Source organism: Ziziphus jujuba, chromosome 1 (assembly GCF_031755915.1).
Source record: "Ziziphus jujuba cultivar Dongzao chromosome 1, ASM3175591v1".
Taxonomy (NCBI): domain Eukaryota; kingdom Viridiplantae; phylum Streptophyta; class Magnoliopsida; order Rosales; family Rhamnaceae; genus Ziziphus; species Ziziphus jujuba.
The window spans coordinates 19,996,215-20,115,203 of NC_083379.1; the positions used below are offsets into that span (position 1 = coordinate 19,996,215).

General features: G+C 31.0%; 4 protein-coding genes and 1 non-coding gene across 6 annotated transcripts; 2 read left to right on the plus strand and 3 right to left on the minus strand.

The window, feature by feature from the left end:
* Positions 1-45,041: 45,041 nt before the first annotated feature.
* On the minus strand, positions 45,042-47,707 carry LOC107423039 (putative FBD-associated F-box protein At1g61330). Its single transcript, XM_016032555.4, has 3 exons — positions 46,146-47,707; positions 45,769-45,933; positions 45,042-45,563 (listed from the first exon to the last, which is right to left on the minus strand). Exons 1-3 carry the CDS (start codon positions 47,130-47,132, stop codon positions 45,207-45,209), a joined length of 1,509 nt encoding a protein of 502 aa, XP_015888041.3. The 5' UTR covers positions 47,133-47,707; the 3' UTR covers positions 45,042-45,206.
* Positions 47,708-59,897: 12,190 nt separating this feature from the next.
* On the plus strand, positions 59,898-59,969 carry TRNAD-GUC (transfer RNA aspartic acid (anticodon GUC)). Its single transcript has one exon. It is a non-coding gene; the product is annotated as a tRNA-Asp (tRNA).
* Positions 59,970-60,011: 42 nt separating this feature from the next.
* LOC107423011 (anaphase-promoting complex subunit 4) lies at positions 60,012-72,219 on the plus strand. The gene is made up of 20 exons (XM_048463889.2): positions 60,012-60,270; positions 60,440-60,518; positions 60,613-60,724; positions 60,995-61,086; positions 61,461-61,544; positions 62,006-62,245; positions 63,686-63,763; positions 64,523-64,674; positions 67,187-67,347; positions 67,448-67,548; positions 67,649-67,723; positions 68,095-68,274; positions 69,024-69,106; positions 69,203-69,301; positions 69,633-69,737; positions 70,080-70,212; positions 70,312-70,533; positions 70,609-70,761; positions 71,187-71,268; positions 71,927-72,219. The coding sequence occupies exons 1-20, from the start codon at positions 60,104-60,106 to the stop codon at positions 72,019-72,021; spliced, it is 2,493 nt and encodes an 830-aa protein (XP_048319846.2). The 5' UTR covers positions 60,012-60,103; the 3' UTR covers positions 72,022-72,219.
* Positions 72,220-74,808: 2,589 nt separating this feature from the next.
* LOC107423105 (calmodulin-binding protein 60 B) lies at positions 74,809-80,260 on the minus strand. Of its 2 annotated transcripts, none has more exons than XM_025074775.3 (9): positions 80,116-80,260; positions 79,562-80,005; positions 78,813-78,888; positions 78,531-78,589; positions 77,894-78,387; positions 77,646-77,806; positions 77,302-77,505; positions 76,642-76,879; positions 74,809-75,941 (listed from the first exon to the last, which is right to left on the minus strand). In XM_025074775.3, exons 2-9 carry the CDS (start codon positions 79,672-79,674, stop codon positions 75,388-75,390), a joined length of 1,899 nt encoding a protein of 632 aa, XP_024930543.1. In that variant the 5' UTR covers positions 79,675-80,005; positions 80,116-80,260; the 3' UTR covers positions 74,809-75,387. The 2 variants fall into 2 exon arrangements, with proteins under 2 accessions (XP_024930543.1, XP_015888112.1); XM_016032626.3 differs by having other exon boundaries at positions 79,562-79,826; positions 80,116-80,258.
* Positions 80,261-82,175: 1,915 nt separating this feature from the next.
* On the minus strand, positions 82,176-85,268 carry LOC107423028 (ribosomal RNA-processing protein 17). The gene is made up of 4 exons (XM_016032543.4): positions 85,088-85,268; positions 84,889-84,994; positions 83,272-83,392; positions 82,176-82,581 (listed from the first exon to the last, which is right to left on the minus strand). Exons 1-4 carry the CDS (start codon positions 85,207-85,209, stop codon positions 82,328-82,330), a joined length of 603 nt encoding a protein of 200 aa, XP_015888029.3. The 5' UTR covers positions 85,210-85,268; the 3' UTR covers positions 82,176-82,327.
* Positions 85,269-118,989: the final 33,721 nt, after the last annotated feature.

Genomic DNA, 118,989 nt, shown 5'->3' on the forward strand with positions numbered 1-118,989 from the left:
GCTTAATTTTTTATATGATAAAAAGAAATTGAAACTCCTTAATTTAACAAACAAATTAGTTATTATTACAAAAATAAATTAAGTGGAAATTGCAAACAAAAAAATGGTAAACATTGCCCCGAAATTATTTATTTATTTATTTTTTGTTTCAAGTACAGCATATTTGCTATTAAAATTTACAAGTCTGTGAAAAATAATTTTTTTTTAAAATTAAGGTAATAGGTGACGCATTCACATATAACTGCGTCACCTGTACCTCCAATCATAATTTTTTTTGGTTTTTTAATTATTTTTTTATTGTTCATCAACAAATAAACACTGAAAATATTTTTCAAAAATGTGAAGGAAAAATATTAAGGTGGTTATTTAATATTTTTGTTTTTCAAGTCAAGTTTATTTGCTTATAAATTTGCAAGTCTCTTAAATTTTTTTTTTTAACTTTCTTTTTACAAAAGAAAACAGACGATGCATCACCTTAAAAAGCATCGCCTATTTTATGTGTTATTTTTTTTTAATTATTCATCTTCAAATAAACACTTAAAATATTACTTAAAAGGTTAAGAAAAATTAATAAGCGGGTTATATTGCTTAAATATTTTCATTACTTATTTGAAGTTGAAAAAAAAATCATTTTTAAAGAAAAAAGAAAAGAAAAGAAAGAACAGGCAACGCTAAAAGAAGCAATTGCATCGCATATTCCTTTTCTAAAATAATAATGAAAATATAATTTAAGAGATTTACAAGTTTAAATAGAAAATCAACTGTACTTCGAAAAAAAATTATTTAAAGAAAAAAGAACATCGACATGAAAAGAAGTTATTGAGTCGCAACAGAGAACATGCGACGCTAAACGAAGTAATTGCATCGTCTGTTCATTTTTTTAAAAATAAAAAAATAAAAATATAATTTAAGAGATTTGCAAGTTTAAACAGAAAATAAACTGTACATGAAAAACAAAAATAATTAAACAACCACCTTAGTTATATTGCTTAAATATTTTTACTGGTTATTTGAAGTTGAAAAAGAATTATTTTTAAAGAAAGAAAAAAAAAAGAAAAAAACAAGAACAGGCAACGCTAAAAAGAAGTAATTGCATCATCTGTTTATTTTAAAAAAAAAACGTAAATACAATTTAAAAGCTTTTCAAGTTTAAATCGAAAATAAACTGTACTTGGAAAAAATATTATTTAAAGAAAAAAGAAAAACGATCAAGCGATGCAAAAAAAAATTATTGCATCGCCTATTCCTTTAAAAAATAAAGAATAGGTGACGCTAAAAGAAGTAATTGCATCGCCTGTTCACTTTTTAAAAAAAAATACAATTGAAGGTATTTGTAAGTTTAAATAGAAAATAAATTGTACTTGGAAAAAAAATAATTTAAAGAAAATAGAAAAAAAACATGCGACGCTAAAAGAAGTTATTGCGTTGCCAGTTCCTTTAAAAACAAAGAACAGGCAATGCTAAACAAAGTAATTGTGTTGCTTGTTCCCTAATTTTTTTTTTTAAAAAAATACAATTTAAGAGATTTGCAAGTTTAAATCAAAAATAAACTGTACTTGGAAAAAAATTATTTAAAGAAAAAAGAAAAAAGAACAGGTGACACTAAAAGAAGTTATTGCTTTGCCTGTTCCCATAAAAACAAAGAACAGGCGATGCTAAACAAAGTAATTGCGTCGCCAGTTCCTTTTTAACAAAAAAAAAAATGAAAATACAATTTAGGAGCAGTGAAGAAAATATCGATGTCAATGGAAATGTCAAAGGTATGATTTTAGAAAAATATCGATAGAAATATCGATAAAGTTACGGAAACTGTAAATTTTTAATTTAGAATATAAATTTTTATATATGAGATAATTAATATAATAAAATGATATAAAAATACAATAGTTAGAATACAATAATCATAAAATATTCTATAAATATTACAAATTATTTATAAGTGAATAAAATATAAAGTTAATTAGCACCAAAATATAGAAAATTTAACAGATAATAGTAAGATATAAGAAATTCTCAACTATAATCCCTAATTCATTATTAATACCAAAAAGAATTCCTTGGTTCTTCAAATTGATGATCATATCTTGATGTTTCATATGTATAACAATAGGCATTCCAACTCATCATATTAAAGAAATTTTCCATGTAATTGTGGATGTGCCAAGTATATCTTTCTCTATCAATCCCAACCAATTGTCCAAGTGGAGGGTAATATGGATTTATCCAACGAGGAGTATAACATTCATCTTGAGACATGGGATGATTGAAGATATCAACATCGTAATTTCTATGAGGATTATGTGATCTCATTTGACCAATTGGATACACAATTGGAATCTCAAAATTTCCAGATTGAGAACTAACTTGTGTATTTAAACTCATTGCATCCAAAGAGTTAGAAATATAATCTTTATCATGTTGATTCATCATGGAAATGCCATAGTGCCTTCTTGAACCAGTGCCTACTGTTCGAGCCCCATGATCAAAATCCTGTGTTGCATGTGTATATTGATCTTCATCAGTAAATGAGCTTAATGGTTGTTGGCTTGATTCTCGATAGTATGTTCCATCCCCACCTCCACCTATATTATATCCTCCTCCTCTATCGCCACCATAACTATTACCTCCATCATCATCATCATCTTCATCCTTATATTCATTTGGTTGAGAATAACCGCCACCAAATGTTTCTACATGAGGACTAAATCATCTAGTTGAAGGCCTTGTCACTACTTCAAACGAATAATTTCCTCCACTATCACTGCTCATAACTTCTTCAGCAATAACATTTTCAACATTTATCCCTAATTGTGAAGCATGCATTGCGACTCGAGGATCTGGATTGTCTTCATCATCATCTAAGTGTGAATTCTTAACCCATTGGATAATAGGATTATCTTCATCTTCACCAGGTCAGCTCCAATTTCAAAAAGATCCAAATAATCTGAATCTAATTGCGGTTGATTTGTTAATTCCATATCATGGATCCTCAATTTCATATTATAGTAGCAAAAAACTAATTTATGAAGTTTTTCATATACGAGCCTATTTCGTTGTTTTGTGTGTATTAAAGCGAAGGAGCACCAATTACGCTCGCATGTGGATGATGATACAATTTATGACAAAATATGCATTGCCAATTTTTTGAATGTTGGAGTGCTATTACCATACATTGTCCACCATTCAACTGTATATTTTAACATTATAAATCAAAATATATTAAATTTTAATAAATTTTTAAATATTAATAAATTTTTTTATATTAAGCACATGATGTTTTTATAACAAATAATTGAAATGCACATACCTGGTATCATTTCTGCTCAGGCGGCAATTGCTGCACGATCATTAAATCCTTTTCGTGCATCTCTAAAGAATATTATCTATATATAATAACGAAAAAATTATAAAAAAACATTATTAATTTGTTAGTTAAAAAAAATAATAAACAAAATCTTACTTCATTTCCAAATTGAGATATACGATCTGAATTTGGATCTAATGTTGCAAAGACATCATGATTCTTTATACTGAAATCGTGGATTCAGAAAGTATACTACAAAATAATAATAAAAATTAAATCTAATATATAAATTATAAGACAAAATAATAATTCATAATAAGTAATTGTCATAAAATTACCAGCCATATGCAGAGAATGAGAAAGCGTATTGTTCCATCGAGTATCTATGATGTCCATAACCCACTGAGTCCTCTTTGGTTATTGATTGCATATCTCATTTTTTGAAAACAATCATACAATATTGGCATCGTAGGTATGAACTCAGCATCAACTTTTCCCAAAATATTATATAATGGCTCATATAAATTAACAACGTGAGTAACAGAATCCCAAAAATGATTATCAAGGATAAGTTTCTCCACTTCTTTACCTGTTTTTGTTCGACTCAATTGATGTTCAACCCATGCATCACTTGTAAAGACTTGTTTTAGAGAAGCTTTCTTTTTAAGAAGACTATTTAAAGCAATATAGTTTGTTGCAAACCTTGTTGCTACTGGTCGAACGATGTCTCTTTTACATATATCTCGCATTAAAGAAAGTAACCAATTATTATTATAAATATAATTGGCTATCATTCTTGCATGCTGAATGATCCTTGCAATACTTTCATGCTTTCCAATATCCTCAAATATAAGATCAATACAGTGCGTAGCACATGATGTCCAATACAAGTTGTACTGTGTCATCAATTTCTTACCAGCCTTTACGAATGCAGAACCGTTATCCGTGAATACTTGCACAACATTGTTCTTGCCCACTTCATGGATAACATTCTCCAAAAGTTTGTATATATACTTATAGTTTTTGATTTTATCTAAGGCATCAACTGACTTAAGAAATATTGATGACCCTTTGTAATAGACCATAAAATTCAATATGGATAGCTTAGTTGGTCCTATCCATCCATCGCACATAATTGTACAACCATATGTCTTCCAGCTTTCTTTGAACTTTTCAATACATTGTTGCATCTCTTTATACTCCATGTCTAGATATTTTTCCTTAATTTCATATGGAGATGGAATTTGAACTCCCATACCTGTTTGTTGAGCACCAACGATCATGTTTTTGAAATGGTGCGATTTTGCCTTTGCAAGTGGGACATTATCATAAATAAAGAACTTTGCTATTAGTCTTCCCAATGTATCTTTCATACCACCTTTTGTCAACATATCTTTTATATTTTTTTTTTGTTTTGCACCAGATGACTTATATAACAAAGGTATAGCTGGAGGAAATTGTTGAGATTGTTGTCTACGATTGGGCTCCCTTACACTTGTTGCATGATGGAATTGAGCATATGGTTGACTATCATCCTCTCGAGGAGATCCTGGTCCTTGACCTCTACGGTTAAAAATGTTTCTGCCTTGCTCTTTTTTCCCATCTGTCTTGTTTAGATGCATGAACTGCAGCTTTATATGAGTCTCTTTCATCAGGATGCATATCAACTGGATATATACATATATCATCACTATCATCATCATCATCATCATAATTACTCCGAGGAGGAGCTAAATTACCCCGTAATTCATTACGAATATCTTCATCCATTGTCTTTTTTTTCTTTTTTCTTTTTTTTTCAATTTTGCATGTTCTTTTTTTCTCAAATAATTATAAATCTGTTTCTTCACTTCTTGAGGTACATTGGGCCACTTTTTAACATTACTTTTTGGATCAGAATGTGCTGAATGATACTTTAATCTTGTTATTCCACCACTTTGCATTTTATGGTTACAATATTTGCAAATTGTACCATATTTGTTACCTTCAATTGGAATATAATGTGACCAAGCTGGATATGCTATTTCGCTATTATTTCCATTTTTCCTTTAAATAATCATAAATAATTATTAAGTTAATAATAATATTAAGATCAACAATAAGAATAAGAAAAATAACAATGTTAATAACAAGAAAATAATTATAACAATAATAATAATATCAATATTAATAAGAATAACAATAATAACAATATTAATAATAATACTACAAATAACAAATAATAATGAACTCAACATTCATAGTAACAATAATATAAATATTAATAAGAATAATAAAATAATAATAATAATAATAATAATAACAACGATAATAAAAACAACAATAATAACAATATTAATTCCAATAAGGATAATAAGGATAATAAAATTAATAACAACAATAATAACAAGTAGAATAATAACAACAACAATAATAACAAATAAAAAATATTAATAATAATAAGAGTAGTAACAATAATAATAATAATAAAAATGATAATAATAATGACAACATTAATAATAATAATAAATATTAATAACAATAATAATAATAATAATAAGAATAACAATACTAACAATATTAATAAAAAAAATATTAATGACGGCATCAATAATAATAATAACATTAACAATAATAATAATAATAATAATAATAATGACAATATTAATAATAATAATAATAATAAGAATAACAATTATAAGAATATTAATAACAAAAACAATAATAACAGTAAAAATAATATTAATAAAAAAATATTAATGACAACATTAATAATAATAATAATACTAACATCATCAACAGTAATAATAATAAATATAATAATAACAAATTAACAATATTAATTATAATCAAAATAGTAAAAATAATAATACTAATAATAATAACAACAATAATAACAAAATTAATAATAATAAAGATAATAAGGATAATAAGGATAAAAAAAAACAATAATAATAAGTAGAATAATAACAACAATAATAATGACAAATTAACAATAATAATAATAATAATAATAATAATAATAATAATAATAATAATGATGATAATAATGATAACATTAATCATAATAATGAGAATATTAATAACAATAATAATAATAATAACAATAACAATAATGAGAATAATAACAAAAATAATAACAAAAATATATTAATAATTACATAATAGATTATATTATAAAGCACACTTAATTTTATATTAAATCAATTATTCGGTGTATATCTTATACATATAATTAACTTTATGTTAAATAATAAGCACAATTTTAATAATATTTGTTATTAAAATCCTTACTTTTGAAGATCAAAAATTGTGAATTGAGACTTTATTACTAACATGGATCTTTCAAAAGCTCTTCCTTTTGTGAATATAAATGTTGAATAAAGAAAGAAAAGAAGATTGGAAACTAATTACGTTCAGTGAAAACTTTGCGCTCACTCCATTTCTTTTTGCCAAACTTTTAAACTTACTTTCTCTATGATCTTGTTGAGAAAGAAAGATGCAAAACATAAAAATATGACTGAGCTGCTACACACGCATTCTTATACTACACTCATTTTCTTACCTCCTCAGCATTACAAGTCACTTAAAAAAAATTCATCTCGTGAATATTTTTACTTTTCAAGTACAATAATTTTATTAAATTATTTCTCCCGCAATTCTCTCGTGATTTTTTCTTTCTAGCTTGTGACTTTATTTTTTTAAAATGAGTCACTGTTAACATGTGAAATCTGTAAAATTTCTTATTAAAATTCAGAAAAGATGTCTATGAAAAGATTCGTTCTGATCATTTCATTTCAAATTTTTGTTTTTTTACCCTTCGATGTCTCACTCCTACTTGATTCACACTTTGAAAAAAAATCAAAAGCATCAATAATTCCTGCACATTCATTCACAAATGCACTTTCATTCACATTTTCATCTCAGTTTTGGCACTTCCATAATTTCATTCACATTTTACACTTTCATTCACATTCTTTCAAAAATAAATAAATAAATAAAATCAATAACGAAAAAAAAATTCCTGTCTTGTTCTCTCCAGCCATCTGCGTATCCCCCTTCCCTTCGGCTTCAGCTGTCTCTTCCTCTTCTCTTTCCCATCCCTCTCTTTCCCTTCAGCCGTCTCTTTCCCTCTCTTCTCGACCAGCTCACAACCCACGTGATTCACACTCACATCCAACCACATCACAACCGGCCAGATCACAAGTTAACAACCCAGATTCACACTCACAACCAGCAGGGAAACAAATTCACAAATCACAACATACACACACACAAAAACCAGATCATATCTCAGAATCACAACCACACACACACCGACCGACATTTCTTCGAAAATTCAACCGACACCCGATGACTTCCCACCGATTTCTCCATTGATTTTTCACCATATCCACCCAAAAAATGAAATTCCGACCGAATTCTGTATTTCCAGTCAAAACCCATCGATTTTGGCGACATTCCAGAAGCACACATGAAGGAAACTCTTCCCCCCCCCCCCCCTCCTCCCCCTTTCAGTGTCGGAGGTGGTTGACAACCGACATTATTGGTGACTTTTCACCGGTGTTGGCGACATTTGCTTCATTGTTTAGGAGGTTTGCAATTTTAAACAGAAAATAAATTGTACTTGGAAAAAAAATTATTTAAAGAAAAAAAAAAGGCGACGATAAAAGGGCTATGCCAAGAATTGAACCTTTCTCCTCTTATACCCTCAAGGAATCACCACAACTCTAGATCAAATGACTTAGATGTAACAATGCAATAAGAAATAGCTAATATAGTTTTAGGCGATACATTTTTTAAAAAAAGCATCGCCAAATAAAAGAAAAGGCGATGCATGGTTCAACAAATGCATCGCCTTTTTTTTTTTAATTTTTTTATTTACATGTGTACAAACCCATAAAAAAATAAAATCAGATAGGGCCATGCCAAAAATTGAACCCAGAACCTCTTACACCCTCAAGGAATCACCACACCAACAGACCAAATGACTTGGATGTAATAATATAAGAAGAAATAGCTAATAAAGTTTTAGACGATGCATTGTTTTAAAAAAGAATCGCCAAATAAAGGAAAAGGTGACACATTTGTTAAAAAATGCATCGCCTTTTCACCAAACCAATTTTTACCTTTTTTTTTTTAATTTGAAAGTTGTTTTTAGTAATTTTTTTAATTTTGCAAATATCCTTTTTTTTTTTAAATTTATAGATGAGCAATCAAAAAAACTAATTAAAAATAAAAAATAAAATAAAACATGGAATAGGTGACGCTTTTGGGTGGAATTGCATCGCGTGTCCTGTCAATTCTTTTTATTTTTTTTAAAAAAAAAGCATTTAATAGACTTTCAATTTTTAAAACCAAGTAAGTTATCATTGAACATAAACACATGAAAGTTAAGCTCATTTAACATACTTATGTAGATAAATTGGTCAATAAATCCTTGTTGAATTAGAATTTTATATTCGGTATCCTATCTCAAATTAGATCTTAAAATATTTTGTGTCTCGTTTATACACATATATGTGAATAATTGAGAAGAGCATTGACCAAACTATTTTTTTTTTTTAGATCAATAGAATTTATGTTCATTGGATTGCTACATGAATATATTTGTAGATGAACAATTACTATTTAAAGATCATAAAGAAAATATAAAAAATGGAACAGGTGACGCTTTTCGACCATAATGCATCGCTTGATCGCACAATTCAAGAACAGGCGACCCTTTTTGAAGAAAATGCATCGTCTGTTCTCTTAATTAAAAAAAAAACACAAAACTTAAAAGACATGCAAATTTCATGAAGAATAAAGGTGTACTTGAAAAACAGAAAAATAAACAGCAATCTTCGATATTTTACTTTGCATTTTTAAGAAATAGTTTCAATGTTTATTTGTAGATGAAAAATAAAAAAATTAATCAAAGAAAAAAAATTAAGTTGAGAGAAAAGGCGATGCTTTTAATTGTAAATGCGTCGCCTGTTCTCTTAATTGAAAAAAAATATATTTTAATACTTGTAACTTTTAAAAGCAAATAAACTGTACTTCAAAAGCAAATTAATAACTATTAAAAAATAAAAAAATAAAAAGTGTCTAGCGAATCTTTTTGCTTTTTATGTGTCCCATGTTCCATAAAATTAAGGAATAAAAAATAAAACTTAAAACAGGCGACCTTGTCTGTTGTAAATGCATCTCTTATTCCCTTTTAAAAAAAAAAATTTTAATTTACGAAATTTTAAAGTAAATAAATTGTATTTGGAAAACAAAATAATTAAACTCCCACTTTGGTAATTTTGTTTCACATATATAAGAAATATTTTCAGTATTTTTTTTTAGATGAAGAATAAAAAATAATTAAAAAAACAATGACATTGATGGAGCAAGCGATGCTTTAGGATGTAAATGCATCGGTTGTTGTCTTAATTTAAAAAAAAAAAAAAAAAAAGAATCTTCAAAAAGGTTGCCTTTTTGCTATTTTTTGAAAATTGTTGGTGCGTATTAAAATTTTTACGTTCTCCTTTGAATCCTTTTTCTTTTCTAAAACTACATCAAGTATACTATCTAATAGATAGATATTTCGAAGCAATCTAAAAGAGACTTAAAGAGTGGAATATTTCGAGTTTCATTTTTCATTTGCCTATGTTGCCATTGGAAGCTGGGTTTCTCTGTATCACCCTCATGGTTAGCTGGATTTCTTCTTTCTTCGTCTCCATCATTTAGGTGAGTTTCTTTTTTCTTTGTGGTTGGTGAAGACATGGGGTGGGTTGGTTTTTTTTTTTTTTTTTTTTTTTTTTTTTTTTTTTTTCATTTTAACTGCAGGTTAGGTTCGTTGAATTTTCTTAATCTTGCTTTTGTAGATATTTTGTTTGTGATATTGCTTGATATTGTTGCTAAGTTCAATAAGTATTTTATATTAAAGATCAACTTGATTCAAGATGGTCTGTTATTTTAACTTCACCGCAACATCGTACTTTTGTTGAAGAAGATGTTTTTGGAGACATTATGATGGCTCACAATCCATTTGTCATATAGTTGCCAAGTGTCGATGAAAATGATAATGAGGATGAATGTGAGAATGGCTATGTTCGTAATGACTATGAAGAGATTTATTACTTATGTTTTATTTTAAGTAATATTTATGACATTTATTATTATTCATTTAATTAATTTTCTGATCCACTTCATTATAAGTTTTCCACTTTGAATTAGGAGAATGTGTCTCACTAAATCTTAAGAACAAAGTTAATATTATTTAAATTTTTATTTACTAAATTACATAATTTAATAATAATAATTAATATTTATTTATTTTGGATAAGTGTTAATAACTTTTTTAATTTTTCCATATGCAGTATGAGGGTATAATATCGTTAACAAGAGGATGTCAACTTCCATCTTAATGAGTATGCATTCATGGAGGTTTAATTAATATTGAATTTGCTTTTGCACATACAATAGTTTACCAAATTATGTAAAAATATGTCAATGAGATAATATTCAATTTATTTGATAATTGTTTTGTTACGAAAATATTTATTTTTAATTTTTGTATTCTAATTATTTTGGATGAAGTTAGTTTTAGTTTTTTTGTATTTTAATTATTTTGATATTTTTACTATTTTAATCAATTTTCAAAAAAATAAAAAATAAGCAAATTAAAAGATAAAAAATAAAGGGCGACGCATTAAAACAAATAACGTCGCCTAGCATATTGGGCGACGTTGTTTTCCCACCTTTAATTTCGTTTTTTGAAGAGTCTCCTTTCAGTTCATTGGCTTTTTTAGCGACACCTTAACAAAATATATTTAGTGACGCTTTAAAAAATAGTCGCTAAAAGATTTTTTTAGCTACTGTTTCGTACATGTTCAAGATAAAGGGTGATGCTTTACAGAAATGCGTTGCTAAAAGTGGAATATCAAATCTGATGCATTTTTTAAAAGCGTTGCTAAAAGTCGAAAGTAAAATTTGACTCTGTTATTATCAGTGTCGTTAAAAGTCGAATATAAAATCTGACTCATTTGTTAAATGCATCGCTAAAAGTTGTCTACTAAATTTGACGATATTTTAAATGCATCACTAGAAACGCAAAAAATAGGCAACTCGTTTTGATACGTCGCATTTTCTTTGAACGTTTAGCAACGCATTGTTTTACATCGTTGGCATTTTTTTAAGCTAAGGCGACACTATTAATGCGTCGTGTGTTGTTTTATTAATTTAACGACAGGACGTTAGGTGATGCCACATAATATGTCAGTCTTTATTTTGTACGATGTATTAATTGCATCATTTATCAATGCAATTCTAGTAGTGATATAAAAGTGTAACCCCATAAATATTTAGCAATGCTTTTGGGAAGGAAAGCGTCGCGTAAGTCAATAGTTAGCGACACTTAGATAATACAATTGTCGCTTTATCTAGATTTAGTGGCGCCTCTGAGAGTAGAAGCGTTGTCTAAAATTATATTTAGCTACTTTTTTTGTTAAAAGTGTGGTGTAATATTATTATTTAGCGAGATTTTTTAGAGAGAATTGTCTCCTAATGTTGTATTGTAAACATAATTTTTCTTTTAAAAGCATCGTTTATGGTTTTTTTTAAAATTAATATAATTTTTTTAATTTTATCAAATTAGAATTATTCGATAGTTTCATGCACAATAAATTATAGAAAACAGAATTTAAATATAAGTTCAATAAACATTTGCATAAAAAAAATATTCTAATAAATTCAATATTAATTCAAATAATAATTTTACTATTTAATCAACTAATACATATATAATCATGTACAATTTTTAAATACAAGGAAACTAATATACCGATTGAGATGAAAGGTTTAAAATCATGATTGATACTTATTCAACTTTAAAATGATTGACATCATCTTGTGACCATCTAGGCCCTCATACTGCAAATGAAAAAATAATACTAAAAAATTATTAAAATATATAATAATTAATAAAGTATTAGTTAGTAGAAAATAAATAATTAATAAAATATTATAATTATAATTGTTCGTAAGTTTTCTCTCGGTACATTTCTCCTAATGATATCCTTCATTATCCCATAATATAATAACAACATTTTGTGCTTCCAAGCTGCTTAGGAGTCTAAATTTTGTACATTAATTTAAATATATTATTAGATAACAAGTATGTAAAATAACAAAATAATAATAATAATAATGCTCATTTTAAAGATAAAAATTACATTTGTGTTGTTTTGCCATTGAAGCTTTTTTTTTTTTTTGGGGTGTTTTTCTTTAGTTCCAATCAATGAATGCACGGTACAAATATTAATATTTATATTAAATTTAAATATTATAAAAACTTATTATACATTTAAGTAAATAAAATATTATTTATTTAACTTACTCATCGAGCAAAGATCTAAAATCTTTAGGAATTCGATCCTTCAGTGAATCATAAAGCCATACTATAATTTTGTATAAATCAACAACACCTGATATCCAATTATTACTAAAGAAGCCCATAAATTATTAGTTATATTTCATATAATCAAATTAATTATACGATGAAACATATTATAACTTAACAAAATATACCTTGTACAGTATGAAAAGAACCATAGATAATATTGTCTTACATGTTGCCATCTATTCAATATATCTATCATTCTTTCATGAGGATTTGCCTTTTGATCAATTGGTGCAATAATAACAGGGTGAACAAAATAATAATTCCCTTCTACTTGTGTGTCCATCAATCCATTATATAAGTGTCTACAAAATCAAATTAGAAGCAATATAATTTCATATAATAACAATTATCATTAATTACTTGAAAAAATTAAAAGTAAACAAAATTAAGTTTACGTTACCTTAGATAGAACAAGATGCACTTAGAAGAGAATGCATACATATAACAAAACTCAGTTATATCCTTCTTTGATATACACAAATCTTTACATGCCCCTGGTTCCTTCTATTAAATAAAATATCCATAAATAATTCATTGGTCATCATCAATCTGATGTAATGACTCGTGCATTGATAGGGTAACCATCAATACGGGAACATCATAATCACAAGGATTATCCACACAAGGTGCTTCAGACATGCAAGACTTAGGTGTACCATTTAAACCAGTTGTAATTAGTTATTTACCTATAGCAAGCTTTTTTTGAGTTTCCCTGATATCAACAAACAATATGTTAATATAACCCAAAAAAAAAAAAATCTAAACATATGACAGGATCCGCCCCGAGAACCCTCTCAGCATCCCCTGGATGATCCCGCCTAGTGAAGTCCTACTGAACAATCCCTAAAGGATATCCAAAGGAACGCCACTTAAAAAGTGAACAACGAATGCATGCATTGTTAATAATACATCAATATATATATATATATATATATAAAATAAATCCACAACAGCATAAAAGTTCACAACCGGCCTATCGTACCACAGGCCATAACTACACATGCATATAATATGTTCTCTACTGAGTCCAATATTTATATCAGCGCATTTTAAGAGTGTAAACAAATTTTAGAAGTACAAGTAAATAATAAATGAGTCCAAAAAGGTAAGGATAAAATAATGAAAAGATAAGTATTGCTACTGTCGTGGAAGGAACGAAGTATCAAACGGTGTGCGAGGTAGACTGCAACTAACTGCCTGGACCTAGGGGAATGAATTTAAAACGATAAAACATGAGATAAAAAAATCTCAATGAATGGCATAATAAAATAGAAAAATAATAATTTATTTCTGTAAAATCTTTCGCTCAAGACTTCTCATTCCACTCGTTTGAAAAGTTTTCCATTTAAAAATCATTTCGTAAACCTCAAACTTATACCCCAATTCAATATCACGAAATGGATGCTCAAAAAGTATTAAGTGAACAATTAATATATTATTATAAAATGCCTTAGGGGGGTGTATTTAATTTAGAATTTGAAGGATTTTAAAAATATTTAAAAGTTTAGAGGTATTCAATTTAAATTTTAAAAAAATTCATACAAGTCTAATGATATTAAATTCAAATTTTGATAGATTTTATAAAAGTCCATTAAAATCTAGATGTATTCAATTAAGACTTTGTAAAATTCTTTCAAAATCTGGTGGTATTCAAAAACTCATTAATTTGAATAGATTTTAAAAAATGATGTATTTAAATGGATTTGAAAGGATTTTAACAGTGAAATTGTAAAGAAAATTGTCAATATGAAATCCAGTCTTAAACCTAAAGATTTCATTGGATTCCTATAAAATCTTTATGGAGTTTGTAGAATTCTATAGCAATCCATCAAATCCTTTAAAGTCTATAGCTTATTTTAAATCCATCAAACTCTAAATTGAATACATCTTCCTTAATCAAGATGTAAAAATTAAGTGTAAATATTATAAACGCAGTTCCACAAAATATTTATGAAAGTATAATAATAACTTCATTATTTGAAAAGCAACAATGCACTCAAAACATATACAATATACCATTCGATGTACCAAACTGTAAACCATGGAATGTACCTACCTCATGATCCTTAATATATGAAAGGCATCGCGGAAAATAGTAAACCATTGGGACGTACCCAACCTTATGGTCAGTGGAAATAAATAACTTGTGGGACAAACCCAATCTCATAATACCGTGGTAATAATAAACCTATGGGATAAACCCAACCTCACGGTATGTGGCAATAAATAACTTGTGGGATGAACCAACCTCACGATACCGTGGTAATAATAAACCTATGGGATAAACCCAACATCATAGTATGTGGCAATAAATAACTTGTGGATGAACCTAACATCACGGTACCGTGGCAAACATAGCGCGCTGTAATATAATACTGAACAGAAACTCTGGTACTATATCGTACATCAATTAAAAATAACCAATACAGTATCCTTAAAACAATCTTGTAAGATCATATATACTTTTCCAAACGATACTGTATGATAAATCATAATTTAATATTTAAATTCTGTCACTTATTTAAATATTTCGAAATTTTCAAAACATCAGTTCATGCTAAAACCATAAATAACACAATGAAATATATTCACCATAAACCAATTTTAAGCACATAAAATTATAAAATATTTGAACATGCTTAAAATAATATGATTTTCAATCTGTTTTCTCAAATCAATTATTTTTTTGAAATGATTTAAAACCTCAATTCAATTACCAAGATATTTAAATACCACAAGTCCATTTATGAACTCATTAAAATTGAAAACCATTTAAAATATTATCAAAAGTCACATAAAATGATAACACATGTACATAAAAGCAAATCCTCATATATGCACAAAATAAACATTTAAATCAAACGATGTCTATTTGTAAAATACTCAAGCCATATATATATATAATATACAACATGCCTAAAACATTTTAAAATTATAACCATTCAATGCTCACTCCTGCTCTCCTGTAGGACAGCCTCCAGACTCAACATGAATGTCTGTAATATAACAAAATATTTCTCAAGCTCCAATAACTAAACTAAAGACACTTGTATGAACCAAATGCCTTAAAATAATTTACACCGTTAAAATTTCATAAATTGGACACCGAACGGTCCAATTACACTGTGTACCTTTAGAATCCGATACTCAAAATTGGGACTTTTCACCCAAAGGCTAATATTTCAAAATCGAACCTTCTAATGAGTCCTAATAATATCTAATTTCACTAATCCAACTCCAATTTGACCAATTTTGTCCAAACACAATATGAATTTATCCGATAATTAACTAATTGACCCAAAAATGGAAAAAATTATCAAACGACCTCCAAAATTTACAAACTTTATATCCACGAAAAGCCCAAGAGACAAGGAACATAATGGTATGCTCAACTTGGTCCAAAAGTTCCTTTGGTGAATGAAAAACTTGGTTGAAGCTTTGATTGCAGTTCCCATTGTCGTATCTCTCAAACAGTGGGGAATCAGGGCTAAAGAACCACGAAATGAGTTCAGAGGTAAAAAATGGTAGGATAAGTTATGGGTTGCCCTGAAATGATCGAAAAATATAAAAATCCAGTGACCCACCTTACCAGTCGCCACCAACTTCACCAACCAAATCGGCCCGCTATTCGTCATGAAATTTCACGGTCGAGCTTGCCTTCACATGGGCTTCCTCCCTGGCTTACACATGTAAGAGATTGGTGGCTAGAATGGGAAAAATGGTGATGATCCGGTTCAATGTTAAACGGGTTGAAACGACCCAGTTTAGACCCACGGGTCTGGGGGGAGAATTTCTCGGGTTTTAGGGATGAAATAGATATTTTGGGGTTTGTTTCCTATTTAGAATACTTACCAAAGCTTATATAGAGCCTTGGGTCACTAACAAATAAAAAATGGGGACTGGTTTGGACACTGATATAAAACTTATGCTAAAAAATTCTTAGAGCCATAACTTTTTATCTGTAATTCAGAATCTGATGTGCCTCTAGTCTATGAACTTGTATCGATGAGACTTACATAATGGTACCTCAGTCAAAGCAAAAAATTGACCATTGAAAAAGTTAACTTGGACCCATATATTGTTCACTTGGTCAAACTTGTTAAAATATATATATTTTGGTACGGGTTGTTGCAACCTACCCTTCTTAAAGAAATCTCGTCCACGAAATTCGTACCTTAGTTTTGGAAGAGGTGAGGCTACTAACTCTACATTTGATCCTTTCACTTCCAAGTCACCACCTCGACAAGGTGATTTCTCCAAAGAACCTTCACCAACGGTATGGTCTTATTGCGAAGATTGTTCTCTTCCCTTCCTAAAATCTACACTGGTTGCTCCTTTTAAGACAAGTCGTCCCTCAACTCAATCTTCGGTGTCTCCAACATGTGTGATAGATCTGAGATATATTTGCAAAGCATGGAGATGTGAAGAACATCATGGACTTGAGAAAGCTCCTCCGGCAAGACTAACCGGTAAGCCACTGGACCTATCCTCTCAACTATCTATATAGTCCAATGTATTAAGGACTTAGCTTCCTTCAACTTCCTTCGCTTTCCAAAGTGTACTATGCCCTTCCAAGGAGAAAGTTTTAGGAATACCCAATTACCAACCTCGAACTAGAGATCCTTCCTACGCACATCCGCACAGCTCTTTTACTTGTCCTATGCTGCTTTCAACCTAGCCCATTTATATTGACCTTGTCCATTGTCACCTGTACAATCTCAGGGCCTAGAAGTTTTCTTTCACCCGTCTCATTCTAGCATAATAGAGACTAACATTGTCTCCCATACAATGCCTCATAAGGTGACATTGACATTGTCTCCCATATAATACCTCATAAGGTGACATCTCAATACTCAAGTGATAACTATTGTTGTAGGTGAACTCTACCAAATGTAGATACTCATTCCAATTTCCCTTGAACTGTAGTACACACGACCTCAACATATCCTTTAAGGTCTAAATAGGTCTCTCAGATTGCCCATCGGTTTCAAGGTGAAAAGGAGTATTCAAATTCAACTTGACACCTAGTTCCTTCATTAATCTTCACTAAAATCTCGAAGTGAACCTTAGATCTCGGTCGGATATAATCGATATTGGCATCCTATGCAAACTCTCTTTATGGTTCATAAAGAGTTCCCCTAACTTCCGAGGAGAAAACTTCTCACGAATGGGTAGGAAACAGGCAGACTTAGTGAGTCAAACTTCTCACGAATGGGTAGGAAATGGGCAGACTTGGTGAGTCGATCCACTATCACCGAAATACCATTATGTCTTTAAACCGTGGGAGGAAGCTTGAAAAACAAAATCCATTTTAATGCTCTCCCATTTCCACTCTGGGATGGGTAAGGGCTATAGGAGTCCAAAGGCTTTTGTCTTTTTGCCTTCATTTGTTGGCAAATAAAACACTTGGATACATATTCAACAACTTGTCTTTTCATCCCTTTTTAGCTCTTCATAAGTTGGAAAACAATGCCTAAAACCAATTACCAAGGCTCCATTGCCTCAATAGTGAAATCTGACTTTCTCTCTTGTTTAACTTTCCTTCTCATGCTTATCAAGTAAGGATCTCAAATTGAGCCTCAAGAACACAATTCATAAGTACCGGTCGTAGTCAAAAGCTAGCAAAAGATTCTCATGAAGTATGCATCCACGAATTAACACCTAACTGTTGCAACTTAAACATCAAAGGAATAGTGCAATCATAATCCTTGAGCAAGGTCATCCATCTCCTTTGCCTTAAGTTCAACTCTATTTAAATAAACAAATACTTAAGGCTCTTATGATAGGTAAAGATCCAACAAGCAACTCCATACAAGGAGTGCCTCTAAGCCTTCAATATAAAAATCACTGCAACAAACCTTAATCATGAGTCCTACAATTCAACCCATGCCTCTTTAACTACCTAGAAGCATAAGTAACAATTCATAATTTTCTCAAAAATCCAACCAACAAATCAAAAGAAAGTTTGGAACTTAAATCTAATTTCCTCAAACCAATACTAATATCACAAAGTTAAAATTGAGATTGTTCTTTTTGCCTCCAACTACACTCTTAATACTTGTAATTATAAAATCCATGTTCCTCATTGATTATCCAATTTTCTTAACCTCGACAAACATTTTTCTTTTAACGAAATTCATCAAAGCCATAAAATAAAATTCCTCATAATTATTCAAATGGAGGGCTTTAGATTGCTTATAAAGCCGAATAGAATCCTCAACATTGTCAATACCAAAGAATATGAAACCAAAAGATCATGAAACCAAAAGATCAAGTTTAAGTCTTCTTGTCATCTCAAATATCATTCTTAAATAAATCTCAAATTCTTCCAATTTCAAACAAATTCCAAGAATACATACTTCGAGGAATAAACAAATTTAAATCTTAATTCTAATATTACAACCAAGTACTAAGAACTAGTTACTAGATCCTCAAACCAAAAGGAAACATTTATCACTCTCTTATATTCTAGCTATGCCCCAAAAATCATATTCCTCAGGAGATTAAGTTATCATCAAGAATATCAACCACCTAGATCCATAAAACATCATTGGAATAAAACCTTCAATCTCCAAGAAAATAAAATATCAAAACTAAGATCTAAAATTATCACCTAAAAACAAATGCCACAAAACCAACTTATGAAATTTACGGCTTAGTTCTCAACAAGTTGTCCCACATTAGATCACCAGAATGCATCAACCAAACTTGATCTATACCAAATTCTAATATAAGATCTTAATTTCCATGCAACAAAGGTAACTACTCTTAAACATCTGACGAGGTTAAAAGAATCCCCCTGTGGATGTAGAACTTTTCAGGTAACAACCCAAAAGAACTGGAGTCATCCCACCTTGTGCAACATATTCACATAAGATAAAAGAGCATGTGGTCCTTCAGCCAGTAAAATATGTCCATCATTGCCAAGCATAGAAAATGTATCTGTCACAACATCGGGGTGATATGTACCTCCTAACTGATCATAGCATGTACCTTACCTCTGGTGAGTGGTCGTCCCTTCTGACTTCCACCTCTAACTGTGGGTGAAGACCGTTGTCCAATGTTGGTAGATATTCCTAAAGTTTGGCCTATCTATGTATCTTGTACTTTGTACCCACCAGTTTATTGAAATTGTGCATCCGATCTTAAGGCTCTAGCTTGACCATGTCCTTGATAGAGACAATTTTCAAAGTGCTCCAACTACCTATAATGAAATCATGATCCATCCCTCTAGCAGTGTCCATCATGAAACTTACCATATAAGCTATCTCGAACTGAAGATCTCTGAAAATGATCACTATTGTTATTCAATGTCCACTGTCTTGAACCCTGATTAGGTGTCTCAACTGTAACCTCTTAATCTTAACAAAGGTTGGAGGAAAAAACTCGGTGTGTAATGTAATTTTGAACTATGCCTAAGTGTAACATCTCCAAGTTCTTTCAAATATCCACCACTTCTTTGCGTTTCCCTCTAGCATAAAGCTAGCTAATGTGATCTTGTCCTCGTCCAAACATCCATAAGATTCGTGGAGCCATCACAACCCACTGCTCCAAGTCTACGAGCCTAATTAACAGAACAACTGGCAAACCCACTCTTCTCGAGTGATCAAGCCAAGTGCTCGACAAAATGCTCCAAATAAGTGGACATATCTACACTTTCAGTTAAACTTGCTAGAAACTACGTCTACCTCCTTGCAACATTAGGAAAAAAAAATTTTTATACGAAAGAATAAGCCAAAATATAATTAACACCAACAAAAGGGCAGGTATGGAAGGCAAAACACAGGATGAGTCGTATAGCAATGCACAACCCCGAGGAATTTAGAACCTAAAGCTCTGAAACCAAGCTGACAGGTCTTGCCCCAGGAACCCTCCCAGGATCTCCCGAGTGGTCCCGCTTAGTGAAGTCCCACTGAACAATCCCAAAGGACATCCAGAGGAACTACACTTAAAAAGTGGAAAATGAACACATGCATTATTAATAAGACATCAATATATATAAAAAAAAATAAATCCACAACAGCACAAAAGTCCACAACCGGTCGATTGTACCATAGGCCATAACTACACATGCATATAATATGGTCTTTACTGAGTCCAATATTTAGATCAAAGCATTCCAAAAGTATAAACAAAGTTTATAAGTACAAGTAAATAATAAATGAGTCCAGAAAGGTAAGGATAAAATAAAGAAAAGATAAGTACCGCTGCTATTGTGGAAGGAACGAAGTAACAAATGGTGTGCAAAGTAGACTGCTACTAACTGCCTGGACCAAGGGGAATGAATTTAAAACAATAAAACATGAGATAATGAAATCTCAATGAGTGGTATAGTATAATAGAAAAATAATAATTTATTTCCGTAAAATCTTTCTCTCAAGACCTCTCATTCCACTCGTTTGAAAAGTTTCCCATTTAAAAATCATTTCGTAAAACCCAAATTTGTACCCCAATTCAATATCACAAAATGGATGCTCAAAAGGTATTAAGTGAACAATCAATATAATATTATAAAATGCCTTAATCAAGATGTAAAAATTGAACGTAAATATTAGAAACGCAGTTCCCAAAATATTTATGAAAGTGCAGTAATAACCTCATTATTTGAAAACCAACAATGCACTCAAAATATATATAATGTACCATTCAATGTACCAAACTATAAACTGTGGAATGTACCTACCTCACGATCCTTAATATACGAAAAGCATCGTGGAACATAGTAAACCGTCGAGATGTACCAAACCTCACGGTTCATATCAATAAATAACTTATGGGATGAACTTAATCTCACAATACTGTAGCAATAATAAACATGTGGGATAAACCCAATCTCATGGTACGTAGCAATAAATAACCTATGGGATGAATCCAATCTCATGATATCGTGGCAACAATAAACATGTGGGATAAACCTAACCTCACAGTGCATGGTAATAAATAAGCTGTAGGATGAAACCAACCTCATGATATCGTGGCAAACCCAGTGCGCTGTAATATAATACTGAACTAAAACTTTGGTACTATATAGTACATTAAATAAAAATAACCAATACGGTATCCTTAAAACAATCTTGTAAGATCATATATATTTTTCCAAACGATACTATATCATAAATCATAATTTAATATTTAAATTTCACCACTTATTTAAATATTTCAAAATTTTTAAAATATTAGTTCATGCTAAAACCATAAATACCACAGTGAAATATATTCACCATAAACCAATTTTAAGCACATAAAATTATAAAATATTTAAACATGCTTAAAATCATATGATTTTCAATCCATTTTCTCAAATCAATTATTTTTCTAAAATGATTTAAAACCTCAATTCAATTACCAAGATATTTAAATACCACAAGTCCATTTATTAACTCATTAAAATTGAAAACCATTTAAAATATTGTCAAAAGTCACATAAAATGATAACACATATATGTAAAAGCAGATCCGCATATATGTATAAAATAAACATTTAAATCAAATGATATGTGTATGTAAAATACTCAAACCACATATATATATATATATATATATATTATACTACATGCCCAAAATATTTTAAAAGTATAACCACTCACTGTACTCCCTGGATGGTGCATTAAGAGATTGGTGCCCAAAATGGGCAAAAACAGTAGTGATCCGGTTCGACATTAAATGAGTCGAAACGATCTAATTCGAACCCACGGGTCTGGGGGGAGAATTTCTCAGGTTTCGGAGATGAAATAGGTATTTTGAGGTTTATTTCCTATTTGGAACACTTACAAAGGCTTATCTAGAGCTTTGGGTCACTAACAGACAAAAACTGGAGACTGGTTTGGACACTGATATAAAACTTATGGGAAAAACTTCTCAAAACCATAATTTTTTATCCGTAACTCAGAATTTGACATGCCACCAATCTATGAACTCATATCAACAAGACCTACACAATGGTACCTCAATCAAACAAAAAATATTGACCATTGAAAAAGTCAACTTGGACCCACATATTGTTCACTTAGTCAAACTTGTTAAAACATGTGTATTTTGGTATGGGTTGTTACACATACATATATAAATATATAGTTGCATCAAAAGGTACTACATTCAATGGTAAAATAACAAGATGTCTAAGCCCTTCTACATCACTAATACGTATGACATTAAATGATAGTATAGGTAATGAGGCAAAACCATTAATCACCTCATCAACAATGACTTTTAAATTCTCTTAACCTAACATAAAAGCATGGAACACATATGATGGGATAGAAAAAACCAAAGTACCACATGGTAATATATTTTCAACACTTCCTTATGCAAGATTGCATTTAACACCATGAATTTCAAAAGAAGTTTAAATAACTAGTTAACATGATAAACTTCAATAAATAAAATTTATTAATTGTAAAAAAAAATTATATATTTTTCATGGAAACAATAAAAATTAAAAACAATAAAAATATATTTATATTTTTTCATGACAATAATGATAACAAAATGAATGAAATAATAAAAATTAACATATTTATTAATTGTAAATATATATTGATTTTCTATTATAATACCCATAATGACATCATAGGTGATGGATCAATAGGTAGACCATCAAGCCTAGCAATAGGCGGGATCCCTAAATTGGTAACATGGTTGTTATGTGCATGGTTTCCATATGTTACTCGAATATGAGTATGAGAATGCAAAGTGTGATGTACTAGACTATCAAAATGTGATACCTTTCCATGCAAAGATTGTTATCCAGGTGTACGGGGTTAAAATTGTAGGTTAATACCACATGTAGATATTAACTCACTAATCTTTTTCATGTTGCCTTTTTAAAAAATAATTTTCAAAAATCCATTAATAACAAGTTCTAGCTTTGTAATCCTTTCATTCTTCTCAGATTTATTATTTCTTTTGTGAATTTTGTCTAGATGTATGGAAAAAAATTAATCACACTGTAAGTATATCATTTGAAGGCAAAGACTCAATTTCTCCTTTTGCATTTTTCCTTAGCACAGTCTACAATATAAATATATATATATATATATATATTTATATATGTATATATGCATATTCATGTGTATATTTTAAATGATTAGAAAATTATAATATTTAATTAAAAACAAAACAAAAATTATTCATATATTGTGCAAGGCAACAGTGATAATAAAATTAAGTATAATTAAGCGAATGGAAAAAAAAATAAATTAAAAACTAAACAAAAATATCTATATATTTAGCATAACAATAAATAAGTTATGAAATTAATCATATGTGGTGAAAACTACTAATTAAACATTATAATTAGACATTTTTACATAAATAAATATTCACAATTTTTTCCGCAACATTTTCCATTTCTTCATTTGCATATTTTCCACTTTTCCCTATTTGTACCCATGTCCATAAATTATCACGTTCTATGTATTTATTGATACCTTTTTCAATTTCCTGCAAAATTTACAAATAAATATTAATAATATCATGTGAATAAAACAAAAAATACATACACACTTAAAACCAAGTATAAAGATAAAATATACCATTGTTTTTTTCAATATCACATATCCCAATGTACCCATTCCATGGATATACTTATTTAGTTTTCTTTTTTGAGATTGTTACTCACTTAATTCCTGAAAAATTATAAACACACATATACATTAGACATATAGGTAATTAAATATAACTATACTTTTAAGTAATTAATCATAAAGTAACTTAACTTTTGTGCATTTGAAAAATACATATTAATATACCTTGAACTCTTCAGTTAATTTTTGTCTTAAAAATTTATTCCACATCTCTTGAGTTATGAATTGATCATCTTAAATGGATGCTTAAATGTTTGGGGTGTTTCAAAATATGGACGAACAAATTTGGTGTACAAATAACTCTTAATTTTTTTATTATTATTATTATTTTTTTACTTTACCCCATAGTCTTTAAGAGTTTCCTTCTTATGTGACTCATCTGTATTGGAATATTTCTGCACATTAAAAACAAATTAATATCAATAACTAACAAATGAAATATAACAATTTAGAAACTAAAAAAAAAAAAATGTTTACATTTTTTATCCAAAAAATTATAATAAAATTAAATATAAGTTAAATAATGGAAATAAAAAATTAAGGGCAAAATGCATTTTAGTACCCTCTACTTTCATCCTTTTTTTATTCGGGATCTGTAAAAAAATATTTTTATAAATAATACCCTCTACTAGCCAAACCGTTAAAACAAAACAATTTCTGTTAAAAACTAATCACTTGAGTTGCATGTGACAAATAAATCCATTTTTTAATACTTTCTTATTTTTCAGAAAAAGGAAAAATGTTTTGAAAATTAAATATCTGAAACTCACTGTTTCAATAGAAACAAACCTCGCACACCTAGGGATTTAGGGATTTAATAGAAATGAAAATTTCAATTAAACTTAAATGACCATGTTTGCGAAAGGTTTTCTATCCTGGAGCAAGATCACGATTTCAAAAGCACCGACCAAGGCCTTAACCTTGCTCTTCCATGTTTCAACGAGTTTGCTTGCTGTTTCTTCGATGACATTGTTGAACAAACCTTGTTCTTCTTTCTTCCCCTAAACATCTTGATGCTTCAAAATGACTTTTTCTGGATTGGTTTCAGTACGATTGTCATCAACTCCATCTCTCCTCTTAAAGCTTGGTCTTTGAGCGTCAGGTTTGACATTTGGGTTCTCCCCTAACACCCTTCCTCTCCTAAATTTTAGCTTCCTTGGACCATTATTCTCAGATTGCATGTCAACGACCTTTCCCTTCCTGAACTTTAATTTTGAAGACGGGCAATCCTTTTCATTACAAACAATCCCATACTTTTTATCGATCCTTTTTACATCTCCATCCACAATCTCTGCATCTCCTACATGTTCCATTTCATTGTCTTCAGTGGAAGAGTCAAAATCCGATTCACTGGTATATTCAGACTCCTCTTGATCATCCTCTTCTTCATAGGATGAAAATGATGGAGAGTTCGGAAAGGATGAAGACTTGGGAGATGATGATGAAAGAGATGGTAGTGATTTGATAGCACAATTTTCATTTAAATCAGATTCTAAAGTTTTGCTTTCAATTTCCATCTTGTTGACATACAAAGTTTTTTCCTAGACTTCATCATTTTTGGATTGCTTAGGTTCAGGCCTCTTTATCTTGTTCTAACCCTTAAGAGGAGAGATGACTTTTTTAGGTTCCAGTGCTTCCTTGAGTTTGAGCTTGAAACTCTACTGACATAAGGTTTGGGGGACAGAAGTTTTAACTGTGAGTTTCGAATTTTTGATTTTCAAAGCATTTTTCCATTTTCAATTTTTTAGAAAAACAAGTATTAAAAAAATAGATTTATTTGTCACATGCAAATCACGTGACTAGTTTTTAACAAAAATCATTTTGTTATAATGGTTTGGGTAGTAGAGGATATTATCTATAAAAAAAAACTAAATAGATCTTGAACTAAAAAAGGAGTAAAAATATAGGGTGTTAAAATGCATTTTTCCCAAAAATTAAATATTCATATATTTTTTAAACAAAAAATAATGGAAATAAAAAAATTAATAAACTAAGGAAAATATTCACTCAAATTAATGACAAAAAATTACCAATAAAATTAAATATAAGTTAAGTTAAAAGAAATAATAAAAATTAAGAAATAAATATGAAATAAACAAATAATTTATTGCCTTTATTGAATCCCATAGATTCTTTTTTAAATAGATTCTTTTTTAATTGTTTTGTCACCGCTTCCCAATTAGGTATATTAGTTGGTATATATTTTGAACTAATAAGTCCTATAAATTGTTTATTTGTAGTGTTACACGGTTGATAGTAACTCCAACTTTATTATATTCAAGTTTCAATTTTTTTCTTCCTCCAATATCCTTCCTAAGATCTTACATCATTGTATGTTCTTCTTTTTTTAATGTTCTTTAGCTGGAATGCTCAGTCTAGCCTTATCATTTGATGAAAATCTAGCATCACCATCATCATCGGGAAAGGTATGTTGATTAAATGAGTCCATAAATCTACATCAAATGAATGAGAACAAAAAATTGATTCCAATAATTCCATGACAACAATAACAATAATTCCATGAAATTAATTAACAAAAAAAAATTAAGAATTAAGTAACAATAATAAAAATAAAATTAATTAAGCATAAGTTAATGTAAACATAAAAACCAAAAATATAATAATATATACATGTATTTTTCATGACAACAATAAGAATAATTCCATAAAATTAATTAATAAGAAAATTAATTAAGCACAAATTAATTAACAATAATAACAATAAAATTAATTAAGCATAAGTCAAGGTACACAAGAAACAAAAATATAATAAAAAAATATACATGTATTTTTCATGACAACAATAACAATAATTCTATGAAATTAATTAACAAGAAAATTAATTAAAGCACAAATTAATTAACAATAATAACAATAAAATTAATTAAGTATAATTTAATGTATAACTAAAAAATTAAAACGTATTTGAAAACTGTACATATAATTTTCATGCCAGTAATAAACTATTCATGTGTATTAAGTCAAATATATCTAATTACCAACTTATTTAGAAGGCGGTAGGTTTTTTTTTTTTTTTTTAATCAAAATCCCCTCACAATCATTACAAACATAACACTCCTCACATTCTTCATTATTATCACTTTCAACCATACTCGGCAACCAAAAAACAAATGAGATATGAACTATCATAAAATCTCCAATAACATCTTCTTCAACCAATTCATTTTTCACAAAAATAGCAATTGTGCTGGAGTTAATACTAAAGACCATCTAGAATTAAGCTGTCCTCAACATAAAACATTTCTCACACTTGTGAAGTCATAATGAATGGTTCAAATTTATATATAATTTTATTTAATTTAACACATGTAAAACCCATCTCATCAATTTTCACACCACTATTATCTACCCAATCATATTTGAATACTAGAATGCAAAACAAATTGTAAATGACTTCCCATATTTCTTTTATTATCCTATAATATGTCATTTCAGCTAGAATATGGTTATTGTCATCCGCGCTAGCAAAATACTCACTTTTAGCAACTACCTTAACACCACTATTCTGGATGATCTTATATCCTTTATGCTTCGTTACTATCTATTACAAACTATGTACTATTCATCTCAAAGTTTCAGAAACAGTATGATTTGGTTGACTTTGCTCTTATTCAATCTGGTCATTGTAAAAAATATATAAATTAATTATTCACTAACCTAAAATTAAAATATTGATATTACTGAATTATTTTTACCATATCTTGTTACGTAACCAATACATAAATGTACATTTGTATTTATCTTGAAACCATTTTGTTTTTTTTTTCTTGATTTTTTTGGTTTGATTTTAAGGTTTCTAAATGAAAACTAAAATAAAGAAAAATTATCCAAACTAATAAACATATACAAAATAATTACTAAATTCTGTATGTGAACAAATTATATGTACCTCATGTATGTATGGTTCCATTTCCGATACAATCAAAAGTACACATTGATGGACTTACTCCAAAAGTTGTTGATCAATTAATTGTGTCTTTCCAACTTTAATAGGGGCACCAATATCATCTTTGTCATTCAATTTTTGGTATCTGCCAATAGGATTTCCAATTACATCTAACCCTTTTTAATATTCACTATAAAACTCAATCACTTATTCACAAATATAACTCTTTGTAATACAGTCTTTTGATAAATTTTTTTTCTGAACATAACCTTTCAATACTTTCATGTATCTCTTGAATAGGTATATCCACTAGAAATGTATTGATCTACACAATCTAAGCTATTGTACCAATTTCCCAATTAGATGAACAACTACATCGAAAAACAATGGTAGGAAGAATTTCCCTAACAAGCATAAAGTTGTAACAATATCATTTTGGATTGTGTCCAAGTCATCAAGAATGATGGACTTCTTATAAATGGCATTAAAAAAAAAAAATACACAACAACAACAACAACAAAAACAAAAAACAAAGTATTACAATTGCATGTCTCACATTTTTAATTCCTCAATGAAAACCAAATTCCAAAAGTTCAAATGAGTAATCATCTGAAATCTTTAACTCTACTAAACACTTACAAATCAGTTTCTTCTCTTACTTGGATCATGTATAGCAAGTAGGTGGTAGGAAAGTTTGATTTCCTTATGACTTTGGGGCCAAGTTTTTCCATAAACCCATTTCTTCTAAATCTAACCATACATTAACTCTATGATTCATCTTATCAAGAATAATGAGCAATATACCATATATGCTCTCACAAACAATTTTCTCAATATTCGTGACATCTAAGTTATGTCTTACATGTAGAAATTTCAAATTAAAAAAAGATCGACTTCTTCTAACATTCAGAATTAGTTGTTTTTTATGTTTATTTATGCTATCAAAACTCATTTCATTAAGCTTAGTTAAGATTTCCTCTCCAGTCAATGGTATTGGAGGCACTCCAAACTCTTGATACCTATTAAAAGTCTTTTTTTACCTTATGTAAGGATGATTTGAAAGAAGAAACCTTCTACGCCCAGTAAAGCTCATTTTATCCTATAGTTTATGCCTCTAGCAAAAGCATTTTCACTACAGATTAGATAAGGATAATATTCCTTCACTACAGGATCAGGCAAGTTATCATAAACAAGAAAATCATTTATTATCCATAGCAACAATGCCTTTAAAGTGAAATTCTTTTTTATGGTAAGCATTAAAGAGTCTAATACCCTTATTCCACAACTTCTGTAGATCTTTAGTTAATGGCTTCAGCTATACATCAATACGGTTGTTGGGTTGTTTTGGTCTAGAAATTAAAAGACTTAATATTATAAATTTTCGGTTCATACACAACCAAGGAGAAAGATTATACATAACTTCATTACAGGCCAACAAGTATACTGACTACTCAACATACTATATGGATTAACTTCATCTGCTGCAGCCCTAGGTCTCAAGTTCCTATCTTCTATTGCGAAGTCTGACCATAAATGATCAACCAACTTCTAAGATGGAGAATTCCATTAGGTGTTGCATTTCACCTTTTTTAACCTTTCTTCCATTTACAAGTTATGTCAAATTCTTAGCTGTTTCAACATTACAAAACATTCTTATGTGGAATAGGTGGAAAATACCATAAAATATTATTTGGAATATTTCTAACAACTCCATTTTTATCAATTTTCCATCTAAAAGGTCTACATTTAGGACATTCATTAAGCTCTGCATATTGCTTCCTAAACACAATATAACTTTTAGGACATTTTTGAATCTTCTCATACTTTATCCATATAGCACATAGTCTTCTTAACATTGTACATGGATGACAAAACATTCTCATTTGGTAATATCTCAAACAACATTTTCAAGAGTACATCAAATCTCTTGTCAAAATATTCATATCTTGCCTTTAAGTTGTATAATTCAACCAAAACCGATAACTTGGTAAATTTGGTACAACCTAGGTACAAAGGTTTCTTTAGATCCTCCAACAACTAGGCAAATTTATTAGGATCATTATCAAAATTATCAAAGGTAGCATGGGTCATTTCTATGTTGTTGAAAGCCACATCTTCCTCACTACCATTGTCATCCTCATCAAATGCTACATTCATATTTTCAAATTGAGACGATTTGTCAATACCATCTTCACATGACTCACTATACCAAATCTATCGACGATAATTGATATCAATATTCCAATGTAGATGACCTTTATATCCTTAATAGTATGGATTTCTATGTTTTCACACTTCATGCAGGGACACTTTATGGCATTACAATCATTTGCATTTTTCATGCTAAGTTCTAAAAATTCCTTCACACCTTTGGGAAATTCTTTTGATGTTATATATTTTGTTATCCTTGACTTATCCATTTCTCAACTAATCTATCTAAATCTAATTAAAAATGCATTCGTTATTATACATTATTATTTTACATTTTTAGTTTAAAAAATCTACATTTACCCAATATCATGTAATTTATTATCAACATAGCAAAAGTTAAAAAACAATAGGGCAGAATTTCCCCTATATATCTAATAAACCTATTCTATCTCATAGAATGTCTCCGTTACCCTCGAACTTCATATTTGCATATTTCTCATAGCATATCTTTGTTACCCTCAAACTTCATATTTACAAATTTCTCAACAAAAAAAAAAAAAAATGATGAACTCAATCCTTCATAATTTTAACAAGTAAATCACAAGCAACTAATAAATTAAATCATATATACTTATTTACATCTATAGTAATTCATAGCATATCCAAGAAACAAATAAAACATAGAAATAAAAAATTTACTAATTAAAAATGTAAATATAAGCAAACATTTATATTTACACTAAATGTAAATGGATTATGGTGGTTTATGATAAACCGTTGTCATTACTAGTCAAATTTACTACATATAATCATACATACATACATACATACATACATATATATATATATATATATATATATTTAAAATATGCATAAAGGAATTATGGCGGTTTATAAACCGTTGTCATTACTACTCAAATTTCCCACACACATTATAACAATTGTAGCTTTAATTTAAAAACATAAACATATATTTTTTACATATTGAATATTTTCATCTAATTCAAACTCATATTATAATTCAACATGATATTCTTAAGCAATAAAATAAATTTAAGCATACTAGTTTCAATGAGGCCAATTCTAACCCTATCTCAAGCTAATTCTGGTAACCAAACCCAATCACAAGAACAAACTTGAGTCAAATCTGGTGACCCAATTGATCAAACTCTGGTGGCCATGCAAACCCAAACTCCTTCACATCAAGCAACCTAGAAGCCGTTCAAATTAAACTAGAGTGACCCAATTGAGCAAACTCTGGTGACCGTGCAAACCCAAACTCCTTCACATCAAGCAACCTAGCAGCCATTCAAATTAAACCAAAGTCTAGTGGCAGCCTTGCAAATTTGGTGACCAAAACCACTACATATTGAGCAAGCCACCCCTACACACCAAGCAACCGCACCAAGTCCATTGGGCAAAACCCCCACAATGGACGATAAGAATCAATGTCGATGACAAGTTGCAACCTCAATCAAATTACGTTGACCACACCAAAACCCATTGCCCACACCCACCAATTGCAAAAATCCAATTCACTCACACCAAATTGAGAGAAAAACCCCAATCCCAAGTAAAATTGTAAACAAAAGATCAACCTAAGCAAGATTGAACAAACCCGCTGGCTAAAGTTGAGCTGTAATGATTAGTGTGGGTAGTTACAGGGCATTGGCAAGCTACTTGGTATCTAATCTACATCATATGGATATAGATTAGGAGATGATTAAAATGTCATAATAATCACTCTCATAATGTCGAGGTCTTTTTAGAGCGGTTGAATTCAAGGTTCGAAAAAACTCCCAATTTAAGCGTGCTGAGGAAAGAGCAACCCTAGGATAAGTGACCTCCTGGGAAGTTTTGGAAGCTCTGAATAAAAATCTCATACGGAGTGCATGGATAAATTGGAGACAATAACAATAAAGAATGACAGATTTGCTAGTAGAGGCTGAGTGTTACAGATGGCATTAAAACCTTTACCCAGTTAGGTGAGGACTCTGGCCTTAAGGAAGATGAATCGTAACAACCAGTGTAGGTGGGTGACGAATACGGCTAAATTGAAGGCAATATCGATAGAGAATGACAGATCCATTAATGGAAACGGAGTGTTATAGATGGTATTAAAATCTATACTCCATTGGAAGTGTGCCAGTGAGGATGCTAGCCCTAAGAAGGATGAATTGTGATGACCAGTGTAGGTGGATGAGGGGCACTGGTAGGTTATCTACTGTCCAATCCTATCGCATGGTATAGATTAGAGGATGATTCAAATGTAATAATAGTTATTTATGCATGTTTAAGCGAGACTAATCTTAGAATGGGAGAAATGTGCAAATGAGGATGTTAGCCCTAAGTAGGATGAATTGTAATGACCATTGTGGGTGGATGAGGGCACTAGTAAGTTATCTAGTGTCCAATCCTGTCTCACGGTGTAGATCAGGGGATGATCCAAATGTAATAATAGTCATTTACACATGCTCAAGCAAGAGTAATCTTAGAATAGATGACCTCCTAAAAGGCTCTAAACAAAAAAAATCCCATATTGAGTGTGGTGACTAAATTGGAAACAATATCCGCAGACAAATTCTGAACAGAAAAAAAAGAAAAAAAAATATCATACCAAGCTCATACGGAATATGATGGCTAAATTGGAAACAATATCGTTAGACAATGATAAGTCCGTCAATGGAGACGGGGTATTACATGAGGAAAAACCCAAAACCAACCCTTAAAGTCTTGCCTGCCAGTACAACTGAAGAAAATTTGAAAAACCCAAAACAGATGTAAAACACAACAAAAACCAAACTGGTGTTCAATAGTCAGGGTATTTATATTAGGGATTGTATTCAAGATACTTGATTGTGAAAGTAAAGGGAAAACCATGCATGTGTGGGTGCATTTGAAAACAAACAAGAATGAATGACGCTTTAAAGCAAAAAGCGTCGTCCAATATATTCTCCCAAATTTTTTAATTTAAAAATTAATTACTTTAATATTTGAAATAAATTTATTAATTAATTTATTTATCTTCGTGTATATTGCTAATTACTATATTTTGTCTTTTTATACAACTAAATAATATATATAATTAGTAGACTACATGGATAAAAAATTAAAAAAAAAAAGAAGATATTTTATATAGCTGACACTTTGAATTATTAAAGCATTTCCCAATGTCAATTAGTTGAAAATTATGTTTTTTTGGTCTGTATGTACATATGAACTGAAAGACAATATTTATTAAGAACAAAAAGCTACTGTTAATATTTCTTAATATCAAAAAAATTATGAACTACTTATATATTTCTAGGCAATTTAGAAATTATTATTTTTATATTTTTTACGTAGATAATGAAAACCAATCACATTCTTTTGTCTCAAATAGTATATTTTTAAATGAAATTAATTTAATTACTAGTTTTTATTGCTATATAATTTATTCAATTATTATTTGATATTTTTTATTTTGATAACTTTTATTTAATTTATATTTTTATTTAGAGTTATATAGCTAAGTAATATTTTATTTAAATAAATCTAAGTAAAGTTGACGCTTTTAACCATTTAAGCATGGCCCCAATTTAATTCTATAGTTATATTATTTTCATATTTCTAGAAAATTAACTAATTCATTAATAGTATATTTCAAAAAGTAATGAATTTAATTACTATTTTTTATTGCTGTAATTTAATCAATAATTGTTTTGATATTTCTTCTTTTGATAATTTTAATTTAATTTATATTTTTCTTTAGAGTTATATAGCCAGATAATATATATATTTTTTAATAAATCTAACAAAGGCCCATGCTTTTAACCATTTAAGCGACGAACTCTAATTCCATAATAATATATTTTTATATTTCTAAATAATTTACTAATTCAATAGTAGTATATTTTTAAATGTAATTAATTTTCAATAAACAATTTTAAAATAATTTTTTCTACAATTTAAAAATATTAAATTTTAATATTTCCAACCATAACAAAAATTATATTTTAAAATAATTTGCAACTTAATTGCTTTTATATTTTGTATTAAAAAACAAATACAAAACTAAAGCAGACGCTTTTAATTCATAAGGGCGTGCCCATAACATATTTTACCATATGTAAAAAATAATCTTATTTTCATATTTCTAAATAAATAACTAATGCATTATTAATTAGCATGTCTCCCAAAGTAACTAATCTATTAACAATTTTTTATCTCTATAAAATTTCTTCAATAACTATTTTTATATATTTCATGTGATAATGTTTATTAAATTTTTTGTTTTATAATTACATAGCTAAATAATTTTGTTTACTATAAACGATGCTTATGTTTAAAATGTCATCAAATGTATATAAAGCCGACATTTTTTTTTTGTTAACACGTCACCCCATATTATCACAAAAATAATATTATTTTGAGATTTCTAAATAATTTGCTATTTCATTATTAATCAGAATATTTCTAAATTTAACTAATTTATTAACAATTTCTTTTTCTCTCTCTCTCTCTATATATATAATTTTTTCAATATTTATTTTTAAATTCCTTAATAATTTTATTTATTTTTTTTTTTTTGCGTTATCATTGTACAGCTAAATAATATATATATATATATATATTAATAAATTTAAGCAAGGCGCTTTTTATCGTTTAAGCGCCGCTCATCTCTAATTCCATAAAAATATTATTTTTATATTTCTAAATAATTTACTAATTCATTTATAATATATTTATAAATGTAGTTAATTTAATTCTACTTTTATTGCTATATAATTTAATCAATAATTATTTTGATATTTCTTATTTTGATAATTTTTTTAATTATATTTTTCTTTAGAGTTATATAGCTAGATAATATACATATATTTTTTAATAAATCTAACTAAGGCAGACACTTTCTATTATTTAAGCGTCTCCCAACTTTAATTCCATAATAATATTATTTATTTTTTATTTCTAAATAACTCACTAATTCGTTAGTAGTATATCCTAAATGATTAATTTTATTATTATTTTTATTGCTATATAATATATTCAATAATTATTTTTATATTTCTTATTTTGATAAGTTTTATTTAGTTATATTTTTCGTTTGAGTTATATGGCTAAATAATATATTTTCTCACTATACACGATGCTTTTAGGTGCTAAAGCTTCGCCCAAATATACATATGTGTCAAAAATTAAATAAATGTTTTCCATTCAAGTAATTACTCCAATTAAAACAATTTTAGATGAACTGTAATACATGAGATGATGCTTTGGTATATTAAAAGTGTCGCCTATTAATTTATTTATTCATCATAATCTAAATGAAGGATAAATTAGTATATTTACACATAATTATATTTAATAATATGTAATGAAAATTAAATCATTAAATTTTTAACTTCAAATATGGTATGAGACTTTCATCTTTAAAGCGTTCCACCTATATTCTACATTTATGTGGCACTTTAAGTATCGTCTCCTTGAAGTCTTTTACAGACGCATTCTATATCAAAGCATCAGCCAATAGTTTGCATTCTTAAGAGTACACATACCGAAAGATGGTCTCATTTATGTTTGGTACTAAGCGACGCTTTTATGGTAAAAGTGTCATTGAATATTAACATTATAACCGACACTTCATCTCAACGTCATGGCTTTATTTTGAAGACACAATATTTGTGTAGCGTCGGTTAATTAGTATTGTTAGTTTGCTATTTTTTGCATAGTTCAAAACAAGAGTATTAGATGAATTTCCTTTAACCAAATTTTCTTATTTTGTTTCGATTTTGACTTGAATTTGATTAAATATTTTGGGTATTTAAGTTTGGAGTAGGATCTCTTGTTGCATGTGAAAATTGTTGGAAAAAGTGGGTAAGTATTCTTGGATCTATAATTTTGGTTACATATGTGTTGAATTTACTGATGGATTTTGAGTATCTATTAGTTGCGTGTCATGGATCTTGGATTTTTAAAGCAGATTTAATGCTTTGATCTTATATGCATGACATGGATTGTAAATTTTTGAAGTTTATGGAAGTTAATTCTGGATTTTTGATATTACTGAAGTTGGAAACTTGATTTATTATTGTTGTTGGAGCTTGGATTGAATTTTTGTTGGATATTTTCTTAAATGTTGAAATATTGGTGTTAGAAGCATTGAGAATGGTTTTTAAGTAGCGTTTTGTTGGATATAAGATTGGATATTGGAAAATTGATTTTAGTTGATTATTTTGCTTGGGCACAAATTTTGCTTGGTGAATAAGGATTTTGGGTTTGCTAGTTGAAATAGTGATAGAGATTTTTTAAAGTTGACTTGGTTTACAAATTTGGATTTTTAACATGCATGTAAGTCTGAGGTTGAGATTTATATTACGGAGTTTTTTTTTTTTCAAAGTAAAATTTTTGGATAAATGAAATTTTGATGCTTTGGTTTGATAAGGATGATGAATTGCATTTGCATGTTGAGTTTGTAATTGGATATATATTTTTTAATGATAAACATTTTTGAGGTTATGATTTTATATTTTAATTATTGGAATTTATGGGTTTTGAAATTGTTTGAAGTTTTGGAACTTTGGAATTTTCACAAATGGATTTGATATTGGGTTAAGTTGGCCGAATGGTTTAGTTAAATTTAAAGAGTTTGTTAAAGTGTTTTCTTATAATCTTGGAGATAAGTTTTGAAAATAAATTTCATGATTACTTTTGGGTTTAAATGTTTTTAAAAGTTAAGTTAAACTTCTAAATTCTTGGAAGACTTTTGGATAATTGAAATTTTTAATTTAATATAGTTAAGTTTTGATTTTCCTTAAATATTAGAAGTCATTGAAAATTTAATTTTAAATACTTTGAAGTTAAGAAATGATTTTCTTGCAATTGGACTTGCAAAGTTTGTTTTATTAAACCTTGTATTTTGACTTGATAATTAATTTTGAGATTAAGTTTTATTTTGATTTTATTTAAGTGCTCTTTGATAATGTGTTGGATTGTTAAAAAAAACTTGTGGATTTGGTTGATAAATTGTGGAGATTGGAAGTTTAGTTGGATTTTGGATTTGATAATTGATATATTGAGGTTAAGTTCTAATTTTGGTTTCAAGATTAAATAAATTTATTAAACGGGATAGCTGATGAGTGGAAATCATGGATTAATATATAGACATGGGTTTATTAATGTCGAGTTGGTATATGCCTGAATAGAATCAATAATTAATGTAACAAAGGAAAAGTCAAAAGCAACAAACAATTAAAGGTCAAGAAGTTGCCTTACCCCTTGCAATCTTAACCAAAGTTATATACGCAATGGTAGTCTTGGAGGAATATGTGATGGTAGTAAAGACAAAGGAGATTTTCTATTACATTTTAGCGTAGGTCATATACCTTCCAAAAGGAAACCAAAAAACCCATGTAACTCTGGAACATAGTTTTCGTTTGCCTTGTTGTGTATCTATATTGCTCCTAGGCTTCAGACAAGGACTCACCTTCATAGTGAACAAAATTATTAATATCCATCCAAATTCTTGCTGTTTTGGCTTGTAGGAAGAATTTTGAAAGAAGTTTTTGTTACATCTTCCCAGCTAGTGACTGAATTTGCAAGTAAAAAATTCAACTAACTTTTTATTTTATCCCTAAGAGAGAATGGGAATAGGCGAAGATGAATGACATCTTCAATAACATCATTATACTTGATTGTATCATACACCTCTAAAAAATTTACAATATGAGCATTCGGATCTTTAGTAGGCAAACCACAAAATTGAATTACTTGAAGTATCTGCAAGGTCATTGGCTTCAACTCAAAATTGTTTGTCTAAATAGTCGGTCTCCTTATTGCTGTTTGAATTTCAATGGTTGGAAACACATTAATCTCACAACACCATTTGTGGAGCATTGTTAACTTGTGGTTCTCTATTAACAATCTTTGGGTGCGCAACATTCCTAGTTTCTGTATTATCTGGGTCTTCCATCGATGAACCTGTTTGATTAATGGATTTTATCTTCTCCTTATTTCTTCAACAAGTTTTCTCTATCTTAGGATTTAAAGGTAGTAGATCACTACTCTAAAACTTCCTTAATTGCATGCAAACAAGAATTACACCTGAAAAACAATAAACCAAAGGTAAGAAAAATAAATAACTAAAAGAAATTCAAAGTAAGGCTAGAGCTATTTGTTATCGATATTAGTAAAATAAGTGAGCTCCCAACAACAGCGCTAAAAACTGCAAGTACATGAATGAAAACAAGTAATATAGTGATGAATAGGATATCGTTCCCTCGAATAGTATGATTATTAACTACCGAAATTAAGATAACTCTAATTTTATTTATACAATATAAATTGAAAATTTGCTTAAACTAAGACAAATTAAACTAAATAAACTATGAAGTTAAAGTAATGAAGAAATATGGAATAAAATACTCAACAAAGATATGGAATAAACATTAATTTCATTAAAACTAGAAAAAAATTCAAGTACTCATAATTCGGCTATATCGTAGCCCTAGAAAAGAAATTTAGAACATCATAAATAAAAATAAAATCCTAAACATATTGTATAGCACATAGAGAAGGAGAGGAAACTAGAGATTTAGGAAGAATGATGATGAATTCCATCTCTAGATTCTATCTTTGCTTTGTTCCTTGCCTCCTTGCATGTCTTCTATATCTTTCCAGCCATCCAAAAATTCCTTTCTAATGACCCATTAAGTTAGGCTTTGGTTTCCTAATTTAATTAAAATTCCAAAAATATTCATTGTAGCATCCCGGCCCGAACAATGACTAAAAACCACATTTATAAAGAAAAGCCAGCATCATGGCCCTATAACAATGCAGCAACCCTAACCCTTGGGAAAATATAATGAGAATGTTCTTTGCATAAAGCCATGATTCATAGAATCCGGAGCCACGGCTCCAACTGTTGAAGCTTGAATCACATTCTTTTCAATTTAAAACTCTTCCAAATATGTCTACTTTTACTCCTATCTCTTGAGCTTTGATATTTCCTGCAAAACAAACATAAGAAAAAAATAATAATGAAATTACTCACAAGAACTTATAAAATATTAAGTAAAAAGGTGTTTAATTTACGTACATAAGATCCACTTATCAATTAGGATTTCTAATATTTTGTATGGATGCTTTAAAACCTATTGTTGGAATAATGTTGGGAAACTTTTCAACAACCTATTGTCTCCCAATATGCAAGTGTACCATTTCAAACCTGTAACAATTCAAAAAAAGAAAAAATGTACACCAAGGCGTGCCACCTCAAACCGCGTGCCACCTCAAACCTGCAACAGAAAGAAAAATGTGTGCTAAAATGTGCCACTTCAAACCTACAACAATTCAAAGAAAAAAAGAAAAATATCAAAGAAAAAAAAGAAAAATATGCGCTAGGGTTGGCCACTTTAAACCTGTAATGGTTCAAAGAAAGAAAAAAAAAATATGATCCAATTGAGGCAAACTACTCTGGTAATTGTATTGATTATTGGAGAATAAAATAATCACAAGATTCAATTGCCTTAGTAATCAAAGCACTTTAAAAAATAAAATTTCAACTAAGAACGACTAAGAATAATAGACTAGTGAAAGCAATTTCTAAAAAAATAATAAACTAAATAGTCTAGAGTCTTGTAGTTGTATGTGGAGAGGTCTGTTCAATGAGCAAATAGAGCTTTAATACATAGGCAAGAAGCTTTTCCATATGCTTGTTGTATTTTCAATCTGGGACTTCTCACTTTGCATTTATTCTTGTGACTATTCAAAACTTTTCACTTCTAAACCATGTGGGACTAAGCATTCTTCTCCAATATCTAACCATTTTTTATCTAGTAACTAAAATAATATTTGGATAATCAAATATTAAATTAATCAAAAAAATCCAAATTAAATAATGGTCCAAGCATTGCCTCACGTACTTTGTAATTTTGTTGTGGAATGTAAAAATTACAAAGCAATATTTAACTAGCTCCTTATTCTTGATCTTGTAACTTTGTAAGATTCCTTAAGTCTAAATTACCATGCACTGAATATATTCGTTGTCCTAACTAGTCGGATAGAATTTCTGTCTTTGATGCTTTATGGGCTTCCTAAATAGTCGGATATAATTTCTTTAAGAAGCGGTCGTCGATTTGGCTGGAATGCTTTGTATCATCAATGTCCTGAAGTTGATACGCCCTCTTCCCTAATATTTTACTGATAGTGAAATGCCCTTCCCAAGTAGGAGATCATTTGACATATTTTGGATCCTCGGAACAAATTGGCTGGATTACTTTTCACACCAAGTCTCCTTCACCGAAGTCTTTGTGTCTGGACCCATCTAGAATCCCTTCTCAGAATCCTAGATAAGCCCTAATCCTACGAAAAATCCTACTGGACCATCCTATGGAAAATCCGCCAGCATCTCCCTTAAGGATTGAATATGCTCCAAAAATTTCCTGCACGAAAACACACTTCTGTATAGTATCACCTTATTCCTCCCACCTTACTACAAGTAATTTCACAATTGACAACACTTCAATAACAAAATATAAATACAGATGCATATATTTTGTTATAATTTAATAAACACTAAATACCTTTAATTATTTACATCCGCCCACACCACTCACTTAGTACCATACTACATTTCAATATTGTTTTACAAACGTACTAATACATAATGTAGGTAAGAGGGTAATCAAATAACAAGAATAATAGTAATATTAATAACAATAATAGTCCAACTTACCCAAAGGCTTCCACACTTGTCCGAAGGCTATTATATTTGCTCGAAGGCTTTCATACCTACCCAAAGGCTTACATACTTGCCCAAGGTCTATCATATAATAATAATAAATGTTAATGACAATAACAATAAAAAAATCGTAAGAAATAATAATTAATACAATAATAATTATAAGCAAAATAATGACAATAAATAACAACAATTAATAATAATAATAATAATATAATAATAACATTAATAAAAATAATAATAACAAAATAATAATAATAATAATAATAATAATAATCACAATAATAATATTAATAACAATAACAATATTAATGAGTCATTAATGACAAATAAAAATAATTTCATAACGATTAATGATCTTAATAATAATAATAAAAATTAGAATAACAACAACAAATAAGGATAATAATAATAGGAAATCGAAATCATAAATAGAGAAAATCAAATCAAATTTTAAAAGTATAAATATGCTATAAAATATGCACACTCATAGCAAAGACATAAACGATACCATATAGCATGTTAATATGCGGTCCCTTAATATCAGCTGTAGCCGGTATCCTACTACCAATATAGTCAGGATAGTTGCCTACAATGGCCATCCGTCCCTCTAGACTAGTACGCAACAAAGTCACGAGGCTAAGCTACTCACGGACCTTAACGGATCATTGCCCCCGTACGATGTGGTATATGCAAACATAACATAGTATATCTATATATATATATATATGTATTTATATACATATATATATATATATATATTATATATATATAAATATATATATATATATATATGAAAAGGATACTTGATGCACCAAATGATATACCAATGGTGCCAGACAATATTCGGCATCCCAAGTACTTCCTGACAGAGAGGTTAAAGAAAGAAACCTGTAACCGGTTACTTTGGTGTCCCACAGTACTTAATGCTTATAACTGCCATGGCTAAGCAGTCATCCTTTGACCGTGAGGGTGGCTTATGCTCATTGTGCACTATACCATACCTCATATCCATAGCTCCTACAGGATGGCCATATATATATGCATACTAATCCAGAATGACAGTCATTCTGCGGCCAAGGGGGAGATGGCTTGTACTTGCTCCATATTATACTTGCCTACCCTCACAGAGACGACTCTGAATATACCTTACGCGCTTATCCATAACAGCCTCCTGCGGTCAAGAAAGGAGGTGGCTAATGCTCACTGTGCAATATACTTACCAGCCTTCAAGTTCATAGCACCCATAGGATAGCCATAATAAACAACTATGTACAAGATAGTCATACAAACTTGCGAGCTATCATATAGTATAAAACACTAATATTGTACTGTTTGATGCATCTAAAAACTACAAATTTTATAATATTGTAAAATTTAAATTTTGATAAAATACAATCAAATTTGTGCACTTTTACCAAATCCATAAAATTTCATATTCTCTTTTAAACCATCATCACAAATCCATCAATTTATATATTTCAATTTCTACTATCATAAAACTAAATCCATGAATAACTAAATAATTAAATGCATAAATATATTTTTGATCATAGTAATTTAATATAATTATTTTCTCAAATCTTCAAAATCAATTTATACCAAAAATTTCATTAAAACCACATAAAATTTCATATATAATTAAATACATAAGAATACATTTATTATACGTTATAAGCTCAACAATAAAATTAACAATAATTTAACAACAGTTTAAAATTACAGTTCCTTTAATTTCGAAGATTTAAATTCAATGCCATACATATTTAATTCAACATAAATTTGGCATCATAAATTTAAATAACAAATTTATTTAAATATTAAACACATACATTTTTTAATTTTTCACATTTAATATAATAGTTTATTCAAAAATTGCATCTTTTTAAGTACACCACCATAATTCGCAAATAAGGTACTAGTGGAAAGCTAAAGAGATGAGAAATTTGTTACTAACCTCCATTAGTCTCAATTTAGTCAATGGTGGCCAAAAAATGGTCAGAAAGTTTCGGGCAAACTTTCCCTCCATGTATCTCACAAACCGTTTAGAATTTGGACGAATGGAAGCCATTTTTGAGATCAAAGGGTTCAAAATAAAGAGGATAGGGTATGAAATTAGGTTGGATCAGCCGGAAAACGATGAAATCGCTGGAAAAACAAAGCCCACCGCTACCGGCTTTGCTAGCCTGCCTGGGTGCATCGCCAGCCGGACAACCGCGAAACTTGGTGGTCGAGCTCATCGACGACTAGGCTTTGTCTGTGGCCGGTTTGTGTGACAAGAGGTGGTCGGAAATTTATCAATTCCGACCAACCCTTGTAGAGAGAGAGAGAGGGAGAAGAGAGAGAGAGAGAGAGAAATTGTTTTGGGAGAGGGGAAGAGAGAGTGGCACGTGAGGGAGAGGGAGGGGAAAAGAAAAGGAAAAAAAAAGAAAAAGAAAAAGAAAAGAAAAAGAGAGAGAGTGTGTGAAATATAAAAATTTATTTTTATTAATATTTTAAATAATAATTTTATTATTATTAATTTATGGTGACACGAAAAGAAAAGAAGAAGAGAGAGAGAGAGAGAATAAAATATAAAAAAATGTACTTTTATCAATATTTTAAATAATAATTTTATTATTATTAATTTATGGTGACACATGGCACCATCGGTTGGTGACATGTTGCAATTGGCACCATGTAGCACCCATCAGGACTCTTTTAAATATTTCACTATCCAGTAAAATTAATCTAAAAAAAATTAAGCACAATTTTATAGACCCGTAACTTTTTAAACATACATCCAAATTAAACGTGCCACTAGTCTATAAATTCTTATTGATGAGCACTACCACATAGTACAAGATTCAACGTCAAAATCCATATAAATAAAAAACCAATTATAGGCTCACCGATCAATCCGGATTGTATCTTGTTTTGACCATAATATGCTATTCTTAGATCCGATTTTGGCATACTACTAGTTTATAAACTCGTATCGACGAGTACTTTGCCATGATACTTGATCAACATGAAATTCCCCTCATAATTAAAGTCAACCATGGAATCCACTTGATCAATCCTAGTCAACCTTGATCAAACTAAGTCAAAAATTCAAATTTGGGACAATTTGTCAAGTTGAGGTGTTACACTTTGAATCGTACCCTTTTGTTATAGGCCCTTACCACAGCTTTCTTCTGCATCTAGAGATGATCCAGCATAGCCAATCTCACTTTTTCCAAGTATTCTATCTCTTGCATCATGGCTTGACTGTATTCGGCTGGACCAATATTATGTTGTTGAGCAATTCGTAAAGACCTCACATGTACTTCCATGTGTAGAACAGCATCGTGAGTGCGAAAGGTATTGTACCAGTGTCAGATTTCTTTGGTGTTCAATAGGCTCACAAAGTTTCAGATAACCAGTTATGCCTATCCCTTGGATTATCATCCACCATTTTCTCTACCATTTTTTCTAGGATGCCTTTTAAGATTTTCTTTTTTTTTTTTTTTTTTTTTTTTGTGAATGATTAATAGTATAGGGTTATCATTTATCAAAGGTACTTAAAAATCAAAAACCATCTAATTTCGGCCAAAAAAAAAAAAACTATATTTCTAACAACCCTTTAAAAGAAATAAAATAAAATAAATAATTTAATAAAATATTCAATACCTAAAAATTTTATTTTTGGTAATTATCCAATAATAAATTATATCTATACAATTATCTGACTATATATATATAACCTACTTCTAATCGACATCATCCAAATTTTATTTTCTTTTTCTTTTCTTTTTTTAATTTTGGAAGAATTTTAATTTTATACTTGTCCTGAATTATTTTTTACAACATAATATGACCTCGCGGTTATGTATATTCATGTCTTCTTACATCATATTATGGCAAACTTGAACACTTGGTATATATAACACCAAACCCTCCAAACACTTGTATATATAACCCCAAACCCTCCAAACCTTCAAGGGATTTGCTGCAAAATTATTGTACATACATTTTATATTAGAAATGAGTTCAATGATAGCTAGAATTGTTGTTAAACCTCTTGCACTGTGTAACAATGTGTGTGTGTATATATATCATAGGAAAAAGTAAATGGCATATAGTTTCCATATGACCATCATTAGAATTTAGAACCAAATCTTTGACTGTTTAGGATGAAAAGAACTTCTGTCATTGAAATGCTCATATATAACTATCTTGGCATTTGGAGATACTTTCCAAGACAGAAAAAGGCTGTTGTAAATGGGAATTTCTGGAGGATTAATGGTTGTGACACGCCCATTTCTTGGAAACACTAAAACTAAAGTTTTCAACAATAATGCCTTGCCTAGAAAATACCTCACCAATTCCAGTTCATGTTTTTGAAACTTAAAACCTTTCACTTTGATGAATTTCAAGCAATAGAAAAAGGCGGAATACTTGTCCAGCAATTGCTTTTGATGTAATTCCCAATAAAGTCCGCATTCAAAAGAAAACTCATTAAGCTGCAAATATACATAAAAATTATATTAATTAACTAGTAGTTCAGAGAAAGTCAATATTGATTAGAAGCAAATTCATTAAGCTGCAGATTGCAAGAATACATAAAATAAATAAAAAGCATATTAATTTAATTAGTGGTAAATTTGAGACAGAAAATCAATATTGATTAGAAGCTTTAACTTGTATATATATATTCAGAACACTCACATCGATAAATAGTTTCTCTATGCGGGGGCATTTTGCAAGAAAAGAAGCAATATCACATAGATTGCAATAGCTTGCACCTTCCATGAACAACTGAAATTCCTTTAAATTCCAAAAGCAGTAGTGTAAGTCTCTGAAAACCCCTTCTCGAATCCTCGTGGTTAAACCCTAACCAAAATCACAAAGAAGACAACCAAGGAGGATTAAAAAAAAAAAAAAAAAACAATTATTTATATATATATATATATATATAAATATATTTTTATTTTGCTGCACTCAGCTTGTGCTAGGCGTAGGCAATCTCTCTAGACTCATAATTTTCAAAAATTTTATAATTGGGCGTCAATCAGGCAATATAATTAGAGAACATATATAAATACCTCAAGAAATGTACTAGTTGTAGTGAAGAGAGTGATACGAGAAATATCAGAAACAAGATTTTCGACTTGGGAAGACCGTATAAACCCTTTAGAGGGAGTGAAATTCAACATCACATCTTTCAATTGGGAGGGATTAGCAACCTTGAGGTCACGAACAGGTCCATGATAATAAAGCGATTGAAGAGTTGGGGAATCTATATCAATTTTAAACATGTCAAAACAATTACCAACTTTCAAAACCTTGAATCTTTTCAAAGTCCCAGCGAGAACCTTCAATTCACGAATCCCATCGCACTGTGTGAGGTCCAAAGTCTCAAGCAGAGCACAATGTTGAATCAGAGTTTCGATGAGCGTTTGGTTGAGATCGACCTTCCTCAAAATCACGGTGCTCAACAAGCGCAAACCTTTCAGCTGCGTCGGAAAATTTATCACACAGTACCAGAGCTTCAAGATTCTCACGGACTCAACGTCCAGGAAATTCCAAGGAAGATTGAAAGGATCTCTGGCTTGTAGAAAATCAAGATCCAGCTCCTCCACGCCTTTCTCTGTGGATTTCTTGATCCAGTTAAGGACCATGAATTCCGACCCGGTGGGATCGAAATACAATCGCAAGCACTGGATCTTGGAACCCGTATGGGAATCGAAGACGCGGTTGACTATGGAGATGAAATCATGCCGGGAAAGTGGCCTGGCGAAATCTCTGTCGAAAAGCAATTTCCGACTGAAAAGCCAGGAGGTTTTGAATCTTTTGGATACAACGCCGATCTTTACACCATGTTTGATGGGCAAAAAGGAGAAAATATTTTCGATGATATCGTCGGGAAGATTGAAGGAATTACGGTTATTAGCACCATTAATCAGGTCGGTAGCGGCGCGAAGAATGTGAGGGAGGTTGTGAGGTTGAAGAAGCCTCCTGGTTCTCTTCTGTGGTGGCTGAATTGGCAGTGCTATTTGGCTACTCATCTTATTTTGTGAAGAAGCAGCCATTGAAATTAAAAAGAAGAAGATTAATTATTTTTTTTTTTTTTTTCTTTCATGAATCTTGCACGGAAAGTGATGGAAAATCCACGGGAAAAAAATATGATAACTTTGAATTAATAATATAAGATGAGAAGATTTAGGAGGCTTTAGGGTTTTAATGGCTGCTTTCATTATTATTTTGATTCTGATTTTATTATTATTATTTTTTTAAATGGAGCTTTTGTTGAGAAATTTCAGCTTTTTGGCTGGTTTTTCCCTTTTCTGGCAAAATCTCTGGACTTTAAATTCAACAGCTAAGCTAGCTCAGGTATAAAACAGTGACGTGGCAACGGTGTTTGACTAGGATACCGGATCAACAGGCAAAGAAGTGACGTGGCAATGGTGTTTGACTAGGATACCGGGTCAACAGGTAAAGCAGTGAGCCTCGGAAGGCATGCGAAGAGCATAAAACGGCGTCGTAATTACAGGTTTGGTGGTTAACAGTGACCGGTGAAGTTTGCCTTTTGAAGGAAAGGAATTCCCTCTTTTTTTTTCTTTTATTTTTTTTCTTGCATGGAAGCTGAGTTGGATAGTAAATGTTAATATATATATATTTTTAATGTGTAAAAAGTGATTTGGATACTCATTAAATTTTAGAATATTAATAAAAGCTTTTTTGGTTGAACTTTAATTTTATTTTTTTAATAGAAACTTTAATTTGATTTGTTAGAACGTTATCTGGTTAGGATGAGCCCCACTTTAAATGTTTTCCTCATTGATTTGGTGTCGTTTATGTAGATATCCACTGAAAATCAGTATTCTTATAATAATTATTGTTAATTTTGGTACCTAACTTAATTACTTATTTGTTTGCATAGTGTTAAAGTTTTTGCATTTATTCTCAAAACATTTTTATATACCAGTAAGGATGTAATTGATTGAAAAATTAAAAATTATGCAATTGATCAAGGTTTGATTTTTCGATGAACTTGTAAGTATTAAAAATTTTTTGTTATTAAAAAGCATTTAAAGAAATTTTCTTATTTTTTTGCAATAAATAAATTTCTATCTTAATATTTGTCTAAATTTGTTTAGTTCTGTAATTACATGGGTCCATCGTCCAAGTGGTGATGAGTAATATATTCTTAGCAATTAGATTAGTCTTATCCAAAAATGCAAAATGTATAATTTCATAAAATTTTATTAAGTTCCACACCATAAGAAATTGTATCAATTATATATTTAAGTATATTATTGATAATAAACTAATAGTATCTTAGCAAAAAAGAATAAAAAAAAAAGATAATAAACTAATAGTATTATATATTTCAGTATATTATCGATAATAAACTAGTGGTATTGTTGATAATAAATCGATGGTAACTACACACTATAGCACAATTGTAAATTTATAGTGTTAAACAACTAATATCATATTTCACTAAATTTTTTTATTATGGATATGCATTTATACACAATTTGTATTATTGTTATTTTTTATATACGGTTGGATGAGAATATTTGATAGAGAAGATGGAATTTGTTAAAAAAAATTCATGAAAACACTCTCTGTTATTATATAATTAACCTTGTAAATATTTTGCGATGGCCTTAATTTAAATATCATTATTATTTTGGCAATGGATTTATTTTTGAAAACAAATACAATGTACCTAAGTACTGTACGAGTTGTCGAGTCTTTTTAGAAACAAGAGGAGTGACGATTATATTCACCAAAAGAAAAAAAAAAAAAAAAAAAAAAAAAGGGAAAAAAAGAGGAATGATGATTATAAGACAGAAAATATAACCGATTTTTACCCAAAATATATTGTATTTATTTAGGATATATAATTTTTAAAAAGATTTATCGCACGAGAAAGTTTGCAGCTTGGCATGGTTCCCATGTTTTCATAGTGTTTAGCGGTAAGGGAACACCTACAAATGCTGCAAATATTGCAAGACAGAAGTCTCAATGGCTAATGACACACTTATCGAAGGCGAACTTTCTGATTTATCATTTATACTTGTAAAATAATGTTCTTAAATTTTTCTCTTTCAAATATATATATATATATATAAAATATCCAATGTTGGTAATTATTAATTAAAGATAAATATTATAAAATCATAATAATGACAGGACCACATATTGATAAGTGTTGTTATGTGCATGTACTAGTAATCATGACCTTGCAAAGTTTGGACAATAGTTATAGATGTCTCTGGTAACCTCGTATCATAATGTATGTTTGAAAATAAATAATAATAGCATATACCATATGGAGTAGAAACAATTATTATATTTTTTGATATTCATATATAGTTAACTATAAATTGTATTTCTAAAATTTCTTAGCTCAACAAGAGTCAAAGAAAAATAAATAAATAAAATAATAATAATTTAAACAAAATGTTAAGAGTACATTTGGATGAGTTAAGTTCAGAAATTTTTTTCCTTCAAAGTTCAAAAGTTCAAAAATGAAAATATGCTTTTTTCATAGAACAATAATATTGTAGGTGCTAAATTCTCCAAATCATGTAAATTAGGAAAGTCAATGCTTAGAGTCAAGTTTCTTGAGGAGTAAGAAAACCCAATGCCAAAATCTATAAATACCTTCTCATTCTCCATGACTAAGTACACACACAAATTTTATAGAAACCCTATAATTTGGCTTTGGCATTCAAAGAGTACCATATAACTTAATCGTTGGAGTATCTTTAGCTGGCACTACATTAGTGCCCTAGAAATCTTCACATTCTCTATGTTTTACATTTAACATTAGATTTTAGCTCATAACCCAATGGCTTATGGTGGTTTAAATTCATACATCAAAAGTTTGGCATGTCAAATAGGGTACTTTTATAAAAATTGTGTGATTTGTACTAGCAAAAGAACTATAAAAGAACCCGAGTTAGTTCAACAGTTGATGATACGATTTTTTGACCCCAAAGATGTTGACTCCATACAGTAATTGGCCTTCACAACTCATACCAGCCAGTCCTGAAGCATAGATTTCGGCTCTGCAAATGGTTTGCTCAAACATGCAAGAGAAGATGAACTATATGGTCCAATTCATTGTTCAGGCAAATCAGTAATCAGAGGAGGCAAATCATATTAATCAGGAGCTAATAAGGTGACTGTTCCCAAACTTGTCTCAAGAATAAGACCAGACTCCTTATTCAATAAGCAGAGGAGACAAAAGGATTTGCCCTCGAACCATGTTGAGAGGAATCAGCGACCTGAATAATCTAATTAGTATGAACCCCTTGATAAAAGCCATGTGGATATATCCTAGCATATGGATAATATCAATAAACAAACAAAGCAGCACTGATGATGAGCTCAACCTAGAGATCGTGAGTCGAGGAATATCCAAGTTTATGTATAAAAGGCATCCTCAGGGAAGCTAGAAACATTTAAAAAGGAAAGAGACCAAGAGACTTATCCGTGACTGCTGAGAGACTAAGAGAATTTATGCAATGAGAGGTAAAGCATTTGAAGAAAGAGGATCAACATACAAAGTACTTCTAAAAAAGTAAAGAAGAACCAAAAGTAAAAGCTATACCAGACAAGGCTTTAATATGATTTTAATACTAAATTTTTTCAACAATTATTGTGAAGTCCCATATCGATTGGAAAGGGGAACGAAGCACGCCTTATAAGGTGGTGTGGATTCATTTCTCGTACGGCGTATTTTGACAAAACCTTGAAGGCTGGGTTATAAGAGAATTCTCCAGGTCCAAAGAGGACAATATCGGACGCGGATGGTCTAAGCTGTTACAATTATCCACATAAATGAATTTAAAAAAATGACTTAAAAAGAAACTTGAGTCCTAAAAATAAAACAAAAATACTCTAGTGGCAAAATCTTATAGTCAGAACCTGCATAAATTAGGTGGGTATTGCTCTTTGAACTTTCTTTTATGAAAACATATTTACTGTACTACCTAATAATAAATGCAGTGTTCTTAAACCTTTCTATCATTTGTGTAAACTATGATATACCTCACACAAAAATCGTTCCTGACACATTTCAGTTCTCACTGCTATTTTGGTTATGGCCATAAACATCTCTTTGGCTCTGCAAGAGTTTCTTCAAAATTGAGCCATTTACAATTCTTTTTCAAAGTGGTATCATTTCACTCTTACATAGTGATCTCCCATTTGAGAGTAATTTGCATTACTCCACTCAATCTCCCTAATACATAGGAATCATTAAAAGTACAGTTCTACCTTATTTCCAACGGGCACCACTGTTACATCATAGATATGGACAAGAGAATAATTCCAGTATGATCTAGCTTAATCTTTATAATTTACTTGTCCATTTGAACCTTGATTTTGAGATCTATAATCAACTAGGTTAGGTATTCCTTGTATGTATTTTCTATTTCATGCACTTTGGTCCATTCTTCTTATGATTTCACAACTAATTCTCTATTTAATCATTTGGTTAGCAGATCCACAATGTTATCATTATTAGATATATATGTATATATAAATATTTTGTGGACTTGGCATAATCAGTAACTCATTTACATGACTCATTTATACCATTAATAGGACTGGCTTACTTACTAATTCATGTAGTAGGGTCTTTGGGTACACACTCTCGGTAATACTCTAGTTGGCCCATTGGACTGGAGGACCAACCCTCTTTACAAACCCATTTGACTTACCCATATTTTTATTATTATTAGTATTATTATTATTATTAAATTATTTTGGTGTGTTTTAAAATTAATGGATAAGTCATTTGACTTGCATATGACTTTAGTCTTTAAAAGGTTGAGGTTTTATTATTAGTGTAAGTGAGAAAATACATGCTGTATTTGTATTAAAGTTTTCAAATAGATCATTTGGATAAGAGGGAGAAGGGTTTGAAAGCAATGTATCCATTATAGGCATTGCCATTACGTCTTCTATCTTGTAGGTTTATAGAATTGATTTTATTAATGGCCGTATTTAGAAGTTAGTATTTTTACGCATTAATTGTTAATATCAAATGGAATTTTATTATATATGTTTTATGATCCACGTATTTATTTAACTCCAACAATTGCTATCAGAGCCTACATAATAAATTCCAAATTGTATAATTTATTATTGGTCAAACATGATATGTTATATATATGTATCAAATTATTACATTGATTGTGCATATATATACATAGGCCATTAATCTATGTGATCCAAATATATATGTTCCTTTATTTTATTTTTTCCCTTCCTTGATTTGTATACATATATAAATTATACTGGATCTGCGAGATTACATGTTCTGTGAAATATGTCTTTTTTTTGTGAAATAATCCAGCTATATTTCCATTTTAAAAAAATTATTTCTAATAGATTCATGACCTGGGTATTATGGAATTTATTTCTATATGGAATGGAATACATTTCTTTAAGCCCTAATTTGATGTGAAACATACAAATCCTTTAAAACCCATGTATGTTCAAATTGATTATTCATTGTTTTGGGTTAAAATTATTCAAAATTGGACTTGGATTATGCTTATCCATCACTAGAAAATTGGATCACTGCTGGAAAGGCCGAAAATGGCAGTCAACCTGCGAATCCTACTGGCTTTGAAAGGAGACCTAAATGACATGTTGTTTGGCAGTGTTAATGTCATCATGCTAATGTCAACATGACATCAAACAATGTGTCGGTGGTTATGATGGCAGCATGATGACATCAGCATGACGTGTCACTGATATCACTATGATGTTAAACGTTACAACATGGGCGAGCTTGGCTTATGTTAGTATGATGATGTTAGCACATCTTTTTTTTTTAAACCATGGTGGTGATGTCAACATGCTGACATCATCACGTCGACATCATCATGTGGATGTCGGTGGCTCATTTATTAAAAAAAAATTTCTTTATTAATTGTTACTTCAGTTTATTTATTTATTTATTCATTTTGCTTCTTACTTTTGTTGATAAATTAAGAAAAAAAAATTCAATTCCAACTTTTAAATTAAAATGCTTATGGTCAGAATTTAACAGTGTTAGCTTACTCTAAGGAAGCTTTATGCCTAATTGGTATAGTAGTATGGGATGTTAGGAGCTCACTTATCATAAGACTTATTTTATCTACATTATGCATGCCAATGTAATATATGTTGACATGGTAAATAGAATTTTAGGTCTTATCTATCGTAAAATCTAATTTCAGCCAGTTTATGGGTGTTAATACAATATTGGCATAGTTGATAGGATGCTCTTGTATTTACTTATTTCATGAAACAGCCAATATGTTAATTATCTCTCACTAATTAACAAAGTCTATACGGATAATTAGGCTACCCTGTCGATGGCTTTAATTACTTTGTATGATGCTTGAAATGACAGTAGAAGTTGATTGAATGCCATGAATTGTAGGTTCTGAGTTATCTTGCCGGTAATTCAATTCAATACATTGGATTGTAATTATTTATTTGACTATCATTGGTCCGTGTAAGGATTTCTTTAGTGCTATAAAGACCCTAACGATATTTATATTTTATGTTTTATGTTAAAGGACTGGAAAATAATAATTGCGTTATTTTATGTTTTAAAGGATTTATTGTGTTTACTATTTTTACAGCTAGTAGCACCCTAAATGTTCTATCAATTACAACCATGATGAAGTTGCATGGGACAAATTACTACAAATGGAAGAAAACTCTGGATATGAACCTGAATTTTATGAAATTAGATTTGGCTTTGGAGATGGATCCACCAGAGATACCAACCGATGAGAGTAATGCTACAATCAAAAAATTCTATTAGGATTGGAAGCACTTTAACAAGTATTATATGATGATGATGAAGAACTATATGGATGAATCCATATATCCAAGTATTCCAAAAGTGGACATTGCAAAGAAGCTTCTTGAGGAGAGAGGAAAGAAGTTTATTAAGTTTAATATGAATGAGAAGTATTATTATTTGAACGTTTTGAACAATACTAAGTATGATGGGGTTAAAGGAGTGAGGAATCATATTATATTACTTTCTTCTTATTATAACAAGCTCAAGGACCTTAAGATGGATATTGGACATGAGTTTTTAACTTATTTTATAATGAGAATTTTATAATGAGGAACCTTCTATCTCAGTATGATAGTATAAGGTCAAGTCTGAATACCAAAAAGGAATAATGTAACATGGAGGAGTTGACTGTCATTCTTGTCAAGGAAGAAGATGATATTAAGTTAAATAAGTTGAGATCCCTTACTATGATACCGCACTAGGTAGACAAGTATAAGAAGTTTTTCCAAAAAAAGGGATAGGGGTTTAAGTCCAACAAGAAAAAGTTTTCTGGTATGAAATCCAAAGGGCATAAGGATGGTACCTATCCTTTAGGAGAGAAGGAGTATTTTAGTGGAAAGTGTAGTTACTATAACAAAGTTGGACACAAGAAGGTAGACTGCTGGAAATTGAAAGAAAAGCAAGAGAAGAAAGGTAATATTTTGATGATTGAAACCAATATTATTTATATGCCTATGAATGCTTAGTGATGGGATACTGGAGTAATAGTTCATGTTATTAATTCATTGTAGGAGATGATAAGTCAAAGGGGACCAATCAATCTTGAGTAGTATGTTTACATGGGAGATAACTTAAGAGTGAAGGTCGATATTATGGGAACAATCAAGTTGAAACTTATCACAGGATATGTTTTAGAATTACAAGAAGAAACTTGTTATCTGTTTCTCTTTTGGATAATCAAGGTTATAGTTTTTTGTTTGGTAATAACAAATTTAATCTGTATAAGGATGATAAAGTTGTTGGTTTTGGATCTTTATATAGTAATTTATATTAACTTGATTTATTTAGTAATGGTCTCAATTCATCTCATTTTTTGCTTCCAAATGCCCAAAAGTTAATGATAATTCCTCCATTTTATGGCATAAGCGTTCGAGACATATTCTAGGCACAGAATGGAAAGATTGGTGAAGGATGGAATGCTTCATAATCTTAATTTCTTTTGAGTTGTCAACTTGTGTAAAATGTGTAAAAGAGAAGCTAACTTCCAAAGTTAGAAATGATAAGATAGTTAGGTGTGGAGATGTTTTGGAGTTAATCTATACTGATATATATAAACCTTTTACACCAACTACTTTGGGCGGTTATAAATACTTTATTACCTTCATTAATGACTTCACTTGTGCAAAGTGCTCAGTTGAAACGGTATTTAGTTTTAGGAGATTTACTGAGAGAATCTCTACTACCTATTCTAGTATATTGTTGTGCCTTATTGGCATGTTATATATTTAGACGAATCGTGTTTTGTTTTGGAAGATTATGTAATAAGTGAGTTTTGGATGATACATACGTGGTGCTGATTATGTAGTCCAAGTAGAAGAATATTAGATATATATATATATAAATATTTTATGGACTTGATATAATCAATTACTAACTTACAAGGCTCATTTGTGCCATTAATAAAACTGGCTTACTTACTAATTCATGTAATAGGGCCCTCGACACACTCTCTTTGTAATACTCCAGCTGGTCTATTGGACTGGAGGGCGAGCTGTCTTTAGAAGCCCATTTGACTTACCCATATTTCATTATTATTATCATTATTATATTTATTATTAAATTATTTTGGTTTGTATTCAAATTAATAGGTAAGTCATGTGACTTGCACATGACTTTACCTTTCAAAAAGCTGAGGTTTTATTGTTAATGTAAGTGAGATACATGCTGTATTTGTATTAGGATTTTTAGAGAGATAATTTAGATCAGACAAAGAAGGGTTTGAGAGCTGGTTTTCCATTATAGGCACTACTATTATGTTTTCTATTTTGCAGGTTTATAGATTTGATTTTATCTTGCGTTTGGAGGTTAGTATTTTTACATATTAATTGTTAATATCAAATGGAATTTTCTTATATAAGTTTTACAATCCGTGTATTTATTTAACTCCAACAATCATTTGGTTTTACATGGTCAACATAGATACCTCTAGTTGATATTAGTTATCAAACAACATCGTGTCTATGATGTATATTTCTAGACGTGCCATTATATGTGTTTCATTGTATCTTGTCAATTGTATATTGACTACCACAATATATGTTTTTTACAAGCACATGCTTTTGATAATCTTGGAATATCTCCACAAATTTACAAATTTTCTTTCCTTATCCTAGAGTGAAAAAACCTTTAAGTTGCTCTATATAAATTTCTTTATCCAGATCTCCATCATTATGTTTCTTATTTTGTGTGGGTACAATAACTTTGGCAAGACATTCCCACATTCATGGGAATTTCTAGTAAAGTTGTCTGCCAAGCATGATTTTGATATGGTTTTTAAAATGATTAAAATGTTTTTCATTGAATACTTGTAATTTGATAACCGTTACAAATATATTCAAATCTTTATATTTTTCAACTTAAAAACCAATTAACAAGCCATTAAAATGGTTGTAACAATAATTTATTATGGTTTTAATACCAAAATTTTCCAACAAAAACTCTGGTTGATATAACTACAAACATTGACAAAGATAATAAGGATGATATTAACAAAATTATCTTGTGGCATACAATTCAAAATCATCTTCACAACAAGCTCATGTTAGTAAGGCAAATGATGGAACATATGATCATTATATATAATTGTTGGTTGACTTAATTCAACCTAAAAATGATTATCAAATACAATTTTAGCTGTGAGATAAGCTTAAATGCTAAGTCTAAACGCATTGAGAAAAAATCCATGGAAAAACAAATGTATGTAGGATACTATATGATAATTAAGAAAATGTTATATTTGTTTCAACTTTTAAACTTGTCGAGAACACATGTTTAAGATTGTTAAATAGATTATTTTGCTTAATTGTAGGGTACCTGTTGCAAGGTTTTAAATATCAAAATTTTTCTCAAGATTTTTATTTTTTTAAAAGGACGAAATAAAATTTAGATTTCAAATGGAAATTGATAAGATTTTCATAATATCTATCAAAATTTCTAAAATTTTGCCAAAATTTCCATAGAAATTTCCCTCAAAATATCCACATTAAATCCTTAACAATTTGATTAAAAATCCATAATATTTATCGAAATTTTGGAAATTTCTATATAAATTTATGAAATTTTCATGAAAATTTTAGAAATATATATGAATTTTTTTAAAAAATTTTTATAAAAAATTTAACAATTTATTAATGTTCAGTAAATTATTTTACTAAATTAACTTTAATGATATATATATATATATATTACCTTTTGATTAGCTTTTAAGTATTTAATGATATAAATAAAATGGAGTAAATTAAATTCAATAACCTTGATAAGTTCTATTCATGATAAAATATATATATACTTGATATATATTTTGTATAAGATAGATTAATTAGAGTCACATAATTACAAGTTCATAATTGATTATATAATAATGAAAATAATATCATAAAATAATAACATGAAAATACAATATTATGTAAAATTGGTATTGATAGAATTTCATTTAATAATATTAAGCAAATAAAAATAAAAAAGATGATAGAATATATTATACTAAATATAAAGGGCAACTATATTTAATACAAGATTCTTATGGTTGACATATTGATAATTACATGAAAAATTATTAAGAATATACATCTTTTAATCATCATTTTTTACATTTCACATCTTGAAATGAAAACGAAAAACACCAATAATTTTAAATTATCTAAGAGTTTTATGAGTACTGAGATGATATTTATAAAATATAATGTGATTATAATGATTTTTTTTATCTTAATTAATAAACAATTTATTAAATATATACTCTTTTTTATTTATTTATCTATTTTTATTAATAATAGTTCATTTATGATCGTTACCGCTTACTATAAATTAAATTAATTTAGAAAAATATAATATGTATTTAATATTTTTGTAATTTTTATAATCAATTTGATAAATAATTGCTTAAATAAACTAATGCTAAAGTTTCAATAAAAATTTTCATTTTTTAAAATAAATTTTTATTGATATTTGATACTTTCTGATATTTTCATGAAATTTTTTATATTTTTAACCTTCGATATTTTCATCGATATTGAAATTTTAAACCTTACCTGTTAATATACAAAATACAAACATTTGTTATTTGCTTACATAAAAACCTGCATCAAAAGATCTATTCAACATATTAAATTGAACCAATTTAAGTAATTTGATAGTAATTCGGTTTTACAATATGTTGTGTATCCTGAAAATATAAGGAAGCTTTGATATTATAGTGATATATTGTTTTGTATTTTATATAATATTTTGATCTTTCGTATTCCTTTTTTTATTTTATTTTTAAAATCGTCTTCTTCTTCTTTTATTTTTTTATTTTTTTATTTTTAACATTACACCAATTTAATCTTTTGCAGTTGGTGTTATAACAATTATTACTTATGCTTTGCTTAACAGTCAATTGCCTGGGTGTAAATTAGCACTTGTATGCAGCCATTGAGCATCATATGCTGCTTGATAAAATGTAGTCGATAAAATCATAAAAAAAATCCATACCAAATATAAAATTGAACTAACGCAACCTACTTCAATTATATCTTCGCCAATCGAGTCTCAAATAGACATGTCAAATGGATTTTAGAAACACACTCTAATGTTCCTGTGATTACTCTATTTATTATTCAAATCATTTGAAGTTAATTTCGTTAATGAAAATCATGCCTCAAGTCAACATTTACTTCTTATTTTTTATATTGAGAATGAGAATATTCAAATTCTATATCTTCACTAAAGAAAATGGTAGTATGCCCTTTAAAAAATAATAATATTTATAATAAATAAATAAATAAAAAATAAGAAAAAGGAAAGAAAATGGTAGTATGAAATTATCAATATGTCAATTATTGGCTTAATGCCACTAAACCCCATAAAACTATCCTTTTTATTATTATTATTATTTTGCCTCTAATCTTTTAAACCATCACAACACATCCAAATTTTTCTTTTAATTTTTTTATTTATTTTTATTTTTATTTTTGTCCACTTTTACTTGAGTTGACAATATATATCCAAATTCTGGATGAAAAATTCTTCATGTGCAAATGTGACCTCTAATGGGGATAGTTAGTGCAAAATAATTCTTAAACTTATTGATATCGGTTGAATAATAAATAATAAATAATAATAATAAGGTTATCTTTGTCCTTGCTATTGTGAATTGGAATGTTTATGTGGATTTTATTCCACATAGCCTTGCATATGAGAATTTTCTTTATGTCACTGATAAAAGGGTGGGTGTAAAGTTAGCTGGTGAAGGTCAATGTTCGGAAAAATCATATTGCATTTATGGGCTATGTCTCCTTTGACGTTATCCCATTTTAAAAGAGGTGGTATACCTAAACACCTATCCCATTTTTTCAAGAGGTAGTATACCTAAACACCATACCATCTAGATTTGAGAATTGTTTTCCCCCTAAATATCTCAATTGAAAGTTTTCCTCCTAAATACCTCCATTGAAAGTCGAATAATTTCTACATTGAGTATATTTCATTCAAAATTTAAATGTTTATTATAAATTGGAATAAAGTGGAAAAAAAACACAAAGTTTGGATGCAATGCAATGGTTTTGGAAAGTTGAAGGTAAAATAAGAAATAAAGGATGGTTTCAGTTTATTGTTAATATTAATTTGTTTAAAGTTTAACTATTAAAAAAAAAAGTTTTTTTTTTTTTTTTTTTTTTTGGTTTTTTGCCATAATAAATAAGAAAATGAATAAGAAGTGTTTCTTGAAAAAATACCTAAATTAAAATATTGAACTTGTGGTCACTAAGTCGTTGTAGTATAGTGGTGAGTATTCCCGCCTGTCACGCGGGTGACCCGGGTTCGATCCCCGGCAACGGCGGTGTTTCCCTTTTTCTAATGGTTTTTTTCTTTGGGGATTTTGTGAAAGAATTTTCCTTGACCAAACCAAGTGGCGATATTTTTGGATTTTGTGTTGTTGGCAAATATTGTTTTCCGCAAAGATTTGGTTTTCTAATGAGCCTACTGAAGAAGCAAGTTGAAAAACAAAAAGCCCGCCTTCAGCCTTCACTCTCTTCCTTTTCGGCTCCTCCTCCAACCAATCTCCCTCGTCGTCCATTTCAGGCTAAACTCATTTTCTTCTTCTCCTTCTCTATCTTTCCCGCGCCATTACGCCCCCTTCTGTACTCTTTTTTTTTTTTTTTTCAATTAAAAAAAAAAAAAAAACCTCTTTAGGGTTTGTAGTTCGCAGCATTGGATAATCAATCGCACATTTCAATATTCTTTTCTTAGGAAATTTAATTTTACTTTATATAAGTTTATATTCATTTTTTTTTCTTTTCTTTTGGTTAGAATTTTAGTAATGGAAACCGAGGAGTGCCAACGAGTGCTTCCATTTCAGCTTCAGTTCGACAAACCAGTCACATCTCAGGTTAGCTTTCAAAGCTCTCCATCTGAAAATATATGTCTATATATATATATATAGTGGTGGCATTTTGAAATGACGATTAAGATTTCTCTGGCAGATTAAAATCGCAGAGTGGAACCCCGAGAAAGATTTGCTGGCTATGGTCACAGAGGACTCCAAGATTTTGCTGCACCGTTTTAATTGGCAGAGACTCTGGACAATCGCTCCTGGTATGCACGTTCCAATAACTATTTGCTTTTTCATTTTTTTTTCCCCTTTTAAATTGTGTATTTATTTTAAACTTACACATGCTGTAACTATTATTGGGTTGATTCCTGGAGATGTTTATTTTTATTTTTTTTGGATGGGCGGCTTTAGTTGATAACAAGTTAGTTTAGAAAGTTCTATTTGTATCCTTTCTGGTGATTTATTAGATGTTTTCGATCTTAACCTTACGTTACCTGATTATGTTTCACTTTCCTTTTTGAAAATTTATATAGGAAGGTCTATAACATCCTTATGTTGGCGTCCCGATGGTAAAGCCATAGCTGTTGGACTTGAGGATGGAACAGTTTCATTGCATGATGTTGAAGTAAGTAAAACCAGTCATTTTTATTAATTTGTGGTTTAGACTTACTGTGTATGCCATTAATTGGTGAACCTATACAGTTGTGTATTGTCAGAATGTTTATTCTGATATTGTCAGACTCAGGTATCAGTGATACTATATAATTAAGTAAACTTATTATGTGTTCATAATGGGCAATGGTTGTGTGATTTGTTGGGGTGCAATTGGTTGGTCTATGTTGTATTGTGGACATAGTTTTAAATTTTAATTCGTAAAAGCAGAAATTTCTCATGCGTTTAGAAAGTGCATGTATGTCACTGAATTGATAGCTATTTTAACCATTTCTCTGTCTTTGTTTTGCTAATTCTTCTTTTTCTTTGTCTTTTAATGTCAACCAGAATGGGAAGTTGTTGCGAAGCTTAAAATCCCATACTGTTGCTGTTGTTTGTCTAAACTGGGAGGAGGATGGGCAGCATATTGGAGTATGAGTTACAATTTTATTGCTGGCAGTGTGGCAATTTGAGTTTGATTTTGGAAGTAACTTTGTTTTTGTTTATTTATTTATTTATCTATTTTTTTTGGGATCAATGTTTGAACTCATTACACTGGGAGTGTTTTTGTTTACTTGATACATGTAGTTTTTCAATTACTTTTCAGCTGACATTATCTTCTTTTCTCAAAAACCTTTGCCTGGATATTTGGCTGGGCATTTCTTCCCAATTTACTTACACTGATCTTTCAAATTTATACTCTTTCCTTATTCTCTTATTACTTTAACTGGAGTTGATTTATAAGCGAAAATATGACTTCTAAATGTACTGGAATTGGGTGATAACATTATGAATATGATCTTAGGGGTTTGAGTAGGGTGAGTGGTTCCTTCTGTTAAACTTAAAACTACTCTTATTCCAATTGCATTTTTGTCTGTCTAATTGGCTTTCAGGATGACTCTGGTGGTATATCTACCTATGAAGATCGTACTTCTCGTTTCTTTCCGCCAGCTCCAAGGGTTCCTCGGATGCCAGGTCTGGTAGCTGGAGATACCAGCTTCATGGATGAAACTGAGGATTCATTCCAAGAGCTGTCAAATTCTTCACAACAACGTTTCAACATCCTTTGCAGTGGAGACAAAGATGGAATAATTTGTTTTAGCATATTTGGCATTTTTCCAATAGGCAAAATTGTAAGTAACCTGTTCCATATATTAAATTTTGAATCATACAAGTAAAACAATGGGGTTGATGATGCTTATATATCCTCTTATTCAAGCTCGTTTGATTACTTCACTGGTTAGTCATATCATCCTATTTGATGTCAGTTGCTAGATGATTTCTTGCATAACTGATGGAATTTTGTTCTAGTGCAGTGAGCTACCGCACATGTTTAATTATGCACACAGCCCTTGATATGTTTGTTTGGGAACATAAAACCGTGTATAGCACTTCCATATATAGTTTAAACTATGATATCCTAGGGGCCAACCAACCTTGGGTGCAAAAGCAAGTGCAGTGGTCTATATAAACAACTCATACCAAAACCCTGCCTACTAGTGCTAAATGTTTTTGAGTTTGGGCTGAATCAGATTGGATTGTTGTCTTTACAATGACCAGATGGACAGAAAATGTAATAAATTGATATCTTTCCTTTTGACCCCGAATGATCATTAATGTTATGCTTGTACTGTTCAAAGATACTATAAATGGCATTCAACTTATTACAAAAAAAGTAATTATACAATATGATGGTCAGGTGTTATTGCTATGTTAATTGGATTACTTGTTTGTCCAATTATTATGATCTCCAATTTTTTATGATCATTAATGTTAGGCTTGTACTGTTCAACGCTATGATAAATGGCATTCAACTTATTACCAGAAAGTAATTATACAATATGGTGGTCAGGTATTATTGCTCTAATAATTGGATCACTTGTTTGTCCAATTTTTATGATCTCTAATCAATTTTAAGTTTCATATTATATTTATAAAATATTAGGTAATGAGCTCATGGTGCATGTTTCTCTCAGTAATTACCTGTAGAAATACCAGCATTCACATCTATCAACACATTCAATCTTCATGAAATTACTTTTTTGCAGTCTCAGCTTGTGCATATCTATAAACTTTAATTAATTAATTTACTTTTTTTAAAAAAATGTATGAAGAGAATGGCAGAAGAATGTTGCATACCCTCTAAACCTATTTACCTGATCGATGAGCTTGTAAATTCTATAACCATTAGAAAATTAATGCTTGCATGTAATCAAAGGACTTGGAGAGAACATCGGTTTTTACTTCGTGGTTTTAACTGGAAATAGCTTTTACATTTTACTTCTTAAGACAGCAAGTTCTGTAGTCTTATTCTCTTTCTTTTTTCTCCTTGAGGTTAATGCTCTTATGAGAGAAGAAAAAGTTGGTAGGACTCTAAAAGTTGGCTAAAATAATCAATATATGAGTATCTTGGTTACTCTAAATTTTTCTTTTTATTTCCTTTTATATATATCTTTTAACTAGCATTCTTTGTTTCACACAGACTTTTGTTCTCTTTTTGTTTTTGTTTTTGTTTTTATGTCTTAACTGCCTCTATCATTTTACAATTTTCATTAAACCTGTGGATGTGCCAGAACATACATAAGTGTTGTATTTCTCCTCCATCAATTGATAAGCAAGAGTGCCAACTTTTGGATGCTTCCATTTCCAAGGTATGTTCATCATTCTTTTGGATTTTTTTTTTTGGGTTAAATTTAAAGATGTGTTTAACAATAGGTTTATTGTATTTTTTTATTCTTGATGTGTAGATCTCTGTATTTTCATAGGAGACAAGTACTAGAAATGAGTTGTAATCAGCTGCAGGGAAAAAGAGATGTTATGGTCAAGGAACATTCAGGAAGTGACAAACTATTGATGGAATCATGTATAATTCCTTAGGAGATACGTTTGGGTTAGTTAGATAACTTTTTTGGTGCGGCTATTGACATTCCTAAATTTTATACACATTTACAAACAAGCCAGTTCGCTTTAAGAAAATTGTTGCTTTCATTTGCTATTCAACTTTGCTGTCATGATTAAATTTGACCAAGTGAATTGGTATAGGTGCACAAGTTGTTTTTGCTAGTTGTAAGCTAAAAATTTTCATTGCTGTTGGCTGAGAATATGCTCAAAAGTTTTCTCTTGAGAGAGAGAGAGGAGGGAGATTTATTGTACAAGGATAATTGATAAGAAAACTATCATCTCTGTTGTTCATCCATGTGATTATAAGCTGCACTCATAAACTGTCAACTGTTTTGGAATGTCCTGCTGATCTAATTATTATTTTCCATTTTCTGCATGGTTGTTTGATTTCCTTCTTAAAGAAAGAGAGAAAACTCATGTCTTAGTATTTAAAATCTTCTACGAAATTTGTTGTAAGGCTACAACCAGCTAGTTCGCTAGATCAAGCTGATTTTACATGTTGTCATTAGGTTGCTTTGTCAAAAGATCTTTGCCGCTTGATAGTCATCTGCTCAGGAGAATTAATTAAGGATGGGGTACAATCAGAAAACAGACAGATGTCTGGACATGGTTTGCATGGATTGCATTGCCTAGTGCTCGATACTTCTATATTTTGGAAGAGGTAACTTCGCGTGGTGTTACACTTGCATTTGTTTTCCATCTATTATTGTTTTATCTTTTTCCTTTGTTCACTTTTTCATTGCTTTCTGTTGCTTGTCTTTCAATAAAATTTTTAAGATCAAGTTGATATGGACATGCTATGTGTTGTGTTGTGCAATGTAGTAGTTACTTCTTGGAGTGCTTTTTTGATTGAGATCATTTAGTTACTTTTGCTTCTCTTTGTTTTCTTGGATTGCTTCTACGGTTGAGCTACATTAGGGAGGAAGACCTGTCTCTACCTCAAAGTCTTCTTTCTTCTAACGTAAGATTTATAGTTTGATTGTCTAGTCTTTGGTATAAGGTCACAAGGTCTAAATATTTTCAACAAACAAGCTAGTTTGCACATTTGAAGTTTTGAGCAGATGGTGCATTTGTCATTAGCTGCATTAATTTCAGGATCTAAATATCTCTTACAGATTCACCAAACTTGGTGGTAACTTTGAAGTTTGAGCACATCATGTAGGACAGGTGACGAAGGAAAGAAAACTGAAAATTAAAAGATAGGCTCTAGCATCATATTAGAACAATTTTAGGAATCACACCTAAGCTTGGTTTGTATCACACAAAACCAAAGAAATAATTCTCGAAAAAATACTTGTATTATTAATCAACTTTTTTTAAAAGGGTTACAAAAATCCCTATTTATAATAAAACCACCTAATAACATTAGGAAACTAAAATAATTAGAAACCTAGTTAAATAAGGAAACCAAATAATAAACCTTTCTAAAATTAAAATAATAATAAGAAACCTAATAAACATAATAATATTAAAACCCTAAATATCAACTAAACATAATAATGTTAAAATTCTAAAAATCATAAAACCCTAATAATTATAATCCTATGTAGTCTCCATTGTTCTCCATCATTCTCCCCCTCTTAGAGAACGAGACTCTGGCGGGTTTAAAGCTGAAATCATAAAGCAATAAGCGAAACTTCAAGAATGATAACATCAGCGGCATAAGCTCAAACTTGACGAAGAGAACTACATGGCTAGCAAATATAGGGACATTCAAGGTCAACAAAAGCCCTTCATTCAATTGATCTGGATCCAACTTGACATATTTAGGTTGTGTAGGTAGCGGTCTAAGTAAGGTGACAGGTTGTACATAAGAGTTCAGGTAAGGTGACAAGTTGTGGGAAAGGATTTGGATAAAATGGCAGGTTGTGTAGGTAAAAGTTCAGGTAGGAATTTGGGTTGTGTAGGTAAGGATTCAAGTAGGGATTCGGGTAAGGTGGCAGATGATGTAGACAAGGTTTCAGGTAGGGATTCGGGTAAGGTGGCAGATGGTGTGGACGAAGGTAAAGGTTCAGGTAAGGGTTCAGGTTTAAAATCAATAGGATATTCTTGAGTAAGTGTACTTCCAATTTCTTCATTTGATGCTTCACATACCACTTCAAAATCCTTTGTAAAATCTGGTAGGTGAAGAACCTGAGCCTTAATCAACTTTTTCTCCCTTTTCTCTTCAAATTCTTTATTGGAAAGAATGTCCTCCGACTTTTGTGAGTTGTTTGAGACCTTACTTTGCTTTTCCACCTTATATTTATCCATCTCAGCTACCGTCATAGGTTTCAACACCACTTCTCTGTAAAGGAGTAAGTGTTCTCTTTCCCACAATGAAACACATCCCTATCATAAAGCCAAGGACGACCAAGAAGAATATGTGTTACTTTCATTGGAATCACATCACACCAAATAGAATCACTATAAACTCCATATGAAAAAGAAATAAGGTAGCATTGAGTTACAGGAATTGAAGTACTATCAATCCATCCTACCTTGTATGGATGTGGATGTGGTTCAATAGGAATTTTTAATCGCTCTAACATAGATGCCTAAACAACATTCATGCTACTACCGCATCAATGATAAGCTTTTGTGCTTGATTTCCACAACAAACTAGCATTTGAAAAATAGATGTGCGTTTCCAATCTTCCTTCTCATCTTTCAGAATTGAAAGGATGCGTTTAACAACAGCATTTAGTGAAGTATCTACTTCATCTTCTTCTTCCAAATCATCAGGATTATAAACCCCAAGTTGAAGTTGTCTTCGTCCTCCTCTCTTTGTTGTTTTGGTTCTTCATCAAATTCCACACCAAGGTGTAAATTTTTCTTGGGACAATTATATGCCATATGTCCAGACTGTCCACACTTGAAACACTTGTTCCCTTTTCCTCTAAGATCAGTAGAATTAGAAACAGGTGCCTTGGTCTTAGAAGGTTGATTTGCTACCATTTGTCTTTTATTATTCTACTTATCATAAAACTGCAGAATAAAAAGCTTTATTAGCATAAATGGAAGCTAATTGAGTTTATTAAAGTTAATTTCTTAAGTTGTAGTTTGCATTCAGTAGCATAGTATAAAATAGTAAATGCAATATGACATTCTACTCACTGGTCTCAAGATCAACTAAAATTTTGACTTACCTCTTCTCCCTCTTCTTCTTTCTTACTCCATATCTTTAATTGTAGGAAAAATGAGCTCCATCTAGTGGCTCAGCAAGCTTCTAACATTGAGGAATTGACTGAGGTTATCCGGGCATCGCTATCTGTCATGTCTAAGCAGTGGTCTGATGCTATGAACACTTTTCACGAAAAGTTTGATTCTCTGTCTAATCTTATTATTGATCATGGTAATGCAACTAACGTTTAGGAGAAACTAAAGCACACTTTATTCATGAACTTCTTAATTGCTTTCCTTTTTAATTCATTGCTTCCTGTCTTTTCTTATAGGGCTTGATTCCTCTCCCCAAGAGGAGTTTTTGAGCCTTTTAGGTGGTGCGCGAACGAGTCCTCCAGTTCATCAATTTTTAGTTAACTCTCTTGGAGAAGTGGTATGCTCAGTCTTATGTAAACTCTCTCTATTAAATTGTATCATGCCAAACAAGAAATATGTGATAATATATTTGATTCTGCACATGCTTTATTTGATAGGGTGTGAAGCGTGTGTCAAAGGTTGTCTGTGGTGCTGGAAAAGAACTTCAACATATTGTCCTAAATCATTTCCAGGTGCTTCTTTATATTCTTTCTGTTCAAGTTAATGAAGTATTTGTTTGAACAAATTGATCCATCTTTTACTTTGGGGACGTTATATCCCTTGAAAGTCAATGGATCAGTTTCTAAATGCATGATATGGATTTATACCCGAAAAACTATGCTTGTCCATATTCTATATAGGCATTTGGTTTCAGTACAGGTAACATCGAGTTCCTGTTCTGAAGGTCACAAATTCTGGCCTATACTTCTGCAGTTTGATCCATGAATCTATGTATATGTTGAATTTGTGCAATGTAAAACAATTAGCCTGTTTTGATTATCTTTTGACATTTTTCTTATACCAAGAGGTTAAAATAGAAACTAAAATAGAATTGCTTCTCTAGCCTGCTGCAGAAATTATTGGATTCAGGATGGGAGAATTGAGAGGTCTTTCTAGGTGGCGGACACGCTATCAGGGTATTGGCTTGGATGAGACTCTCATTAGTAATGCAACAGAAAATGCTGGAATGATAATTGTACAAGTTGAATGGTTTATGAGGCTGCTTTCATCTGTGGTGCAGCAGGTATGGTTGTTGGAGGGTCCTTCTGTTTAATGCTATAAGGTGAAGTGTTCTTTTGGTAGTATTTCTCACATATGAATTCAATTTTTCCCTCCTTCAGCAGTTCCTTGTTGTAGTTTGTTATTTAGGTTGCAGTCAGAAATGTTATCTAAATTTTTAGATAGTTGAACTGAGGTTTAGGGAATGATCAAGAAGGTGATTTTGTTTGTCTTCCAAGAAATAACTAGATTTCTAAAAGATTAGACTAAGAAACAACTGCATCACAGAAATGATGCACTATTTAGAAATCTAATATATAGATAATTTTTTTATGGTGCGGATGTTCGCAAGTTAAAACTTGTCGATGTCCATGTCAAGCAACATGTTACCTGAAAATAACTTGCTAATACTCACACCATAGAAAGACTAGTATATATATATATATTTATATTTTAATTGTAGTACTTGTATGCTAAATTTGTGGGCAATTTAATAGATGTCTATTGTTTTTGAGATTATGTCAGTAAAAGATATTGATTATAGTTATTTAACAAGTATTGGATCAGTGATGGAACATTCGGAGGCTTTTCAATCCATACTAAATAGAGTTTATGATAAATTTTGATTGTTTATTAAGCATAACTGTGAGTGGTTCTCTAGGCATATAACATGCATACAGACTTTTGAAAACTTACACTAATATTTTTTAAATGGTTCTTTATTTATTTGTACAGTACTTGCATTGAGTTTCTGGCATTCCATTTTTCTTTCAGTTTTCAAATTTCTTCAACTGGCTTTTGAAATGTATAAAGCTACTAATGTCTGAACCTAGTGATCAGCTTCTACCATACAACAGGTTTGTCTCAGGCATAACTCCCTCTTTCAACCGGCTATTGGCATGTAAATTTTTTTATTTTTTATTTTTTACTGAAACTCTTTTGACTTTTGGCAGTGAACTTGTTATTATATTCTTGAAGTTTCTTTATGATCGAGATCCTGTTAGGCAGTTGCTGGAAGCATCAGATGCGGATGACACTATTGAAATTGATTTGTATGCTTTTTCTTCCTAACTTAACAATCCATTATGCTGTACAAATATTTTCCAAGTGAGAATATTGTCTTGCATACAAGACAATCCATACATTTATAAGATATCTTTTGTACACAATTCATATTAATGATGATCTACTTGCTGTGCTTTAACTCTCTAGAAAAGTCTCTGCATTTATATGATGCATGCATTCATATATTCATGCAATACACTTACATTTATACATTTTTTTGGATGTAACTTACCATATACATGTGGATGCAAATCTGCAATTACATATTTACTTTTGAGTCTTGGTTTTGATAACTAATAATGTTGCTTAATTCTTCAGGGAGACAATGCAGAGAGTTAAAGAACTAGTTCAGTTTGGTGGGTTTTCAGATTGTGAATATCTGCAAAGAACATTGGCTAAAGAATTTCAACAAATGGAATCTAGGTATACCACATCTTATTCCTTCCTGCCCGTGCTGTGTGGAATGTGTTGATCTACTTACCAATTTTCATATGCTTTGTTGTGGTTATCTAAAGTGCAAGAATATCATATTTCAATGTTAATGGCATTGCTGAATGTTGTGTGATTTCTTTGAAAATGTATATTTTACTTTCTTTTACTCTGATAGTTGACCTCACCCTCGAAAAAGAATTGTGAATCCTCTCTGTTTCTTTTATCACTTAAATGTGCATGTGCACACAGAAATGCATTCACTCCTGCATATTTCTTCTTTGAATGTTACTAATTTTTTGCTTAAATTTATGATTACCTTGTTGATGGGTTCAGTTTCAAGGAGGCTTTTCTCATGCCCTTTACTTCAATTTCAAGAAAGATACTTTGTGAGGATTTGTTTCCACTCTTCCCTCTTCCACCTTCGTGGGGGTCCGTGTTAGTTCCTATGTCTGTATCATACTACGAGGTACATTAGTGCTTTAGGGATCTTTTATATTTCTTATATTCTGAATATGTGCTCTCATTTTTAATAAATTCTTTTTTTTCTTTTTTCTTTTTTCAATAGGATTCCTCTCTATCTTGTCAGCAGACTTGTCAAAGAAGGTTTATTGATTACATATCTTTCCAAATACCAGACGACTCTTTTTCAAATATTGCAAACTGTATAGGAATAGTAAGAGGGTTTACACATGATTTGAGCTCTGTGAAGAAGGGCTGTAGTTCACTTGAAGCTGTATTATTAAGTGTCCCTGAGGGTTATCAATGTGTGGATCTGTCCTTATATAAGGTAGGGACCTAATTTGTCTTGTGAAGTCCCATTTTGAGTTATGATATGTCATGTTATCTGTTTTGTGTAAAACAGGAGAGTCAGATAGTCTTGTTATTAAATGAAACAAATACCAATTCTGAAAGCTCTGGAGATGCCTGCATGCTGATTGTGCAAGCAAAGGACCTTCCATTCGTATCTATCTCACAATCCACTTGTCCAAACTTTTGGAAGTTGCTTCAGTTAAAGGTAATTATTATCTTCGCTTCCCCATCCGTACTTCTTGTCTTTTAAAATCTTCCTTTTGTGTCTTATGCTCAGGATTTTCTGAGTTGTACCGAAACCACTCCATTTATAAACAGTGTGCTGGAAAAAAAATTTGTAATTTTAAAGAAATGGATATCCTCCCAGTTGAGACACCTTTTTCTTTTCTTTTGATTGTGTATTACAATGATGTCCTCTAGGTGTTGTTTTAGTTACTTTTAGTTTCATGTCCAGAATCTAATTACATTGTTCTTACACCTTTCCATTTTATACAATCATTATGTAACTTATCTTATCGCATATTAATTTTGTCAAAAAGAATTGTGCTTCCGACATAAATTTTTTTCCTTATTGCTTGTAGATTTCTTTTGTTAAATTTTGGTATAATACTTCTGTCAAATTACATATAGGACTATCTTGCTTACCTGCAAATGGAGAATGAGAAAGTTCGCAGCATACCTCACTCTGTAATAGCTCCTTTGGCAGTTAGCTGTAAGTCTTACAAATTTTAGCTGTGCTTATTTGTTTTACTTTAAATAACAATCAACAAGTTCTATCAGGTTAACCAACATTCAATTTACTGTATAGACTATGGTCTAAATGCGGAAATAAAATGCACAACGTTTTCTTTATTTTTGAAGGTACATTTTAATAAGAAGGGCTTTAACTAACAGGTCTTCTCTAAATGTTGAGCACAGTTCATTTTCTTTGAAGAAATTGCACAACTGTCAAGATACAACTGTTTAAAATTTTTAATTCCCTACCATCATATCAGCTGCTTTAGAATGCTTGAATTTTAGTTTTAACGAGTCTGCTAATAGGATCAATTGATGCAAATGAAATAAATATCGCAAGGGCATATAGTTATCCATCCCTGTTGTTAATGTAATAATCAATTTTATAATTGCCATTTTTCCTTCATATAAGCATAACATGTGGATGATAAAGTCTTGGCCAGGGAGGAAAAGAGTACTGCAAAATCGGTTTATTTTGATACTTTGTTCTATCTCGTAATTGACCTCGATAAACTGAACCACACTCTAGTCAGCAAGCCTTGGGATAGCAACCGTTGTGAATTAGTTCGTTCTCGCATATGAACATGTGAATTGGTCAAGTTTTCTGACAGTTCTATCCTATCATATGTGAACAGCATCGAGAGGTGTGGCTTGTGTTTTCGCTGCAAGAAAGCGTGCGTTGGTCTACATTCTGGAGGAAGATGAGGATGAAGTCTCAGATGCAGAATAACTGGCGGTCATGTATATTTATTTTCCTTCAAAAATTTTTGGTGAGTTTTACATTATTTTGATATTGAAACCAAATATGTTATATGGGTTTAATTACTTTTCTTTTTTTTATTATTTTTTTTCTCAGCATGTATTTGCATTTTGTACCAACACTTCAAATGTAAATAATAAAAACTACAGGTACCGAGTTGTTCAGCAAGTTATTTACCAATGGATATGGCATATATGATGTGGCATAATTTTATCGATCGATATATTAATGTAAATTAAGCGGTTAATTTAATCGGCTTTCCAAAGGTTTGGTTTATATACAATTTTAGTGCTTTTAGTTCCAGAAATATTATCAATATCTTCTTAGGTTCCAAAAAATTATTATTCCCTTTTTATTATTTATTCACATTTTTTGAAATAATATTATACACACTCCATTAGGGTGTTAGTTATAACTTTTAATTCAAAATTCGGAAGATTAAATTGTAATTAATGTAAAATTTAAAAGGTCCAGATATAATAGTATCTTAAATAAATATAATTAAGTGAATTTTTAGAGAAAGGTATAACAACATAAAAGCCAATAAAATATTGTAACCTTATGTGATGTTGGTAAATATTTTGATGTCATAGCATTCTTATAGAGTTAGCAGATTTTATTTGGTTTCTTATGAACATGAAATATCCCAGTTCTGTTTTAACGACTTCCTGTAGTTATAGATTAGCCCCAAATGAGGATTTGTATGAACACCACCTTTATCCAAGAGATGACTAAATCATAATTTGTGCACTTATCTTAAATCCTATTCACCCAAAAAAAAAAAAAAAAAAATTCCAAGCAATTCTCAAAGATACGGACAAGTCTCCATAACCAAGCCGAAAGGCTCAAAACAGCATTTTACCTTTCCTAGATTTGCAACAAATCCCATCAACACACAACCCGACACCTTCCTGCACAATACTTCCTGCTCCACCTAAACTTGCTCCATGCTTTAAGCATCCTATGTATGTATTGAGTCTTTCAACCATCTTTTATAGGTTTCCATTTAAACCGTCACTTAATCTCCACCCTAAAGCACATTAATAGTGTTTCATGGGACACCTAATAACGGAGAATATATGTCTCTAAGAGCTCTTCCTATTTTATTTTCATCTTATTTGACTGTTTTTTTCTTTTTCTTTTTTTTTTTTCACTGTTTTTTTCATTTTTTTTTTTTTCACAAACTTATTGATATGGTTAGGTGAGAAATATTTATTCTCTCAGGAGTTTAATACCGATAAAATAACAGATAAAGTTTTGAACTATTTTACCCTATAGCAAACTATATGATGCAATGATTTTGTCATAAAAAAAATGGTGCTTAATTCAAATTTGAGTAAAGCTGGTATTTTTTTATTTTTTTATTTTTTTTTATTTTTTTATTTTTTCTGATGAGTAAGACGTGCCCAAAGTAAAATGGTCTCATCGTAGCAACATACGTAATGTGATGCGTACATTGTTTTTTATTTTTTTGGGACAATAAAATTCAAATTCTTAACACTAATATGCTCTGTGCCTTTATTTCTACATTGATTCGCTCTGACCCATAAAGATAAAAGTCAGAGGGACAATTTTGTTCCTGGGTAAGGCCACCAAGAATCAAACAGAAAGAAAGGGCACGTATCACCAAGAAACAAAGGGCGCGAACGATAGTGTCATTTTCTGTTTTGTGCTTGTTTCCTAGTTTTTGTAATGGGCGGCAGCCATAACCCAACCAACATAATTCCTAAACTTTTGGCCCCTGTCAAATTTGAATGTATATATATATATATATATATACATACACACATATTTAAGATTTTGCTGTAAAAAATATTTATTTATGGTGTCTAAAACATTTACATACATTTTTTTTTTAAATATACATGTTAATTACTTGAAGAATACACGAATATATGTATACATACATATATATATATATATATATAATGTCATTGATGTGGAAATTAAAGTGGAACCATATGATTTTTTTTTTAAATTTAATTAATTGCTTATCCATAAGAGTTATTATCCTATAATAAGATCTTAATATTAAAAAATAATTTTTTTAAATGGTTAACATCTAAAACCAAATAGATTAGTCAATAAATGTTTCATTTTTATTATTGACATCATCATGTCTTTTGGGATAAACTAGAGAGAGTTTTAAATCAATTATGTACATATATATATATATATATATATATATTTATGTATATTTGTATATATATAACCAAAATCTACCCTGTAAAGAGAGTTGTCATTTTTGTTTGTGCAAAGAAATCAGCTTTTTGGTAGGGCCTATTATTTTTGTTTGTCAGTTGCTTCACCAAAAGACATTCATAATGTTGTTGATAAGCTGTGCAAAATGTAGTGCCTTTAAAAGACTATACTTTTTGTTTTATGTCTGTTGAAGGATTAATTGGCAATCAAACAAAACAAAACTGTCGTGAGCCCCATGAACCTGCTTTTTTCATATGACCTTGTAAACCGACAAAGAACTCAAAAATCACGTTCTTGAAACTCCATGTTAATACTAAAAAGACTTTTCGACTTTGTGTCAACTCCTCTGAGAAGTTCAGTCCAAATCAAGCTTAATACCATGCTGTATATGAAAATATAAATAACCTGAATCTCACAAACATCACCGAGACAAATTCAATCTGTTATTGGCTCTGTTCGACATTAATATGTAGAGATATCTTTAAGCCATTCAGGATCCTTTTGCGCAGAAAACGTTTGAGGCTTCAACAAAAATAAGATATATCAAAATGCAAATTAAAGGTTTAATCCGACAAATTTATCACTAACATTGATTATTCTCCTGTTCGGAAGGAAAATAAGTCTTCACTAATACAGTACAACTTAGAGCACATTTAAGATACATACTAGTCATAAGTAGAAGTGGAAATTCCACTTATTTCCCGTCACTTACAAAATATAATTAAGAGAGGGCCTATGCTATGCTGAGTTCCAGCTTCGCGAAAATTTTCCAACTGAAAAGTCTTGCAGGTCTCCTGTTGACATACATCTTCAGTTGAAACAGCTAAATTCTGTTGCTTAAAGAATTTCCAGGTAGAGATGTTGAGAGAAAAACATCGTAATGGAGAATAAAATGCAACTCTAAAGCAGTACACAGAAGATGTAAGCATCACTGTACAGGTAGGAACTGTACAAGCAGAGAGGTTTCCAGATGTCAGGTTATAATCCAACGGCAGGAGTTCAGACTTAAAAAGAGTTTATGACCAAGATCATAGTCCTTGCTTGGTTAGAACTTCGGCACATATAATTAGGTAGGCAGGGAAGATGAAGCATATTGACACCAAATCCGGATCATCTTTGCCTCCCATTCCATGTTTATGAATCATCCAACTCGACAAGCTGGGCCCGTCTCTCAGCAGCCTTTTTCCTGATAAAAATGCCCCACCGAAGGGCTGCCTTGAGCTTCAGCCACCCTACAACAGCTTTGCCAGAAGAACGTGAGCGATCATCATCAAAGTTGTAGTTTAGAGATGGTGTGCCCATATATGCTGATGAATATGGAATACCATCTTCTGAAACATTGATAGATCCATGACCATGGCCTCCCATGTTAATGATACGAAGCAAATGCTGCATATCTTCATTTTCAAGCATCTCATGGCTCCTCATACGAATGTCTTCCTCTGAGAAGAAGTCTTCAACCCCCCTAAAAGAATTAAGATTGGATGTTCCAATATTCTGAAAGCCTGATGCGGATGACTGTGGTGGACCAAGGGCAAGAACATTTTCAGCTCTTTGAAATTGGGCCTGGTGCGAAGTGCTGGGTAACTGATTCTGTAGAGCAAATGAAGAACTATCAAACTGAATAGAAGTATTGAGATTGACGTTCTGTGATTGCATTGAGAATCTGGTAGCCATATTATCATAACCTGAAAAGAAAGAGAGAGGCAAAGCATTCACCATCAGAAGCCAAACATAAGAAACAACATATGCCTCTCATATTTTATGACTTAAAGGAGTAATAGAAACTTTAAAACACACTGTCATATTTGAAACAAATGTCCAATAAGATTTCAATAAACAGTAATGTAATACAAAGAAGTAATACAAAGAATAATATAGCTCAAACTAATCTTTTGATAATCCATTATCGTGATTCTTCAAATTATGGGTGTATTCTTCCATATGCGAAGCATATGAAACTTTTGAAGTCAAAACATAATGTTATTGTAGCTCCAAATGATTTTGAAACTGTTAGGAAGGGGATCCAACAACGCATACCAAACCAAACCCAATCCATATTGTAAATACCCACGTACAGGCTCCAACAATATTTGCAAGAAAATTAGAATAATAGAAATAGAGGTCACCAAACTCCAAGAAAAAACCAGACAACATAAGCTCTAATATCACCATTCTCAAAAGCTTAAGTTTTTATGAATTAGACATAAACTGTATCAAGTCAGATACTGCAAACACTTAACAAAATGGTAAGATTTTTTCACGGTTGGCAACTGTAGTTAGAACTCTGTCACAACCCAGCATATGGATAGGACATACTGTTCTGTATCAGGACTTTCACACGAATAGATAAATAAACTAACGAATTCCGTGCAGAGCAATATGTACCTCCAACAGCTAGGCCTGGATCCATAGTGGGCTGATCAGAAGGAACTGGTACTGGCAGGTTTTGTAGTGTGAACTGCTGGTCAAATGAGTTTGTATACTCCTCTGAGACCCTTGGAGCCTCAGCTTGAGAAGCATCTGAACTATTGGGCTGTTTAAAGCCTAGTAGAGACTTGCCATCATACTCTACAACATGCATCCAATTTTCATATGCCTTCTTCACCAAAGTGTCTACATAAACCTACACGAAACAAAGTAATTTATACTTTTCTTAGCCCTCACTTTTCTGCCACAACTATTTTTATATGGAGAAAGAAAAATAAATTAAATGCATTTAATGTTTAAAAATTAACAAATTTGATTCTTAAAAGAAGTCATCTACAGCATAAACAGCTCTTATATAATTAACAAGTTATATCATCAGCTTGACTTCTTCTTCTTCTTCTTCTCTTCTCTCTCTCTAAAATGTTCAATTTCAATGTTCTATAAGTTGCGCCATAATCAGCTGCTAGGTTGAAGTTAGAAAAAAAATATCACACATTAACCAGGACTTTCTAATAAAATCATGCCATAGAATAGTTACCTTAATTTTTAATTACACGATTTATCATAAATACTTGGTTTCATTAGTTCAATGCAGTAGCTAACTAGAGTGTTGCTCACCTTCTGACTTTCAGAAAGAGAATCAGCTGAGTAATATTGTCCATTAGCAATTAAGCCACTCAACTCGTAGATATTGTTAAAAACAACACCAACATTCCTTGCATCATCAGGATAATACACATAAAGCTTCCCACTGAGAACACAGGTCTTCGCATGCTCCACAAGTGCATCCCACATCTTATTGGACATGCCACTTCCCAGAATCTACAACAATTGGAGGGGGTAATAATTAGAACAGTGACAAACACATCTACACATCAACAAATTGCATGTCATATTCATAAGCATGTGGCATGAATGTGAACAAAGATATAGAATTTGGCAACCAAATCCCGCATTCTTACATTTCGCAATCTCTGTGAGTCTCTAACCACAAGTCTCAGGAAGTCTTCAACTGTAAATATTCCAGCTTTATTAAGCCTCTTGTGAAATGACCCATCCTTTCCAATTTTCTCTAATCTCCAAACCTCATCATTCAATGCAGGTGGATAGTGTTTTTTGTATACTGCAAAACACCAAAACGTTAATCGAGTTTTCAAGAGAAAATAACAAGAAATGTGGAATATAACATTGAGATAATTTTTCAACGCACATTCTCCACGGTGATCCTTAACAGTAAAGGCATCAGTTTTTGCTTCACGTATGCGAATGCCTTCACAGTAGCCCAAGGCAACCTTCAAACCAAGTCTAAACTTCCTGCTCCGAATCCAGCTAGAATTGTCTGTAAATGTCAGGTCCCCTAGTGTTCCTACACCTTCCTTCAGTGTCACTTGCAAATCCCCTGTTAGTAATGGCCTCTTTCCTTCACGCTCTTTTACCACATGACTGTCAAATTCTTCTTGAGTCCAGTTATCATCATCCTCATTGTTAAAATCACCTTCAAGAACAACAACATCTAGTTTCACAGAGGACTCTGGACCTGATGTGACAGCGTGGCCTGTGTTTGCATCAATCAAGACAATGTGGATTGCAGCACCCTGCTCCCCTTCTACTTTCCCGCCAGTGAAAAGAGGAAGGGACAACCTGGATCTGAAGTACAGCTGCAAGTTTCTTCCATCAGGCCCTTCTATGCGTTTAGGAGAAGACCTGCTAATTTCTTAACCATTAGAATAAACAAACCTCTGAAATGGGGAAATCAAAATGCATGGCAAGAAATAAATATAATGGAAAACACCATAGATGGAGTAAAACCCCATCTATATAAAGACTGAGAGAAATTACGCTGCTACCTTGTAGTAAGCTTTGCCGGTCCTAATTTTGCTAAAGCACGCTCCACCTCTTCACTAACCTGTAAAAGCATTTTGGGTACCGAAAAATGAGACATATTAGAAAAACATTGTATGCCAAATCTATAATCAGGATTCAATTTATTCATATGTCATGTCCAATAAAGCAGCAATTAAGTTTTTCCAGGGTATTGTGTGTCATGTCACTAACTTATTATGCATGTTAGATTGCTATCTTCATTCTTCATGGAGAAAAATATAATTCACAAGAACTTGGTTACTTACAACTCTACGAAGAATAGGCTCCAATGATGAGCAAAGTTTTTGCAGACTATCCACCTTTAGAGCTTCAACAATTACACTGCATCAACTTGAATAAGTTAATAAACATATACTCTTCTCGTGGTCTTTACAAACAAACTCCACTAAAGCAACTTTCAAACATTCAAGTTGTGGATTGCACTTGCAAGGGTACTTCCAGAAAACCATACAGGCAACAGCACCAAAATGTTCAAAACAAGGTAAAATAAAATTACTAAATATGTATGACAACCATAATCTACAATGGTGGGGAATTACAGCTAGAAGACGCCATGTTAATAATACATGAGCACCAACAGAGCCTTATCACAGGTTAGCATATGTAACACCGTAAACCCACCCAAAGAATCACAATGTTCTTCCTATCCTTTTTCATATCAATTATCAACTCGATAAGTAACTTTACAATTTTCCTCCAAGTTAGTAAAATATCGCTTTCATCAGTTGAATTCAACTACGTAGCATGGTTAAAAGATTTCATATTTCGAGTTAGAGAAGACGTCAACGCAACAATCGGTTGAAAGCACGAATTGAAGTAGAAACTTCCTAATATGCGTACATTTCAACTGAATAACTGAAAAAACAAACATAGCCATCAGCTCACAACAATAAAGTAGAGAAAGTTATAGCACAAATTAAACAGACAACTTTAGGAAAAGATAAGGGGAAAAAAAAAATAATAATAATAATAATTAAAAAGAAAATAAAAATACCTAGCCAGGGCAGGGCGTTTCCTATCGGGCTGACCTTCTTCCGCAGATGTTGAATCCAAACTTCGCTTCTCCCTTGCCATGCTGTTCGATCTCTCCATGTACCTCGTATGCATCTTCACCGAGTTTCCAATCAAAAACTCAAAAACTTCCCCGCGTGATTCCCAAGAAATTAACAACAAACAGAAATCACACCAAACAGAAAAGATCGAGCTTTCTACTTTTAGTCGCTTAGACTAATAATAAAGCTCAAACTTTGACTCGAATCCTTTCATTTCCAGAAACAAACACCCAAAAAAAAAACCAGTAAGTAAAAAACAAAAAAAAAAAAAAGAAGCCAAAACAGCAACAACTTTTCTTTTTTCTTTTTTTATATTTTCTTTCTCATCGTCCGTTTTCTCAGCAACCAAACGAAGCTCCGATCCAAAAAGAGAACGAATTCGATGCCTGTTTGCCGAATCAGTTTGGACTTTGGATGAGAAGAGAGTTGGAGAGAAAAATAACAAAGAAAAGGGCAAAAAGGAAGAGTAAAAAAAAGCGAGCGGGAAAGTGGAAACCTGAAGAATTTTTTGGAGGCTCTCTCAGAATCTGAGAAGTTTCTGCGAAGTGTCTGCGAATTTTCTCGCTAACGTCTTCGAAATTACAGAGAGAGAGAGAGAGAGAGAGAGAGAGGGCTTTTGTCTGAAAGCTGGTTTTTTTTTTTTTTTTTTTTTTAACAGTGACGGCTATGTTCAAAAAGTCCAAACAATAACCAGCATCAACTGGTTGCTGGTTCTAACGGTGGCTGAGATCTCTCGGGAGCAGCAGATCCGATAATCACGACCGTCCGTTGCATTGAAGTTCGAGAATCTTTTTCCTAATTTCTTTAAGGTTTGGACCACGTGAGGGATTGTTGGCTTTGGGTGAGTCTGTGACATTGTGGATTATTATCAATTTATTATGTGTGTCTTCATTGCGTCAGACTCTGATTAGTGAGCTCTGAAAATACTTTTTCCGCTCTGATTACCAACCGTCTGATGATTCGGATTTCTTTTTAATTATTTTTATTTCTTTTCAACTGATAATTAATATATATATATATACCAAAACAACAAAACAGCCAATAGGAAAGAGTCAAAATGTAGGCAGGGGAATCAAAGTTCAATTTTATTTTTTCTTCTAAACCTTTTTATATATATATTTTCCTTGCTTTAATTTTCTTTTCCACTAAAGAGATAAGTTTAAAGCTCACATCACCCTTGCAAAATACAAGCAATACATGCGACCACTAATCCTACCATCCTCTTGTCAATCCTCGCATACATACATATATATATATATATATTCAATCAAGCTTTTTTTGTTTTTTTTTTTTTTTTGGTTCTTTTCTTTCTTCTAATAAAGAATATATTCAATCAAGCTTGCTTGAATTGATTGAAAAGATATTTGTACTTAACATTTACACAGTGTAGACAAAGTTTATGACCTAAAAATTTCATAAAATGACAATATATGGTGTGACAGCATGAATTGAATTTGCCGTAATCAATGGATTCCCATCCTATCATTCATCCATATTACGGCTGCATGGTCCATGCCACTGATTTTTAATTATGGTATGCTATTAAAAATGTAATTAAACCTAATGAAACTAAAACAAGTGTCATGCCCCCATTTACAAAGCCTTACCGTGTTTTTGCCCCTCACAAAGTTGGAATTCCTTATACTTTATATATGTAAGTGAAAAAAATATATATATATATATATATATGGTTCCATCGGAACTGCTCACTAACAAAGTCAATAATCATGATTATTTCTATTTTTGAATATCTACTTGAAAAATCAAATCTAAAGCATGATTTTAATTTTTAACTTATCAAACGCTTTTAGAGAAAACTTAAAGGGGAGAGAGAGAGAGAAAGAGAGAGAGGAAAAAATAAAAAAGATTAAGAGACATTTTATGGTGCACTCCAGCGCATTTAGGGAATTAAAATGCAGTTCCCACATGAATTTTCTCGGACCGTCAGAAAGAAAGGCTTGCCAGATCCCAGTAAAACTCTCCACACACATTTCAGGGATCGACAGGAAACTGCACAGAGCAACGTGAAAAATTGATAGGATTTTTTGACGAATAGTTGGAAGACAACACAACCCATTATTGCAAATGCTATGAACAAGTAAGACCAAAGGACCCCACTTTTGGCACTACCACTGCAGCATAGTTTCAGCTTATGTATCGTCTGAGAGACCTGACCTGCATTGCAGTTTCCTTTTGTGAACTGGGGGACCAAAAGCAATTATATTGATGGCTACCTTTATTCACAAACTGAACTCAGACTGAATACTGAATTAGATTCTTTATCATTTTACTTGATTTTCACAATCAATTTGAACATTCAAAGGCCTTTTTGAAGGATTAAAAACACTCCAAAGCAACATTGACTCTTATTTACATATAGGTTACGGGGGATTGACTGTATGCATATAAACTTTCCATCGAATTCCATGAAAGCCAGTCAATTCATTTGGAAGAAAGCAGAGGACCAGCACGGATGGGATCCACATTCTGATAAATGAATCTACAGTATGTAACTCTTTTAAGTATGATCTTGGTTAAATAGAAGAGAAATGAGGAGAATGTAAATATTTCAATGGCATAAACTGAAAAAAAATAAATAAATAGAACATCATCCGCATAAAGAGGACAGAGATAATTTCAACAAAGAAGTAAAATTAAAATAAAAAAGAAGACGAGATAATTAAATTTTATAAAGATTTTAGACAAAACTAGCACCCCCTCTTGCTTTTGTTCTTCCGCTTTCTTTTCTCTCTTTTGCTTTGGGGCTTAGGTCGAGATTTGTGTTTGGTTACTCTCTTGAATGGTTTCTTTTTTACAGGTAAATTGTGCTCTCTAACAGCTCCAATCAGTTTGGGCACTGTAGTTGTCCCTGTCTTTTCATTTGGATAGATTTCCTCCTCGTGAGAGATCTCGCTTGTCATTACTGTGACTTTCGTGTCACCATTGTCATAGGTAGTAGTCCCTTTCAATAAACAGCAACAGCAAAATTTTAACCACGTTGAAACATATGCATTAATTAATGAAAACTACATGACAATAAGAATTTGATGGAAAATATGCATAAAAGTTCATGAGTAACATGCATAAAGACTGTCCAAATTATGATTTTTTATTGCTTTTGCTTTCGGCAATTTGGTGCATTTTGGATTAGTATTAAAAGAGTTGCAACCAGAGACATGCACATCTTGAGGTGCTCTCATTGCAGCAGTCGACACTAACACAAATGACATGTTATTTTGCTTCATTGTTAGTCAGACATAATGTGATTCATGCAACTAATATCAGATTTTAAAGATTCTGAAGCCCCCAAATTCCAACTGTGGTGTTGAGATATTTAACAGTCACTAACAATGCCATTTTATCCCCCTGGTACCTTATTAAGAATGATAACAAAAGTCATTGGCATTTTAAGAACATGACCAGCATTTGAAATTGATCCCAGTAAACCACATCACCCACTACAGTCAAAGTTTGCAGTAAGGTGCAATTGACAAGTGCTGGCAGCACCAGATACCGATCTGAGTCATCCATGTAGTACAATAATAGAATCCACATATATAGAAGCCACGTGGTACAATAATATAATCAACATCAACATATACAAACAGTAAACACGTTTCAAATAAAGTTGACTGCATATTTGATGAAATACCAGAAATGGATGCAAGTGGCTCGCCATCTTCATCCTCCTCCGGGACATCACTTCCATCAGATGCTGAACCATTTGCTGGTGGAGCTCCACCATATATAACCAGTTCTCTTTCTAATTTCCTCTGCAACATTATTTACCAAGTAGAAGAAATTGAATGCTAGATTTTCTTTTTACAATAACAACATAAATCAGTTAGCAGAAACATATTTTTAGCATAGCCATTTAACATGTAGTATATAAACAATGATACGAGAAACAAATAAAGATGTATGAATGTATAAAGGAAGTAGGGCTGCTAGATCAATATGTCATAATCCTGTCCTCCCACTCTCTCCTTTTTTATGTCAATATTACATTTCCACCCCAATGGTTTGATTTCAAGGGTACCCTGAGGTCAAATCCATTGCATATCTAGTAGCTCCTAATAAGGTGCATAGTTGCAATGTGGTCAAATGCTTGAGAATTGAGATGGAGGAACTTATGAGTTACATACAATTCAAACCTGATGGCCATACAATTAACTACTCATCTGTCAATGTTCAATCACTTTTCTAGAATAACTTAGAAGCTTATCCACGAGATACCAACTAACTTTCAACATTCATTAAACAATTTAAACTCAGAAGGTTTTAAATGGAAAATGGGAAATGCTTCATCAGAAGACTCCCATGGATGACATTTATCTCAAAGGAGCACTCTGTAACAGGAGTACACGAAACATATCCATAGCAGCATAACGGCTTCTCATTGTATAAAACAAATTGGCATCTTTAGAGGTGTTGGTTACCAAAATGAACAAATAAAAAATGCTTTTGAGATTAAGATGGAGTATATTTACTGCCCTTATCAGCTCAAGAAAAACATAGGAGATTCCTGGCATAGGAATTTCACCCAGGATAACCACCATCGTATGATAAGTTCAATCTCATTTGGCTTTAATTACACTTTTTCACTCTCATAGAGCCCACTTAAATCGTTCAACATGAAATTTGAGTTCAACAAACAAAAGAGAGATCAGAGAACCATAACCACCTAGCAGCACCACCATTCCCTCCTTTCCAAAATAGAATTTCCAATGGTTCGAGCAATACTGCTTAGTTTTGATAATGTACTTGTAGATACTTGATTATGCACTTTTTCCGCACTTACAAGCAAACAGGAATAGTGCTGCTATATTTAGATCTTATTTAGAGCAATGTTCTACATAAATCAGCCATTAAAAATTGTTTAAATCTTACAAGTTTTTATCATACACCTTTTATGTAACAGCCAATACCAAGTTCTCGCTTTTGTTCAAATTCCATCATATAAATCAACAAAAAGATCTCATTTTAATCAAGTGTCTCTAACAAAATCTGCTGTTTCACATTATAGTTAAGCTTAAAGGTGTAGAAAACTAAGGACAAAATACTAATGGCCATCTCAATGATCCATTACACTCCAAGGCAGAAATTAGGCCATTTATCATTCAACCAAACATCAACTAAACCCCAAAAAACGACGAAAATAAAAATTTGTACAAAAATTAACTAAAATATTAACTTAAAATTGAAAAAAACAAAAAAAAAACAAAAAGCTAAAGACAAAAAAGACAAAGAACTAGAGCATATTTTGAACCTTTTTGCGGTCCTCAATACGCTTTCGCCTTTGTGCCTCCTCTTGTTTCTTTTGGGCTTCCTTTCTCCTTTTCTTCTTCCTCTTGTGAAACCCAGTCACATAGTTCCTTGTCAAACCAAAAACCTATGTCAAACACTGTACAAACCCAAACAACCAAGAAAAGCAAAAAGTTAGCAGTAGGGCAGTGATGGAAGAGTACCTTAGATCCTTCTCGTCAAATGTGACAGAGAGAGCTTTGTTCTTAAGAGCCCTCTTCTTTATGTGGCGACCTCGGGCCTGTTGGCCAACAATCGGTTGTTCTTCTTCGCCTTCGTCCGCCATTGCAGCTTCCCACCTACTGTTCTGTGTGTTTCCTTTTAGGTTGCTCAAAATTCTAATTACGACGCCGATTTGCAAATCGTGTTGTGCGCCTTATCATGGGCCCAGTTGCGTTTGATGTTTTGTTGGATGGGCTGGGAGAGAACCAAGCCCATCTAAATGGGCTAATATATGAAGATCACTAGAATTTTTTTTTTATTTTTTTTTATTTTTTAGGAGATGACTAGAATTCTGAAAAGACCTAAAGCAAAAAAGTGTATCAACAAGCCGATTGGTAACCAAAATAAAATTTAAAATTATATTTAGGGGTATTTGTAATAATGGTCCTAATGATGACAATGGCATGAGATTGGTTGGGTTTTTGAAGTTTGTTCCATTGGTGGAGAGTATGAAACTCCATTTTCGATTCTCCACCCTATTCCATTGATGAGAATGGAGATTCCTTGTTCACCTGATGGGATTCTTGTTCCCCGTCCTGTTTACCAAATCATAATCAACCTATTTAAAAAAATTATAAAAAAAATTATAGCAAAGTTTTATGGACCCAAACAAGGTAAATATTGTTACAAATAAGCAAAAAATGTTGAAAATTTGAAGTAAATTTTCATCCAAGTTTCAATCTTCATATGCATATATTTCTACATTTCAGGCCACAAAATGAACATCTACACACACATTAACTATTCCATTAACCACTACATGGTTTTGGTTGAACTACAAAAGCACTACAAATAAAATCTTATAAATATGAAAACAAAAGTGCAAATTTAGTTACAAAATTTTCTTTTAGGGGACACAAGGACCAATACTAATAATCCATTGCAAGAAGACCATTTTTTCAAATTCCTTCTCCTTATTTTTCCATGCAAGACTCTAGAATTGATTCATATACAGATGAAAATGTTGCATGTGTCATACATTATCCAAAAAATTTAATATATTTTACACATCCATGTTCTAATAATTTCTAATTATAGATAAGAAATTAAAAAAACTAGTTTACATGTTCTTGTACTAGTCATTGAAATAAAAATTTGAATTTTACTTATCAATATTCATATCATCCAAAGTAGCTTAGCAGCATCCATTTTATATTGAAGAATATGAAACTGGCAACAAAAAAGAATTAGCTAAAAATAAAGTATCAAATTTAACAAATGTATCAATTTGATACACATCAATGCTTCCAAAGTTTGGGGATGAAGCTATTTCAATGTGGACTCATATATCTACCATTAATATTGAATACAGACTTATAAGCAACCGTGGATGCTAGAATGATTAAAATATCTCTTATAATATTATGCAATATAGGATACTTCATTGCATTTGTCTTCCATCATGTCAATATGTCAAATTCATTAAACCTAGGTAAGATAAGTTCTTCTAAGCAATGCTTAAGCTTTAATTTGACATGATTAGTACTAGTTGTATTGCCAACAAACAAATAAGATTTTGCCAAACAATCTCTTTTTTTTTTTTTTTTTTTTTTTTTTCTTTCATGAAGTGCATCAAGTTGGGAAGATAAAGTATTTGAACTTTTGTGGGAATAAGAAACTTTTTGACTCAAACTACATATGGACTTATAAACTTGACGAATTTTTTCAATTTTAATTGAAGACTCACTCTCATAAATCATTGAAAAAATAACACTCCATCATTTTCATTTTGAACCAGGATTCAAGACATTTGCTATAGTTAATATTCCATGCATATGACTTTAATACCTCTCTAACTTTGATATCATACATGATGACATCCTTTAAATTTTATCATACGAAGATGTAAGCCAATCATAAATTGATAACTTAATTTCACAAATTTAGGGAGAATAAATATTAGCTATAGGATATTTGGTTTTAGAAAACAACTCAATGACTACATAAAAGTACTTCAACCTATCACATATCTTCTTAGCCAATTCTCAATCTCAATCACTTGATAAAGATCTATATCGTGATTTTTGTTTTTTTAAACAAGAAAAAACAAGATTATATTTCAAAACAGTGTTAAGCATCACATTTGTAATTTTACCTAGTTTTGCAATCAAGTGCCAATTTTTTATTGCAAAAATTTTTCAACTGATGGTTGCTTTCAATAAATTTTCCTCTTTTTTTTTTTTTTTTTTTTTGAATCACAAATTTGCTCAACAATCTCACCAATTATTTTTAAACCATCTTCGTTTTTAAATTCAATAAATGTGCACAATAATGAATTAAAAAAAATTAACCATCCAATAAATGCAAGGTAGTAGAAAGTTTATATAATGGAGGATTGACCAATATATCATTAGTAATGTAGTTATCTACACTCAGTGTAGATAACTTATAATTTAGATTCCAATTCAACAAACAACCTATCAAAGTATCACAGAAAATCTTAGAAATATATGGACATGCAGCACATAAATGAATCTAAAATGATCATACAATAAACAATTATTATAAAACTGATATTGCTCAAATATTAAAGGAAACAAAAGTAATTTTAAATTTAATAAGGTGCAACTAAAATAGATTGGCAGGGAGGATCATTTGTGGATTAGGTTCTAGGAGGCTAAGTCCGTAAGTAGGAGCATTTTGTTAAACTCTTTTATTTTAATATATGTAAAATGCATCATGCAAAGAATGGATTGAAGAATATTTTGCTTCATGATTGGTAAAGAATTCTTTTTAATGGATTTGGATTTGCAAAAGGAATTTTTATTGAATCATATTAAATTTTGCATATCATGGATTGAAGCATTTTACTTTGACACTCTTGAATTGTGTGAGTAGAATTTTTAATTGATATTGTGATTTGTTTTCAAAGAAAGTAAGACTATTTATCTTAAAACTTTATTATCTATTATATATATATAATGCATAGTGCATTTAAGTATTTTTAGCATGATGTCTAATATGAAGAATTCTTTTTGACTTGGAACATATGAATGAGAAGTTTCCTACATCAATTTGCATATGGCATGCTTTGCATACAATGATTTTGGTACATAATGTATTGAAAAAAGATTTTGTAAAGCTTTTCATTTATGCTCTAAAAATATTTTTCAAAGAAATATTTTTTCTCTGGCGAAGTGTCTAATTGTAAAGTAAAATTGATTTTGAGTGTTTGAAAGCCTTTGATATGCTTAGTTTGAGCTATAATTTTGAATTTATTTTAAAAGCACTTGGTTTTGCATATTATTACAAATTGTTTTGGAAATGTGGATTTAGAAATTCATTTGAAGCTTGATTTACCTAATTTTTGGCATTGTTGCTTATTAATAATAAAACTTGATTTGGTTTTCTTGTACCATAGATTTACATTTGGGATTATTGTTTCAATTCACATTATAATTTAAATTTGGAGCTTGCTTAGTCTGGAATATAATCTGTGGGATGTGGTAGTATTATTTGATTTTATATACATCCCGTTTTATTAGGAAGGAAGCCATACTATAAAGCGAGATATGTTATCTATAACGTTGAACTGACATGATATATATATTTTTTTAATTTTCTTCATTTTCTTTTTTTTTTCTTTTATCTAACTTCGAAATATACATCCAGCATGCATACGCTAAAAAGCAAACATTTATTTTGTGTTTTTCATTTTTTTTTTATTTTTTGATTGAAAATTTAACCAAATTTAGAAATTTCAAATCCAATTAATAATACAAGGTCAAATAAAGACAGAAAAGTATATTTTATTATTATTTAATAATTTATTATTGTTGTTGTTATTATTATTATTATTATTATTATTATCATTTTATATAGAAACCAAAAACCAAAAAAGAAAAAAAAAAAGGTGTGCAAACTTTGGTAAGAGTTTAGAGGGAGATTAAGGGATAATAATTTACTAGAAAAAGAAAAAAGTAAATGCAACACACTTGTAAACAACTGGAAAATCTCTTAAAAGGGATCATAACTCAAGAAATGCAGGCAAGCAAAGAAGGACATTTGGACTAATGGGCCAACCTAATTTTTTTAATATTATATATATAATTTTTTTATTGGTTATTTACTTTAAATTGCCTCCAATAAAAATATTGACATATGTTATATGGTTTACAAATAGTACTTTCTATTTGTGAATAGTTTCAAATTGTGTTAGGAATCTTTTGAGAGTTTTTTTATGCGGATCCCATTACTTTATGGTTATAAAATATTATATTGGAGATTTTTGTAACTATCTTTTAAACTCAATCCTAAATAAAAAATACATCTTTCATCCTATTTGTACTTTACAATCTACAATAATAGAAAGACAATAAAAAATTAAAATTGTTTTCCTCTTTCATAGTTTTAGCCTTGCATTATTTTTTTTTTAATTCCATTTATAAAAGAAAATCATGTAGCTTGTTTTTAGTGTTTTTGTTTTTATTTTTGCTCTTATTTTGTTTTATTTTGTATGCATGTATGCAGATATATATATATATATATATATATTGCTTAGAAAATAATAACATGTTTATCAACTATTTTTTATTTTATTATTATTTGTCATTATAACTATGTTTATTTTATACATATATATATATATATAACCACAATCTTTTTTTTTTTAAGTTTAGAATTTAATATTTTTATAAATTGATCTTTTAAATATTTTTTTGTATCAATATGTCAATTTTGATTTATATAGATGGGAAATTATCTACAACTGTTGGGTATTTTAATTTAGAAGTCGACACAAAATTAGCAATTGCTAATCATAATACAATTTTTGAATACATTTGCAAAATCTCAAAGAATTAAAGCCAATATTAATGTTGATATTAGTGCTTTGGAACGTGATCTAGGATTACATACATAGATATAAGACTATCTTGTCAATAAATATGACGAAGCTCAATAAGCTTATAATAATATTGGTTCGGACCAACCTTAGCTTTCAAATTATCCAAAATATGATGTGCAAGTTGTTAAAATATTTCTACAACATTATTTACAATTTTTTACAAGAGGCAAGTTGTAAATTCACTTAATAGTTTATGCAATTAAATTTGATTAAACATTTACAATATTCAATGCCTTTTGTAAAAGATATATATTGTAAATACATTATAAAAATCTTGATTACTTAGCACAAAATATCCTCTTTTTTTCTCCTTTCCACTGTTTTTTATTGTGCATAGTGTCTTGTTCTTCTTCAAACTTCTTTATTGAAGAATTAGTTTTCTTTTTTTTTTTTTTTAATTTTCGTAAAAGCTTTTGCAATGTTTGCCCTTCATTATCTTGCTTTGAAGAACTTCACACTATTTTTTTCTAGTACAATGTAGTTCTTTGATTTTTAAATTTTTTATGAGGATTTTTTGTTCGGATTCTGATGAAGAGCTCTGCAGTGTTTGGATTCTAATTGAAAACATTTAATTTTTAATTTTTAATTTTTGAATGTAGTTCTTTGATTTTGATTTTGCTTATGGCTTGGGTTAAGGCAAATCTTCAATTTTAGTTTTGCATTTTTGTTTGTATATTACTTTTATATTTTAGTAATTCTTTGGTTTTAACATTATTTATTGAAATTAATTTTATTTTCTTTTTCAAATTATTCATTCTCAACTATTTGTTCATCAATATAATGTTAGAATTTGAAGATTCCTATAGAATTTTTCATCTTATAGGATTTTCTTTATTCATTCGCAATTGTATAAGTATTGCATTTTGGATTTTGGGTGAATTTATTTTGGCAATCTTCTTTTCTTTGTTTTTAATTTGTTTTGGCTGTAATCTTATCTTGGATTTCCATATGTAATTTTCTTTATTTGTTCACAACAATCTTCATTTTTCCATTCAATGTAGCTCTTTCTTAAAGCTAAGCCGGGATTTTTTTAAAAATTCATCAATCTTTAGGGCAAATACAAAAATAGCACCTCTCTCTTTTTCTCTGGTTTTAACTTTTTACTACTTGTATGCTGTCTGTTGAGCTTATTCACACCATATCTCTTTATAACTTTGATTAATAGTATCTTTAATGTGATTTTTTTAAATAAAAAAATAATATAATAAATTCATAATTTATCCAAAGGAATAAATTAGAGTTGGTTTATAGTTTGAATCATGTTTAGAAATATATATATATATATATATATGGTGCCATTGCATAAGAAAGTAAGAGTTTATTTGCTACATATACACATATCAATCATATTTATTTAGAGTATGTACTTTTCAATTACATATACAGGAGACATACTAAAGTATTATTACCTATGCTATTAGGATCAAGTTTTATTAATTTTTATTTTATCCGCATAAAAATTTGTGCTTTAAGTTTTGTTATACTCTACCTGACGATTTGAGTATTTATTTTCAATGTAACCTTTAATGAGAATGCTAATTCCTTTTAACATATATGTCAAACTGTAAACCTTATATATATAGTTTAAAGGCTACTTTCATTGTGTTATGTATATTACCTAATATGCTTTTATTGGCTTCTGAATGTATCTACTATTCTCTCTTATTTCATATTGATATTTAATTTTATACATTTAAAGCCTAATTTGTATATTCCATAATTGACCATAATTTAGATTGCTTTATCAACTAGCTGCATTAAACATTTTTAGCTATATTCAGACTTATTTTTTATTTATTTTTTTGGATTTATTAATTGGTGAAGTAGAATTTTCAGAATTAGTGTTTGTTAATTTTTACATGTATGGTATTTCTAAACGTTAACAAAAAAAAAACGGATAAAGTCTGGTCACTCAATCCAAATAGGTTAATTGAATTAAATTTTTTTTTATGATTTATATTAGGAGTTAACTTATTAAAATTTATTAGTGTTAAACATTTTGAATGATCATGCAAATATAAAGTTTCAAGAGGGTATTTATAAGGAGTTTGAAGGTTTGCCAATATGGCTCAAGTTAAGGAGGGTAACCCAAATAAAATTTCATATCCTTGTAGACATTGTTTGAATTGATGTCATCAAAGTTTTTACATAACGCATGAACACTTAGAGACAAATGGAATAGACCCTACCTATAAGGTTTTTTCCATTGGAAAAATCCAATATTTCCACAACTGGAAAAATTTACAATTTTCATATATATATATATATATATATATATCTATATATAATACGTAAATACACCTTATGTTATATATAATATTATAATGATAAAATATACATTTTTTGGTGCAACCAATAAAAGGTAAAAAAATTCCATGCTCCTTCAATCAATTCTTTCACTTCACATCTAACTTTAATATATACATAGACACACTTTATGCCCTATATATAAAATATCATAATAATAAAAATATATATTTTTGAATAGAACCAGTAAAAGGTAAAAAAAAAAAAAAAAAAAAATATGATACTCATTCAATCATTCAATCCAGATCCAAAATCGTCCCTCTTAAGTCACTATCCCATTTGATATTGATTAATATTTGCTATAAATAATAAGGAGAAGGGGAGATGATTTTTTTTCTAATTGATGATTTTGGAGGGAATTCAAAAGAACCTCATGACAATACGTAACAATTTTCATTATTGACTATTAAACTTTTATATTATATATATATATATATATATATATTGAGGTATTATTTTGTGTCCATATGTTGGTTTGTCCCTAGTTTAGATGAGATTTCATTAGATTTTCATTAAGGATGTCCAACGGAACTTCCCTAGATAAGACCACTCGGGATTCCTATATATATTCTTGAGGCAGATCTTGTCATTTAATCATGTACAAATTAGCTTATTTTGAAAATGAGTTACATGTTTAACTTCTTTTCTTTGATTTGGCACATCGATTATTTGTTATTACTATTAATTTGATAAGTGACTAGTTATAAGTTTAGCTTTGATTATTTGCACATTAGCTTAAGTTGAAGATGGGTTATTTTTAAGCTTTCTAATTATTTTCATGCTTGTTTTGTTGGTTGTAAAGATAGATATTATCACTGGATTTGGATTTGGAGAGCTTTTTTTAATCATTTCTTAAAAAATGTATTAATTCATATTTAGGTCATATAGTTTTTAGTAATTAGTTTATTTTATTGGACATGAAAAATTGTTTTTTTTTTTTTAAGTGTTTCAAATTTATTTCTTATATACTAGACTATTAATTTCATTAATATGTTAACGAAACTTATGGTTAATTAACTTTGGATTTTAGTTATATATTTTTATAATTTATTTATGATAAAACTTTTAAAATTATAATATATGTACACACACACACACACAGACACACACACACACACACACACACACACACACACACACATATATATATATATATATATAAAAGAAATTATGAGCTACTTAAATTTTAATAATAAACTTTTAATCACAGAGTAGGTAATGACTAAATTATATTCAATCACACATTTAGTTATGACTAATATATTTACAGTTACAAGTTTTGCTCGTGATTAGTCATGAAGTAAGTTGCGATTAATATATTTTTTTTATCATAAAGTCAGTTGTAAACATAAGAAATTTTTACAAGTTATTGTATTTTGGTTCAACTTTTAGTCACAGAGTTAGATAATGACCAAAAGTATATTTGATCATGAATAGTTTTATTCCCGACTAAAGCTTTTAGTCACAATTTTTTTGTCACAAGTTGGTAACAACCAATCTTCATGACTAAAACCATTAGTAATGGATTTCTTCATCTTTAGTTGCAAAGTTTGTCATGATCAAGTCTTTTTCCATAATGATCTTAGTTTGTGTAGAATCTAATATGATTGAAACCAAAATAATTGATGTGCCTGTGAATACTTGATGGATAGATATCGGAGCAACAATTTATGTTACTAATTCATTAAAAAAAATAGCAAGCCAAAGAAAGCCAATCAGTCTTAAATAGTTTCTACATATATGGGAGAAAACTCAACAGTTAGGTAAATATTTTTGGAAGAATTGAGTTCAAACTAGTTACAGGTTATATCCTGAAGTTATAGGATATTTCATATCTACCTTAATAAGGAAGAATTTACTTTCTATATTCCTTTTGGACAATTACGAGTATAGTTTGTCTTTTGGAAAAAGCAAAGTTATAAGGCAATTTGTATCAACTTGATTTATGTGATGGTACATATATTAACTCCTCTATTAAAGTAATTATTGCTCCTATTGTTGCTTTCAACCATGCAAAATTTGGTGAATATTCTTCTATGTTGTGATATAATTGACTAAAACATATTTCTAGACAAAAAATGGAAAGATTAGTAAAGGATGGTCTACTTACCAATCTAGATTTCTTAGACTTTTCAACTTGTGTTGAATGTGCTAAGGGTAAATTAACTATTAAAACTAACAAGAATAAAATTGCAAGATGTGAACATGTTTTGCATCTAGTTTACACTAATATTTGTAAACCATTTATATCATATGCTTTATAAGAGTATAGGTATTTTATAACCTTTAGTGGTGACTTCTCTTGTTATGGACATGTTAAGGTTATCCATGAGAAGTCTAACCCTTTAATTGTCTTTAAAAAGTTTAAAGTCAAGTTGGAACTTTAAAAGAATGAAAAGTTAATGGCTGTGAGGTCTAACAGAGGCAGTGAGTATTATGATAGATATGATGAGATTGGACAGAATCCAAGACCATTTGCAAGATACTTGTAGGATTGTGGCATTGATGCACAATATACAATACATGGTACTCCTTAGTAAAATGGTATTGCAGGTAGGAGAAACCGTACCTTGTTGGATATAATAAGGTATATGTTGGAAATGACAGGACCTAATCTTTTCAAAGGCTTATCGGCAATAAAAATGGCCATTAAGCGGCTATGGTAAGGTATATGTTGGAAATGACAGGACCTAACCTTTTCAAGGGCTTATCAGTAGTGACAATGGCCATTAAGCGGCTTAAACCAGTATCACCAAGTTAAGAATACTTCAACTTTAGAAATAGTATTCATTAAATCATCATTTTTCATAATTTTAAGAAATGTTAATCATACACCCATCAATTCATTCATTAACAAAATCAATATTATAAGTTTAAGTCTCCAATTTATCAAAACAAACTACAAATGAGAATGCATACGTAATACATTTCTATAATAAAAATATATAACATAGTCCAATATAAAATTAGTTTAACATTTTATCTCCAAGCTTGTACTCTCACCACTGTCAACTTAGTCAATTGCAACCCATTATACTTAACCAATACATGTAGGAGTTAGATAAGGAGGGATTAGTACATATATTCAGTAAATGGGTTTTTAGACACCCACACAAACTATCAATTGAATAGTATAGCAAAATAATATAGTATAATATAAGTAATGAGATACCTTAATGCAATGCAATGCAATTGTAAAAAACTTGCGATCCAGTAGATAAGAATTCATGCGAAACCTTTTGGAAAACAATTTTAATGAAAATCCAAGTTTCAATCACATATACAGAATAAATCATAAATGTTGGATGGGAAAACCAATAATTCTATTGTAATCTGGGGAAACATCTACTTTCTAGGTCAATGACAGATTATTTAACTGCCTCCAATACCTGAAAACGATAGATATCTCAAACCAAAATAAAAAGATATATCCAACGATAACCAAAATCAAATATCCAAATCCATATACATATCTATAATCATAACTTTCACTCTGGTCTTTGGTAACCAAACCAAATCCAGATATCAACTCTGCCTATTTCAAGTTAGCGATCAACTCTGAAGCCATTGTTAGGCCTACCTGTCTCCCAAAGGGATCAATTTGGGGCCATATGACCACTTTGATCCTAGTGCTTATATTGGTCAAACTAAGTCTAAAGATCAAACCAATTGATCGAGAAACTCAAGGTTGTTGAAACCATATACACAACCCATCAAGTTAAGCTCCAAATCAACCCAAGTTTATCCATATAATTAATAATAAAAATTGAAAAAGCTCTAGGACGAATCCATATCCTTATTTGTAATCAACTAAGCAAGCTCCAAGCTTAAACCATAATCCAATAGCAAATTGGTAAGCTCCAGGTCTAAACTAAATCCATATAGAATCTAAAATTCATACAATTCAATTTAAAATACCAACAAAAAGAATTAAATCAATTTCAAAAGGGTTTCAAATCAAAAGATACCATAAATCAAATCAATCTCAATTAAACAGGCAATATTGTCAAAAAAAGTTTAAGTAAATCAATTCATTACCTAAGAATTTCAAAATCTGGTTTTTTTAATGAAACCATCATTATTAATATGCAAAACCAAATACTTTTCAAATATTTTCTCAAAGCCAACAATATCAGCATGGAAATCCAAAGCTTTTAAATGCTTTTCCAAAACCACAATCTTAATCAAGTATATCAAATATTTTCAAAATCTTAAACCTTGATGTTTTATGATTATATGTTTCATTTTAAGAAAATATATCCTGTTAAGATTATTTTTAAAACATGAGCAATCAGCTTTGATAAATCATTTTATAGTGCATCAAATACCAAAATCATTGAATGCAAAATATGCCACATGTAGAATGATGAAAGAAAATCCTATTCAAATTTTACAAACTCAATTGAACTTTCCATAATTTACCACTGTGCCAAAAGTACTTTAATACATTATTCAATATACAAAAATAATCAATATAATTTAAGAGAATATAGTGCCACTCAACTTTAAAAAAAAAAAAAAAATTAGATCAATTCACTCTCCAAAATTATGATACCCAATAAAAAAATTCAACTTACACAATTCCAACAATTTCAAAGTAAAAAGCTTTAATGCATGATTTCAAAATGCATTACCATAGTTCAATCAAATTCCCATTACCAATTTTAAATTCAATTATTTTCTAATAAGTTAAGGAATCATAATGTGTTCCAATGCATGTCATGCATGATATATTATTCTATATTATTCATATATATATATATATATATAATTTAAGAAAATACCCCCACTCACAAACTAAACCTCCTATAACGTAACCCATGAATAGATCTCATTGCCAGACTCTTTCCGACGCTTTGTTGTTAAAGATAAAACTATATCTTTGTTATTACTCTACCAAAGAATCAAATAATGCACTTCTAAGTAGAAATTATTATCTTACAAAGAAATGAACCATACAAGATATCATTTCTATCCATACAACATTGTCTTTCAAAAACCATTATATCAATCACCAAGACAACTTCTTTTCCTATCAAAATTTTCAACTTAGGCAATGAGTTACTTTAGCAACCAAACTTCCATACATAATATCCCAAATACCAACAAATTACAAACCAAAATCCAAATATTATCCAACATTTCAACTTACCAACAAATTAGAATTGAAACCATAAATTATTCAGGAATTCCAACACATTAACAAGATATCGCTTAATAAATCCAAATTAACTTAAATCCTAAACTCAAACTCTTGAACTTAACACTAAACCAAAAGCATACTTCAATAAACAAATCTTGTATTTTCCAAATAACTCCAAAATTCCAAAGAAAATCAAATTCAATCTCAAAATACACTAATTCTAAAACAAACACGCAAACTAAATTTAAAAATTCATCTCCAAAATACCTTGAACCTAAAAATAACTTGAACCAAAGAAAAATTTTAAATTTCCAAATATTTCAAACAAAAGTGACAATTTCCTTCTAAAGATAATTAACCCCAAGACATGCATGTACTAAATTTATCAAAACCAATAGGTGCAAATATATTTTAACCTCCATAACAAACCCATTCACCATGCATGGAATTTAAACCAATTCCACAATTCCAAAGCTCAACAAATTTCCTAAATCCAGAATAATTCACTTAGAAAATCCAAAAAAAAGCTTTGCTTAGAAATCATTCATACATGCTCAACTTAAGCCTTGAATTCTAAAAACTGAACATTAAAACTTGCAAATCGATCAACAAATTTAACATGCAAACTGAAGAACATCATCATCAAAGTAGAATCACCATATTTTCAGCATTCAAGCAAACCAACCAATAAAAATTAATCCAATAGTCCAAATCTCAAATCAAACCAACATGCAATATCATCCAACGTTAAATCACTTTTATAAAAACACAAACAACTTCCCAAATTCATAAATCTGGACTCATCGAACCTTAGAAATCAAGGATCAACTACATGCAAAACCAATATTCAAGAGAAACACTTACAAAATTTCAAAAATCTAAAAGATTAAGGTAACCCACGGCATGCATGTATATTAAATCAACAATTCCACTTTAAAACTTGAATGACCAAGCTCAAAATCAACATGCATTGATAAAAACCAAGGATCCATAAAAAAACCAACTCTTTCAACAAATTGTTCACATGCAATCTAAAATTCCAACTTCAAACTCAAATACCCATAGAAATTTCTCAAATCCAAACCGACTCCATGTAAAAAAAAAGATAAATTTGTAGATGATAGCAAGGATGCGTTTTAGCCTTTAGAGAAAATGGAGGAATTGATGCTAGTTGTGTTTTAAAAAGAAAACAATTAAATGAAATGATGACAATGTGTTAACGGCCATGGGTTCAAGAAGAAAAGGAGAAGAGAAAAGGTAAGGAGAGCTTCGGTTTTAAAGGAGCAAGAAAGGAAAAGATGATGCTAGAGATGAAACAGTGGTGATGTTGGTGTTTTGGTCTTGGAAAGAAGATAGAGAAAAGAAAAAAAAAATGAGAGTGGTGGGGAGAGCTCTCAATGAAGTAAAGACCATGAAGAGTGAAAAATGAGAAGAAATAATGGTCTTGAAGGTTTATACAGACCAAAAAAAGTGTGGATAAAAAGGGTAATTCAAAAGGTTTGGCATGCATAATGACATATATATCCTTACTCCCCTTTGAAAAGTGTGGCCTATTCCCCTCCATCCTTTCCTTTCTTTAAAAGACCCTTTTAATAAAAATATTTTAAACCTTAACATATATATATATATATATATACAAATATACCATTTGCGATTTCCATTGCTTTTAATTTGATTTTATTTTTATGCACTAAATCAAAATAAATTACCCTCATATATATAATTATACATATATATATATATATATATGTATAAGAAAAAAAATTTTGCCTTAATAAAAATTTGTGACCCCCAAATAATAAATTAAAAAAAATTCACCACCATTTCCAAAGAAAAACTTAGGTGAGAGAACAAAAATGCAAGTAAGGTGTCAACAAAATTTACTTAGGGAAAAATAAGCAAATAGAATTAAGATCAAGATGTTACAAGAAAATTCTAGTTTAGCAAACTTCTTGTTGGGAGAAGATGTGAAAACTGCAACATACAATCTAAATCAAGTGCTGAATAAGTCTGTTCCTAAAACTCCATCACTTAAAGTTTAGTTTGCATCACTTTTGAGTGTGGGGCTGTAAAGTTGTTGTTAGGATTTATAATCTCTAGTTCAAGAAGTTGGATATTAAAGCTATTAATGATTATTTTGTTGGATATTGTATAAGATCCAAAGGATCCAGTTTTTATTGTCCATTTCATACTACCAAGATTGTTAAGTCGGACATGGTTGTTTATTTAAAGTAGAATCTCAGTATTAATGATAGCCAAATACCAAAGGAGCTTAAATTCATAAACGAAAGTATGGACATTCTACTACACCTAGTGATTATGTGGTTTATGTGTAAGAATATGAATTTGATATTAATGTTGAGATAGAGCTATTGCTTATGAGGAAGCCATAAGCAACTCACAATCTTTCGCAATCTAACTTTTAGTTAGATACAATAGAAGATGAAATGAAATTCATGGCATTAAATGATGTATGGGATTTGATTGAGTTATCAGAAGATAGCAAACTTATTAGATGCAAATGGGTCTATAAGACCAAACAAGAATCCCATGGTTAGATGGAGAGGTATACGACTCGACTAGTTGTCAAAAAGTTTAACCAGAAAGAGGAAATTGATCATACAGAAACTTTTTTCCTAGATTCCATAAAATAAATTTTTTAGAATCAATATGGCAATTGTAGCTTACTATGACTTAAAGTTATATAAAATGGATGTCATGATACAAACCTAGGTCAACTCACTCCTAAACATGTATTATATTAGCTCATATCACAATTAAGTTCAAGTTCTAATAATCACCTTAACCCATAATCAACTTATGATTAGAAACCTTGATATATGATAAAGACGTCACAATAGGTGATGGATGTCCTAATGATAAGTCAAACTAAAAGACTCACTCTCTAATGGTGTTTTAAGTGTACAAAGAGAATAAAGAGAATTATTTGTCACAAATAATTTTCTATATAATATCTAAGTTATATTCTCATTGAAAAATAAGCCCTTAAATAGCTAAAGTCACAAAACAATAAACCCTAAACAACTAGGTAAAATTCAGCCATAAAGATTGGGAAACCAAGTGTTGGCCGAATTTTGTTTACTTTCCTAAACTGATTTGGATTAATTAATTCCCTTATTTTGGATTAATAATTAATTAATTTACAATTTAAATAATAAAATTCTAACTTTCCTAAGTTGATTTGTCCAGAAAATAAACAAATAAAAACCAAAATAAAAGATACTTTCCTAAAACAAAAAGTCAAACTCAAATTAGGAAACTAGTTTACTAGTTTGACGACTAAGCTAACTTTGATCAATTTCTAGCTTGTAAAGGCTTCAAATCAGCTCCAATATGCCATTTACAATGCCAAATAGGATTAATTATGAATCCCATGTGTTGACCATGATTGGAACAAAGAGAAAATGCTTAATCACCAAAATTCAGCAAAGCCAGCGGCAAATATAGCAAATTCGGCCAAAAATCTCTTCCACACTCAAATGGTCTCTTTGACTGCTTTTGCTTCTACCTTGACTTAATTCCATGACCTCTTAGTGATATCAATTGAGTTCAAGAAGTGTTGAACCTCTTCCTTGCTGCCTGGAGTCCATAAATGCACTAAAACAGGTCCATATTGGACTTCACCACTTAGATGCTTAAAACAGGCTTTGAATCTTTTGATATTGACAAGCCCTTTTGATAATTGATAACTCCTTATATGAAACCAGCCAGGCTATCCTTAAATCTCTTAGCTTGTGCCCTAGTGATTGGCCTAGTCTTCAACTGTATCGAATCAGCACCCTAGCGGGCAGTTAGTTGTGCGGGTACGGATGGATTCTCATCATGTCAGAACTACTTTTCTAAATGGAGATTTATGTGAGAATGTGTATATGATCCAACTAATTAGCTTCCAAACAATGGAAAATGAGAATAGGCTCATATCAAATGGATGTAAGTGAAATATTAGGGCAAGGTTTGTCTAAAGAGAACAAGGTTTTAAAATTATTGGAAATTGATTTTTGAAAGTGATGTGCTCGGCTTGGTTTGAGTAAGCTACTGGAAAAATTTTCCAGAAAAGCCAGTTTTGTGTTTCTCTTGTTTTCAAAAAGAAAACTAAGGTATTTTTCAAAAAAATACAATTCAATTATTCATTGAAATGTTTGCACATATTTGTAGCTTACAAAAGTGGTGTGAAAGCACATCATGACCGATTCTATGCACCAATATTTTTCAAGCTCTTCATGGTGAAGTAAGAACATGTGTAAAGGTAACTTCATCACATGCTTTATAAGGTGTTGACAATTTTTGCTGCCTTATTGAGTACTTCATGTTGAAGTAGTCCTCATGCATGATGCCACATGTCTTCACATGTTTGGAGGAGAGGGAGGCCAAATGGTTACGCTCCATGTCAACAAGCAGCTATCCAAGTCATCATCCTAGTCACCAAGGTACATCCATGTCATCAGAGTGCTTAGGTTTTCTTAAACCTTAATTTAGCTAATACACATTAATTAAAACATTTTGGTGTCTTTGTGCAGCAACTTAACTAGCCTAGAGAACACAAAAATTTGGCTTGAAAAAAATACAAAAAACAAGCTTAGGAAGTAACCCCTCGGCCAAGGCACCTAGGTCTCGGGATTGCTTATGTTCATGGCTAACAATGCAATGATTCTCAAACACTCCTCCTTGGCAATGTTAGGCATGATATGTAGCAAACTCCTAAGCCTTTGAAGTCTTTCTTTCTACAAAAGTTTTGTAAGAATGTCCGCCAGTTGATTTTGGGTGGATCAATGCATCAAATTTGTTTCCTTGTTTCTTTCAGCCTCTCGGATGTTATGGTACTTTACAAGGATGTGCTTTGTTCTTCTATGTTGTACTGGATTTTTAGTATTGGAAATGGCTGAAGTGTTGTTACAATAAATGGTGGTTGCATTTGTTTATTTGCAACCTAAATCATCAAGTGATTTCCTTAACCAAATTGCTTGATTTGATGCTACTACTGCTGAAATGTATTCAGCTTCTACTATTGATTGAGTTGTGGTTCCTTGCTTATGTTAACTCCAAGAAAATGGACATTTATTTGTTTGTTTATTCTCCAAACCTAGGAAGTAATTCATTAAGCCAAGATCGGACATCTTAAAGGTTTGCTTCATTTGTCTTTGAATTTTTGGATGGCCTTGGTATTGTAATATGTTATAAGCAAATCATCAACATAAAGAGAGATTACCATTTTATCTTCATGTGAGCTAGCTTTGATGTAGAGGGTACGCTCATTTTCACTTCTTGAAAAACCTTCATGAGTTAGAAAATCATCAATTCTTGAATAGCAAGCTCTTCAAGCTTGTTTAAGCCCGTACAAAGCTTTATGAAGCTTGTACACTTTCTCCTCCTCTCCTTCTTTGACAAAGCCTTTAGTTTGCTCAACATAAACTTCTTCTTCTAATATACCATTTAAGAATGCTGATTTCACATCCAAATGGTATATTCTCCAAGAATTATTGGTTGCATATACTAGAAGTAACCGAACAGTTTTATGTCTTGCCACTGGTACAAAGGTCTCCCTGTAGTCTACTCCATTTTGTTGAACATATCCTTTCACAACCAGTCATGCTTTGTGTTTGTTTAAGGTGCCATCAAGGTTTAGTTTGGTTTTAAAAATCCATTTAACACTTATAACATGCCCATCACTAGGTCTCAGCATTAAACTTCATGTTCTATTCTTTTCTATCATGCAGAGATCCTCTTTCATTGCATTTTACCATTCCTTGTGTTGTGTAACTTCATTGTATGTTATTGGATTAGGTGTTGCCATGCTTGCTCTTTCATAAAGTTCAGCAATTGTTTTTGTACCTCTTTTGCCAACATAGTCTTAATTGGCTGGATCATCATCTTTATCATCCTTGACAACATCAAGATCACTTGATCTGTCGAAGGAATTCTTGATTGAATATAAGTGGTTCCCTTCACTTTATGCTCCTTCCAATTCCAATATGAGTTCTCCTTTATGACAACATCTTTGGAGACAACAACCTACATCTTTGCCATATCATATATTCTATAGCCCTTTAAAACAAAGCTATAGCCAACAAGAATGCCAATATTTGTTTTCTTATCTAGCTTGGACCTCTTGGTATCATGAGCATGCATATAACAAATACTTCTAAACACTTTTAAACGAGCAATAGAAGGTTTAAATCCATACCACAATTCATTTGGAGTTTTAGACTCAATTGCCTTACTTGGAAGTCGATTTAGAAGGTATACACTTGTGTTGGTAGGTTTGGCCCAAAATATCTTTGGTAAGCTCTTCTCTAACAGCAAGCATCTTGACATTTCCATGATGGTTCTAATCTTCTTTCACTTACTCCATTTTGTTATGGTGTGTATGAAGTTGTAAGTTGATGTATAATGCCACTTTGCTTGCAAATATCTTGGAAAATCTTTGAAATGTACTCGCCTCAATTATCGGTTCAGATTACTTTGATGGTTGCTCGCGCTTGGTTCTCCATAAGTGTTTGGAATTCTTCAAATGTGGCTGCTACCTCTAATTTTTGTTTGAGGAAGTAGATCCAACATTTTCTTGAATAATCATCAATAAAGATGACAAAATACCTCCGCCCAACATTAGTTACTTCATTCATCGGTCCATATAAATCCAAGTGCACTAATTGAAGCTTTTCTTTTGCCTTGTCAATTGTTGTCAAAGGAAAGGGTAGCTTTTTGAGCTTGCCAAGTTGACAAGTTTAGCATACAACTTCAACTTCTTGGATTTGTGGTAAATTCTTAACAATTTGTTGAGTTTGCATTTTCTTTATGGTGGCATAGTTGTAGTGACCGAGCCTTCTATGCCATAACTCTGATTCTTCTTAAACTTTGGTACTCATGGCTAATTGATTTCGTTGATTAAAGTCAATCACAAGGCTATTATCCTGCATATAGACAAGCAATACAACTTTTCCATTCTTAGATATTTCACAATATGTATCTAAGAATTTCAAAGTGTATCATTTCTTCATAAGTTGTGGCACACTTTGCAAATTTTCAGACATATTTGGTACATACAAAATGTTTGTGACTAGTATTGTACCTTTTGGTGTTTTAATCACTAAATCTCCTTTTTCTTGCACCTCCATCATTTGTCCATTTGCTGCCTTGATTTTTGTTGCAATTCTTGAATTAAATATCATAAACAGGTCATGATTGTTGCATATGTGACTAGTATAACCGCTGTCCAAGATCCAAGAATCTTTGGTTATGCTTGCAAGGTTGCCGGTTGCTGTAAAGGTATGCTCATGCTCTTCTCTTGATTCTTCAGGCTCATGAGCTTGTCTGGCCTCTTGCCTCTGGTTCTTTTGCCTTCAAACTTTCTCCATGTAATCAAATTGTTTGCAAATTTTGCATTGAGCATTTGGTCTCCACCAGCACAGCTTGGTCGTGTGTCCTTGCTTCTTGCATATTGTGCAAGGAACATAGGTCATCTTGTTCCCTCTTTGGTTGGTGGTATCCTTGCCTTTTTTTTGCCTTTGGAAAGTTTTAGCTTTTTGGATTGATTTGCCTTTGTTGTTTGCTGCAAGGCCTGCCTCACTCAAGCTAGATTCACCTTGGAGCCAAAGACACCTTCTTTGTTCCGTAGCTTCCAAGGCATTGATCAATTCCGCAATTGTGATCTGTGAAAGATCTCTTGTTTCTTCCAAAGTTGAAATCTTTGCTTCATACTTCTCTGGAATACATATGAGGATCTTTTCAACAATCCTTTGATCTAGAAAGTTCTCACCTTATAGTCAAATTTGGTTCATAATCTTCATGACTTTGTTGGTGAATTATTTCATGGTTCATGTTCCATCATCTTCAGATTTTCGAACTCGCTTCTAAGATTGAGTAGCTGCAATTGTTTTGTTCTTGTGCTTTCTTAAAACTCTTCTTGAAGCCTTTCCCAAGCTTCTCTAGGTGTTTTACAAGTCATAATCCTTGTAAAAAATTCATCGGTTACAGCAGCTTGTATTGTTGTGAGAGTTTTGTAAGGTCTTGCATTTTCTTCACTATGAAGCTTAATTTGGTTTGCCGTAGCTCCTGTCTTTAATGGTTCTGATTCATAATCAACTTCAACCAGCTCCCACAGGTCATAGGCTTGAAGATAGGCTTTCATTTTGATTACCCAAACTGCATAGTTTTGGCCATCAACTATAAGAGGTGAAGGTGTTGAAAAATGTGAAGAAACCATTGAAACTGATTGATGTTCTTTGGATTCTCACTTGGTTTTAGTAAAGGATTGAAGAAAGGAAAGCTCTAATGCCAATTTGAAACATTAGGGCAAGGTTTATCTAGAGAGAACAAGGTTTTCAAATTGTTGGAAATTGATTTTTGGAAGTGATGTGCTTGGCTTGGTTTGAATAAGCTGAAGCCAATTTTGCGTTTCTCTTGTTTTCAAAAAGAAAACTAAGGTATTTTCCAAAAAAAAAACCAATTCAATTATTCATTAAAATGTTTGTACATATATATATATATATATATATATCTTACAAAAGTGGTGTGAAAGCATACCATGGCCAATCCTATACACCAATATTTTTCAAGTTCTTCATGGTGAAGTAAGAACATGTGTAAAGGTAACTTCATCACATGCTTCGTAAGGTGTTGACAAGTCTTGTTATCTTATTGAGTACTTCATGTTGAAATAGTCTTCATGCATGATGCCATATGTCTTAACATGTATTGAAGGAGAGGGAGGCCGAATAGTTAAGCTCCATGTTAACAAGGAGCTATCCAAGTCATCATCCTAGTCACCAAGGTGCTTCCATGTCATTAAGGTGCTTCCATGTCATCAGGGTGCTTAGGTTTCCTTAAACCTTAATTTAGCTAATACACATTAATTAAAACATTTTGGTGTCTTTGTGCACCAACTTAACAAGCCTAGGTTATACAAAATTTAGCTTGAACAAATACAAAAAAACAAGCTTAGGGAGCAACCCTTCGGCCAAGGCACCTAGGTCTTGAGTTTGCTTGTGTTCATGGCTAACAATGCCATAATTCTCTAACAGTAGGAACTACTTTCATAAATGGAGATTTATGTAAAGATATGTATATGATCCAACTAGTTGGCTTCCAAATAGTGGAGAATTAAAATTTGATTTGTAAGGTTAACAAGTCTACTTATGGATTAAACAAGCCACGTGGCAACAGTATCTCAAATTTGATGAGATTGCCACCATGAATGGTTTTGAGGATAATATTGTTGATCAATGCATTTACATGAAGGTTTATGGGAGTAATTTTATTTTTTTCGTATTGCATGTTAATGATATACTATTAGCATCCAATAATTCTGATTTACTCACGAAGACAAAACAAATGCTATTTAGCCATTTTGATATGAAAGATCTCAGAGAGTTCTCAATTTTTTTAAGCACAAAGAAACTTCAAGACATAGCTATTTACATATTAAAGTTTTCTCAAAGAACCTGTATGGATAGGATTTTAAAATGGTATGGCATTAATACTTGTTCTCTTAGCTGGTGTACCCGTTGCAAATGGTAAAAATCTTGTTCTCCTAGCCGTGTACCCATGGAAAATGGTAAAATTCTCTCTAAAAAAAATGCCTTAGGAATAATAAAAAGAGAAATGAGATGAAAGATGTCAAATATTCTTCTATAGTTAGTAGTTTGATGTATACTAAAACTTACACAGGAGCCAATATTGCATATGTTGTTGGTGTGCTTCATGAATACTTGAATGATCCAATTCCTTTACATTGGCAAGCTACTAAGAAAGTATTTAGGAATCCTCATGGTAACAAAGATTATAAATTAACATTTTGGCGCACTAGATCACTTTATGTGATTGGTCATTATGATGCTAATTTTAGTGGCTATATGGATGATAAAAATTCCATTATCATGTATGCATTTATCATAACAGAAGGTGATAAAATTTTAGTGTCTTGGAGGTGCCAAGCTATCAATTGTACCATTATTAATTATAGAGGCAAAGTATGTGGCATACTTTAAAACAACACTTCATGCAACTCAGGAGCAGAAATTTATGCGTAATTTAGGATTGGATAACTCCATTAAAAGGCCTATTATAATGTTCTAAGACAATTTTATAGTTATATGAGTTAAGGAGAAAGTTGTTAAAGGCCTCATTACTGTTGCATGCATGCACACACACACACACACACCTTCTTACAACATAGTGATAATTCCATTGACCAAAGGTTTGCCTGCACGTATATTTGAAAAGCTTATGCTCTGTATGAGATTGTGAAGTAACTAACACTACAATGGATCGATGGGAGTTAGTAATATGTAATAATATCCATGTTATATACTATATATGGTGAGTACTGCCTTTTTAAGCAATACATCTATGTATGCGCTTCATTATGATATATATATATATATATAATATTTTGACACATATTGTTGTTTCTTTGTTTTTCAAGCCTCCTTTAGATCTTTAGCTTCTGTATATATGTATATTGGCACATAGGTATCTCGATGAATCCCTACAATCTAGTCTAAGGATATTGTTGTATCTTGTTGGTACACTATATGCTTAAATGAAATAGTATCGTGTAATGGGAATTGCATGTGTTATACTATATTTGAGGAGCATGAATCCTGTAAGGGAATGTGAAGTAACTAACACTGTAATGGATCAATAGGAGTTAGTAATATGTAATAATATCCATGTTGTATAATATATATTGTAAGTATTGATTTTTTTAGCAATACATCTATATACGTCGTTAATTGGGATATATATATGTGTATGTATATATATATAAGATATTTTGACACATATTATTGTTCCTTTGTTTTGCAAGCCTATTTTAGATATTTAGCCTCTGTATATATTATATTGATACACAAGTACCACAATAAATCCTTACAACCTAGTTTAAGCATGTAGTTGCATCTTGTTGGTACACTATATACTTAAATGAAATGGTACCATGTGATGGGAATTACACATGGTAAAGTCTCTACTACCTAAAATAGGTGTATCGTTATATCTGACCGGCATGCTATATGATTAAGTGAAATAGGATCTTGTTATGCTAGATTTTATTGATTGAATCTTTACTACCAAGGCTAAGTATGTTGTTGTTCCTATTGATATGCGATGTGTTTGGGCTAAATGGTGCATTGTTTTAGGAGATTTAATATAAGTGAGTTTGTAGATATATATATTATTATTATGCCATCCAAATGAGAAAATGTTAGTATGTTTATATGTATGAACTAGTCATAATCATGTAACCCACTTATAGGGCCTTTATATATGGCAGTAATTTGACTGGACACTCTTATTTAGTGACTTTTGTAGTGATATCCCATGAGCTCACTTTCTCTATAATGCTTTGGTTAACCCATTAGATCTTATTTGTCATGCTAAACCCATCTATTGACCCAAATGAGTTAGTTGCTTATTTCAATTTAATAAATTTTATATGTATTAAATACTATATTTAATAAAAATATAGAAATAGTATCACTGTTGCATGTGACTTTTGTACGAAGACAAAATGAATGTGTTTCAGTGTGTGTTATTGGGAATTATTCAATAGTGTGTGTTATTGGGAATTATTCAATAGTGTGTGTAAGGGTTGATACTTTTGTGTAGCTATTTGGTTGAGAGACTGATAGAGAGAAAGAGATTGAGAGTAGGGATGGCAATGGGGCAAGGTGAGGTGAGGCCAATGCAACTACCCTAATTCGCACCACATGGTGATATTCCATTCCAGTCCCCATCCCATTCCCCATTTAGTAGAAAGTCAGCGTAGGGCAAAGATCCCTATTCTATGCCCCGTTTCCTTGACCTTAACCCAGGGCAAAAAAATTTACCCTGTCCTATTTGGGCCATAATTTAAATTTCAAATTTAATAGTTTATTTATTGAAATATTATTTTTGAAAAATTAATTAATTGGAATTACTTCCACATTGATTGGAGATTACAGGGTCATGTAATTGGCACATATGTACATTAAAATCTTCAAGTTAAAATTTGCAACAATCCCATGTTGGAAGTGCATGAAGTATCTAAACTAGCTTTTACTATATAAATTAAAGCTACATTGGCTTTGAGAATATACACATTTCTACATACAACTACAAGACTCTAAATTACTTAGTTTATTCTCATTAGAATTTTCTTTAATTAGTTAATTATTCTTAGTTGATATTAGTTGAAATTTTATTTTTAAAGTCCTTTAATCATTGAGGTAATTAAATCTTGTAGATTATTTTGTTCTCCAATAATCAATACAATTATCTGAGTAGTATGATTTAACTGGCATATATTTTTTTTTCTTTAAACTGTTACAGGATTGAAGTGGTACGCCCATATAATTAGGAGACAACAGATTGTTGGAAATTTTCCAACATATTCCAACATAACTTTTTGGCACACCGAGTGGGAATGAAAATTTTCAATCAGAATATGGAAAAGACTCAATCAATGTCTCAAGAATCGAACACCCATGACAGCAATAAAGAGAAAGAAGTCAGCAAGACTCAGGATCCAATAAAGATGTCAACCCAAGAATCGATCCATGAGCTATCACGGGACCAAAAGGAAGGTTAAAGGAAGACAAGCAATCTAGGAGACCTGGCAATGAATGATGAAAGGCATTGTGAATTTGTTGCATCAAAAATTACAAGTTACCCAAGCCTCATTAAGTGGCGCAAAGCCAATCACTAGTTAGTAAGAATTGGTGCAGGCCTTTTCAAACATACCTAAGATCAACACGTCGAGGACTGTTGCATCGACCTTTTCAACTAGGATGAATGGAAATAAAGAAAGGACAGTCATGCCAAACAACAATTTCAACTTTATATTCTCCCCTCAGCCTGAAAGTCAATTCAAGTCGGAGGGCCGATTGAGAACCAAGGCCAGAATGTCAAATATGGTCAAGAAAAGAAAATCATACAGGCCACTCAGGCCTTACCTCATGCAATGTAAGCTTTTCATGCCACACCTTATGGCATGCAGGCCCCTTAAGCCTCATGTAATGTTTATGGAGGAATGACACACTTTCATCCACATGTCTTCCATTCGTCTAGAATCAAGGTCAAGATAGGGGATATGCTAAATAGTATGGTCAAAAATTTCTGGATGGCCACAATGAAAACCAGCACTATTAGGCCAACTACCACGGCTTAGCATAGAAACATGGATATTGGATGAACAATGGACATGGCATGGACAAGGAGGCCTTTGAGACCATCATCAAGGAGGTGATCTGCCCTACATTCAGAAGAGTTGGTTAACCATCTTATTTAAAAAATTCAGATTTTCTAAATTCATCTTATTTTCAGATGAAAAGAATTAATGCATTCTGGAGCATATAGGTAGCTTTGCTATCTAGTATGGAGAAGCTAGGGCTAATAACTTTTTAAAGCTTCACTTGTTTGCAAATTCTTTGGCAGGTTCGGCTTTTTCCTAGTTCATCAACTTATAGCCAAATTCGATCATACCTAGTAGAAATTGAAGCAAAAATTCCACAACCAATTTTATAAGATTGTGCCAGAGATCTCCATGGCCAACTTGTTGCATTTTTGTCAAATGGAAGGAGAATTGATGGAGATCATTATTGTCTAATTCAAAAGGTCAAGGATCATATATCAACCGAACATACCAGAAATTGAGTTCATCAAGCTGGCTTTAGGTGGACTAAGTTATAAGCTTCAAAAAAGTTTGAAGACATAAAAGCTTCGAAAGAAGCTTGAAGGGATGAAGTTCCATGATTTGTTTTATTTGATCTCTTAGGTGTACAAAAATATTCTGAAGAAGGAGTATCAAAGGAAGAAATAGAGACTTCAATGCTGAGATTTATTTGATCAAGACTGAGGACTAAGAAATCAAGGACATCCTTGTTGAAATAAACATAGCAGTGGTACTAGGCCATACGTCTGCAAAACTCTGACTAGACCAACAAGGAACCAGAGGATTCCTCAACTGGTCACGAATACAAAGAAGAATCGACTCAAGCTAAAAAAGGTTTAGAGTTTCGATATCTTCAAGGCTGATCAAATTTTAACCATCTGATGGCCGATGAGGTAATTAAATTACCTGATGGCCATGTTTTGCCAACAAGTAAAGAGATTAAAAAAAAAAAAAAAAACATATTGTAAGTGGCCTGGTATATGAATGCATCAGACTGTTCATTATGTGGTGTTTTGAAATACGATCCAGATACTAATTGATAGGGGCACCTTAAAATTCTCTAAAAAAGGGAAGAATATAATGGAGCTCGACAATAATCATTTCCCATCGGTTGAAGTGGATATGGTTTCAGCCAATATTTCAGACTTAATAAAACCTAGATTTAAGGTTGATCTAAGACAGTTGTAATCTAGCAGAGTTTGGAAAAGGGACATCAAACCTAGAAAGGAGTATTCAACTGAAAATGTCAAATCATCCATTAAAGTTCTTTGTACCCATTTCAAACATAAGGTCGAAGAAGAGAAGAAGCGACCCATTGAGTTATGTAAGCTAAATGTGCTGAACTCACTACCAGAGAACTACAGACCTTATGGTCCCAAGTCAGTGTTCCAGTGCCTATCACTGAAGTTGCAAGATGGGCATTGAAAGCTGAACCATCAACCCCGATGAGGTAATTTACCCAAACTCCAAGTCACATTTTCTAAAGATAATCGAACAAGACTGGTTTTTTAGAAAATTGAGAAGCCAAGGACATTCTGGCCATCAGTTATAGAAATAGGCCGTTGGTACTGTGCATGATATAAATATTATTAGATGCTTACCAAGGCTCAAAAGAGATAGATGCAATGTTAGCATGATGAGGTAAAAAGGTTGGTGGAAAAAGCAAAGGCTCATGAGAAAACCACTAAAAAAAGTCCAATGATAATACTAACCCTGCCTGAAAATGAAAAAGACAATATTATATTAAAGAAATTGGAGTCACATCTATGCAACGCAAAGGGTAGGCCTAAGAATTTGAATAAGATGGCCGAAGCCACGGCTAAGAAGGTTTTTATCTCATAATGAGCCGACCTTTCTAAAATGAAGAAACAATTTATGGTTTGGGTGAGAAAGTAAAGTGTGAAAGTTATCCCATGCATAAAGAATTTAGATAATGACTTTATGGAAGAAAATATCGTTGTTGTTTTTTACTAATACGAAGTTGACAATCAAATTTAGAATCATGGTTGAAATGACTTGTAATATGGTCTTTGTCTTATTGTTAACATTTGAATCTCATCCTAACCAAGCAAGTGTGATGGAAATAGATGTCATTGAAAATAGAGATGTCAAGGTAAAGATTGTAAAGGATACTGAGCCTCTAAAAATGGAATCAAGCCTTTCCTAACATAAAAAAGTAGTTTTGTAAAAGCTGATTGAAAGAATGATGCAACATTTGAAACCGCTCAACATTAATGCTCATTTTGATACATGCTTTGTATATAAAGTTCTGGTGGATAATGGAGCTGCAATGAATATCTTACCAACCTCCACATTGGCCAAGCTATCTGAAAGGGAACATGACATTATCACGGTCGAGTTGACAACTAACAACTTCCAAGTAGATGTTACAAAGATAAAAGGTGTTTTTCTGATAGAAACTACTGTTTGGGGCAAGTTTATCATGACTACATATTTTGTGGTGGAGTCTAAATCTAGCTATAATGTCTGATTGGATTCACAAGCTTGTGTGTCGTCGTCCTTGCATCAGGCTCTATGGTTCTGGAATTGTAAAGAGGTTGTGGTAGTTTAGGCGAATAGTTAACCTTTCTTACTTAGTGCCTATGCAATCAAAGTTTGATATTATTATATGAAATTAGCCTCAGCTAATTTTTTAGCAATGACAAACAATATCATCTTGCAAGGGTTACGATCTAGAAGGATATCAAAGGATTTCATAAAATGGCAAAAGAGGTAGACAATGAGCTAGCTCAACCGATAGTATCCTGGATATAAGATTTTAGCATGAACGATTTCCAATGAATACACACCAAAATGAGGAAGAAAAAAAGGTGGCATTGTAGACTACCATTAGGAGGTTAGTGGCATACATGGCAAAAAAAAGTTGGAACATAATTTGGACATTGACTTGGCCGAATATATTATGGAGGATGATTCTGATGTTAAAGTTGAATTGAAATACATCTTCAATGAGAATCGGTTGGCACCAGCTAAGATGGATGACTCTAAGGTAGAGGTTCAGGATCTGCTGTAAGAAGTGAATTTGGGAACTAATGAGGATCCTCGGCCAACATTCGTAAGCAGTCTATTGGAAGCTGATTTACAAGTTGAAATTATTAAATTTTTGAAAGTTTGCATGGTAATGCCATGAAACAACTAGCCTAGATGACAATTTATAAAACACAGTTTATCTACCACATAAGCAGCTCCAAGGAATATGTCACCAAATGTCACACTCAAAGTGAAAGAGGAGATCAAAAGATTGATTAAAATTGGCTTCATCAAGATAACTTAATATGTAAAGTGATTATCTAATGTAGTCCCGGTGATGAAGAAGAATGGAAAGCTCAGGGTGTATATTGATTTTTGAAATCCAAATTTAGCTACACCTAAGGATGAGTATCTTATGCCTATGGTTGATTTACTTATGGATGGAGTGGCCAAGCACATAATTCTTTCCTTCATAGATTGACACTCTGGTTATAATTAAATTTTCATTGTTAAAGAGGATGTGCCAAAGATATCCTTTTGGTACCCAAGTGCAATTGGAACATTTGAATGGATCGTCATGTTGTTCGATCTGAAGAATGCAGGAGAGCTTTTTATTAAATATTAATGAACGTAATCTTTCATAATATGATTTGGCATCTCCTTGAGGTTTATATTGATGATGTCGTAGTAAAGTTGAATGCCAAGAAAGATCATACGGTCAATTTGAAAAAGGTATTCGAGCAACTAAGGAAACACAAGCTGAAGATAAATCCCTTAAAATGTACATTTGGTGCCTCTGCAAGAAACTTCCTAAGTTTACTAGTCCATCAAAGAGGCATTGAGGTCGACAAAAATAAGGCTCAAGCAATTTTAGAAGCCAAACCACCTATGAGCAAAAAGGAGATGCAAAGTCTTATTAAAAAAATTAACATCCTTAGAAGATTCATCTCTAACACGTCAAGAAAAATCCAACTTTTGCAACCATACTAAAGTTTAAGGATGAAGAAGAATTTAAATAGGATAGTCACCATCAAGAGGCATTTGATCAAATAAAAGTATACCTGGCCAGTACACATGTTATTATGCCTCCACCAGAGAATCAACAACTCCATAGAAAGTTCTGTCGGAGGTTTATAGGTCCAAGATAATGAACTCAGGAAGAAGCAAGCCGTATAATACTTGAGTAGAATCCTTTTATAAAGAAGTTATGATTGGTGTTGTATTTTGCAGCAACGAAGTTACAACACTACATATTATCAACTATGGTGTTTATTATTTCTCAGACCGACCTAATCAAGTGTATGCTATTTATGCTATTGAACCCATTATTAAAGGATGGATTGGAAAGTGGATGATAGCATTGTCAAAATTTATATTTAAGTACATGTCCCAAAAAGCAATAAAAGGTTAGGCTCTAACATACTTTCTTGCTAATCATCCATGTTTAGTGGTGGAAGGTGAAATGGATCCAGTAGAGATAGCTTCAATTTCCTTGACACCGTGGAAATGGAACTTCGATGGATTAAAGATGCAAACTTCAATAGGGGAGGAAATTTGTAATTGAATCCCTAAAGGGACGAAAGACACAATTTTCATTCCAACTCTCCTTTGAATATTTAAATAATTAGGATGAGCATGAAGCTTTAATCATTGGCATGGTAATTTTGAAAGAACTAGGAGCTTCTATAGTTAAAATAATTGATGACTTAATGTTGGCTTTAAACCACCAAATAGCATAATATAGTTGTCATAGTTTGGCTTTATTTAAATATTACATAGTGCCAAATCAACTCATACAAAGTCTTAACGATATAATTCTTCAACATGTGCCAAGGAAATTGAACTACGATGCCAACAAAATGGCCTAAATAGCTTCAATAGTGTACATCCTTGCTAAGTTGACAGAGAAGGTCATATATATACAAAAGAGGAATCTTTCAATGTTGAAGGAAAGATTCACAGCAAGAGACATTTTTTGTGTAGAAGATAGATGAAAATGATTAGAAATTTCCATTGGTAAAATACTTGAAATTTTTCAACAGAAATAATGATAGATAGACTCGTTTAAGAGCAGCTTAATATGTCTTATTTGACAAAGAGCTATATGAGGAAGGCAACGATGACTTGATTTTGAAATGCTTGGGCAAACAAGAAGCAATGTTGTTGACAACTGAGGTGCATGAGGGTATCTGTAGTGTGCATCAAGCAAGAACAAAAATGAAATGGTTAATCAAGAGATACAGCTATTACTGGCTGACTATCCTATCCAACTGCATTAAATATGCCAAAAGGTGTACGGCTTGCCAATATCATGGTCCAGTACAATATATCCCAACCATATCGTTCAATCCAATGGTCAAGCCTTGGCAGTTTCGAGGTTGGGCTATGGATTTAATCGACGAGGTGTGTCCTTCATCAAGCAAGCAGCACACATTCATCATTGTAGTCATTGATTACTTCACTAAGTGGGTCAAGCCATGATAGATGAAATCCAAGAACTAGATCAACATGATCAAGTTCATCAAAAGGATATAATCCACAAGTTTGGCATGCCGAAAACTATTACTGTCAATCATTGCATAGTATTTACTGGGGAAGCAATTTAGACATTTATTAAAGATTATGGGATTGAGCTTACTCATTCAATCCTATATTTCATTTAGGCTAATGGTCAAGCCTAAGCGACAAATAAAATATTAAAAAGGTATCTTAGAAAAAATGGTGGATGATAATTCAAAAGATTGGCACAACTTGCTATCTAAAACTTTATAGGCCTATTGGATGTTAGAGAAATCTGACACTGGTACAACACCTTCGCATTAATGTATGGACATACTGTCATTCTGCTCATGGAGGTAACTATGGGGTCTTTATGAATTGCCCAGCAATATAATCTTACTCCGGTTAAATATAGTAAAGCTATGATGCAAAAGATAGAAAAATTAAATGAAGTGAGATTGACTACGCTAGATCATTTTTAAATATAGAAGAATGTTATGGCAAGAGCATATAACAAAAGAATGCGATTCAAGGACTTTAGCAAAGGATTTTTGATGTGGAAAGCAATCCTGCCAATCGGTTCGAAGAATCGAAAACATGGCTAATGGTCTCCTACCTGAGAAGGATTGTTCACTATCATCGAAATATTAGGCAAAGGGGCATATCAATTTCAAGATATTGACGGTACAAAGCATTCCAACCCAATCAATAATTGCTTTTTAAAAAAATATTATCCGACTAGTAGGATAATTTTATCTGAGATTAGCTTTTGCAGTGGATAATTTTTCTTTTAACTCCTCAATCTCAATAGTTAGAGTGGCGGCTTATTTCTTTTCAACAGATTGGTTAGCATGCAAGGAAGCAAAATTAGTTTGAAGATTACAGAAAGAAGAGAAAAGTAGTTTAGCCTCGTCAATACCCCACAGTGCAGACAAAAACAAATTCACATCCCGATAAAAAAGGCATGAATCTCAGAATCACATGAATGTCAGCATCTAGTAAAGAAGTTTTGCTGATAATGCCAAATGATTTATCCAGTTCTTCCTATGTTGCATCTTTAGTTAGGGTCTCAAAACCTCCTTTGGAAAAGCTGACAACATAATCAAAAGCTTTTTGGACTTTTTCAATTTCAGAATCGAATGCTTCTATCTGAGTTACAACTGAAATTTCTATTGCCAAATAGGTGAGATTGGTCTAACTAAGTCATCAACATCATAGGAAAGTATTCTTTCCAAAATCAAATTTAGCTAAAAAAGTGAAAGGTTCCTGCATCATAAAATACTAGATAAAGAAAATTATTTTTAACATTTAAGATAACAAAAAATATGAGCAATACAAATACCTTGAATTTGTTTCTTGTCATGGAAAAAAGCATGGCTGAGGGAGGTGTAGAAAAAGCGAATAAAGCAAAAGATTTGACCAAAAGAAAAGGAAGTTTTATCTGAAAATTGATATTCTATCATGATCCAAAGAAATTTAATAAGTAAACATGCATGAACAGTGGGGAAAGCAGACCAAATGCAACATACCTCCACAATAACAATATTATTATGCATATCATTTATTGAAGACAAATCGCCATTAAAAGATGGGACAATAGTCTTTCTATCTTCATGTTCTCGATGTGGTTTTTTTTGCATTTGTTGGAAAAGTTAGTTTTAATATAAATAAAATTAATTCCACATTATGGTACTAAAGCACACCTGATTCAAATTGTGGGTTTGTCCCACTTTTTTCATTTTTTAGAGGTAGTTTCATCAGCAAACAAGGAGATAAGAGTTGAACATCAAATGAACAATCTACAAAAGGAAAATAGTTAATTCAACCAAACCACATCTGTTAAAGGTTGTTTTGCATAAAACTTACGAATGTCCAGAGATTGATTGAAATGCAGAGGCAAAAATGGATCCATTTTCTGCAAGGAACAATCGTTGATGGCCTTAGTGGTGGGTTAATGTTTGGAAAAGACATGAGTGGCAACATCCTCGTTACCAAGACACCTGAACATTGAATTTGCAATCTTGGTCCACCACTCATTGAAATTCCAAGTGGCATTAGGATTAGACAAAAAGACACTGTATTTAAAAGAATAACTAGATTATTTGAAGGCAATATGACATTTCTTAAATTCATCAATTAAAGAAAAAGATGGCCAACTTGAGGAGCAAAGATTGTGAGAAGACATCCACAATAGAAGATCAACCTGGTGGAGACCAAATTGTTGAGCCACAAGGTTTAAATAGTAAACTTTTGCACCATACTTACTGGATTTGAAATTTTTAATCGAAAAGGAGATCTCAATTGATCAACATGCTGAATCAAGTGATTTTAAATGTCTTCATTAATGGAGGGTTTTCCTCTGCACCTTGGCAGGGGTTAAGTCTAGTATACTCAACCATGAAGGAAGAAAAGAATATATGGTCAATACGGAAAAAGCTTTTGAAGCCCAATGGTCAGTAGTGTAGAAGAAGTCAAAGCAGTCTTTGGTTGAATGTCCCTATAAACCATTTTATAGAATTTGTCAACCTAAGATTGTATCAGGTTAGCTTGTTAAGAAAGATGGCCTCTTCTCTTGAAAATAAGCATGGAGCCAAAGTTGCAATATCCAAATAGGACTGGCATGATGTGGATCCATGGTAGCATTGACGACATTATTATTTTCACGATGTAGTTAACCAAGAACAAGTAATTCAAATACATAGTCTGAACCAACAACAAAAGTTTCAGCTATATGAATGCATTCTTTCATCAGCTATATTGAAGGCACATAAAAGATGCACCTGCACAACCATAACAAAAGAAAAGAGAGATGTTTTAGGTCCGAAGGTGGCATGTCTTTGCCTTGGATATTCTTCAAGAAGTGGCTGTAAAAAGATTCAAGCTTTGCAAA

Coding starts and splice junctions, on each gene's coding strand:
- LOC107423039 (XM_016032555.4), bottom strand. CDS start 47,132: ATGGCTGCTTCTTCACAAAATAAGATGAGTAGCCAAATAGCACTGCCA. Junction 45,934..46,145: donor CAACTAGTACATTTCTTGAG/GTATTTATATAT, acceptor GATTTTGGTTAG/GGTTTAACCACGAGGATTCG. Junction 45,564..45,768: donor TAGAGAAACTATTTATCGAT/GTGAGTGTTCTG, acceptor GTATATTTGCAG/CTTAATGAGTTTTCTTTTGA.
- LOC107423011 (XM_048463889.2), top strand. CDS start 60,104: ATGAGCCTACTGAAGAAGCAAGTTGAAAAACAAAAAGCCCGCCTTCAG. Junction 62,246..63,685: donor TTTTTCCAATAGGCAAAATT/GTAAGTAACCTG, acceptor TGGATGTGCCAG/AACATACATAAGTGTTGTAT. Junction 70,762..71,186: donor GGAAGTTGCTTCAGTTAAAG/GTAATTATTATC, acceptor AATTACATATAG/GACTATCTTGCTTACCTGCA.
- LOC107423105 (XM_025074775.3), bottom strand. CDS start 79,674: ATGCATACGAGGTACATGGAGAGATCGAACAGCATGGCAAGGGAGAAG. Junction 78,388..78,530: donor CCGGCAAAGCTTACTACAAG/GTAGCAGCGTAA, acceptor AGAAATTAGCAG/GTCTTCTCCTAAACGCATAG. Junction 76,880..77,301: donor CTCTTTCTGAAAGTCAGAAG/GTGAGCAACACT, acceptor TGTTTCGTGTAG/GTTTATGTAGACACTTTGGT.
- LOC107423028 (XM_016032543.4), bottom strand. CDS start 85,209: ATGGCGGACGAAGGCGAAGAAGAACAACCGATTGTTGGCCAACAGGCC. Junction 84,995..85,087: donor TTTGACGAGAAGGATCTAAG/GTACTCTTCCAT, acceptor TGGTTTGACAAG/GAACTATGTGACTGGGTTTC. Junction 83,393..84,888: donor GTATTGAGGACCGCAAAAAG/GTTCAAAATATG, acceptor ATAATGTTGCAG/AGGAAATTAGAAAGAGAACT.